This window comes from Gossypium raimondii, chromosome 10, assembly GCF_025698545.1.
Source record: "Gossypium raimondii isolate GPD5lz chromosome 10, ASM2569854v1, whole genome shotgun sequence".
Lineage (NCBI taxonomy): Eukaryota > Viridiplantae > Streptophyta > Magnoliopsida > Malvales > Malvaceae > Gossypium > Gossypium raimondii.
The window spans coordinates 49346187-49467934 of NC_068574.1; the positions used below are offsets into that span (position 1 = coordinate 49346187).

General features: G+C 33.3%; 11 protein-coding genes and 1 pseudogene across 17 annotated transcripts; 7 read left to right on the top strand and 5 right to left on the bottom strand.

The window, feature by feature from the left end:
• Positions 1-1007: 1007 nt before the first annotated feature.
• On the top strand, positions 1008-4181 carry LOC105777408 (probable GTP diphosphokinase CRSH, chloroplastic). Its single transcript, XM_012600666.2, has 4 exons — positions 1008-1541; positions 2323-3255; positions 3365-3649; positions 3864-4181. Exons 1-4 carry the CDS (start codon positions 1152-1154, stop codon positions 3996-3998), a joined length of 1743 nt encoding a protein of 580 aa, XP_012456120.2. The 5' UTR covers positions 1008-1151; the 3' UTR covers positions 3999-4181.
• A 119-nt stretch (positions 4182-4300) lies between these two features.
• On the bottom strand, positions 4301-9033 carry LOC105777407 (ABC transporter B family member 4). Of its 2 annotated transcripts, none has more exons than XM_012600663.2 (7): positions 8619-9033; positions 7405-7933; positions 6982-7255; positions 6036-6838; positions 5500-5766; positions 5150-5413; positions 4301-5048 (listed from the first exon to the last, which is right to left on the bottom strand). In XM_012600663.2, the coding sequence occupies exons 1-7, from the start codon at positions 8738-8740 to the stop codon at positions 4407-4409; spliced, it is 2901 nt and encodes a 966-aa protein (XP_012456117.1). In that variant the 5' UTR covers positions 8741-9033; the 3' UTR covers positions 4301-4406. The 2 variants fall into 2 exon arrangements, with proteins under 2 accessions (XP_012456117.1, XP_012456119.1); XM_012600665.2 differs by having other exon boundaries at positions 7405-7944; positions 8619-8742.
• A 4285-nt stretch (positions 9034-13318) lies between these two features.
• LOC105777897 (flap endonuclease 1) lies at positions 13319-17575 on the bottom strand. Its single transcript, XM_012601402.2, has 17 exons — positions 17418-17575; positions 17200-17316; positions 17024-17082; positions 16810-16869; positions 16606-16659; positions 16443-16491; positions 16299-16346; positions 16065-16130; positions 15925-15975; positions 15576-15695; positions 15419-15503; positions 15232-15313; positions 15016-15130; positions 14863-14919; positions 14725-14771; positions 14589-14643; positions 13319-13531 (listed from the first exon to the last, which is right to left on the bottom strand). The coding sequence occupies exons 1-17, from the start codon at positions 17427-17429 to the stop codon at positions 13457-13459; spliced, it is 1152 nt and encodes a 383-aa protein (XP_012456856.1). The 5' UTR covers positions 17430-17575; the 3' UTR covers positions 13319-13456.
• Positions 17576-24334: 6759 nt separating this feature from the next.
• LOC105776344 (protein transport protein SEC23) lies at positions 24335-33523 on the top strand. 3 transcript variants are annotated; one of them, XM_012598939.2, is made up of 14 exons: positions 24341-24501; positions 24629-24704; positions 25185-25939; positions 26010-26183; positions 26279-26440; positions 26594-26736; positions 27235-27310; positions 27390-27565; positions 27664-27745; positions 29857-29934; positions 31030-31191; positions 31313-31576; positions 32506-32610; positions 33268-33523. In XM_012598939.2, exons 3-14 carry the CDS (start codon positions 25217-25219, stop codon positions 33406-33408), a joined length of 2286 nt encoding a protein of 761 aa, XP_012454393.1. In that variant the 5' UTR covers positions 24341-24501; positions 24629-24704; positions 25185-25216; the 3' UTR covers positions 33409-33523. The 3 variants fall into 3 exon arrangements, with proteins under 3 accessions (XP_012454392.1, XP_012454393.1, XP_052478133.1); XM_012598938.2 differs by lacking the exon at positions 24629-24704 and having other exon boundaries at positions 24335-24501; XM_052622173.1 differs by lacking the exon at positions 24629-24704 and having other exon boundaries at positions 25190-25939.
• Positions 33524-34264: 741 nt separating this feature from the next.
• LOC105776345 (uncharacterized) lies at positions 34265-39740 on the bottom strand. The gene is made up of 11 exons (XM_012598942.2): positions 39555-39740; positions 39159-39241; positions 38880-39065; positions 38619-38730; positions 38490-38523; positions 38233-38270; positions 38081-38115; positions 37824-37976; positions 35137-37655; positions 34786-34863; positions 34265-34669 (listed from the first exon to the last, which is right to left on the bottom strand). The coding sequence occupies exons 2-11, from the start codon at positions 39215-39217 to the stop codon at positions 34596-34598; spliced, it is 3288 nt and encodes a 1095-aa protein (XP_012454396.2). The 5' UTR covers positions 39218-39241; positions 39555-39740; the 3' UTR covers positions 34265-34595.
• Positions 39741-44307: 4567 nt separating this feature from the next.
• On the top strand, positions 44308-46714 carry LOC105778056 (60S ribosomal protein L10-like; annotated as a pseudogene).
• A 3255-nt stretch (positions 46715-49969) lies between these two features.
• On the top strand, positions 49970-53242 carry LOC105777574 (uncharacterized). Its single transcript, XM_012600919.2, has 3 exons — positions 49970-50773; positions 51390-51662; positions 52741-53242. Exons 1-3 carry the CDS (start codon positions 50195-50197, stop codon positions 53008-53010), a joined length of 1122 nt encoding a protein of 373 aa, XP_012456373.1. The 5' UTR covers positions 49970-50194; the 3' UTR covers positions 53011-53242.
• Positions 53243-57654: 4412 nt separating this feature from the next.
• On the top strand, positions 57655-60924 carry LOC105777481 (protein ENHANCED DISEASE RESISTANCE 4). Of its 2 annotated transcripts, XM_012600783.2 has the most exons (3): positions 57655-57997; positions 58163-60409; positions 60523-60675. In XM_012600783.2, the coding sequence occupies exons 1-3, from the start codon at positions 57877-57879 to the stop codon at positions 60534-60536; spliced, it is 2382 nt and encodes a 793-aa protein (XP_012456237.2). In that variant the 5' UTR covers positions 57655-57876; the 3' UTR covers positions 60537-60675. The 2 variants fall into 2 exon arrangements, with proteins under 2 accessions (XP_012456237.2, XP_012456236.2); XM_012600782.2 differs by having other exon boundaries at positions 58163-60924.
• Positions 60925-60985: 61 nt separating this feature from the next.
• LOC105777482 (uncharacterized) lies at positions 60986-63599 on the bottom strand. Its single transcript, XM_012600784.2, has 4 exons — positions 63325-63599; positions 62760-62835; positions 62230-62356; positions 60986-61492 (listed from the first exon to the last, which is right to left on the bottom strand). The coding sequence occupies exons 1-4, from the start codon at positions 63436-63438 to the stop codon at positions 61270-61272; spliced, it is 540 nt and encodes a 179-aa protein (XP_012456238.1). The 5' UTR covers positions 63439-63599; the 3' UTR covers positions 60986-61269.
• A 15449-nt stretch (positions 63600-79048) lies between these two features.
• LOC105776420 (uncharacterized) lies at positions 79049-97153 on the top strand. Of its 2 annotated transcripts, XM_012599058.2 has the most exons (19): positions 79049-79208; positions 79491-80313; positions 80436-80642; positions 80809-80870; positions 81367-81847; positions 82836-83036; positions 83613-83868; positions 87820-88060; positions 88147-88316; positions 88405-88989; positions 89785-89951; positions 91009-91225; positions 91318-91515; positions 92096-92455; positions 92742-92946; positions 93712-93926; positions 94712-94863; positions 95504-95759; positions 96543-97153. In XM_012599058.2, the coding sequence occupies exons 2-19, from the start codon at positions 79517-79519 to the stop codon at positions 96798-96800; spliced, it is 5028 nt and encodes a 1675-aa protein (XP_012454512.2). In that variant the 5' UTR covers positions 79049-79208; positions 79491-79516; the 3' UTR covers positions 96801-97153. The 2 variants fall into 2 exon arrangements, 1 of the variants encoding a protein (XP_012454512.2); XR_008190000.1 differs by lacking the exon at positions 96543-97153 and having other exon boundaries at positions 93712-93873; positions 95504-95653.
• A 1070-nt stretch (positions 97154-98223) lies between these two features.
• On the top strand, positions 98224-98589 carry LOC105776422 (hypothetical protein). Its single transcript, XM_012599063.2, has one exon. The coding sequence runs from the start codon at positions 98224-98226 to the stop codon at positions 98587-98589; it is 366 nt and encodes a 121-aa protein (XP_012454517.2).
• Positions 98590-98879: 290 nt separating this feature from the next.
• Positions 98880-101976, bottom strand: LOC105776421 (rhodanese-like domain-containing protein 7). 2 transcript variants are annotated; one of them, XM_012599061.2, is made up of 5 exons: positions 101607-101976; positions 100900-101151; positions 100707-100805; positions 99561-99854; positions 98880-99430 (listed from the first exon to the last, which is right to left on the bottom strand). In XM_012599061.2, the coding sequence occupies exons 1-5, from the start codon at positions 101973-101975 to the stop codon at positions 99047-99049; spliced, it is 1398 nt and encodes a 465-aa protein (XP_012454515.1). In that variant the 5' UTR covers position 101976; the 3' UTR covers positions 98880-99046. The 2 variants fall into 2 exon arrangements, with proteins under 2 accessions (XP_012454515.1, XP_052478240.1); XM_052622280.1 differs by having other exon boundaries at positions 100707-100783; positions 100857-101151.
• Between the last annotated feature and the right edge of the window lie 19772 nt (positions 101977-121748).

Below are 121748 nucleotides of genomic sequence, written 5' to 3' on the forward strand. Positions count from 1 at the left end.
AGTATAATGATAATTTTACCAAATATATAAAAATGACTTGAAATATTTAAGCATATGGCATGTTTTAATTTTAATCTTATTGATAAATTATTATATATTATTTTAAATGGTTTTGAATAAGAATTATACATAATAATTTCAACATAAAATTAACTTGATAAATTGCTATTTACTTATTTATTCAATTTAAAATTATATTTTGTTGAAATTTATATATTAATTAAAAATTAATATAATTATCAGACATTATTTTTAAAAAATTAGATGTTAAAATTTATGTAGTACAATAAGAATTTATAATACTTTATTAAATACACTCTTAATCAATAACGATTTTACTTCCTAGAAGTGGCAAACAGAGCAAGTTTTCGGTTAAGGATTACTTTTATTTAGGCAAACTACATTTGAGTAAACTAAATTATTAGTAAATTTATGTTTTAATGACTAATTTTAGAAAATTATAAAATAATTATTTATTTTCTATTTGTACTATTTGCACTAATTAAAACTGTCGTTTCTTTGGTTTTTATAGTTCAATTAATGAAAATGAAATAAATTTATACATCATGAATTGTAAACTCAAAATTTAAATAGCTTTTTATGTATCCAATACTGATTGTCAAATCAACTTAAATTTAAGTAAGCTCCCCTACTAATTGATGAGTATTAATTCACTGTACCAATCACCGAATTATCGTTTAAAGCTCACTAACCAAACTTTTTTAAAATAAACATTTAATAGTTTAGGGATTTATATAAAAAATTTTGAGTAATTTAATAATTATTTCATAAGTGTTTGAAGTTGAGCTGGTTGAGTTGAGGGTAGGCGAGCCCCATTTTGAAATATCCGTTGTTGAATCCAATCTGGTAACTGGAAACTGCTGGCCTAACCAAATTGACGGAGTTAACTAAACTGAGCTAAAACTAAAAGTAAAAACTACCCGAGTTAACTAAACTGAGCTAAAACTAAAAGTAAGAACTACCCAATTCCGACTAGCTCAGCTCAGCTCAACCACACATATGTATGAACATCAATCTCAGCCACAAACACTGTAAAATAGAAAAATTTTGTATTGGGATGGAGATGGGGGTGGGGAAAAAGTTTTGAGATTTCCTTTGATTGAACGATGCAATAATCAACCATCCAAAACATGGTGGCAATAACATCGGTGGAGGCGCTGTTCCCCAAATTAAAGGTGGGAGAATGCGTACCCAAATCCCATTTATTACCACTCTCATCATCTATTCCGCAGCAGCAGCGGCCATTCATTTGCAGAGCTGAAGCGTCGGCAAGTAATGCAAGTACGGCGACAGCGACTGCGTTGGAGCAGAGTGGAGGTGGGAAGATGGTGGTTGAGTTGGTAGGAGCCTTCAACCAGCTGACCCAGGAGATCAACGTGTTATCCAGCAGCTCCTCTCGCTTGCTTTTCAAGTCTCTCAAGCTCTCCATCCCCATCTTGCAGGCCTTGCCTCACGCTGTGGATGGTCGCCCTCTTCTCTCTAAGGCCTTGTCTCTCGCTCTCCTTCTCGCCCATCTCCAGGTACATTTTCTTTCTGGAATTTCTATTACTATTTTTCTATTTTGTTGATTACATGACTATAGGACTGTAAATGAACAGAGTAATTGAATAGTTCATCAACATTTTGATTTCTCTTCATTTTTGTATGTTTATTAAGCTAACTGTACAAAATGATCAGAGGCTCGAACCGGCATACGTTTTGTTTATTTGTGTTCACAATTGTTTGAAGTTGGTTTAATTGTTTAAAGCTATTATTTGATTTTATATAATTATTATTATTTCTGTTTTGTTTTGTTTTTTATATAATTATTAATATTTATGTTACTTATCCAAAAAAAACATATATATATATTTACGTTTACTTGTAGTTTGTTTGTTTGTTGTTCATTAATTGCTTATGAAGAATATGTTCGATTATATGTTGATGAACATATTCGTTTAATGTTTGTGACCGTATTCATTTAATTTAAATGAGTAAACATAAACTGAGAAATGAATGTACACGAACATAATTTTGAAGTTCTTGACATACACGGATCGAACATGAACAAGCAAAACATAAACGAATGAACATAAACACTCAAGCTCGATTCATTTACGGCCCTACAGAGGAATGATATGAGGTCTTCAGTTTTCTTTCTCTTACGCTCTAACCGAATACAACATCATTTGTATGCCTTTGTTTCATGCAAACACTTAAGCTTAGTTTGAAAAATTAACCGTGTTGCATTCACATGATAGGTATGTATTGTATGTGTTTTACTTCTGAAAATGGGTATCAAATATCCTACCATGATTGCAGATGGATGCCGAAGTTATTTCAGCTGGTTTACTCATCCAAGTTGTGGAAGCAGGTGCCATTTCCATCTACCAAGTCCGAGATCGTATTGGCATCGGTACTGCTCATCTTTTGCATGAAAGCTTGCGTTTGAAGAATATCCCTTCCAAAGTTGATGTTTTGGATGATGATAGTGCGGCTGCCCTCCGAAAGTTCTGTCTTACTTACTATGACATCAGGGCTCTCATTTTGGACCTTGCTGTCAAGCTCGATACGATGAGGCATCTTGATTACCTCCCAAGGTATCAGCAGCAAATGCTTTCTCTCGAGGTTTTGAAGATATATTCCCCCTTGGCTCATGCTGTAGGAACCAACTACTTGTCGCTGGAGCTCGAGGATCTCTCTTTCCGTTATCTCTTTCCTTATTCATACCTATACGTTGATACATGGCTACGAAGCTACAAGACTGGAAATAAGTCTCTGATTGACATATACAAGGAAGAGCTGCTCCAAGCTTTGAAAGCTGATCCTATCTTAGTTGACATGGTCAATGGTATATCTGTTAAGGGCCGCTACAAAAGCCGGTACAGCACAATGAAGAAGCTCTTGAGAGATGGGCGTAAGCCGGAAGAAGTAAACGATGTTCTCGGATTACGAGTCATATTGAACCCTAGGTCTGGCATAGACATGTCACAAGTAGGTGAAAGAGCATGCTATAGGACACATGAAATAGTTCAATCGTTATGGAAAGAAATGCCTCATAGAACAAAAGACTATATTGCAAGGCCCAAAGCTAATGGGTATAAGAGCTTGCATATGGCAGTTGATGTAAGCGACAATGGAACACCTAGACCACTTATGGAAATACAAATACGCACTACGGAAATGGACATGTTAGCCACAGGTGGAACTGCAGCCCATTCATTGTACAAAGGTGGCCTAACTGATCCAGAAGAGGTCTGCAGTCTTTAATCTACATTAGTGACTTGGCTAGGGAATAGCAGAATCTATGCTTATATCTCTTTTTAACTTAGTTTAAAGTAATTTTCTATTTGTTTATTCTCAGGCAAAGAGACTTAAGACCATAATGATTGCAGCAGCAGAACTTGCAGCACTGCGGCTTAAAGATTTCCCATCCACAATTCATAAAGGCATCGAGTTTGGTCAAGGAGATGAAGTATTCCGCCTTCTCGACAAGAATGGTGACGGGAAGATTAGCATCGAAGAACTAATGGAAGTTATGGAAGAGCTTGGTGCATCAGGGGAAGATGCCCGAGAAATGATGCAGCTCCTTGACTCAAACAGTGATGGTTCTCTAAGTACTGATGAATTTGACTTGTTCCAAAAACAGGTAAAATGGTTATTCTAGTTTTAATGGAATCATAGGAATTCGGGTTTAATAAGCACTGAACATTTATAATTTCCTACACCCGTAATGCTAACTTTAACCGGCTCCAGAACTTGGTTTACTGGTGTTGAACTAATCGGATGCTTGGATAACTCGGTATATGGCTATTTTTACTTGCTTGTTTTATTAGTAAATGTGGTTCTTTTAACATGTGCAGGTTGAATTTATGCGTAATTTAGAGGACAAAGATGTGAAATACAAGGCGATGTTGAACGACAAGCTCCAACTAGCAGACAACAGTGGGTTGATTCAGGTATATAGTAAAGAATTTGGTGACAGGCTTGCGAATTAGATGACCAATTGTTGAAAGGTAATCTGATTGATCATTGTAGGCCGATTCTATGCCCATGTAAATCATACATACGGTTGTATATGTATATAAGCATACTGGAAAGTTATGATTTTCTTTAGAATTGTAATATTTGAAGAATAGAATATATTCATAAATGAATGTAAATGATACCTGTTATGAATTTCCTGGTTTCTTAATATTATTTATGACTAAAAACCTTCGAATTTTAGGACCTCATAGAAGAAATGTGTGACAAACTCTTCAATCATTTGTTATGAATGTACTTATATATATACTCTTATATTTTATCATTGTTGTGTTATAACACATTAGATATTTATGTGCAAATATTAATCTCTATATAAGGAAAGCATGCAAGGATATATTATTTATGTATTCTCCTAAAGTTTACATTTTGTTTCTAGGGGCCATCAAGGAGGTATAAAAACCATCCTTGATTTTGATTAACGTTTCGTGCCTTCCTTTCTCAACTATAACTCCATTCCTAATCACTGCAATCAAATCCGCACCCTTGATTGTCGATAACCGGTGGCTAACCACTACCGTTGTCCGCCCGACCATAACTCGCTCTAGTGCTTCTTGAACTGCTCGTTCACACTCGGCATCGAGAGCACTGGTGGCTTCATCTAGTAGTAGTATCTTCGGAGCTCTGATTACGGCACGTGCAATCGCCACCCGTTGCTTCTGCCCTCCAGACAAATTAATACCTCGTTCGCCTACCACCGCATTGTACCCCTGTTGCAAGCTGCTGATGAAGTTGTGGGCATTTGCTAATTTCGCTGCAGCCACAATTTCAGCCTCTGTCACATTTCCCGCCTTCCCATATGCAATGTTTGCTCGGATGGTGTCGTTGAATAGGACAGGCTCCTGGCTCACCAAACCCATCTGCTGCCTTAGCCATTTTAGCTGCAACTTTGAGATCTCAATTCCATCTAATGTGATACGACCTGCATCTGGTTCATAAAATCTTTGCAACAATGATATGAATGTTGACTTCCCACTTCCACTTTCTCCAACTAGAGCAACTGTCTGATATAAATGCCACAGCAATTAGATAAGGATTTGCTTGTCAGGTTCAAAATGTTCTAAAGATCATTATACCAAGTAATTCTAAGCTCATTTCGACTCACCATGCCGGCGCGAATCGTCAAACAAAGGTCTCGGAATATTTTAATATCAGGCCTTGAAGGATACTTGAACCTGACATGCCTAAACTGAATATCTCCCTTAACATGTTTCGATCTTTTTCCGCAATTCTGACTAGGGTCTATTTTGGATCTCTGGTCCAGGATTTCAAAAATGGAAGCTACGGAAACCTTGGCTTTACTGGTGTCCGGGGCAAGGGAGTTTGACTGAGAAATACCAATGGCAGTTACACTGAGAGCAAAAAACACCTGCAGGAAATTCACATATGTACGTATAGTTAGGCACTGCAATGAAGGTATATACAGCTCACCTGAAATGGTATCGGAAAACTTACTCGAAAAACCTGATGGAAAGTTGCCTTGCCATGATGAACTACAAGGGCTCCAACATAAAAACTGATAGCATAGGCAAAAAACAGGAAGAAGGATGACATTCCTAAGCCTATGCCACTGATCAATCCATGTCGTATCCCAGCCTTTAAAGGGGCTTCACATTTCTTTTCGTACTGTTTCACCACTTTCTTTTCAGCACAGAACGAAGCAACGGTCCTCATACTCCCGACTGCTTCATTCGCCACTTGGTTGGCCTCCTCATACATTTTCTACATGCAGTCATATAAGGAGTATCACTACTTTCAGTAATTAGTGATACTTATACATATACACACATACATATGCATGTCACAGATACGTCCAATACCATTTGTTCCGCACGTGCAAGTAAAACATAGATAAATACATACATACAGACATGCATACATAAATACATGCATGCATGCATACAAAGAACTGATAATTTATATATATATCCTCAAAAAAGTCACGCATACATATAGGCACATACAGACACAATTTTATTCTCCCTGGATACCTTGGCATTGGCAGTGAATCCTTTCATGGATTTGAGTTGACCGTATCCACTTATCCCTATAAGAGGTAGCAAAGCAAGGATGGCCAGAGCCAGTTGCCAATTTGCTTGAAAAGCAATGACCAGACCGGCGACTGCAGTAGCCGTACTCTGAGCAAGAATAGCCAATGAGTCCCCAACCACCCTTCTTACCAAAACTGCATCCGTGGACAGCCTTGTTCCAATTGCACCACTCGAGTGTTGAGGCTCATCAAACCAACCTATATCCATGTTTACTACTTTCTCAAAGCACATTGATCGCACCCGCTGTATTAACTTACAGCCAGCAATGGCGAAAAAGTAGGTGCTCAACGAGTGAGACAAGAAAGATGCAAAGCCAAGAACAACAAACATTAGTGCCCAAAACTTGGAATCCTTGCTGAGTTCCTGAGGTGGCTCAGAGAACGTTTTGATTATACCAGAAAGCACAGTGCCAAAGATTGGCAATATCACACCATTAGCCACAGCTAGCAGAGCTCCTAAGAGCAATACAGGTATCTCCGGGCTGTTAAGGCGAGCTAGGCGAGAAAGTGGGACTTGTGGAGGTCCTTTATCTGAGGCTTCTGATTTTGAAGGCAATTCAGGCATTGCCTCTTGTGATTTAGTAGTGTGTAGAAAATGACGATGAGGAGCTGATAAGGATTGGGGACCAATTTCTAAAGAATCATGAACTGATATATCCCGTTTCATCTCTTTGCCAATATCTTGCAACCTTAGGAGCTGGTTGTACAATCCTTTACGATCCTTGAGTAGCTCTGCATGTGAACCTGATGTAGAAAGGAAAGGAACTATAATTATATATCAAGTTTCAGGTCTTGTTCAAATTATTTCAAGTTGGGATTCTTTTTTTCAAGTCATTTTCGAGTTCCCCATGATACAATAACTCACATATATGAAAAACTGAAATCACCTTTTTGAACAATCCTTCCCCGATGAATAACTGCGATGAAATGTGCATTCATTACGGTGCTCAAGCGATGGGATACAACGATGACAGTTCGGTTGAGCATGGCTCTTTCCAGTGCGCCTTGAACGATCCTCTCGGATTCTCCATCGAGAGCGCTTGTAGCTTCGTCTAATAGTAGAATTCTGGGGTTTTTCAGAATAGCTCTAGCAATGGCGATCCTCTGTTTTTGTCCCCCAGATAGCTGAATGCCTTGCTCACCCACCATTGTGTCTAGTCCCTGCACCCATCAAAAGCCATTGCAGTTTAGGGGTTTATTTTAAATATGGACTATAGTATGGGGATTCCCGGCGTAAATAACCCCTTCATAATGCAGCAAAAAAATCATTTGGCGGGCCAGCTTCAACAAATTAAAGATAATTTACAAACCTGAGGCAATTTAGAGATGAAGTCAGCGGCATTGGCAAGCACAGCAGCAGCTATTACATCTTCACTGCTCGCACCCTCCCTTCCATACGCTATATTCTCTCTAATGCTCCTCGAACCAAACAACACTGGTTCCTGCGAAACCAGCCCTATTTTCCGCCTTATCCATTTAAGCTGCAACTTTCTCAGATCAACACCGTCAATCAGTACCTCCCCAGTCATTGGATCGTAAAACCTTTCTATCAAGCTAATCACCGTCGATTTCCCACTTCCACTGCGTCCCACCAGAGCGGCTGTTTTACCGCTGGGTATAAAAAGAGAGAAGCCTTTAAGTATTAGCTCTTTGGGTCTTGCTGGGTAGCTGAAATAAACTTCCCTTAGTTCGATTTGGCCTGAAATATCACCCATTTTTCTTCCCTTTGGGCTATATACGTCGATCTTTGGTTTCCTTTGAATTACCTCGAACATCTTGAAGGCTGCAGCTTGCCCTGCAGCAAAGGCAGTCAAGCATGTAGATGCCAGTCCTAGATTCCTTCAATCGTACTCCAAACAAAGATTTTTAATGTCAGAATATCATGCATTCTGTATATTTAATTATATGTGTTTGAGTATTAAATTGATAAAATTTATAAATATGGAGGGTTAAATTTATTGAATTATTTAGAATTAGGATCAAATTGATGGAATGTATAAGTATTGAGGATTAAATATGCTATTATACCAATTAGAAAAACACCAAAGTTCTGCTGGGCAATCAAAATAGAAACTACCTAAAGTAGCCGAAATGATGATTAAAACAGAAATATACTAATAATTGGATCATTAATTTTATAATTTATCCTAGTAATTATTTCATGAAACCCATTAAAAAAACCTGCTCAAATTGGCCCAACTTTTTAGTGATTACTCTAAACATTTCAAAATGATGATATAAGGGTCTAGCACTTACAAACAAAAATCTCAACTGAAGGCCAATTTTTTTTTTTTTTTTGAAATGTTAAAACAAGGACCGTAATGTGTTTTACTCTAAATATATTAGTATTCACATAATTTTTATTATAAACTGGATTAAAGTGAGAAACCTTCATTCGAGAACTTTTGTAAAAGTTAGACTCTTGTGTAACCATTTTAAAAAGGTTTGACACTTATTTGAACAACTGATATAAGGTTGGGCATTAATTTGAACATTTAGCCAAAAACCTTGATAGAAAACTTACAAGGAGCTAATGACAACAGCAAAAATGACGTTGATGACAGTCCCTGCAGTGTAGCCTTTGTCCAGCATCATTTTCCCTCCATACCAAAAAGCAAACCCATAGCTGCTGAATAAAATACACATCAACGTCCCAAATCCCACTCCTGATACCACACTCTCTCGCACCCCCCATTTATAAGCTTTCGACAATGACTGGTTGTAGCTAGCGATGGCCTGTTTCTCGCCTGCAAATGATGCAACCTGTTATTAGGGCAGCATTACGCTTGTTTTCATTTTGTAGTTCCCATAACATAAAACCCAAATTGCTACCATATGTTGCCTACAGTTCTTATTGAGCCGATTGTTTGTTCAGCGATGGTGGCCGCACTTGAATACGAAGCTTGTCCACGGGATGCAAAGCTGCCTGCCACCTTATGCAAGATAGCACCAGAAATGAATAATGGTGGGATTGAAGACAACAGTACAAAAGTGAGTAGCCACCCTCTAACCAAAGCTACGACAAAGCCTCCAGTGAATGCAGCCACTTGCTGTATGAAGCTTCCGACCTGCCGTACATAAATCATGCAACACAATAATTTTTTTAAATTTCTCACTAAACATACCCAAACTATGAACTTCATTTTAAATTGGTCCCTAAATTTCAAATCATTATAATTACATCCTAAACTATTGAGATTATATCAATTAGGTTATTTCGTTATTAAAATCATTAGTTTAACTGTTAAATGACATGTTAGATTTTATGTGACATAATCTAAAATGAAAATTTTAAAGAAAAATAAATATCGTAAAAATGGTGTTTAATTTAAAATTCTTAGTTTTAAGTTTTCTAAGTTTTTTACAGAACTTTATCATTAACTCTTTTTTAGTCTTTATATTTGACTTTACTTTTAAAAGTTATACGATAACGTTTTATTTTTAAAATTTATTTTAAATTTAGATACATAAGATTTGACATGTCATTTAACGTTTTAGTTAACAATTTTAATAATGAAAGGATCTAATCGATAGAACATTGGTAGTTTGAGGATATAATTAAAACATTTTGAAGATTGAAGGTCAATTTACAATGATGGTCATAGTTTGGAGATATCTGGTGCAATTAGCCTATTAGGCTTTTTAAATATTTTGAAAATTTCAATTAAGCACTAGTTTTTTTGGAAGTTCTCATTAAGTATTCAAAATTTTGAAAATTTAAATTAAACCCCTCAGTTGTTTTTGAATTTTTCATGGAACCCGTAAATTTTTAAATTTTTAATTAAACCCCTTGAATAAACGACATAGAAAGCTAAAAAAATGCTTCTTTTCTTTTCTTTTCTTTTTTGGCTAACTCTAAATAGAAAACGGATTGTATAAAAATGTAATACCATGTTATCTATATCTTTTTCTAACGGGAAAATGACAAATCAGATTCTAATGACATGTTTTGGTGTAGTGCATTATATATACCTTCTCTCCAATGGCATCTCGGATAAGAATGGTGTCGCCTGACATCCTCCCGATCACTTCTCCGCCGGTGATCACATCGTCAAAATAGCTGATATCCTGCCTCAATATAGTCTTGAGGTATAAACTTCTTATTCTTGCTGCCTGCCGCTCTCCGGTGACCATCCAAGATGCCACCTCTGCAACAAACATTTAATTAATCCATCATTCTCATATTTGTTTCCTCTCAACTTAAGCTTAATTATCAAATTTATTATAAAGTAATTAAATACTATATATATATATATGCTTACGCAAAAATGATACCACGGCTGATGCCACAGCTAAGTACAAAAACTTGAGTGACACCTGAACATCATAGAATATTTGTGAATTAAAATAAGTTTCCCATCATGCCAAAAAAACCACTAGCTAATTTTAAACAACAAATAAATACGAGGAATTTATTGTTATATATCAATCAATTGAATCTTACTTCGATTAGTATAAGAATTATTGTCAATATAGAAGGACGTGAATTTAAATGTGTTAAAGCGTATTATTCTGAATAATACATAATTCAAAAATTTTAAACCTCTACCCGACGGTGGGTGGTGGTTTAGTGAGTACCGGAAGATGTTGGGGGTACATACCTGTGTAACATCGTGTACGGCAGTAGCGGTGGTCACACTTTTCCCGATGGAATCAACTAATTGGCCGAAGAATATGGTCATAACCGGCATACATACCCCATTTCCCACGGCACTTATTGAACCCACTCCCATCAATCCATAATCCAATGAATCCGCATACGAAAACAGTTTCCAATATGCTACTGCCCTCCTTCCATCTTCCTCCTTCTCCTCCTCCCTCATTTTTAAACACTTCAACTTGCAGCTGCAACAGAAAGAAAGGAAAAAGAAAGAAGAACCTTGTTGATTGTTAATTTGTTGTTTTAAGCACTAATCAAAACATGCATGCATGGCAGGACCATAACATGCGTGAAATGAAGGTGGGAAGAAGATTAATGGTGGAGGCTGAAGGCAAAGGCAACAAACGAGGGAATCAAGGAAGAAGAACAATGAAGAAACAATTTATTTGGAATATTACTGCCGATCGATGGAGCAAGAAGACGATACTCGGAATATTGGGCGACGGAGGTGGGAACAAAACAAATTTACTTTGATCCATAATGTACTATGCATCGTTTATCACAACGCTGTTTAATTTTGTTTATCTATATCTATTTTACTGTGATACTCTATACGACCATAGGTTGGCAATTGGCTTGCCCATCATCATTCTACCCAGCTATGCTATTATTATTTTATGATTTTGTTTTCAAGAGAAGGGATTGTATATCATACTTATTTCTTTCTAATAGGAGAATGACAAATCGATATCGAATTAGGAAAATATCGATACCCTTGTTCTAGTGATTGTTTTGGAAATTTTGTTAAGCATGTTTAATCATTATTATAATTAGTTCATTTAAAGTATTTTTGGCATGTTTTAATGATCTCAAAAAGTCCAATATACATACATTATTGGACCTTTTGAATAACAGTCGAGAAGACCTTATGAAACTTGAATACTTTCGCATAGAAGATGTAAAATAAATATTGGGCATTCTAGAAAAGAAGTAGAAAAAGCATTTCGAAATTGATTTATTAAAATTTTTAAATTGATATTTACTTGATTAAAAATTTATAAGATCACTGAGAAGAGGATGATTTCTTAACAATGTGACAATTTACCATGAGTATGACATGAGACAATAGTGTGGCATCCTGATATTCAAGCTTGATGACCAGGCCAAGTATAGGGTGTTACATTTCCAATAGGAAAATAACAAGTCAAATTTAGATAAAAATGACGTGGAATCATAATTTTATACAATATTTTTTCTTGTATTTAATTATCCAAATATATGGATATAGCAAAAATTATAGTATTGCGTTAAGAATTTTGGTATCTAAATCCGGAATTTGACGACCTGTCACCATTGACTGCCGCTCTCCAACGAACAACCAATACTAAAAATCAACCTTAACATTATTTTTTCTATTTTCCTAATCTGACATCAATTTTATCAAAATAAGTATTAATTTTCCTAGATTTACAACTAAACTTTCGACCTCTTTTTCTTCGATCACTATTTTCAGTCGTCGGATCGGTCTAAAATTTAAGTATGTTGCCTCCTCTTAAACTATTATTTCATTGTTTGGATTTGTCAAAGTGACCTAAAATTTGCATGAGAAATCAACAACTCCCCCTCTCTTATTCTTCAAGAAAACTAATTATTTCTTTTGCTTTTGTTATTCAACATTGATTTTTCAACTTGAAAAAAAATTCTTCTCTGTTTTTGCCTCAAGATTCAAAATGATTGAGAAAATTTTGTTTGTATGAAAGGATTTTCATCTCCATTTTTGTTTGCATGGAGAAATTTGGGTGTTAAAAAAATTCTTTTGGTGTTGGTTTTTATTTGAAAAAGAGAATAACTTTGAAAATTATTTTTTGGGTTTAAGCTCTCAATGTAACACCCTACACTCAATCCGAAAGACAATCGAATGCACAAGGTTACATTGATTATCGAAATAACCTCAAATAAATCGAAATAGGTAAATTCACGATTATTGAACTTGTTAAAATGATATTTATAAGCATTCAAACATATTTGATAATAGCTAAACAGAATTACAACTAAAATGACCTTAAAAACAACATTTGAACTCAAAATGCCAGAAACAAGAGTTCAGTACCGACACCTAACCCCTATGCATCAATACCTTAACCAATAATTCAGATAGACTATTACAATGATCTAGATTCCGATACATATATCTATGTTCCAATATCTCATAGTTCAATAGGATAATTCAAGATTAAATCTCAAAAGATGATTGATCATAGTGATTGAAGTAAAATTCAAATAATTTATTAAATTTGAGAAAATCCAAAATTGTAACTTTAGTTTGATAAAGTATTTGTCTCCAAATTTTACTTAATCATGGTTCGACACAATTTTGTGCGATGGGTGAAAACAATGTTCAAGAAACTTCATTTCATTCTTGAAAAAATAGAATGGTAGAGAAAAGGAAATAAGAGTCTACTATATATTTTCATAGAAAATTAAGATAATAACATTATTATTAATGGTTGGTGAATTTTTTTCAATCAAATTTAATTTGTAATTTTAAAGTTCTATACTGTACTCAGAAATCAAACAAATTAAGTGAAGCTACCTCTACTTCCAAATGTATTGGAGCCAGCACATACACTAATCAAAGATCAAAGTTTCCAATTTACTAAGAAACTATAAAACCCATAAGTTAAAAAAGTGAAAATTCATTACAAAAAACAAAACAGTCCAAATCCCATACAATGCAGTTGCTCTGCTCACCCCTAATTCAACTATTTCTTTTTCCTACCACCACCAGCCTTGAGCTTTTTACTATTAGTTTCTTTACCTGTCTTCTCAGGTATTTCCTGTCACAGTGGTAAAAAAAAAATTCATGTAGAGCACAATATTCTATTAAAATAAACAGTTTAACAAGTGACCAGAAGACAAATACAGTTTCAGCGTCGTGAGCAAAATGGAGACACTGCGATAAAATAGCTAACAAGATATACAATAATCCAAACTTGGGTTTCTTACCCTAACAATCATTGAATAAAAGGAGTTCTACGCCTTCTAATCATCACAAGTATCAAAGGTTCTTATACTACGTTCACTTTCCTATTATTAACGGTATTAATGATAATGATAACATTAATATAGTGTTCAATAACTAAGATGAGCACAGATTTGTTCTAAGGTTCATGGTCTTCAATAGCCTTGGTAATTTTGGATATAACATGATTGCATCACATAGGAAAGAAAGATTAAAACACGAGATAGCATGAGAAAATTATACACGAATAAGAACGATTTGTTAACATGTCAAAATTTCTCCAACACAAATTCTTAATGTGCCAAGATTTATATAACACGGTTTAACACATCAATATACAAGAAAACAAGACATAAATATACGAATTGCCAAGTCCCGTTTCAGCTTCATGAGCAAAGCAGAGACAACCCTTGAAAATACTAGTGGAGAGAATATCTTGAGTTTAGAGTTCGTTAAGGAAATTAAAGCGTGCATTGGGTTCCTTGTCAACCGTGCACTGAACTTATAAAAGCCAAATACCTTTCATACTTTTCCCTTTATAAAGATTATCTAACACCAAATATATTTCTCAACTTCTTTTTCCAAAAAAAAACACCAACCTTTGTACTTTTTATATGACCCCTTTCTATTATTAAAATAAAATTATTATAAAACAACAAAACCCCACGTAAGACAAACTAAGTTATACAAGGCCAAGCAATAAAAAACATAACAATATGTACCCAAAAATGCAGAATTAAAAGAAAAATGAAGTTGCATGATACATGAAATGCAACCAGTCAAAATAAATAAAAATGCACTGGATCGGCCACCAGGTAAGAAGAAAAGTACAATATAGTGATAGTTAATCAAAATGCTTAGTGGAGCTATACCTTTCGTTTAATTGGTGCAGATGTGTTAGCAACTGGCTTGAAAAAGGACTCTAGTCTGGAAAGAGAAGGGTAATGACATAGTAAGCATTAGAACAGAAACTTATAACGTCATTTTATGTAACTATGCACTACTTACCGGCCCTGTGAAGACTTGTTCTTGGCTGCTTTAATTTTCTCTACTCCCTAGTGAACAAAAGAAATAAAGATGAAAAGATTTTTTTATCAATTTAACCAAAAAGATCATAACAATTTGATTTAATAAGAGAGGAAATACCTTCGTCACTCTGTCAATATTGAATCCATTTTCATTCACCAGAAAGGTAATCAACCCCTAGAAAAAATTGACAAAATAATGCAGCTGTGTTAAACAAAGATAGGTTACACATCCCCTAGAACGATATATGTAATTAGGATAGGAATTACACACTTCAAGATCTGGAGGACTCCACTTCATCTCAAGTTGCTCATCGTCCATGCAGACTAATGGTTCTTTAAAAAGCCGTCGAGCCTCTTCATATGGCCAATCATCAGGTATTGAGTACCTGAAGATGAAAAATGTTTTTATTCATATAAACTAAAATTAGTTAGCGTACAAAAAGAAATCTGTGTAAATCATTCTACACCACACATAAACAATCCAGACCTCTCTTTGTTTATGTTCTGAAGTATTTCCTCTATAGATCCATGTTGACGAATTAGCTTTAAAGCTGTCTGTCCCCCAATACCTGGTAATAGCTTGAGAACAACGTCATATACCAGCTACATAACCCAAATTTTGAGTGAATCATGTAACATTAAGGTCAGACACTCTAAAGGAAACCCCAGCATACCTCGAATACTGTCACAATAATCACATCCGGAAAGAATGCACAAGTCAATGAATTGATCCATTGTAAGATTCAGCTCTTCCAAAACCTAACACACATCTCCGTTAGAAAATCAAACTCAAAATCAACAAAGTACATGAGTGTATAATGCTTAAAGCACCTTTGCAACATCAAACTCCATGACTGGAACTTTTCTTGAGCTAGGGTCCATTAAGTGTCTAAGAAATTTAGGAGTTCCAAAGGTTAAAGAGTCCATGTCCTCAGAAGCCACAGCATAAACCTGATAAATATGAAGGCATGATTTCAACTCCTAAGGCCATATATAGTACTAGGTTATCAAGAATAAATGGTGTATATACTGAAAATTAAATAGGCTGCATCTTAAAATGGCATTAGAAAAAATTTGAACTTTTTCAATCTCATAAAGGTAAATAGAATTATTACATGTCAGTTTTCAGGACTGGTAAGCCCCTAGATAAACAACTTATCATGACCTACTGGATACTTGCCTTTCCAGATTTGCAGAGTGCAGCGCATTGAGCCTCTGCTTCAGAAGGAGCCTGTGAAAAAATAAAACAGAATTCCGTAGAATGAATCTAGCTTCTAAACCCAAAACTGAAAACCCCACATTCAAACAAAGAACACTCACATCAATCACAGGCACCCCCATAAGTCTTAAAAGCCGTTTACAGTCTTCATTATGCTGCCTTGTCACCTGGAAACAGTAGAGAGCAATAAAGCCAACATCGCACTTTGGCACAGTTCTATTTTAACCAGATCTTTTGTATTTATGTCATGACTAAACATCCAGAAATAAATACCAAATAAAACAGTGAGCTATCACATCTACTATTGGGAGAAAATGGATGAGAAAAGAACTCACTTTTACTGTCCGCTTGCTGAATTTTTCAATGTCCTCCTTATTTCCAGTCTAATAATAAAAACAACAGCACCTTAATTTTCCGTAGTGGTGAAACAACAAAAGAAAACTTTACTTATCACTCCATGTGTGACCAAAGAAAAATACCTCCATGGCTTCTTGCAAATCCTCAGTAGCATCTGCCCTCTTTGAGTAACTACATGACAAATTTAGTATAAAAATTATGAAAATGCAACATTCTACTCATCAAGCTCCGGTCATATTGAAGGAAACCAGCAAAAAACAATTTGAATAATTTGCAATAAAGTACCGCTTAGCAAGCTCTTGTTTTTTCAAATCTGGAGGCTGCCCATCAAAAACATAGCTGAAAGAAAATACCACAAGCATTAGCAAATAAAAGGCCTTTGGGATGTGGTACCGTATAGGCAGCATAAGGCAGAAAATATCTGTGTTAAAATAACTGACTAATTAACTTCTAAGGAAAATGAAAAGAAAAGGGAAAGAAACACATTACACAGGTTTAAGCCCAGCTTCAAGAAGCCGAATTGTCCGAGTAAACATGCCTTGCAAATGACTAAGGATTACGCCAGCAGAACCCATGTAAACATTTTAAGAACCAAATAATGAAAATGTAATTGAAAAGGTAAAAAATAAAATAAGAATCAGCTAACGATAGTTTTGAAAGATAAAAAAGAATTAATGAATGAAGAGAAAAATATATTAAAAACCTGGTAACTTCACCGGCTTCATTGGTGAGCATTTCAGTCCCCATACGACCCACCACAATCTACAGTCAACCCAAAATTTAAAAAAAAAAAAACATTATTAGTTAGTCTTAGCTCTCAAATGGATATAAAAGAGAAAACTTTCATTTTTTTTCTTTTCGAGGGAACAATATACGAACGAGAAATTGGTAAATGCTCATGCTGGCGTCGATGGCAATCTTGCGGCCGAAATAGCTCTCTAATTTCTGTTCCTTCATGGCCTTTGGCGCATTGTCTGCTAGAAGCTTCGTTAAACCCTAATCATGAAATTCAAATGCCAAAACATCGATCAATATTCAGATAAAGAAAACCCCAATTTAATTATTCAAAAAAAGTTAGAAACACTTAAAAAAATCACCTTAATACCCATTGCTGGTTGAGAGAGAACGTGGAAGAGCAGAGGAGTAGTGACTACAACCGCTAAGGATTTGGCTTGGGGTTTTGTGGAGAAGCTAAAGTGAATTTCCTTCGCTGTGTTAGAGAGTTTTTCCCTCCTTTCCAATAACTATTATTATACAATGACACAAGCTTCTGAAATTAATTTGGGTAAATTGCATCACAGGTCATCAAAGAATGATTAAATTTATATTTAGTCATTTAACTATAAAAAGTTACAAAATAATCCAGAATCCAGCAGCCAACATTTACGCCAACCTCCCCTCACCGACCACCATTCGCCAACAGTTTAAGCCTAAAAAATACATCCCTAAACTCATTTTTTCTTCCTATTTTCAAACTTAACTCCTGTTTCATCCAAATCAGCTTTGATTTTCCTAACTACACCCTGTGCTTCATTTTCACCACTAGGATCTTCCAAAAAAAGGCATCAAAGAACTCAAAACTTGTATAGGCAAGAGAGAGTACGAAGTAAGGTTTTGAAGGGGTCACTTCAGTCAGGTTTTTTTAGATTCTTTGAACCCTCCATCATAGTTTGATTAGGCTCTGTTCAATTCTAGATTTTTTCATATTATTTTGTTTTGATTTTTAAAATTTATTTTGATAAAATGAAATTTATTTTATGGCTTTTGAATATTATTTGACAAATTTTGAATGCATATTTCATAAATATATTTAAAAACCAATAATTTTTTAAGAATTTTTAAATTATTTTCACTATTTTAAATTTAAAATATTTATTTTTATATCGTAATTAATTATATATTAAATAAAAATAGAATTTAGTTCGATTTCAAATAACTGCGATTTTTAAACTTACATTCTATAAATCGTCCAAATATATCGATTCATGTTAGTTTTTGTCTTAGTCGATTTTCTTGCTTAACTCTAAGGTTTTGGAATAAAAGGGGTCATGTACCATAGTGTTACTTTTAGTGTGCATGAGCTTTTATAAGCTTCGTTCTTCCTGCCCAAGGACAAGTGCCTTGTATCTAATGGTTTTGCGTAAAAGCTTCCATCCGAAAATTTAAGGCAACCAAATCCCTTGTTCATTTCATACTAACTACTTGAGTTGAATAAGAAGCTCATAGTAACTTCAATAATAAAGGAAAAGGTGCTTCATAGAAGAGTGTGTGCCATGCAAGTGAAATTCCCTTGTGAGGCCTTTGAGGTCTGTTCCATTATGTGTATGGGCAACTAGCTAGCCCTTGGTGGGGCTTTTTTTATTTTGGATAGCCTACACATTAATCTTATTTGTTTGTATTTATTTGAGTTCAAGGTCATGCTTATTTATTTAATGGGTGTTGACAATATGAATTGAAAAACCGTTTGCAGTACAAAGATCGGTGTGAATTAGGGTTTAACAGAAACAAAAGAGGTGAACTTAACTTTTCTTGTCAAATTGGGTTGGAGATTGACAATCGAAGATGAAACCTAATGGGCGCAAATCCTAAGAAATAAATATTTATTCGACTCAACCAAGCAACACTCCAATACAATCAGAAATAACTCTTAGTCATTGTGAAACATCCTCTATGCTAAATTAATCATTTAAGATAGTGGTGTAAATGAGACATGTGGACTTCTAAGCTACTTGAGTTTGACTCAAAAATTTGAAATTGATTAGGTAATTGTTGTGTTGAGTCAAGCTCAATCTCAAGTAGCTCAAGCTATCAAGTGAACTAGACTTGAGCACCTTAATGTCCATTTTGAATAGCTCACAAGCTTAATTGAACTTTTAATTTTTAATATATGTTTTTAATTTTTTTATATTATTAAATTATAGTTTACCCTTATTATATCTATCTATAGATATATTAAGTCATTAACCGTGTTAATGTCACGAGTCAATCAAATACCAACTAGGTTGGGAAAAGACTAAAATACTCTTTATGTAGAAAGTAAGATATATCATTGTGAGTGTGATGTATGCACGGATGGGTTGAAACTCATAAATTAATTTCACCAAAGTTGTAAAGTTTCAACTTTAGAAGATCAGTCGACTTGCAATGCATTTTTGGATGGGATCCAAGCATTTCTTGGTTGAGATATGTTCTAAATGGTAAAAATATATATCTCTTAGCTTTGAAATGTACTTTGAATCGCCTTATTTCAACTTCGAAAGCTCAAAATATGGCTGTTGCAGTGAAGATTACACAAGCAGAAAATTTTGGACATGTTCATTATAGAAATTATTAGTTTTAGACTTTTTTTAGCTTTTAAATCATATTAGGGTGAAAAATAAAACTTAATTTTGATTATATATAATTCCAATAATGTATTTATTAAGTCTTATATTGTAACATCCCTCGCCCGACCCGATCGTCGGGTTTGAGCTATAGGATGTCACATCCGTTGCCGAAACAACAACTATCAAAGACATTATAAATAAATCATTTAAACATTCAAACATTCCATAAAACACAGTTACCGCATGCTATACAAACTTTTCCGAGTCTCAATCGAGCTTATGAAAGCTCTTTTGTTGACCCAAGCATAAAACAGGACCAAATTGCAAAGTGTTAAAATTTTAGGGTCAAAACGGGACAAAGAATATGACTGTGATTTCTGAAGCTCGCGCGCCAACTGGAGCATATGCCATATGAGCCAAAGAGAAGGCCATTGCTCTTGATGTGATTGATGGTTTATTACATGATTAATTATATATTAAAGCTCCCTTTGTTATTGTGATTTGATATATTAGGCAAACTTTGTCAAGTTAAATAGTTTAATATGTTTAATTGTAAATCGAGATAAATTTCTCGTTTAAACACATGTGAACTTACTAAGCATTTGAAATGCTTATTTCATTGTTTTTCCCTTTCCCTGTAGATTTCATCTTACAGAACTCGTCAAATCAGATCCATTAAGAGCTCACACTATCCTATCTCCGAATTTGTAGATGTTGATCAACTTGAACTTGAGTTGTGGCATGTATATAGGTGTCTTAATGCATATAAATGGTTTGGTTACTTATGTTAATGTTTTAAAGTTCTTTTGAGATGATCATGATATTAAATTTGCCTTGTTGAAATGGTAAATGTTTGAATTAGCAATGCTTGTGTTAAGTTGGCATGGAATGTTTGATTAGCATACTTGATGTACATACCTATATAGCAAATGAAATGGTAAGGTTGAATGGGAATTGACTTGGTAATGGATGGGTAAATGCATGGATGGTTAGGTTGAATTGTACAAGCTAAATTGGTATGTTTTGAATATCAATTGTAGTTGTCTTAAATTGGTTGAATTGAGACGAAGTTATGAAATGTTTGGTATGTATTTTGGTATGATTTTATGCAGGTAAGGTTGTGCAATTATGCACCAAACTTAGAGTTTGAAAGCTTAACATGAAATAAGTACCAAAAGGCTTAATTTTTGTCAAAAATAGAGAGCTCGTCTCGATGACCATATTTTCTCGTCGCAATGCCGACAAATAGTATATGGCATTGCGACATTGAGTGGCCTGACGTCATGATGTGGCAAACTGTTGGTGGACTACTTTGACAACGGTTGTGACATATATGTTGGAAAAATATGGATATCATTTATACGATAAGAATAATTACATGACATAATTTACTATCACAAAATTTTAGCTCAAATTAAAATTGATGCTTTAGTTATTAAATAAAATATTGGTCAAATATGTGTAGATACTCTAATAACTAATTTCTAAATGATGATGGTCTAATTAGAAATTAAGGTTAACATACAAAAGTTATATATCAAGGTTATGGTCCCAATACACATATGTAACTTTTTAACATCCCATTTTAAGAAAGAGAGAGTCACCTTCTCTAAAATACTTGTAAGTTAATTTGGAATATCAAAACCACAAATATTTCTATATATCGATGGATTCATGTACTCTTCCTCATCTAGTTTTATGATTTATTTGTTTTTGATGATCCGCATAACAAATCTGATTTATAGTTTATATTTTTGATTTATTTATTACAATTTTTTTCACATTTTAGATTAATAAAAGTTTAATTACGTCTGAAGAAGTTTATGTTACTTACTTTACAAGATAGTTAACTAAGCCTTAAAAGGTTTAGTAATTACTTAGAGTTCAAGTAGGACTTATACATGCTTACTAAGCATGGCCAACCACCATAATATGTAGTATGCTTGATTTTTTATTAATAAAATACTCCAAATGAGAATTTCTTACAAGATTAGTTTCTTGTTTCTTTCTTCATAGCTTTTGCTTCAAATCTTCAAGTTTGTAAAGGAAGTTTAACATAGCTTAAACATGCTTAATTCAAGCCAATTGGAAGGGTTGATTAAAGGCTAGTATAGTTCTTTGTTGGTGCGCAAATTCGCCAAAAGAGGTTAAGCTATTTATCTAACTATTTGTCATCAACATCATCTATATTCTTTTTATCAATCCATCTATCATCTTTTGTTGTTTTTTTAGTTCTTTATTCTTTATTTTTACCTTGATTTATCATCTAATCATTGTTGAAAATTTTCAAGTCTGAATTCAAGAACTTTGGTCTAAAAGTTACTCTTGCGAGAAGTTACTTAGGTTGCAAGAAAGAGTCATAAACTTTAAGTTGATTGTTCAAGCTCTTAAAATTCAATCTTGGACTTTCGCATTATTTGGTATTAAAGCCTAGGATTCAATGTTCAACTTCATCATTAACTTGACACCTCTTGTCCAAGAATAAGCCCTTGAAGCTTTCTTGCATGCCTTAAACTGAAAACAGTCAAGATTTGCTTCTTACCTTATTTCTTTAATTTTTTTTTTCAAATTTTGTTTTATTTTTTCAACTATTTTAAATTTTATCATACTTAGTTAGTACTTGCATCGGCTAAAATGAAAAAGAAAGTAAAAGCTAAAAAAAAAATAAAAGAATTTATTCATCCAAGTGAACTTTGGGCTAAAATTTCTTAGATCTTACATTCAATATATCCATTGACTTTGTCTTATTTTTTCATAATTTTTTCCACCTAGAACACCGAAAACTAATCACTCGAAGTTGGGTAGTTGTTTCTAGGATTTTGACCATTATAGCCTATTTTCTTAATTCTTAGAGTCAAGATTTTTTGTTTCCTTGCTTTTATGGATTCTTATGCGTTCACTAACACCTTATCCTTCTTGTGTTAGTAGGTTTAAAGAAAAGTTGTACATTCCTTCTTCCACGTATCCAAGCCTCTCATTAGCACCCTAGAGCATAGAAAAACTTTGCTAGCAGAAGTCTTCTCTTATTTCTCAATAATTGAAGTTTGATTAAGTATTATAAGAACTTAGTAAGTTACAAAGTCTTGCTCCCTTGTTAAGCGCTTAGGATTAGACAAACTTTTCTTTTTGAGAGCTAATGGTGAGGATTTGTTTTACATTTGTTTTTTCTTTTTACGTTGTTTGTAAGTGTTTTTTTTTATTTCAAATAATAAACAAGTGTCAACAAGATTTAAATGAGAGGTTTAGACTTCACGAAGAGAGACCAGCCCAAAATGATAGACTTCATGCCAATATGAATTAACAAATGGCTTAAATAATCGAATTAATGCACCAAATATCAAGATCTTTGAACAAAAGTCAGTAAGGAAAAACTCAAATTTCCCATCCCAATTGGGATGATCGTGAGGTTACTCAAAGGGGAAGGAGAGTCGATTGTGGAATAAATTATGGTGATGATAACTATCCTGTTGTAATCACCAGGAGAGATAATGATTTAGTTCCATCAAATTGAAGATTCCTCCATTCCAAGGCAAGATTGACCTCAATGCCTACAATGAATGGGAGAGTAAAGTTGATTTACTATCATGTTTTATTGGGGGTTATTTGGGCACCATAAAATTAGGAGTATATCTTAAATCCATATTAGAGTTTGTCCTCAGTCCTCACTATGCTTTAAAAGGATAAATTAAAGTTTTGTTAATAATAGTAAATATAATGATTCAACTATTAACTAAATGGCTAGAGCGAAGAAGGAAAAATCAAGAAATTTAAAATAACCGAAATCAAGGTGTTTTAACGACTTATGGAATATAAGTTAAAAATTATGATTACACCAATCAAATTGAATTTTAAAATTAAGCTGCATTTTATTTATTATTTAATTTAAATTTTTATGATGTAAAAATAAATATTTTATATTTAAAATACTAAAAATTAATTTTTATATAAAATATTTTAAAAAACATCATTTAAGAATTACTAATTATTTTATTTACTTGAAAATTTTCTAAAAGTATTCATGAAAAAATTCGAAACTTACTAAATAATTTAAATTTTTATATAAAATTACTTTTCATTTACTTTTAAAATTCACACATGCATAAAAATTACTATAAAAAATATAAACATGAATATGTGATTAAAAGTCATATAAATTCAACCATCACATGAATACTAAATATTTTTAAAATAAACTGATTGAGTCTTAATTGATTGGCATGAACATTGTTATCAATATAGTAGAATGATGAATTTTAATTTAATACAATTATAAAGATAAAAATTTTATTTTATTTCAATTGGACTTAAAATATAAATATATGTATTTCTTTAATAAAGAAATATAATTATACGTTAAAATAATATTAATAATTTATAAATATGAAATAAAACCATATTTTTCTTTACAAATCTAAAACAAAATCAAAATTTATATATCATATAATTTTATTTAAACTAAATTCATGATAGCTTTACTATTTATCATCACAAAATTAATATTTTATCATATTTACTATTTTTATAATATTTTTATCATATTTAATGCACTCGAATTTTTGTTTTACTGCACTAAACACGAATATCAATCAAGTTAATTCTGTATTGGCAAATTATTTGTTGGGAGTAAAGCTGTATTTTTTTTACTATGCTTTTGTAGGTACATCATAGAATGGTGGCATTTTGCTAGTGTCATGTTCCTCTGGTTAATTTAATTTAAGTTAAATTTAATTAAAATTCACATTTTAAATGATAGTGTTGTTCTGTTCTATGATCTCTCGACATCTTGTAAGCTTCTCCGTCGGATACGATTCTCTCCGATTCCTCCATCAGATCAGAGGCTTTAAAGCCGTTTCCGGTCAGCTGATTATTGCTTTTTCCTTTAATTTTTTCAATCCTAATAATCTCTCTTTCTTTTGCTTCTTTTATAATTACTGCTTCTCCACTTTCTTTCAAAATCCTCACCAAATTTAATCGACGTTTAGGCTGGAAACTCCGATGGAATGGCATGATTTTAGTCGCTTTGATTGGGCTAGATCGAGTTAGGACTTAGGCAGACAGGTTTATGAATTTATGCGGCTTAATTTCGTTGTTATTTGTCATTTCATGTGGTCTGTGTTGCTCTTTCCATAACTGCAACTCTTTGATGAACAAGAAATTTCCCTAACTTGCCTCATCAATATTCTGATTTTCGATTTTGCCTTTGCCGTCCTTCGAAATCTCAAGTGAACTGGACTGTAACACACTATTTTGTTGTGTAACGCGCCTGCCCCTCTTCCTTTTACCCTCAGTAACTGCTTGATTTAGTTCACATTTCTTTCCGCAAGTTTATTCTACAAATTTGAAGGACATTGGTTGCAATTAGCTTTTATGCTGGCAAGTTATTCATTCTCTCAGAAAAAAAGAAAAGTAAAATTCATTTAAACAATTGTTTATATTCATTTATATATATGTTGTTTGGTGAACCACTAAATTCCTTTCTCCTAATATTTCTCAAATTTGTTTTCCTCTTCATGAAATGGTAATTCCTTTTCCTTGCAGCATAGGTAGGGCGAATTAGTTGCATAAAGATTATGGCTGAATTCATGGAGCTGGAAGGGCAGGATGGGGTTCGAATGGCATGGAACGTGATACCAGGGACAAAGCAAGAGGCAAGTAACTGTGTGGTGCCAGTGTCAGCCGTCTACACTCCGATCAAACCATTCCCCAACATGCCGGTCCTACCCTATGCTCCTCTCCGTTGCCGCAATTGCCGCTCTGTCCTCAACCCCTTCTCCATCGTGGATTTTGCTGCCAAGATTTGGATCTGCCCCTTCTGCTTCCAGCGCAATCACTTCCCTCCCCACTATGCCTCCATCTCAGACGAAAATCTCCCTGCTGAGCTCTTCCCTCAGTACACCACCATTGAGTACCAATCCCCAGGGGAGGCCTCCTCCATTCCTCCTGTCTTCATGTTCGTTGTTGACACCTCCATTATCGAAGAGGAAATGGCATTTCTGAAGTCTGCATTGTCCCAGGCCATAGGCCTTTTGCCCGACAACTCTCTTGTTGGTTTGATCACATTTGGCACCCTCGTTCATGTGCATGAGCTTGGCTTTGGTACCATTCCTAAGACCTATGTCTTCAAGGGCTCCAAGGATGTCTCTAAAGAACAGCTGCTTGAGCAGATGAACTTCTTCCTTATCAAGCCCAAGCCCCCCACTGGTGTCATTGCTGGTGCCAGAGATGGCCTGTCTTCTGAGAGCATTGCCCGATTCCTGCTACCTGCCTCTGACTGCGAGTTTGCCCTCAATTCGGTAGGTTTTGAGCAAAATTTTCTTTTTACCATGTCTAATTCAACGCTAAACCACTGGATTCCCTTTCTAGATCTTGGAGGAGCTCCAGAAAGATCCTTGGCCCACTCCTGTTGATCAACGAGCTAGCAGGTGTTCAGGCACTGCCTTGAGTATTGCTGCCAGTTTGTTGGGTGCCTGCGTTCCTGGTTCTGGAGCTCGAATCTTGGCATTTATTGGTGGCCCCTCAACTGAGGGCCCTGGTGCTGTAAGGACTGCTTTGTTTCCTTATTCTTCATTCATCATGATAACAATCTATTTCTATTAGTTTTATTTACCTGTTTACCAATCTTCTCCTTGTAGATTGTCTCAAAGAATCTATCTGACCCAATACGTTCCCATAAGGACCTAGACAAAGATTCTGCTCCCCATTATCATAAAGCAGTTAAGTTCTATGAAGCTCTTGCAAAGCAGCTTGTGCACCAAGGACATGTGCTTGATCTCTTTGCTTGTGCCCTTGACCAAGTTAGTATTTGCTTGCACTTTTTAATAATAACAGCTTTTAACTTTTTTCTTATCTAGTATAAAAGCATTCTAGTGGTGGCTTCTTACCTGCACCCGTCTAATTTCCTTGGATAAAATCACATTCTTCTGTTGTGCTATGTTATTTTGTCCTAGGTTGGTGTTGCTGAACTTAAAGTTGCTGTTGAGAAAACCGGGGGACTCGTTGTGCTTGCAGAAAGTTTTGGTCACTCAGTATTTAAGGACTCTCTTAGGCGTGTTTTCCGTTCAGAGGACAAGGATCTTGGACTATCTTCAAAGTAAGGCTTTGTTGAACTTAGTCTTGTGCCTTATGTTATGCTGACTTCATTTTTTCTAAAATACTTTTGTCCACACGAATTCAGACATAGGTATGGAGGGTATAATCCTCTGATTATGTGGAAAAATTTAGAAAATTGAGCATACCTGTCCCAGACACATGCTTATATCTGACACTCACCTTCAAGTCTAGTAATGTAACTTGAGCCACCATTGCCTTCCTATAGTTGCATGGTACTTAACAGGAACCAGCTCTGAAATATCCGTTCTTCTTGATTTGATTAGTCCATTCTGTGCAGCATTAATTTGCCTTGATACTAGCTGGTTTATGTTAGCCTATCGAGGACAATGGTTGGTTCTTTTCAAATTTCATGTACTCCTAGATGCTTTGTGTTGTGTAATTGAATTGCCTGTTTAAAAGTTCTATAACTTTTCTATTTTATAACTCTCGATAGCTGGATCCATTGAACAATCTTGATAACTTATTGCTTGGCTTGTAGTGGTATATTTGAGATCAACTGTTCAAAGGACATCAAAGTTCAGGGTATTCTTGGGCCCTGTGCATCTCTTGAAAAGGTATAGATGAAAGACTTACATGGTTTCCTCTTTCTACTGGCCATGCTTAAAGTGTCTAATTGTTAGTAACTATGTGCAGAAAGGTCCTTTGTGCTCTGACACCATAGTGGGGCAAGGAAGCACCAGTGCATGGAAAATGTGTGGCCTCGATCAAGCTACGTCTTTATGTTTAATATTTGAGATTGTTAAGAAGGAGATCCCTGATGCTACTCTTCAGTCCTCAAACAATCAATTTTATTTCCAATTTCTAACATAGTATGAACTCTTACCTTATATACATTATATAGATTCTTGTTTTAATTTTATGGTGGTAGTAGTTCAAACATCTTTGGCTCACAGTTATATTTCTACAGTTACCAGCATAGCACCGCCGAAATGAGGCTTCGTGTTACAAGTCTTTCAAGAAGATGGGTTGCTGGACCCGGAAGCATACAGGTAGCCTTTGATTTTCTATTGTAATTGATTTCTTTTTCTCAGGTACTATCCTTTCATTGAATTATTGATCGTCTCTTCACTGGTTTATTGTTTGATGACTTTTGCTCCACTAAAATATTTTCCCTGCAATTTCATGTTTATTGTCAATTAGCAATAATAATAAAAGGGAAAAGGAAACAACCAAGCCAATATTGTCTAATTTGCCTTTGATGCTATGCAACTTTCTAAGAAAAAATGAAAATCACAGCTGATATGGATGGGGAAGATTTCCTGTGATTTTGATTTGACACTCGTTTAATATGCTTGAAAACGAGTATATAAGCAATTAGTTGAGACTTGAGGCAGTTTACAATTTTGCTTGGTGTGTGTTTTTTACTTTTTTGCTTGGATGTTCGAAGGAGAGTATCTGTGAAATTTGTTGCGAAGCTTGTAGCGAGTGTTTAACATTGGACTACTAGGTAGGTACAAATATATAGGTTGGTTGGTGGAACAGAGATGGATACTATATTACATTATTGAAGGTAATTATTTAAATTTATTTGGTGTCCGTGTATTGACTAGAGGCTGAAATTACTACTTGCAAAAATGGGAAAAAAACTGAAATCTAGGAAGTAGGAACCATTTATGTGGGCTTTGATATTTGGGATTGATTCTGTTGCATACATTATGATAGATCATCACTATTAAGCATATTAGCTTGGATAGTTTGGACTTTAAGGTGATGATATGGCATTGTAGCTAGTAACATCTCTTTTTTGAAATATACATTTGAGAACCTGTGTAGTTCTTTGGCCAAATCACTTTAGTTTTTTCATTTCTACTTGCTCTTTATTTGTCTCCTGTTTCACCCCCCACAAAATAATAATAAAAAAAAAAGGAAAAAGGAGCACTCCTCACTTTCTCAGCCCTTGTAAGTTTTCTTTGTCTTTTACCTTCAAAATCCCATATCAGCTATCAAACAATGAACACGAAAAAATGAGAGGAATTCCTATGGTTTGCTTTTTGTAACAACAGTAAGAAAAACCATCTCAATGAATCTCAAAAGTAACTGGATCAATTAACGAAATAAATTCTGGAGCATAGAGAAACTTTGGCCAAATCATCCAAATAAATCAAAATTTGCCAGTCTACCAACCATCTTCATCTGTTGTCATCTTCTTCTGCAATGGACTTGAACTCGCAAACCCAAAGACGTGATGTATCTGTGAATTGGGATCTGTTTACCTCAAATCTATTGGCACATATTCAACACAAAATTAATTACTAAACAGGTCAAGAGTCCAAATAATGATACAAAATACCTATGTGTATGTGTAAGAAAAATTGAAAGAAGAGACTAGAATTTTAAAGGCAGAACCTATTTTGTGAAAGAGAGTGGAAATTAAATATCCATTCACCCTATGTTGCTAGTACCTAGCTGCTAGCCATGGTATGAAACATTACACAAAGGAAGCTAGTTTTAGATGATCCTTTATCATTTGATGGTGATATTTGTCTTGGTGAATATTACCAGTGATAAATAATTAATTAATTTAATGAATTGTTAAGGTATATTTGTCTTTCACTATTTGCACTCTTAGAGTTGGTACTTTATTGTATGGCATGTCATTCATTATTTTCACTCTTAGAGTTGGTACTTTTATGTATGGCATGTCATTCATTATTTTCACTCTTAGATTTTGTACTTTTATGTATGGCATGTCATTCATTATTTTTATTGATAAAGTAACACCATCTAATACATTAACAGTTGCGAACTAACAAAATGATTGAAGTGAATATTTGATCTTTGTCCTTGGCTAAATCTGGAGTTTAGCCATATATGAAAAAACATAAAAAAAGAAGAAGCTAGTTTTAGATGATCCTTTATCACTTAATCGTGATACTTTTCTTGGTGAATATCACAAGTTTGCTAGTTCTCCTATCCCCTTCATCAGGTAAACTTGAATAATTTTGCATATTTTCCTTCTTATCTATTGCTTTTTAATTCTTTATCCCCATCGAAGATGGGGAATTGTTTACTAGGAATATTTACCAGGTGTCAGGGTTTCAACTTTACTTTTCAGTATTTCACACGATTTCACCTAATCAAGCGACATTTAATGCTGTAGGACTTGATTGCTGGATTTGACCAAGAAGCAGCAGCTGTGGTGATGGCACGCTTAGTGTCTTTCAAAATGGAAATTGAGGTACTCTTTATATCAAACATAATGTATTTCAAGTGTTTTTTAATCCAGATGATTCTTGGAAGAACCAGTATTTCATGCAAGCCAATATTTTACTCAACACACACATATGTAATTATTTTTGAATGTATTGCTTCACTGATACTAGCGGACTTTTTGCACCTTGCTCCTTGGGTGATGTCAGGGTACATGCTTTTAACCACAATGCCTAGTGTGCTTGAGGTCACTGATAAACTGCCTTTTACATTTGAGGGAATATTTTTATAATTGTGGGACTGCTTCCTCCATGCCCCCCTTTTTTTGTTATGAAAGGTAATACTAGAGGAAAATGAAGGAAATCCATAAAGGGCACACTACCTAATTACATTGGAAGTATTCCAAGCCTCGCATTAAGAAAGGAAAGGAGTGTGGTTATAAAGTAATCCAATTCATTTAAGAAAGGGATCTGAAACCGTTAGTTTAGGACTTCAAGATTCTTCCTCCCTCTGCACCAGGAAGTGCAAACAAGACACTGAGACATAGTCCCCAACATTTCTTAAAGAGTAAGGTACATACATTTTGGAAGGAAACTCAACATAAAATCTCAGCAGCACAATACTGTTCTAGTCATCCTGCAATATACAGGAAACCACTAACAAATAGACCATAGTTCTCTAGCAACAATGCAAGGAGCTGAGAACTGACATCATCCTGTTGAGATTTTATTAAAATCTTACCCTGTATGCAGAAAGATACTTGGCTTTTATATGATCTGGTGTTTGCATCTCCTAAATGTACTCCCTGTTTCTCCATATTCTTCTTTTTATTTTGTACAAATTAAGGTTGTATAGTTCATTTTTTACTTTTTTCTATCCTTACCGAGTTACAGACTTCTTCATCTCCTTATTGTATCATGTGTGATGTTTTTTTCCTGGCCCAAGCAACAGCTTTTCGTTAGATGTTTAAAATTGGTATATGGGTACTTGAGAAATAGGAGAGATGAATGGGCTTTTCCCACAGCCTATTCAAATACTCCTATAAGAGTTGTTTTCATTCCTTTATGCAATTTTTTGACCTGTGTGATTGTGGTGTTTACTATTTTTAAATATTGGCATGCAGGCTGAATTTGACCCTATAAGATGGTTGGATAAAGCATTGATACATATGTGTTCCCGTTTTGGGGATTACCAAAAGGATAGCCCATCTTCTTTCAGCCTGTCTCCGAGGTTCTCAATATTTCCTCAGTTCATGTTTCATTTGCGACGTTCACAATTTGTCCAGGTAGCCCATCTTGGTTTTTATAAATCACATACTTTTTCATCACAGTAACTGAAAACTATGACCTAATATAGGTTATGGGATATTGGAATTTTCTTCAAATAAGCTGGTTCATGCCTTACAGGTTTTCAATAACAGCCCTGATGAGACAGCATACTTCAGAATGATCCTGAACCGGGAAAATGTTGCCAATTCGGTTGTGATGATTCAACCTTCACTGATTTCTTACTCATTTCAGTCTGCTCCCGAACCAGCACTGCTTGATGTGGCTGCAATTGCAGCTGACAGGATCCTGCTTTTAGATTCTTATTTCACCATTGTAATTTTTCATGGCTCAACTATTGCTCAGTGGCGGAAAGCTGGATACCACAATCAACCCGAGCATCAGGTAATATTTCTTGAATTTGGAATTTATATGTTCAGCTGAACTAGAAAAGCAAGTCTATATTTATCCAAAAAACTGACAAGGAAAGCTGATATCTGGAGGTCTGATGTTGGGCAAAACACATATTGTCCATGTGGGGAAATTGTAATTGCAAAAAGGCACCAAAAGTTAAGAAGTATATACTATCTGAAAATTTAATCCTTTCACTGGTACCCATAAGTTTAGCGAAGGCTGTTTGTTGTCTTTTTTTTCTTGACCATTATGGTCTCATTATCATGGACAGAGAATTACATGGACCTCCATTATTAAACAAGAAATATTGCTGCTGGTCATGAAATATTTTGGCCCGTAGTTTTAGAGACGTTGGCCTCAAATTCCGGGGTTCTTTTTTTCCCCACTACTTTTTTGCATTGGTAACATTAGCCTGTGTTTTGCTTTTATACTTAGACTGGATTATTATAATTTTATTTGGCCCTCTAATTATCTGTATTAGGTTATAGGAACTATCCACGTTTAAGCAAACGGAAGACAACAAATATAACCTAATGCACCAGTCCTTGAAAAAAAAAGCATTAATATAAAATAGCCTAATCAGTTTAAAATATCCTAAATCTATGTACTAGAGTTCCAATTAATCCCTTGAAGTTAAAATAAAACAAAGCAACAGAATCAGTATTAATATTGCATCATTTTGCCTGCATATTTGCTTAGGGAAAAAGTCATTTAAATATTTACTAATCTCATACAAGTTGTGATAGAAAGTCTTAGATTATGCGTGAACCAAAAAAGAATAGAAAAAATACATCCTAAGAAATGCTCTTTTTTTTTCGTTTTATTTGTACTTAAATCGAAAGATTTTAAAAAATAAATAAGAAAAACAGAGCCTTGGATAGTGCATATTTGTTATGAACATTTTCATTTGTTCCGTGTAGGCATTTGCCCAGTTGCTGCAAGCTCCTAGGGATGATGCAGATGCAATAATCAACGAAAGGTTTCCGGTTCCTCGTCTAGTCATTTGTGACCAGCATGGCTCACAGGTCAGAATCTGTTGTTCTTGTTGCTTGTATATTAAGTTTTTAATTGTGGATATAATATAATTAAGACTTAAGAGTACACAGTTGCAACTAGAGATGTCAAAAACCTCCGAAATGTTTAGGCTCCAACCTGCCTTGAGCCTATAGGGGTGGGATTTTCTTTGAACATCGGGTTTCAGGGTGGAGCTGGTCAGTTTTTTCCATTAGAATTGTCAGAGTCTGGTTTAGGTAAAAGCTGCCTGCCTCAATATATTTACTGAAATGCCTTCAATTTGATAACTATATTTTTTTATTAGAATTTATAAGCTATATTTTAATTTTATAAATATATATTTTTATATTTTGATTACAATTTCTTAATTTTATAAGATCGTATAGCATGGAGATGGTTTAATTTTGTAAAAATTAATATAATCTAAAATTTCCGTGCGAGTCGAGGTAGAATCTGGGAAATTATTTCAAGGTTGAGGTTGGAGTTGGAGGTGGGTGCTAAAGTTTTAAATAAAGTTCCAGGCGGGGGCGAGGGTGGGCAGGTTCAGGTTTAAGTAAAAATCAAGTGCGAGCAAAAATCACCCGTTGCCCTCTTTAATATATGCAACATTCATTCATCTTCTTGTTGGAAATCTGGTGTTATTAAGAGAGTGTGATTGTGGATGTCAGGCCCGTTTTCTTCTAGCAAAGTTGAATCCTTCCGCAACATACAACTCAGACGGCCATCATCCGGGCGGAGATATAATCTTTACTGATGATGTCAGCTTTGAGGTGTTCTTGGATCATCTCCAGAGATTAGCAGTTCAATAATCTTTTAATGAATATGATAGAGCTGTAGGGAAAGGGAATTTTGTAAAATTTATTATCATTTAAACTTTTGTATAGTAATTTTAATGCAAAACTCGTGCTCCTCTTTTTTAATTAACTAATTTCAGTCACGAGGAATGGAGGGAATACAGTCTCTTTTTTCTTTTTTTTTTTTAATCATATGGAGGGATACATTCGAACTTCGAAGATGCTATATGGTTATTAATTTGTAAGACACTTCTCTTTTTGGTGAGAAAATGAGGGAGTGGCGAGTTCATTTTAGGACATACCTTTTCTTTTAATATATATATATATATATATATATATATATATTAGGACTAAAATCTCAAAAATTTGATCTATCAGAAAAGGAGAAATAATCTCATTCATTGTTTTAGATTCTGCAAAAGGAAAAAGTTGGAAAGTTGACACATTTTAGGTAGAATAATAGAAGGAAAGGGCATATGTTGGAAAATTTTATTAGAGATAAACCCATCTTATGACTTATAACAAAAATAAAATGTAATCACTGCAGATAGTAGGTTCTTAATTCAATGGTAAGATCAAAGTCCTGAGAATGTATGAATTTTCTCTTCTTATATTTCAAGTTCCAGTGAATCTTTATTGTGAAAATTTTGTATTTAATTGTTCAGTTGACGTTTCATTTAGCTTTGTTGACACGTCGAGTCTTGTAATTGGTTGCATGAATTTTATGTCTGAATGCTATATTCTTAGCCATGTTAGATCACAAAAAAGTTGTGCAACGCTTCATTCTAGCAGTCACTACGGGATTCCACCGTACAAGGCTAGAATTTTATGAATGCTAGCTCTAATAATTTGTGCTGATACAAAAAATAAATAAATTAAATCATTATGGTTTATTATGTCCTTAACATAATGGTTAACATGGAACAATTTGGTTTAGCAGCATGGAAATCCTAATCCTGCAAAGTACTGTATCTACATCAACATTTCACCAACACAATACAGAGCACCAGATAGAGATGATCTCCCACAGCTGACATGCAAACCAACACCAATACACCAAAATAATAATAATAATAATAATAATAATAATAATAATAATGGTAAGAGAAAAGCAGAAGTTTTGGCCATTCAGCCAAGCTAGTTCATTTTAGCTTAAGGACTGGGAGAGAGAAAATGTCGATAGCCTCGATTTTATGAATGTCCTAGCTTTGGCGAATCTTCATGTCACTTGGTTTACTACCCCTAAATGCTGAAAGGGAGAAGAAAGACCTTGTCCCTGAAAGAAAATAAAAGGCAAATAGTATTGGAATTGCAAAGGAAAAAGAAAATAAACATTTTATTCCAGAAGATTAAAAGGAGAGGAACTGGATTAATAATGAGATGGATGTTGACCTTTGGTAGTGGAAGCAGCTGCAGAGACACCTCCCTTTTGCAATTTGTGTGCATCAAATGTGCTAATGCCTGATTGAGCTGCATAACCAAAATATGCAGTACTTTCATAAGATATAGGTGAAGACTCAAGGAATGTAATATTTACAACTATTTTTGTATTTTCCAGAAACTTGAGCAAAGAAGCCAAAACAGCCGACCAATAGAATAATGAACCACAGGACACAGGCATGAAAGCAGTTACTCCTATGATTTTGACCTAGAGCCACCTCGATTCTATCTATATGAGACTGAAACAGTTTGACAGAAATAAGAATGTAATGGTTATAGAAAAGGAGAAAAATCAAAATATACCAGATGGAAGCTCATGAGCATCCAAGTGATTTTCATATCCATCCGATAACAAAGTCTTTTGTTGCCCATAGTTCTTTGCATGAAGAGCAGCCTTTCGTAGTAGGTTATCAGCATTTTTCTTAATATAAACTTTTGATTCTTCTGTGTCATCCTCTCCTTCAGAAAAGACAGACGGGCTAGACCAACCCGACATATTTGCATCCCCCTTACTCTTCCGAGCAAACTTCAACAGCCTCTTCAATCCCTTGGGTGCATCCTTTTGGTAGACCATTGCAGGAGGATTTTCAGCATTTCCCCATTCAGTAGTATCAGCTTCACTACTTTCTTCTTGCAGCATCTGTGACAGAGAGTGACGGACACGAGGACTAGCCGATCCAACAGGTGCAGTGCAAGTTGAAGAGGTAATTTCACCCGTTTGGTCTTCACATTGGTCAGGCAGTTTCTGATGCTCTTCTATTTCTACCCAGGCAGTTGGTGAGATGGTTGATTCTTCCGCACCTTGGGAAGAACCACCTACATTTTTTAGGTCCTCTTCAAAGTCAGGAGCAAGTTCATCAACACTCTCAGTCACATCACATTTCTGGTGGCCGTTTGCCTGTGTTTCTGGTAGAATAGTATCATCACTGCAACCCAGTGATGAAAAATGCTTATCTTCGAGCTCATTCACCAAGACAGAAGAATTAACATTGACATCACTCTGTTGAGCATCAATTGAATTTTCAATGTTTTTCAAAGGGTCCTCCAACTGAGAAGGAATTTTTATCTTGTTAACGGGACCAACAGCAGAGGTCAATCCAGAACCTTTGCGGAGAAATGGCTTTGATTCCAGTGGAACTACAGTACTTTTCTTTGTTACCTTATTATACAAACTAGGCTTTGCTGGAACCACACTGGATGAGTCTCCACGTGCTACTGCAACTTTTGTCCTGGTTGTTTTGTTGCTTTTCATTGAATTTTGCTGCTGCTTCTCATTCACACCAATTGAACCTTGTTTAGAAGTCTGCGTTGCATTCACTTTTCTTCGTTGCGGCTGGGAGTTTTCCACTTTAGGACTCAGTCGAGGTACTGCTTGTGCCGACTGAGGTTTCCGACTTGTTGGCACAGTGCCAGAAGAAGAGATTCCAGCAGAAGTTTTAGCTGGTGATGTTCCTCTTGTTCTTGGTGATGGCGTTGAAGGCCATGACTTACGAGTAGCAGGCAAGGAGGATGTTCTAGATGAGATCCTCTTTGCACTTGAAGTTTTTGTGGTTTCTTTTACTGTTTCCTTCGTTGTAGCTGGCTGAGGACTCTTTTGTACCTTTTGGGAATTTTTAACAGATTTTAGGGCCTTTGTTGGAGGATCCTTTTTACATAAATTATTAACTTTTGTGGAAGCCATTTCTGCTTTCCTCTCATCAAGAATTTTCTGCATTGCTTTAAACGTTGCTTCTTTTTCAGCACGCTTTCCAGCATTTTCTCCTCTAAGTTTTTTATCCCTCTTCTCCTTGTAATGGTCATAAAATCCACCTCTCTGCTCTGGAGGCAGATTTTGTCTGACTTTAGTTTGAGGCTTCCTACGGCTAGCGGGCTGATTTTCCATCATTCTTTTGAACATTTGATTCAACTCCACTTCGTTTTTCCGATTCCATTCAGCTGAGCTTTTTGACCTTTCATTAGCTTCCTCTTCTTGGATTATATCTGCGACCTCATGAACATCTACTGGACTAGCCAAGCTCTCTTCCAGCCTTTCTACATTCTTATCAACAGTCTCATCGACATTGTGTGCATCGGTTCTAGTATCAGGTTCCAAATTAACTTCTGACCTCCTCATGATATCATTATCAGGAGGCTCCAGAACAGGATCTTCAGAAGCATTCTGTGATAGGCATTGGGAGGAGGATTCACTCATACCTGCACTCCATCTTCTCAATACAGACTTACCTGCACCAAGAGAGATGTTTGCTAATGAGTTCCTTTTAGGAACATCAGTAATCTGATCCCTTTGTTTTCTCTCAAAAAGATTAATTGCGTCTTGAACACTCATACGCTGAACATTATTCTCAGGTCTATTAGCGTGTCCTGATCCTTCCTCTTCACTACCATCCGAAGCTACATCTCTTTGAGGAAATATCTTTTCTCTAGGAGGAATGTAACTAAGGCTCTTAATGGTCAAAGCAGGGGCCCTACGTGAGCCACTCCTCCCTATTTGAACCCTTCGCATGGGAGACGCTGAACGTCTAGGTGATGCAGATCTTATAAGAGCTCGACTTCTTTCTGCAGATGTATGAATCTCGTCACTTGAGTCAGAAGATTCCTCACTTTCTGTTGAGCTCTGACGTTCAACTTGGGCAGCTTTTGCTGGTGAAACACCATATTTAACTGGCGTTTCTGAACTTGGTGGCTTTGATATTTGATCATTTCCACCAGTCTTGTTTATTCTGTCATTCATTGAAGCAAAAGTGGATGAAGACTTTTCATCATCAGACACAGTAGCAACTTGATTCTTTTGGCTCAGCTCTTGAAACTTGCAAAAAAGATTCCTGCAACAGACTTACTAAGATTATTTTTTGCTTATAATTCATTTCAATAAACGATCTATATATATATATAAGAAATTCAAATGTTTTGGTAAAAGTATTGCATTACAAATTGTTCGAGCAAATAAGAATTTAAAAGATCCATGCACTTTCTTTTGGAAGGCAACTTACTTTACATCATTTACTCCAAAATTTTCAGCAAATTTGGCTAGGTGAGTGATTTCTTTGTAGGAGCATGTTTCTCCAACAGACTCGTTAAAAGCTGCAACTAACTCACTTCTTAATGCTGTAAGTCTTGAGTCCATAGCACGTAAGAGCTCATTCCTAGCAATAAACTTTCCATAGGTTAGTTACAATTTTCAGGAGAAATTACAAACAAACCATAATACATATATTATATATACATAAATTTATATTAGTGAACTTACTTTGAGGAATCTGACAATGAATTGTGACCGTCAATCTGCAGAGATCAAGTGCATATATTAGTGGCAATAACATAAATTAGAATAATAAGAACAACTCCTAGAGGACCTAAAGGAAATTTTGATTACAAAAAGTTGTGAAGAACAGCGGTTACTTTGGATGCTAGTAGCACGTCTCCTGAGTTGCAAGTATCTGTTGAACAAGGAAAGAGAACAATTAATCTCTCAAGGCATTTAGGTTCAATTGGCAAAACACAAGACCAGGGAGATAAGCAAGACAGACAAGGGACAACACTTCTGTTCCCAATTAGTTTAAAAAGAAGCCTCAATCATATGTTAAAGTCTTGTACTCCTTTTATACCAAGTATCTAAGAAGATTGTAACATTAAATTTGCTCGAACATAACATTTACCTTTTTCGCTGCTTTGAATATGATCTTGGTGACCCTGAGAAGAAGAAGAAACTTTTGTTAGTGATGACTCCTACATATAATTAAAAATCTAGAGGCAGTCAAAGACACAGACAATATATTATCATTTACCTGAGCATATAGAGAAAGATGAAATTTTCTGGCTTCCTCCAAAAGAGACATCTCACCTTCAATACCTTTAGCAGTGTCCACTAAATCAGTTGAACCAACAAGATGTACGAATCTGAGAAAGTACAAAGGGGGTAAGCGCATGCAGAACTAAAATGCCCCCCGATTCAGAGGTCCGACCCAGCTTGACCCCTGATTAATCATGACCCTATCGGATGTAGGAGGACCTCTGACAAAAAAATGGAAAATGAGAAAAAGGAGAACCTGGTGAAAGTAGATTTAGTAAACCAGTGAGCATAGTTGAGATTGTTAGGAGGTTGGAGTTTGTAGTCAGCATTGGAGCCTTGGGTGTACAAGTTTTGTAGGCCTGGTAAATGGGGCAAGAGCTTCTCCAGAACCCCAACACCCACTTTTTCTACTTTGTTGTCACTACAACTATATGCCTCATACCTAATATATATAATTCAACATAGCAGAGAATGAGTATTCCATTGTAGATAAAAAGAGTAAGTGAGTTAGTGACATTGGAGATGCAGGTTGAACCTGTTTTCAGCAGGCAGGATCTGAATTGTGGCGTAATCTAAAGGCGAATCTCCATCCATCTCTTGAAATTCCTTTTTGGGTACCTAACAAAAACCAAAAATAGAAACAAAATCGTTAACGGAAAGCTGCTGCATTATTGGATTCGGATCTGAAAGAGTTAAGAATGCACACCACCACTATATCTACAGCTACAAAGCTTTAGCTTTTTTGAAAGGGACACAAACAATAAAATCAATCGCCTTCCAACTGCAACTTCACCTTGTACTAGTGGTAGTAGTAGCAGCAATTGAAAGCGCAATTTTAGTTCTGACACCCCCCGATAAAATGCAAAATTGGTGGTTTGATTTTGATTTGGTTTCCATGAAATAGAAATTAGAAAAATAAAAATAAATTTACCTTGTGAAAGTTGAAACAGAAACAAAATGACGCAGTGGCAGCGACAGAGCCTCCTCTCCTCTCCTCTCCTGAGAGTGTATGGAGATAGAATGTGAACTGAAATCTGAAAAAGTATCAGAGACTGGAAAACCAGATGTATGGTTTCGTCATTGGTGTTGGATTTACTGTGTTTTTTTTAAAAAGAAAAATTGGATGAATTATTATTATATGAAATATATTAAATTAGTTGAATATGTCGAAGTTAATTAGTTAAATAGGGCTTTCCTGTTAACATATCAGTGAAAGTACTTTATTTGGATATATTTTTCGATAATTACACATTTTCATATTATTCTGAGAAAATATATTCAATTGGATATGCTTTTATATTTTTCACCAAAAACTATTTATTTTTAATTTTTTAAAAATCTTCTTTTTTTTGCACATATGGTTGATTTAACCAATAAAATATTATTATTAACAGTAATAATAATAGTTGGAACGTAAATGGTTGAATGTAACTTTAGTTTTGTCCCTATCTGACTAAAGATCCACTATCAAGAAAATTAAAGCGGTAGACACACCAATTACTATTTATTAACTAATTTTTCATTTATTTTTAATTTTAATTTTAATAAACAATTTAATTTCCTACTGAATTTTGGCCAACGGACCCAATTAATCGGCCAAAATATTGACTTTGACAAAATAAAATCCAGCTATGGGCTTATTATTTTTATCTCCTTTTTCTTTGAAAGGGTTTTTCTTCTTCTTCTTCTTCTCCTTATTTTTATTTTTATTATCATATATTTATATTATAAATGAAATATATATTAAGAAAATTCAAATTTTAAAATAATTAAAAATAATATTGTAAAGGTGTTTCTTTATTTTAATATCTTTATTTAATATCATTTAGAAAATAAACATTTTCTTTAAAAATAAGTATTTATTTTGAGAAATTATACATTAAAAACTCATATATATAAACTATATTGTGATGAAGCCAAAAATAGATAATTTACTTTCTTTGTTTAGTTTTTAAATCTATATTTGTTTCTCAAGTCGAATAATTTGAATTCGAATTTTATTCCGCCTCATTTCTCTCCTCATATTCTTTATTATTTGGTATCAAAATAGAGGAAGAAGACAGAAGGAGGATCGAATTCAAGTTGTTCGACTAGAGAAACAAAGATTTGAATGTGACCTAAAAGGAGTCCAATTAAATCATTTGGGATATAAATTCCAACAAACTGAATCAATGACTCTAATCAAGAAAATAGTACCAATATAAAAGAAGAGTTTTACAATATTTTATCCAGACAATAACAAGAAAACAGTAGTAATATAATAACGAAATGACAACAAAACAACAGCAGAAAAGAAAGTTTAGGCTGATTCGGACCGGACCCGAGCAAAAAATCCTACCTGGGGCCTGATCCGTTTAAAAAAATAGCCTTATTTTTTAGTGCAAGTCCATTTCGAGTCTATATTTTTACCCAAACCCTTTCAGTTTTCGAGCTTAAACAGGTGACTTTGTCTATAATCAAGTCTAAAGGCAAGTAAGGGGCATGCCCTCTCCCTCCCAAAATAGAAAATGACAATTTTATCCTCTTATTAACAGTAGATTATAAGTAAATATATGATAAAATTATATTTTGAATTCCTAAGAACAAAAAAATGTTGAATCCCATTTAAATATGATGAAACCATAAATTAATACATAATAAAAATTATATTTTGAAAATAAATATTTATAATTCAATTTTAATTTCTTAAATTTTTTTTCTAGATTTACCCCTAGTTATAATCTAGTATATATATTAGTTTTTTTTTTTTTAATTGATGAAGGGAATTTTTAAGAAGATTTTTGTATTATGATTTGAAATAACAAGTGTGTGGATGGATGAAAGAAGGACCACATTGGGAAGGTAAAGTGAACATGAAAAATGAAAAAAAAAGAATTTCAAAAATTCATGATTTGTAGTCATGTGCTGATTCCTTATCCTCCTATCCTTACCTTTGCTCCACTGCTATTCCACCATTTCCTTTTCTTTTTGCTTTACTTTGCGTTGCTTGTCATTCAAGTTTCTTAAGGGTTTCAAAACAACCACCATCCCCCTCCCCTCTAATGCTTCACTTCAAAACAACCCAACCCAAATCAATACATACATACATGCACGCATTCATATACTAACATTTCTTTAATTTTCCGTTGCAAAAGTTAGAAAGTTTGGATAAAAATATAGATTCAAAAATTGTATTCGGACAACAAATAAAGCCTGTTTAAGAAATGAGTCAAGTCTCGAGTAACACTTTTTTTTGCTTGAGCCCAGCTCGACCCGAATTAGCAAAAGACAAAAAATCTACTATTTTCTTGTGTGTTTTTTTACTATTTTGCTGCTATTTTATTGTTGTTTTCTCACTTGTTTTACTACTATTTCACTATTATGCTACTACTACTTTGTTATTATTATTTGGATATTGTTTAACTCTTGTTTTATTGTTGATTTTGTTACTATTTTAGAGACATTTGCTTGTTAAGTTACACTTATCTTAGTGTTATTTAAATATAAATATATTTTTTAATTTTTTTGGGAAATTTTCATTTTAATGTCTTTAGTATTTTTTATGTACTATATTTTTAAAATTTTTTATATAAAAAAATTAATTCAGATGGGTCGGACCGAACCCGAGTTTTAACATTTTAATCCAGGTCAAGCTTGAGCAGAATTTTAAGCTCATTTTTCGAACCAGATTTGGGCCTAACAAAGGGCCTAAAATTTTGACAAGACTTAACCCAACCCATGAATAAGTTTAATTGCGAATTTATTATAACACTTCTTTTTGGTTATCGAAAATATAAAATTAAAGATAAACTCGAGAATTGAAATGGTTGTTTAATTAAGTACGCATAATGAACCTTTTTTCCCTATAATAATCGGAGCCATCATATTAGGTTTGACGTTGAGATATAGTTTGAACTAATTAGGTGTTAGTTACATACCTAAATATAAATTTTTTTTCTGAGGAAAAACATATTCTACCACATTTGAATCTAACTTCTTTTCAGTAGCACTAGCAACAGAGTTAATTACACTAATATTGAATTGAAGTATATCAATTATATTAACATTCAAAAGCGAGCATAAAAGAAAAATGTAAAATTTTGTTCTCTTGTTGTGTGGAGAGGAGACATGCCTCTTAAATTTGTTGGAGAGCAAGACCATGGGGTCTATTTAGATAAAGCGCTCGTGGCATGGTTCAAATCCATGACATTTAAAATATTGAGATTTACGAGTATTTATGGTAGTTATTTCACGTAATATTTTGGTCGCTCATGAATATTCTATGTGTTAGATTACTTTATGTGCGTTGTTCTTTAATTTTTTATAAATTTTTTATTGGCAATTTAATGCGTGTCTTTAAGTTCTATTTAAAGTTGGAAGACAAAACTTCGAGTGTGTCAATTTTTCAATGGCACTTAAAGAGGATAATACTTTTACGTTATCAACACGATATGTTCTAAAACCTTACAAAAGATCAACTCTTTTTCTAATAGTCAATCGTATTACTAAAATATATCATTCTAAGGAAGAATTCAATCATACAAGCAAATCTCCATGTTAGATTTTTGAAAAATGATTCACGTTGGTATTTTAACTAAAATAATTAGCTATTTGAGCTAATTAATGACACTAAAAATTAAAGGGACCATATTATACGAAGTTAAAGTGTAGAGATTAAACTCAAATTTTGAGCGTAGTAAAGCAACAAAAATCATATTTTGACCAATAAAAATAAGGAAAACCAAAGGTAAAAGTGAAATAACACATAATATAAAAGAAACTTTTTTGTTAAAAATCCAAAATAATAAGAAAAATTCAATTTTATTGTTATTTTAATATTTTGTCAAATTTGTTTGGTTTTCTAATTTTGAATTCCATTTATGTTATTGAATGATCAAACCAATCTATTTTAAGTTCACTCAACAATATGATACTGATGTTTTAGCCTTAGGGAGAGGTTGCGACAAAAATCAAGTGAATTGTATAACAAGAGCTAGTGGTGAGTTATGTTTGGTTCGGTCAAATTTTTAAAATTTTTAAATTTTTTGAACATATTTGATTCGATTTTGATATTCTATCTTAATTTTGGATTTTTAATTTTATTTAATAGTATTTAGACATTATTCGGTAAAGTTCTAATTGTTGTTCATAATTTAAAAAATTTAATTTGTCAAATAAATAAAAATAATCAATAAATTTTATAGAATATTTTGGAATTTATTTTTATATACTAATTTTAAACATTTTAAATATATAAATTTTACATTATAAAACTAAAATTAATTACAAATTAAATAAACAACTAGATTTCGATTCAATTTAATTCGATTAACCACAATTTTATATTTATATTCCAAAAATCATTTGGTTTTTATTTTTTCCTCCACCTAGCACAATCAACATCAAAAGTAAAAATTTTCAAACATAAATTTATTTAATTTAATTTTCGTTTTTTATATTGATTTTTAAAATTTGATTTTAAAATTCATTTTGATAGAATGATTGTTATTTTATGCTTTTTTTTCAAATATTATTTTAAATTTTCGAAATTTTATGAATACTTCTAAAATATTTTTTTCCAAGTAAATAAAATATTCAATATTTTTATGGTTTTTAAAAATAATTTTTATATAAAACTTTTAAGTCATCATAAAAAATTAAAATTAATTAGAAATTAAATAAAAATAGTGTTCGGTGCATGAGAAATTCGAAGTAGATGTGGGCTTTGGACTGCTCTGCTTGTGCTGTGACTGATGTTGTATGAGGCAACGGATGATATAAAATGAAGAAGGGCACAAAACTAGGGTTTGGGATTTTGTGCTCTCAAATCTCATCTGAGCACGACACGAAGACATGGGAAGGAGTGAGTAACTTCGTTATCTTGCTTGCTTACTTGCATTCTATTAGAATTCTTCTTTGAATTCTTTACTGCCATAATTATTCTTATCTTAATTGTTGTTCTCTAATATCCTTAGAATTCTGTTTTGCTTTCATTTTGCTAGTATTTTATCTTTTTTTTCCCTCAATTAATGTGTACATTTTACATTTACATTTAAAACACACTGTAATTCTATTCTATATAGAGAAAGCTCATTTGTTTGGGGATCTGGAAATATTTTGTACCCATTAGATCTGTTTAATGTTTTCTCGTTTAGAATTTCTTGTGAGGTTAGTGGCAATGGATTTACATATGTTTTTTTTCAGTTTTATTTTTAATTTATAGTTTAAGGATATCTTGATAGTTTATTTATTTAATTCAGCTTGTGGAGTTAAATGGCATAATGATCTAATAATTTTTTCACCTTTTCTTCTTTGTTTGGTATTATTCACCACATTCATCCTAACTTTACTAAACTGTGGTGGTTTTCTAAAATTCTTTCCTTTAGGACCGGCAAGGTGTTATCGGCAAATCAAGAACAAGCCATACCCCAAATCTCGATATTGTCATGGTGTCCCAGATCCTAAGATCAGAATTTATGATGTTGGGATGAAGAAAAAAGGTGTTGATGAGTTCCCTTTCTGCGTCCATCTGGTCAGTTGGGAGAAGGAGAATGTCTCGAGTGAGGCATTGGAGGCTGCCTGAATTGCCTGCTACAAGTACATGGCCAAGTATGCTGGGAAAGATGCTTTCCATTTGAGAGTGAGAGTTCATCCCTTCCATGTTCTTCGGATCAACAAGATGCTTTCATGTTCTGGAGCTGACAGGCTTCAGACTGGAATGAGGGGTGCTTTTGGGAAACCTCAAGGAACATGTGCTAGGGTTAACATTGGTCAGGTCCTGCTTTCGGTTCGTTGCAAGGACAGCAACAGCCACCATGCGCAGGAGGCGCTCCGCCGTGCAAAATTCAAGTTTCCAGGTCGTCAAAAGATTATCGTTAGCAGGAAGTGGTATGTGACTTCGTTTCTTAGAAATTGAATGAATTCTGAAACTCCTCGATCTATACTAGAGGATCATAGATATCATTAATCTCTGCTGTAATTTACATTCTAGACCATTTAATTTAGCATCAAATTTCATTTAGGTCAAAACCTTTAATTTCATCGAATTACACTACGAAACTTCTATTATTAACAAATTAGGTAACTTATGCTAACTTTGTTAAGTAATTATAATGGAAAAGTTAGCTCATTGTATGTACGTTAATCAGCATGGAGTCCCAAAATTAATTCTGTTTTGAAAATAAAACAAGTATGCATGCTAAGACAGGTTTTACAATAAAATTATTTAATAGAGGTAGTATAAGTGACCTAATCTTTTGATAATAAAGTTCAAGTTGTATAATTTAATGAAATCAAAGGTTTGTGACTTACATGAAATGTAAATTGCCTTTAATTACGGAACAAAAGGTCTGGTTTTTGCTCTAAATTTTCCTTGTTGCAATTGACTTACATGACACATGCACAATAAGTCACCTATGTTCTCAAAATAAGGTTTATTATATTATTATTATTTCATTGTTATTGTTGTCGTCATTGTCAGGGGATTTACCAAGTATAGCCGTGCTGATTATCTGAAGTGGAAGTCTGAGAACAGGATCGTGCCAGATGGTGTCAATGCAAAGGTAATACTAAGAAAACTAAAGATATAGTCGAACATATTATCTCTTTGAAACAAATGCTTTGTTCTCTTGTATCTATTCAATACATTATGGCTATTTGTAGCTCTTAGAGAATGTGCATTGCAAAGTTTTGAACTTATTTTGGTGGTAGCTTCTTTCCCTTCATGTTTCTGTGTGTGTATATATATTTTCTTAGACACTCTTTTGAAATGATATTTGCTTGTGATCGAACTTAGTCATTGATTTGGGACTCCATGTGTTGTTTTTGGCTTTCTAAAGTGGAACTTTGTGATTTATAATGTGCAGCTTCTTGGATGTCATGGACCTTTGGCTAATCGTCAACCTGGAAGAGCTTTCCTACATGCAACAGCTTAGATCGACTCTTTTGAGTCTCTATCTAGAAAATTTTGAAGCTTAAGATGGACCTGTTTTTTTAGTTTATTATCATAGTTGGGTTATTTTTGAGTTGAGCAAATTTGTGTAGGTTCAAAATATTTGGCATTTTGAATTGGTGGCATTGAGAGTTTAATGGAATTGCAGTTTGTTGTTTCCATGAGAAGCCTAGTGTTTATTGTCTTTCATTTCGGGCCAGTTCTTCTTTGCTTTTGAAAAGTGCTGTGGAAAAGTGCTGTGGAAAAGTGTTTTTGAAAAGTTTGGTTTAAAATTTGAGTGTTTAGCACTGCTGTCAAAAAGTGCTTTTGAGAAATAAAATATCCATTCTAGACATGTTATTATCAAGTAACAAATATGCATTTAAATAATATTTAAATTAGTTAATATTATTATATTTTAGTAATAATATAAAAAAATTATTATAACTTGTTAATATTTTAATATATGAAATATAAATTGTAAATATTTTTAAGTAATAAATATTAATTATTTATAAAATTTAATTAGAATATATAAACTATATTTTAAATATTTAAATATAACCATTAAATATTTGTAATTAGTATTTTAAAAAATATTTTTTTTATTTTTAATTAATGATTTTAACACAATTGTAATTAAGCACCAAGAAAAAAAAGAAAAATACTATGTTATTGGAGGGGTGAAAAAGTAATTAAGCATCAAAAATGTTTTTGGGAGAGGAAAAGCTAAAATTTTTAGCCAAAAGCAGCTTGTTATTCACAGCTTTTCTTTCAAAAGTGTTTTTGGAGTCAGAAGTGCTTTTTTTAAACAATAAAAAACTAGCCATTCATCTCATTCATTTACTGTGGTTCTAATGCATTTTGCCCATCCATCTTTTCGCTTCCTTCCATTATTTTTGTGCCTATTACTATCTGATACACTTTTTATATATAAATTAGTCAATATGAATAAATAAATTTTAAGAGTATAAAGACGTTTGAGTTTGTTGATGTGATGAATCAGCAAGGATAGAGGGTGGTGAAGGTGGCAGTTCACCTTGGCAGGGCAAAGAGTTGTAGTGTTGGGTGGTAGGAGAAAGGTGGAGAGAATGGTTGAGAAAGAGTGGATTGGGAGGAAAGAGTGTATCCGGTGTTAGGTTTTGTGATTCTAGTGGCAGTAAAGTTACATCTTGTCTTCTTAAAGGGGCATCGATTGTTGATGTGACGTTTTAGGTCAGTCAAGCAATTAATGAGTGTAATGTTCCACATGCTCTTGATGAAGGTAGCTCGGCATGAAGGTCTTCTAGGTTCACTGTAGAGTTACTTGATGTTGGAGGCCCGCCCAGTGCAAGGTTCGCTTGGAGAGGGTACGTGTAAGGCTCACGGAGGTAGTGTAACAATTACCCGCAAACAAGGGAAAATTATAAAGCGACCTCCGCGAGCTTGTTGATTTAGGAGGTCTACGAGTCTATTTAGTGAGAAGGTTTGTCGACAGTATTTGGGACTTATTGAAGATGATGGGTGAAATTTGTAACATAAGTGTACGTGCGAATCAAGTAATAAAGTTATAAGAAGTGTTTATTCTCACGATGACTAAATTCTAAGTTACTAAGTATCAATTATTTAATTTTATCTAATCTAGATCAATAAAATAAATTCTAATTACCATTAAAATTAAAGTAAGCAAATTATGGAGATTTTCTCAATCAATTTTAAAGATTTGAAACTCTAATTTCACTTAATTTAATTAATTCAATCCATGTAATTATTATCCCAAAATTTAATGGCATTAATTAGGTTTTTCAATATCTAACAAAGTCAATCCACCTTCCTCGGTAGTTATATTTCTATTTTAGTTGCAAATTATTTTATTTGTCAATATTACTAAAGTTAACCTTAATTTATTCAGTCTAGATCTCATCCTAATTAAAGTTAATCTTAATTTATTTAGTTTAGATCTTAACTTAAATTTTTCTTCCAAAATAATTTAAGGTCATCAAATAGATTAAATAAGCATGAGGTTGGATAAATAATTAACGAGAATCAAAACAATTGAAGAAAAAATAAATAAATTAACTAATAAATAAGATTCCTCATCGTTTGAAGAAAATAAAGTTTAGTTAAACAACACAAAAGATATTCAAAATAAATTTACATAAAAAAAAAGGAAAAATAAATAATCTAGATTAAAAATGGTCAAATACTTAATTTCGAGCTCTTCGTATTTTTTTATTCTTATCTTTACAAGTTTGAAGATTCCTTTGGTGTGTTAGTTTTATTTAATTTCCAAGTGATATTTCCTTCTTTTCTTTTCTTTTTTTCTTCTTAAATTTTGTTACCCTTATTTTTAAGGTTTTTTCCGCACTACTTCACCGCACACAACATTTGCATTGAAGTGAACTATTTGTTACTAAGGGTGGGTTTGGATGGGTGATTAGGTATGGTACGGTGTGGTGCGTTTAGTTTACTTTTTGTCTCACGCTACGGTATTACTACAGTATCTAATCTCACCGCCACCGCTATTTTTACACTAATCGCAGGTAAACATACCGCCCATCCAAACTCACCCTAAGAGTTCTGAATTAAAGAGCATATTTCACCGCACTAAATTAGATTTAGCTAAGTGGAAGGCTTTTCTCCACCCCTTTTTATTTTATATTCCAAGTCTTTAGTTCTTTATCCCATAGCTACAATGGTAAAAGGGAAATAACAAATAAGTCCAAATTAAGTATAGAACATGATAAATTTTACATGAAATTGAAATAAAATATAATTAATCCAAAAAGTTATAAAATATAATAAAAACTATCTAAATGCTAAAATATTATGAAAATAACTTACAACATCTAAGTAGAGGTGCTCATGGGTCGAGCGAGATCTAAGCATGATATTGATATACTTTATGTTTGCTCAAGCTTGGTCCTGTCCAAAATATGAGCTTAAAATTGTTTAAACTTACCCATATTTGTAAAAGACTAACCTAAGCTCATTTTAGGCTCAACTATATTATTTTTTAAATTTTTTTAAAAAATATTTATATTATATTATATTAATATTTAATAATTTTATACATTTTTTATTTCTTGAAATTTTGTATATAGTTATCTTAATATTATTTTAATATTTACATTAGAGTAGTATTATATATTTAATATAAATTCATTTTTAATGTGTTCTAAATTATATAATATATAAAAATAACATAATATAAAGTAATATAAATTTAAAAATAAGTCGGGCCGGGTTAAGTTTAAGCCTTGAATGTTCAAGTCAAAATTTGATTCATATTTTATACGAGTCTAATTTTTTGTCTAAGTCTATTTTTAGTACCTAATATTATTACTTAAACCCTTCCAATTTTAGAATGGACATTTTAACCTGAACTGATAACCCAACTCATAAAGTATAAACGTAAGTTGCTTGCCACCAAAACCTCGTTAGCTTTTTAGTCCATATTTTGGTCCAATCTCTCATTTTTCAAACCTAACATATACAGTTGAACCGTTCAGATTTTGGTTCACCCGATTGAACCGTCAGGTCCAGGTTTTTTCAACCATGCTGTTCTGCTGTTCTCCGTTTCCCAGTTTTTGATAATCGAATCGGTGAAGGAAGCTTCTTTTGTTTTTGATCGTCGACTGAGTTTGTGCGTCCTTAGAATCTAAAACATTCTGACCCCAAAAATGTTGAAGCTCTCTTCTTCTTCTTCGTCGTCATCATCATCATCATCTTCTTCAAGAATTGTCGCTGCTTTCCTCAAGCTTCACTTCAACCGTCTTCAAGTCAACCCCTTCTCCTCCTCCCACCACCACCACCAACTCCCTTCAAATCCCACTTCCTCAAATTCCGCTCTTTCCCACTTCCTTTCTCGCTCTCCCCACCCCCACGCTCGCACTACCCCTTTCTCTAACCTTTACATTGCTAAGCCCAATCATCCCTTTTCCCCTTCTGGGTTTAGGTTCTTTTCCTTTAAATCCTCCAATTCTGCTCCCAAATTCGATGCCCATTTCGCCAAAAACCTTCTTCAGAAGCCGGCCAATGTCTTCGCCTCCTCTTTGTCCAGGTACCGGGAGGCTGTTGCTTTGCATTTCGATGCTTTTTTCAAGAGGAATTACTTGTTTCTGTTTGGGGTTGGAGGAGTTCTACTCTGTGCTTTGCTTTGGAGGATTATGTTCGGCATTGCCAACACTTTTGTTGGCCTCTCTGAAGGAATGGCCAAGTATGGCTTCCTTGCCCTTTCCACTGCAATTGTTTCTTTCGCTGTAAGTTGCTATATTTTGTGACCAGTTAGCATTGTCCGTTGGGTTTTGGATTGATTGAGGTTGAACCATTGACACCATAAATGGGATGTTTCTGCATTCTGCATACGCTTAATGGATGTTGCTAATTGCGAGTTGTTCATGCATTTGTCAGTGACTGCCTATTAACTCTTTTTATATACCAATTTTGATTCAAAAAGTTTGGGTAAATTATTTACTTTGATTTACTAAAAGTAGAGTTTTACAACTTCAGATGAGATTCTTTGGTTTTGGAGTTAGTATTCTATTATACTGTAAATTAGCAATAATAGCATGAATCTGCACTTAAAGGGTGAATGTTCTTGGATAACAAAATATAATAAAGCTTTAGCCGTTGAGCTGACTTTAATTCGTTGTCCGTCATCTTATTGAATACTTGGTTTTTACTTTTCTTTGTTGACTAATGTGTTTCTATACTCCAATAAAAGTGAACATTGCTTCTCTTAAACACCCATGTTTGGTTCTCGAATTAATAAGTACGACTATTTTGCTTCTTGTCTGGATGGATGATTCTGCCGTTTTTATTGGAAAATGACAGTATCTTAACTGTTTACACTTTGTGCTTATTCATTATCTTCAGGGCTTGTATGTTCGCTCAAGATTAACAATAAATCCTGACAGAGTCTATAGAATTGCCATGAGGAGGCTTAACACAGCTCCTGGGATTCTTGAGGTTATGGGTGCACCACTTGCAGGAACTGATTTAAGAGCTTATGTAATGTCTGGTGGTGGACTTACACTGAAGAATTTCAAACCAAAATTTAGGAGAAAGCGATGTTTTCTTATCTTCCCCGTCCAAGGTTCTGAGAGAAAGGGTCTTGTGAGTGTTGAAGTCAAGAAGAAAAAGGGAGAGGTTTGCTTCTAACTTCCTACCCATTTCTACTTTCTTGAGTAAACAACACATGAACCCTTGCACTGTGGGCAAAAACCACTCTCCTTTTCCCTTTGGTTCAAGAGATGATGTGCAAAACTATGTAGTTTGCAATGTTTTTACTTTTTTTCTTTTTGAAATGACAACAGCTTTGAACTATGGTCATATTAATCAATTCATAGCTAAGGTTTTTATGTAGCTCATATACTTATAGATGTTATTTGGTCATTTCATTAAAATCAACTGTTGAGCCCTTCTCTATATAACCACAGAATGTTAAGTATAGATTTCTAAAGCTGTTTGGATGATCAAAGTGTAATTTACCAATTTTTATTAAACCCTCATATGATAGAGAAAGCACCTTGTATGGTTATCCAACAATGAGATAGATAGCAAAACTTCCATTTTTAGCTAGTACCGCATTTTAAGCATGTGACTTTACTTGTGAATTTTCCTTGAAGGTCACACTGACTTAGACCCTAAAATAATTTTTCATGTCTTCTTCTTCTTTGAATAGAGAGCATCTGTCTGCATGTCTTCCAAAGATTTAGTCCAGATGTGTTTGTAAATAATTAGGGGGATCCTTTTCTCTTTCTACTGATTAATGATAGAGAGGGAGCTGGTGAAGTGGTTTCTCTCTGTCATTCTTCAGTAAATGAAATATTTAACGTCTTAACATTTCCTGGAAACATATAAAATCTTTCTCGTATAGTACCCTGGCTCCCTTTTGTTTCCTTGTGGCATGTACCTTAGCATTCCCCGCCAGCCCAAATACACACACGCACACTCAAAAAAAAAAAAAACAGGAATAAAATGGAAGAGTACAAAATGCATAAATGCTATTATAGTGGTAGTTATGATATATCCCTGTGACTTAACATAATAAAGAAGCCCTGAATTGAATAGGATAAAGGACCTATTTGGGTTCAAATCAAAGGATAAAGGCTTAATTGAATGGGATAAAAGCATAGGGTTGTTTAAGAAAGTGAAATAGCATGAAGTTTTCTTAGTATTTTAGCCCATTCCTATATATCAGAGCATTTGTTATTCTTGTTTGCAGTATGATATGAAGCTATTAGCAGTAGACATTCCAATGGCATCAGGACCTGATCAGCGGCTATTCCTGATTGGTGATGAAGAAGAGTACAAGGTTGGTGGTGGATTGATCTCCATGCTGAGAGATCCAGTAGTGAAAGCAATGGCTGCAACCAAGGAATTTGATGATCTTGACCAAATTGAGGAAGAGGAGGATGCTGAGCGAGAACTTCAAGAGGCCGAAAGAAAGCGCCTTGAAGAAATTGAAAAGCTTGAAAAAGATGGCAATCAATGATAGCTAGCCATATTTTGTTCTTCTTTCTTGCTTTTGTTCACTGAAGTTTCCGAAAGTTTGCTTGAGGCTTTAACAATGCCGGATATTACTTAATTTTATGAGGAATGCCCTTCATTATACTGATTGTGGCCATTGCTTTTTCCAAATCAACTTCCTTGTACTCAAATGCTCCGGTGAAACAAATAAATCGTACAATTGACATACTGTGCATAACATGACATGGTTTTCAGCATTTGTAGCGTTCGTCTTACCATGTTTAGAACATTATTTCTATCTTTGATTATATTTATCATGTTATTATGCCTTCTCATCCAATGGCTCCTTGAGCAGGCATTTCTGAATAGATATTTGTATCGACTCTCTTGGATAGCACATGCAAGGAACAATTAGTTTTTATTTTGAGGGTTACCTTGCTTCGTACTGTTGCTTTCTCTCCAGGTGAGTTTGAGCATGCGGACTGTGAAAGATTCACCCGAGTGTGCATTTCGCCGAATAGAGTTCAAAGTCCCCATCTCCACAGGTTACTTCTGGCAGAGACAATCAGACAAAACCTGAATTTTACAATCTATTCAATGCTGAACCTTATTTAAGATAGCCATCCTTTCATAGTATGCTTTTAGGATATGTTACTGGAACCGGAGTAAGCTTTGCTGGTCCAACTAATACAGTTGTAGTAAGTGTGAGTTATCCTGCATTTAGTTTGAACTTACTGATTGAGCACTGTAATAACATCTCTTTCCACTAAAAAGAGGATAGATAATACACACAGGTGTCTAATGTTCCTGTGAGGTAGTAAACTTTATATGTGGCCAATTCCATTCACCATGTCTATATATTCCTTCGTTAACTTGTATATTCTATTTGTACAGTGGGAGTTGTGAATGTGGATTAATTCAATTTGTAGGTTGCAGACTATTTTGCTCAGAAATTCAAAGCGGTTCAAGCATATTTTTGTAAGAAACGTTACTCTTGTCTGTACCCTATGTATGAATGCCATGCTGGAAATGCTGACATCTTAAATTCCAACTCTTTGTTGAGTAGTTGTTAGATGGTCCTGTGATGATTTCTGTTTCTATTAATGGAAAAAAAGGTTATAGTTGACAGAATTCATGGGAAATGGGAAAGTAGACACATGGTGTATTTGAATTAACGTGACTGCAATTACCACAACACAATTTGGATGTTCAAACCTGTCATATTTTATTATATTCTGGAATTTCAATGGTTGCTTGTGCCTTTCTCTGTCTCTGTCTCTGTCTGTCTCAGTTTGGACATGGTCATGGTATATTTTTTAGCTTTGCAGGAGGGATGTTGAATGATTCTTTTCACCTCCACTCCATAGTGTATAAATTATTCTATTTTAAGTGACATAATATAGTAATTCTCATGGTCAACTAGGCATATTTCTCACTTAAGGTAAAAGGTGAGGTAGGCAGGTATTTTTTGACACCGGAACAAGCATAAGCATACAAATTTTATATTAAAAAGAGTGTAAAAAAGTAAACAATATTTGAACCCTGAAGGTGATACCAACAAACTCGGAACCCAAACAAATGTATGGCTTGAAATGAGGTTAAAGTGATGTGCATGAAAAGTCGTTGCAGGGTATTAGTGGTGGAGATTGCAAAGCAATCATATCTTAACTTGCTGTTGCTATTGCTATTGCCGGTCATCAAAGGCAAAAGCAAAGACTTGTTCTTTATTACAGCTGTGTATGCACCGTCGGTCTCTTAATCAATCAAACATTTGACTTTTCCATCCCACGGTTGACTTCTTCTTCTTCTTCTTCTTCCTATTCTTGAATCACAATGAAACTGAAAGAAACTTCTTTCAAAATTAAAAATGATTTGAAAACCCAAATTGGATCCTATTCCTAGTTCATTCCGGGTCATGGAAGATGGAATCTACCTGGATGTTGGAACCAATAACCAGGTAGGGCTGCCTGTGCTACATTTCTTTATTTTCTACTTGAAATATTGATAAAATTAATCAACCTTTCTATGTAACCGTGCATGTATTATTATTATTATTATTATTATTATTAATTGTAGGATACATTAGACCTGTCCATGGGCCGGGCCAGGTCGGAAAATTTTTTGACCCGCCTCCTAGGCCTGGGCCCGGCCCGAAATATGGGCCTAAAATTTTGTCCAGGCCCGGCCCGGGAAAATACCATAAGCCCGAGCCCTGCCCGGCCCGGCCCATTTTTTATAAACATTAAAAAAATATTTTAAAAATAATAAAAATAAAAATATTTTAAAAGTATTTTAAAATTAAAAAATAAAAATAAAAATATATATTTATTATATTCGGGCCGGGTCGGGCACGGGCCAAAAAAGTGGTGCCCGAGGCCCGGCCCATTTTTTTAAACTGGCCTCGTTTTTTTGCCCAAGCCCATATTTCGAGCCTATATTTTTACCCGAACCCTTCCATATTTTGGGCGGGCCGTCGGGCCGGGCCGGGCCGCCCGGCCCATGGACAGGTCTAGGATACATTATCCATCTTAATTCTTTAATTTGGATTTCAGATTTGTTATTATATTATTATATATGATTTTGATCAAATCAAACCCTTCAATCTATATTGGTTTTTTTTTTTTTGGAATATATATAATTTGGATAAAAGATACATGGAAAAATTAGGTTGAATTCTACTAATAGTCCCTATATTATGCAGAATTATGGATTTAGTTCATATACTCTAATTTGGTTATCGTTAGTCTTTGTATTTTTGAATTTTAAAATTTTAGTCTTGACGCGAATGGTAGCCGTTAAATTTATTAAGTTAAACTCTGTTGTTTTCAAAATTTTATGCATCAAACTTATTATTACATGCTTAATGCCATTTTAGCTTTCTATTTTCATATAATATAAAAAAATCATATTATTTTAATAAACATATATAATGGCTTATCATTGAGTTGGAATTGAAATTTTAAAATTTTAAAAAGATTAAAGGTGATCAAATTGGAGAATAAATACTAAATTCACAACTTACACGTAGTAAGCATTGGTGGATCCAAAATATGATTTAGAAAGGGCAGTTGAAGTTAGAAAATTTTTTGGGGTCGGAATTAAATCATATACTCTTATAATAGTAAAAATATAATTTTGTTATATTAATAGCTTATATCTTTATAATTTTTAAAGTATTAAATCAAACTTTTATCATTTGGGGAATGCAGTTTTTCTTTTATTAATTTAAAATCTTATAAATTATAAAGGCCCTAAATGAAAAAAAATCATTTTAGGAAGGGTTGGGGCCTTGCCAGCCCCTCTTAGATCCGCTCACAATAGTGAGGGACAAAGAAAAGCGTTTGGCCTAATGGATTTAATATCTAACGTTTTAATCAGAATTGAAATTTCAAAACTCAGACAGTACAAATATTAAAATTGGCCAAATTAAAGCACATGGATTAAATCCATAACTTAAACATAGTAAAGGGACTAATAGAAAAAATTGACAAAAAGTTACTTGGGAAATAAGCAAAAAAAAAGGGAAAAGCAAGACTTTTTCTTTTGGCAATTTCATATTCATTTTCAAGAATCGGCTTGGCAGACAAGTCAAGTAGCAAATCTTACAAAGACTTATTTGTTTTATTTAAAAACGAAGCTGTAAATATAGGAGTTGACTTGATCATATTCCTATTACTTTAAGTTAACAATTCAGACACACCTCTTCCCTTGTCTTTATTTTTTAAAAAAATTATCACGTGTAATATTTTTATTGGATAATATTATTTTTTAAGGGTAAATTGTAAAAATAGCCACTTTTGTTTACCTCAGATTACATTTTAGTCACTTATGTTTGAAATGTTATGTTTTGGTCACTTATGTTATAGTTTTGTTACAAAATAGTCACTCTGCCGTTAAGCTCCGTTATCTCCCTAACAAAAATCCTACGTGACAGTCCAAATAGGTTTTAAATGTCGATTTGAATGTCCAACTAGGACGATAATAGATTTTTAATTAAATAAATTTAATTAATTAAAAATTTTAAATTAATTACACTTTGAATTGAAATAGAAAAATCGTTTGTCTCTTTTTCTTTTAATTTTCTTTTTCATTTTGACTGAAAAACTATTCTTATCCCAATTGGACATCCAAGTTGGCATTTAAAACCTATTTGGACTACCATGTAGGATTACCGTTAGGGAGGTAATAGAGCTTAATGGCAGAGTGACTACTTCGTAATAAAACAATAACATAAGTGACTAAAACGTAACATTTCAAATATAAGTAACTAAAATGTAATCTAGGGTAAACAAAAGTGACTATTTTTGTAGTTCACCCTTTGTTATAATTAAGACAAAATTAATAGTGTAAACACCAGTTTTGAAAAAAAAGTTAAGAACCGATTTAAGAATTGAGTATAGTTTTGGGGTTAATTTACTAATAAAGCCAAAAAAAATAAAATGGAAATAGTTATAGCGTGTCTGTCTGGCAGTAACTTTAACTGTACCCTTCAAAAATTACCAAAGTAAAGACATGTGGCATACCAGGTCATCACACAATATTCAGTTTCCGACGCACAACGTGGGGCAATAAAAAAAAAGAAGAAAAAAAGATATGACCTCTTCGGTTTTTGGAAGTCAACCCTTGACTTATTATTATTATTATTATTAATCCATCAAAAAAAAAAAAAACCTTCATTAAAGATCACAAACAAGACAAACTCCATATTTCTACCTGTTCTTCTCTTCTCTTGTTATCTCTTTCCTATATTCCAACCTGTTTCAATTATGCTCCACATGCTGTGTGTTGTTTCTGTTTATTTTGAGTAATTAAATCACCAAATTCATATTGGTTGAGTTGAGAGATCTGAGAAGAATAATAATCAATAATAATATTGGGTTTGGAATTGTGTATGGCCACTGAAACAGCTCCTAAAGTTCGACTTGTTAGGTGTCCTAAATGCCTTTTGGTTCTTCAAGAAGTGGCTGATGTTCCAATTTACAAGTGTGGAGGCTGTGATGCAATTCTTGTAGGTAAGCATCACCAAAATTACTAATTTGGTCTTTGAAGATTTTGATCCTTTTTCCATGGTTGATGAATGTTGTTGGTAGATTTTATTGTGACCTGCAAAGTAAAAATGGGGGAAAAAAAATGGCTTCCTTTTTAGTTCCTTATTTCCATTTCTTGTTGTTTTGCAGCTAAAAATAAAAAGGCCATTGCCAAAACCACCTCTGTCTTGCAAGAAGCTAAAGCTGTCGGGAATCAATTGGTTCGGTTGTCGGAACGTGGAGAATCTAGCGGCTCAGGTCTGCAAGATGTTGTTCCTTCCCCTTTGGAGAGTCGTTTGAGTCAAGAAAGTGGAGAGAATCGGGATGTTTCTACCGGCTCTCATAGTGAGGAGCACGGTGAGGACGTATCGTTAGAAGCTCGCTATGAGAAGGATCAAAATACATCCAGAGATAGTGATGGTAATGGTGAAATGCTTGATGAAAATAGATCTACTGGCTCTCATAGTGAGGAGCAAGATCAGCACTTATTGGTTGAAGGGCGACGTAATGGTTGCTATGAGAAGGAACAAAATGCATCCAGAGATAGTGATGGTGATATGCTCGATGAAAATAGATCTACTGATTCTTTTAGCAAGAAGCACGGTGAGAACTTATCGATAGAAGGCCAACGTAATGGACGCTACGAGAAAGATCAAGATACTTCCAGAGATGGTGATGGTGATGGTGATATGGTTGATGAAAGTAGGTCTATTGATTCTCATAGCGAGGAGCACGGTGAGAACTTATCGGTAGAAGGCCATAATGGTAGCTACGAGGCAGATCAAATTGCATCCAGAGATGGTGATGGTGATATGGTTGATGAAAATGGACCAAATGAAGGGCAGCAAAATGGAACAGGACTGTTGCAGACAGAATCTTTAGAACATTGCGATGTTCGACTGCCAGGGGTTTCAATTGAAGGTTCTATATCCGCTGAGCTTCATCATGAGAATGACGAGTTAGTGTTGGAAGCTGAAACAAATTTAGAAGCAGAGGCAAATGTCATGAGCTTGCAGTTAGAAGGTGGAAATTCACAATTAGAGACTAATGACAAGGTTGATTCCAACACCGGAGGCTCTCCAAAAGGTGAACATCATCGGTTTAATAGTGTGAGGTCTATGGATACTTATGGAACTATCGATTTTGTCAGTATTGGTTCCGAGTTTAGTGGTCCTATTGAATATTTGTCGAAATCCATGACAATCAGAAGCTCCCATGCTTATGATGGTAGTATCTCTTCTTATGATGGAATGGATGATCACTTCCCTGACCAGCAATTACATTCCTTTGAGAACAATTATAAGCCTGCTAACCTTTCTTCAGATTTTTCCAATAAGAAGCATTATGCGATGAGGAGATACGGCAAGTGGCACCGGGATGAACCACTAGAACCTGTAACGCATCACCGTCCACTTAGGAACTGGCCAAGACTGGAGAGAGATCAATATCCATCCCAAATTCCTTTGTCTCAAAGGGTTCCCTTGCATGGCTATGAAAGTGCTGGCCCTTCACATGAATCGCGAGATGAGTTCCCTTTCGATTCAGCCTTCCATCCATTCAAGAAGGCTGAGTATGGTAAAGAAGAAAAGATGAAACTGTTAAAAATGGTGTATGAACTGCAGGATCAAATTAGCAAGACATGCCAACTGAATGAAAAGACCAATGGAAATGCTTCCTCTGATGTACCTTGGAAGCAAGAGCATTTTTCTACATATAACCATCAGAAGGAGCCACCTGAGGATGAGATTCTTTATCCTACTTACTATGGAAGACGTGGACCGAGGAGCAGTTGGAGCCAGCAAAGTAGATTCTCGCATGTACCTTTTTCAGGTGGTGCAATAAACACTAGACATGGCATTGATAACACTTGTTTATGCTGCCATCCTCAAGCCTGGCAGCGTTCAGAGCAGTTGCCTCCTCCCGTTTTCCCACATAACCGAGGATTTTGTAGAGCTTGTCGAGGTCATAATTGTTATAATTCCTTCAGCTCTTGCCCCTCTAGCCCCCAAAGATATTTGGGATCTGATTTTTCTAACTGGATCCATGAAAGTCAACCTGATGATCAGAGGTATAGAGATCATGAAATGAAGAGGTATTTGAGGGAGAAACATCATTCAGCTAGGCGACATATCCGGCCCACAGCAGGTGGAGCACCTTTCCTAACGTGTTATTATTGCATCACACCGTTGCAGTTACCTGCAGACTTTCTACTTTTCAAAAGGAGATTCCATCAGCTAAGATGTGGTGCTTGTTCAAAGGTGCTTAAGCTTTCGCTTCAGGAGGGAACTCATATAGTGCCTTATGATCTGGTTGCTGAAGCACCTCCACCGAGTGAGGTTGAAGACCACAGTGAGGTGATTAATGTAGGAATTTCGGGATTGGCATCTTCTAGTCATGGTAATTTGCAAGCGGATCCTATGTCTTACTCTGATGATTATGGACACTCTTTCTGCATAAGCTGCTCCACAGATGGAGATCCTGTTTCTCATACAAAATTTCATCATCTTCAGGGCAGCAATGCTGATTTCAAAAATATGTCCAGTAGATCTTCTAAAGCAGGGCCTTCCAGGTCGAAGAGAGGATCGTCAGAAATTGAAGGGTTGCCACCGAAACCTGGAGGGTCGCCACTTCATCGACTGATGGGATATTCTTCTCTAAGCCAAGTGCTAAGGGGCATTGGACCATCCTTCTCTAGCAAAAGAACTCAGGATTGAATAGCTGAGTAAACAGTAATGTAACTAATTTTGCATATTGGCAAGGGTGGGAAATATTAGCATTCATCCGTTTAATTTTTTTTATGATTACATATAGGAGTTTATAGTGGAGATATTTACTTGATTTGTTTATTCCTGTATAGTGTATAAATGATTAGAAACTGTTTACAAAATGTATTTGATGTTTCCTTGTTATTACACCAATCTTCATCATACATTGCCATTCTTTTTTCTTTTAGTCAAAGCAAGCAAGAAAAGATGATAGGAAAGAGTGGCATTAATCATAGAAATTGAGCAAATCCTGTTTTAACAAAATCAACTTTGAACAAAAATGAAGGAAACTTTTTCCTTTTCTTTTAACACAAGATTTTTACCTACACAGGAAACAATAAAAAAAAAGTTCAGATTGAAGAAGCTAGCACAAATCTGTAAAGACATAAGATGTGGCTACTACTTGTGCCTACTTAATGCATTTTTTGACTCAAGAGATAGATGGAGAAAATTGGGCGATTGGTTTATGAGATAGTATGCTACAATCATTAATCAATCCGTATCAGATCCTGAGTCGGACTCTCTATCCGATTGCAACTCAAACGGCCTGATTCTGTTCAAATTAGCTTCCAATGGCGGAAGCCCATCCTCATCACTTGACTCAATCTCATCATTTACTTCTATTGGCGTGGTATCTCTCTGCAAACTTTCTGAGGTGGCACCTCCATCGTTTTCATTTGAATCATCTAGATTTGAGGATTTGAAAATTTCAGGCCTGTAGGAAATATAAGCAAGAATAGGATCAAGTACAACAGAAAAAGTAAATTTCAAGATTAGAGAATTTGGGACCAAACGAAGACAGTTAAGTGGCAAATGCAAGCATGTTTGTATCATAAAAGTCATTTCTAGCAACTTCAAAATTTATAGGTAGTCCTTCTTGCATGCCTTTAGTTCTTACATGGACAATTCATAACCGGAAGCTATATAAAATTTTACTAGGATGACAAGCCCAAAAGTTGTAACTAACATATACAAACCCTTTCTAGGAAGTACAGTGGTGAGTTGCCAAAAGATGTAGAAAAACAGATGGGAATGAATATGCTAGATGTAAAGAAGAATTCAGTTGGAATTGCCTTAGATAAGTATGCTGTCGTCTTTATTTATTTATTTTATCCCATAATCACTACAATCAGAATGTAGGAAATTAAACATCGTCTGCTGAAACCAGTGCACATGATGGGACAATGAAGATGAACTGGCATATTACAAAATGCAATCTAACAAGAAAAGGACAAAGGGACTCCAGGCAATTGCAAACACAGCCAATAGACACCCTAAATTACTAGCTAAGGGAAGTTCAATGAAGTTGGTATTTACCAACTCAAGCAAAAGAAGCACCCATCAATCAAACCTTAAGGTGTTGTATCAAGTTCAAGTTTCTGAAACCCAAGTATTAAGATTAAAACAAGAAAGACGCAAAATGATGGCAGGCTAATGGAAACGCAAACGCACCATTCAGGAGATTTCTGTAGTGCCCGAACTTGGTCAAAAAACAGAACTTGAGAAACAATGCATGCCACCTTGGAACCAGACTCAAGTGCCTTTTCCTTTCCACTTTCATCAACTACAACAAAACTCCCTATAAATTGAAGAAGCAACCAAGACATATTAATAACAATCAAATACACATAAAGAACGATTCATTAACATAAAATTAATCATTCTACACTGCAAAACTAACCAAGATTTACTCCAAGGCTTGAACAACTATCTAAAGAGAGAAAAGAAGAAAAAAATTGGGGAAATAAAAACTACACAATCAAACTGCTGGATTTGGATATTAGAGCCAGGCAGGCAACCAATTAACTGAATGGTTCAGACAAGGAATTTATGGAACACAGAGAAATATGACATCAATAAAGAAAAAAACAACTTATAGCAGATTCCAAAATGACAGTAGATGTTTTTGCATATTCAAATGAAGCAAAACTCAAAAAATTTTGATTAAAGCAATGGTCAAGTGACATTTATTTAAAACGAACCTCGTTTTATCCACATGCTCTTCTGAAACTTAGCTGGAAATAATGCTAGTGATTTTTGTCCTCGAGCATCTATTACCTTCATAAGGTAAACGACCAAAAAAAAAGTGTTGCAACAATCAGAACAAGGCAAATGAAAACCTGAATGCAATGGCAATCTGATGCAGAGTACATTGCATGAATGCATCATAGAATATAGAAATTTGATATACCACTCGGCACCGTAAATGCCCTATATGTCATAGGTCATGATCGAATTCAACCCTAAGCAAACTCTTCAGTGTGACTATTCAGGTATTCACAGGCCCTCCCAGCACGTGAGAGAGTGCCAGAGCTCTCTCGGCACAGTAGGGTACAGAACTCATAATCAAATTAAAATAGAAAGGGAAATAATTTCTCTTAATGACTGAACATGACCTTTTACCTTGAATAGCAATCAAAGTCACATAGTTTCATCAAAGAGAAATAAGAGTGGATTTGATTGAAAACCCAGACTTTAACTGGGAATTTGATACATTAGTCTACTAACAGTACGAGGAAATTTGTGAAGTGAAATAACAAAGTGCACCTCAATGAGATTGGATCCCCTTAGAGACAGCACTTGCATGACGCTTTGGCCATGTTGAAGGTTCAATATTTGGTCTTTTGCTGCCCTCTTTAGATTCTTCCTCCCTCCTTTCATTGCTTCTGCCTTTCTGTTCCTAAAACCAGCTTCTGTTTTAGGGTTTTTCTCCAACGTTAATGAAAAAGGCGAAAGAAGAGCCGAAAGGAGAGTTAGGAGAGAACAAACGACTGGTCCATTCTGTAATGCTGTCACCGAAACAAGTGATAGACCAATAAGAAACGAGCTTACCGTGGTTGTGACCTATAGGTGTTCATGTTGGACAGCCCGGCTCCTTGGGCTTATGTTTAGGTTTTATATCTTTAGTCTCGGGTTTTAATATTTTGTCCTCCATACCAATCGAGATAATATTTAATCAGAATTTATTTTTTAAAAATAAAAAAAAAAAGAGAATTTACTTACTATAAATATTTTAATAACCTAACCACTTAAATTTATGAAGATATTTTTATTTTTCATACATATAAATTTTAAATTAATTTGATATCTCTATCAATTCGATCTTATCACATCGATCTAACATATATTTTAATTATTATGTTTAATGGTTGAAAGTTTTTTATATAAAAAAGTTAAAATTTTAATTTATTTCAAACTTGAGGAGTATTATCTAAATGAATGAGGTATAAAATTTAACAAATGGATTTTAAAATATTACTAGTATAAAAGGTTATTTTATATTAATATTTATAAATTTTATAATTAAATTTGATTAAAATATATTTTTATTGCTTTTTAAACAATAATATATATTTTTACAAGTCGAATCAGGCTCAAGCCCAAATTTTTTGAAACTAAACCTAAACCTGACTCAATTTTGCCCATAAACACCTTTAGATATGACCCATAATGTTCATTATCTCTATATGTATTCATTAAATAAACAAATGTTATTTATTATCTTTATGCTAGATTATCCTCAATAATTTTTGCACATAAAGCAAAGCGAATAAAAATATTGACTTATTAATTACTTGAGTTTTAACTAATCTTGAGTTGCATTATATTGATAGATTATAATGAGAGAAAACAAATTATATTAATAGGAAATTGAAATTGTCCTTAAACGTAAAATCAAATTGAACAAATGATTCAAATAATAAGGGCTATTATGTTGTTTATAAGTCCAATCGGGGTGATAGTTTATCTTAGCTATCAAAGTTGGATTAACTCCCAATAAATATATATATATATATATATATATATATATATATATATATATGATTGTTTAAACCGACAATACATTGGATAATGCCCAAGCTAAATTTGTCTTAGATACATTTATAGATTTATTCATTTGTGATGTTCATCGTGCAACTCACCTAAATCTTAAGTAAGTGATAGATCATGTATATATAACTCATACTTTGATATATTGAAAATCTAAGCTCTCATGGTAGTGGTTGAAATTTGATATGTTGGGTACGTGACTTGTACAAAACATGACATTACTTATAATAGTAAAATTTATAACTCAAATAAAGAGTAAATGATATACTTTCATTGTGTAACACCTCAAACCCAGCCTAAACATTATGGCCAAATCTAAAGTTGTTACTTAATATGATTGAAATTTTGGTTTTTGAGTAACCGAAAAATTGTCATAAACTTTCAAAATCTCGGTTTTACTCAAAATCATTTCTTGTTGTTCTATTTACTAAAAACGTTGTTTTGTTTTTATTTTCTAAAACTTATATTTTTTTTAGCGGAAGACTCCATAAAAAGGGATATTTGAGAAACATAATTCGTTGTTTGAAAGCTTTTAATTTTGTAGAGAAGCTAATTTTGTCAACTAAAACATTTGAGTAGTAAAGCAAAATACGGAATTAAAGTTTAAAAATCTAAACAGTCCAAAGAGTCCAAAAATTTACAGAACCAAAATACCAAAATTTAAATAAATCAATTTAAATAGATTATGACATTAACTGCGCTCCCGTTTGCACCGACCCGCCTAAGTTTGAGAATTAACTGAAAATATCAGTCAAACAGAGAGTGAGTTTTTAGTGTATAACGATTAACTTAAAACATTTAAATGCATATCAACCAGATTTATAACGGAGCAGATACAGACATACAATCCTACCCCTATCCGCTACACACCAACTCCGTCCACCCCAACACACCATATGGTTGTAAAATACCCATCCAACCCTACACACCACTTAGTGTCGTTAGGACACTTTACAAAATAGTTACAGTAGAGCTGCCGAATCATTAAACGAACTGTCGCTATTACAAACACTTCCTCCACATATTAATATACCCCATCCCAAATGCAAATACAGAATATAGCATATATCATACATGCTCTTAGTATAACCACATAGCATAACAGATACAAATGTTTAATAAACATGTGACAATTCAGTTATACGAACAAATATTAGAATTCATGCAAATAGTTGGCCAAATTTCATATTTTACAGCACATTTAATCTCATACCGACCATACGAAAAGTCCACAGTCGATCAAAACAACATATACGGCCCTAGAAAAGATTTCAAATTTTTGGGCCTACATGCCTGTGTGACCCACACGACCTAAATAGCCTATACCGTGTATCACACACGATTCAGCACATGGTCTGTCACATGGTCGTGTGTCACACACGGCCTACCACACTACTGTGTGGCGTCAACAGTGAACTTGCCAACTACTATTTTTTCGTGTTTTTGATACACACCTGAATAATTTCTAATGTAATTCCACAACCGAATAATTCCACACCTAAACCAATAGTTAACACAACTTAACTCAATAAAGGTTTACGAATTTAAACGAACATTGTTCACAAATGACTAACTAAAACCTTTCAAAAAATAATCGAAACCTTTACCACTTAACAGACAACAATAACACCCTTTCAGTAACGGTTTATGGATTTGCCGACTTGAATTGTATTGTTGAAGGTTTACAAAACCCGAGCCAGCAAATTCAGTCAAAAGGTAAAACTGGGCTAAGATTTACGAGTCTGATATATATTGGGAGGTATTGTGTTAAAACTAATTAGGTGAGTTTCTTATTTTTCTGGTATATATATGTGTGTATTTGTTAATTATTTTATCAAGGTGAAGTCTCCTTTAGCAAAAACATTACCAACACAGTCAGGATTATAAGATAAGTTAAAGCCTTACCATTAAACCAACAAGTTCATTCTAATATAAATTGACCGAAAATAATATTTAAGCTCAATGAACAAAGATAAGCCTAAGAACAAAAATTAATTAAATTTCCCAAAAAAGTGTGACTTAAACCCAAAACTTCAAACACAGAATTAAAGCACTTAACCACCAAAACAAACATTTACTAATGACAAAATTTAACAAATTATGCATACGAAATTTGGGGCGTTACACATTGTTAGAGACTCACATGTATTGTCAAGCTGTAAGTTAAGATATAGTAATTGATATAACTTAGTTATACAGTTAATTACTTACTATACTCAAGTTACTCGACCTATAAATATAGAGTTGATATATTTGTAAATGTTTGTAAATTCAACTCAATAATCCATACCTTTCTTCGTTAACCGTTTTTTTAAAACCTTTCCTTGATTCGTTTGAGATTAATTGACGAGTAGTGATCATTTTATTACTAATACGAGTAATGATTATTTTCATTACTAGTACGAGTAATGATCATTTTCATTACAAAAGATACAATGGTAATTATGAGATAAAATGTATTCAATTAAGTGAACAAATTTAACCTAAAGGGATTATGAATATGCTATGACAGTGACATACATATGACAAAGTCATTAGACTAAAGCTTGAAATTGTAGCTTTCTTAATGTTATATAATGAGAAGATCAATCATGGTACTTTAGTAGAATAACTTCATGACTAAATAATTTGTGATTAATAGATGAAGAGTCAAAACTTTATTACAAGTGATTTAAGCACTAATTATATATGTGCAATTGGTCTCTCCATTAGCTCAACACAATTCTTTAACAGATTGTGTTTAATATGAACACTTATATAGAATTGTAAATGGTGAACAAATAAAAATAGGTCACTAGATTTACTCATTGCAAGAACATATATTTTTTCAGTTTAATGATTAAATTGATCTGGGTTAATTTAGTCACTTTGGATATTTATTTAATTAGATTAAATGATGAATCTAAAGTGGAGTTAAATTAAGAGATTATATTATTTAATTATTTGGAATGGAATAAAATTAATTGTGTAACAGTCCGTTTTTCAGTGGTGTCGAAAATAATGGTTTCGGGGCCACCAAATCCAACGAGTAAGTTCATAAATATTATTATTTAATATTTACGAGTTAATTGTGACTAAAAACAAATTTTTGATATAGTGATTTTGTTTTATAAGCGATTTATTAAGTTTAAGTGGTATGACGTTAAGGTCAAGTAGTTTTAAAAAATGAGGTATCGGGACCTCATTTCTATAATTTGAACCGTAAATATTTTTATAAATATTTAAAGAGTGTGGTATTAAATTTTCGTTGAAAAATTTTAACGTTTCGATAGTTAATTAATTAAAATTACTAAATTATAAAATATGTAAAATTTAATCACTATTTGATTTGAGTGATTAAATGGTTAATTGAATAAAGAAAAATAGAATTAAATGGTAATTAAATCATGGTCAAAGTTTCCAAGAGGTGGTGTTATGATTGAATCCACTAGCTTTTGGATTAATTTTCTTTAGTCCTAATTAATTGAGGATTAAATTGTAAATAAGTTTATTTAGTTAGAATTTAATTAAATTGAAGGACAAATTGTGAAATTAAACCTTCCTTTGATGGTAATTATGCCATATATTTATGTGATGGACAAATATGGACATGAATTTGGAGTTTTATTTATTTATTTAACTAAGGGCAAAATGATAAATTGATTAATTAAATTAAATAAAATAAGAAGAAAAGCTATCATTATCTTTTAATTTTGGTCTTCTTCACCGAATGGTTAAGGGAAGGAAGCCATTTTTATACCTTCAATTTTCGGTAACTTCACAAGCTAAATTGGTATGTGATTTTAGCCCTGCTTTTAATAATTTTTATGTTTTAGAGATCGTTGCAACTAGGTTCAGCTAGCCCATATCTTCGAATTTGAAACTGTTAAAGATTTTGAATGTTTTCATTGATGAACCTTGTGATTTTAGATGTTAAATGATGCATTTGAGATATTAGTTTTCATTTAAAAGTATTTTATTAAGTGATTTTTTGATGAATTTTTCGATTAGGGACTAAATTGTTGAAATAGTAAAAATACAAGGGTTTGTTGTGAAATTATTGCAAAAGTGAGCTGTATTGAATGCCATGAATATTCGGCTAGCATGGGTTTGCATTAAAAATGGGTAATTTGCATGTTTTAGGCTCAAGATCCAAATTGAATAAAAGTAAAATGTTAGGGTAATTTTGTAAAAATTTCAAAAATACTAAATTTCATAAAATAAATTATTTTACTGTCTGAATTAATAAATTGAATGAAATTATTAATTTAGATCAAGGTCGAGTGAAAAATCGAGGAGAATGAAAAATTACCAAAATGCCTCTGTACTTTGACATTTCTGCAATTTAGCCAGGTAAGTTCGTACGGTTAAATTTAACATTTGTATTAATTGGTGATTGATATTATATATATTCTATTGTTGGAAATGAATTATTGTTTGAATTATAATATTGAATTGGATATTTAGTTTGAATTGAACACAGGATTTGAGTACATTCGTGTTTTGGTGTATGACGGGGGTTTGGAGTGGAGATGGTATTGGAGGGAGATATTGTCATATTACCCAAGTAAATTGGGGTTCAACCTTTGTTGCGAACTCTCGTGTTTTACTTTATGTTTGGAGTGATTTTGGTGGATCAGCTCTTATGAGCTTCTGTTCAGCTCTCACAAGCTTCTGTTCATCTCGTATGAGCTTCTGTTAGCGTGTTCTGGTGGACCAGCTCTATAAGCTTCTGTTGATGATGTACTCTTATTCGTAAGTCATTCTTCGAATGGAAAATCTCGGTAAGGTAATCTGTAACAGCCTAATTTTTAGTGGTGTCGGAAATAGTGATTCGAGATCACTAAATGCAAGTTCAAAAATTCTATTAATTATAATTTATGAGTTAAGTATAATTTTATAAATATTCTTGAATTAGTGAATTTTGTGTTTTAAAAGAATTATTAGGTTAATTAGTTTAAAAAACGAGATATCGAGACCTCGATTTCATAAATTGAGCCGTACGGAGTGTCATTAAGTTAGTATTAAAGTTTTGTTAGAAAATTTTAACGTTTGGATAGTTAATTAAGTAAAAAGAACTAAATTGAAAAAAGTGCAAAACTTTCTAATTAAAGAAACAGTGATTAAATGACTTGATAAATAAATAAGGGAGGACTTAAGGAGCAATTAAACCTAAAAAAAAAGAGATGAGGCCGCAAAAGTAAGGAAAATAATAAAATATAGCCAATTTAATGGCAAAATAGTAAATAAAGCAAAATTTTAAATTTTAAATTGAAATCTAAAAGTCTCTAGGCCATTCTTCTTCATAATTTCGGCCAAACAGCCATGGGAAAGAGCTCTCAAGCTGGTTTTGCATTTTTTTATGCATGTGAGTTTATTTCTTGCCCTTTTCTTATAATTTTTGTATTTTTAAGACTTTTGCAATTAGGTCCAACTATCTAATTTATTAGTTTTTGATTTTATGAGTGATTTTGAAAGTTACCATTGATGAGTGCTGCATGTTTATGACGAATTAACATGAATTTGAAGCTTTAATTTTGTTAATTGATGATTTTATTAAGTAATTTTGATAGATATTGATTTTAGGACCAATTTGTAAAAAGTTAAGAATTAGGGTTTGGTATTCAAATTCTGAATATCAGTGGCTGTATGGTAGCCTAAAGTAATTAGATAAAGTGTTAATTGAGAAAAATTAGTTCAATTTATGGGTTAATTAATTAGGGACTAAATTGTAAAAATTGTAAAAATTTGGGGTAAATGTGTAATTTTGAAAATTGAAGGGTATAAATTGTAAAGTGAATTATAATTAAATTAGATGCTAATGAATGAGTAATTTTATATTATAGATCAAGAAAGCGAAGATAAGCGGAAAAAGAAATTAACAGACTAGTCCCTGAATTTCTACAAATTCTACAAATATGCCCAGGTAAGTTCGTATGGTTGAAATTTGATAATTATATTGAATTGATGGCTGTCATTATTTATTTATCTATACTATTTGTTAAAAACATGAAATATTATTATATAATGAAATTAAAGTAAATGTTCAGATTTAATGGAACGCGGGATTTGAGTACCATCGTTTGTAGCAAAGGATGAATTGACGGATAAGACCATGGTTAGACCATGGCAATGTTTAAATGTAAGACCATAGCTGGGCTATGACATTTTACCATAACTGGGTTATGGCACAAAGAGACGATGTACTCATATCCGTAAGTCGTTCTCCAAGTCGAAAAAACTTGGTTAGTGATATGGAAAATTCATGTGTATGAAACTTGTCTGATATTTATGTACATTCATGATTATGAATTGTTATCAAAATGAATATACACGAAATTCATGAAAATAATGGTATAAGGAATATTGATTGTTATTGAATTGAATGTATGTGGAATTGTGATATTTGAATATTGGAAAGTTGTGGAAATTGAAAAGTGAATTGAAACCCTATTAACTATATCAGGTTGAGTCGGATATAGTTGGCATGCCATATGATTGAAAGTGTTTAGGGATACTTCAACCTCGAGTCAATGAGACACTGGGTGTCAAATTGTTACTTCGGATAAATTCGATGAGGTACTGGGTATCAAATTACTTCGGCATGGCCGATGAGACACTGGGTGTCAATCTATTACTTCGAATTATCCGATGAGGCACTGGGTGCCACATTAGTGTGTTTTGGTTGGATCCGTGTATTCGTCCGAGTCCGAGTCGGGTTAATAGGGCTAAACAAATGAATTGATAATATAATCGATATTGAATCTGAATTGGAATGAGATATTGAATTGAATTATATAAATGAGATGTATGAATCATGAGTTCATGAAATGGACATTGATATTGTTAAATAATTGTGTATTAAACTATGATAATCTATTTGAGATAGTAAATTGATGAGAATTGTATGTGCTAAGAATGATATATATAATTAATATTGAAAGACTTATGGTTATTACCGTATATATACGAAATACTTGGTAATAATATTTACTTGATATATTGAAAGTGACATGTAAATATGTGATTAACTTTGATATGTTGATACAAGGAAATTATGTATATGGTGATGAGTAATAAACCCAAGTGTAATATGTCGTGAAAATAAGCTTATCAATATTGAATTTATATGTAAGATGTGCAAGTATGCTAACTATTGTTGTTGCTTGATGATTAGGCAAGTGTCAAGCTATTGATTGAATAGTAGTATGTTTATTTGTTTGAAGCACTGGAATGGTAAGTATTTAAGTGAAAATAAGTTAGTGCTCATAAAAGAATGGTAAGGCTTAAATTATGGAATTTCTTATGGAATGACTTATTATGTGTTCAATACGAAAAAAAGGCTTGGCACTAACTTACGATTATGGCTATATGATATGCATATGGAATAAATGTACAAGAGTTAAAGTTATATAAAAATTACAAAGCTTGGGTAATAAGTTTATGTGTGTGATACTATGGATTTATTCACCATGTGAATTAATGGATATAGTTTTATGAGTACTAGGGAAAAACAATATGGAAATATTTGGATATATATAATTTTATATTTGAAAAGAATTAGTATGATTAAAGATTATGCGAACTTACTAGGCATTCATTGCTTACGTGTTTGTTTTATTTATTTACCTTATAGATTATCGGAAGCTTGAATGGGTTGGAAACTTATCAGAGCTATATCACACTATCCATTGGTTCTATTGGTAATTATGGATGACTTAATTCTGGTTATAATGGCATGTATAGGTTATTTTGACTAAATGTTAGTCTATAGGTGTTTTGTTGAAATTAGTCATATATTTTGCTTGTATTGGTATTGTGGTATTTGCTTGATTGCCTTATAATATTGATGTGATTGAATGGTGAGAGATAAAATAGTAGTTGAATATGCATAAGAGGTGTCTAAAAACATAGTGGTTGTGTGTGAACATATAGGTAAAATGATAATTGGTTTCAAGAAGATTATTTAGTAAAAAATTGCACATACTTGTTTGAATAAATTAGATAAAGTGCATATGAAGGTACATTGATTACGTGCTTAGAATGTCTACTTTGACATGTTTAGATAGTGTTTAACTGAGTTTTAAATTGGTTGAATAAATGGTTTTTGAGTTGTTTGATGTGTAAAATTGCTGGGAATGGTAACCTTGATGTTTACGGCTCATATTAAATCCACATGGCTAGACACACGAGCGTGTGACTGGACCGTGTGAGATACACGACTAATACATAGGCGTGTGACTTGGCCGTGTGTTCCCCACTACTTAAAATTTTCAAAATAGAATATTTAGGAATTTACACACAGGTAGAGACACGGGCGTGTGTCACAGCCGTGTGAGGCACACGGCCTAACACATGGGCTTGTGGCCGGCCGTGTGACCCAAGTTAGAGAGTTACATGGGATAGGACACGGTTTGAGACACGAGTGTGTCCCATGACCACATAGGCATGTCTCAGATTCACACGGACGTGTGTGCCCTGTTTTTAGGAAAAAATTTGAAAATTTCACGAAAATTTTCCTTGAGTGTTCGAATTAGTCCTAATTTGTTCTAACACGTATTTGGGCCTTAAGGGCTCATGAAAGGGACAATGTGATTAATTTGTGATGTGCATGTTAGTTGATTGTGTAATGTACGTAATTGATCGAAAAAGTCCGGTAATGCTCCGTAATAAGAGTTAGAGTTTTACATAATCCGTTTAATGAATTTTGAAAGATTTGTTATTTATAGAATATTGATCTGAACATAAATGAATTCAATAGTTGAGATTGTGGATGGTGCTTAGGTTTATGCTAAGCTTATGGTTACATTATATCATGTTTAATATTAATGATATGCAATGAAATGGTAAATGACAAAAATGGGAATATACTTATGTTCATGAAAAGCTGGTATGATTCAAAAGGTGAATTTTCTTATAAAATGGTTTATGATGTGATTGACTCCAAATAAGTTGTATACTTGAATGCACTAACTTGTGTATTGATGATGGTGATTAGGCTTATGTCAAGCTTGAGATTATGATTGATGTTTATGCTTATATATGGTATTATACAAACGAAACGGGTAAGAAAAGGTAATGAAACAGTAAGTTCATTATTGAAATGTGATATGACGAAAAAGGGATTGATGAATTGAATGATGTACTTATATATGAGAAATTACGTATGTTATGGATGAACTTACCTATGATGTGAATAAATATACTAATTAGTGAGTTGATGTTGTTATTTAAGTTTATGCTCACCGAGTGGAATGGAAAGTAAGTAAATGAAGTAATTCATAGTTCTATGAAAATGTTAATGATGGTGTATAATGTTTATAAAATCCTATTAAGTTAGGAATGAAAAATATATATATGATGTTGATAGACTTACTCATTTAGAAGTTGATGGTTATGTAGTTGAAAAATCTTGGGGCATTGGTATAGGTTTATATTTAATCTATAAAGTTCATTGATGAAATGAAATGTTATGTTTAAAGTTTATACGAGCTTACTAAGCATTTATTGCTTACGTAGTTGTTTTTCCCTTACTTTACAGATTATCAGAAGCTCGATCGGGTTGGAAGCTTGTCGGAGATCTATCACACTATCCAACGATTATATCGTTAGATTTTGATATCTTGGTTAAGATTATAGTGGCATGTATAGGTGGACTTGTGGTTTATAATAGTTGATGAGTTTGGCATGTATATGTCATTTTGATTGATGAAAACTTGATACTTTTGATGCCTTGTTGATGTGTGTTATGTTGACAATGTGTCAAAACATGTTAAATGGCTAAAATGGTAGGTAATGAATTGACCATAACTTGGTCAAGTTGTGGTATGCTTGGAAAGGTTTTGAATAGATGTGCATGATTGATATATGGTACGTTTATATGTTAGTTGTTGGTACTATTTGGTAATGGATAGATTGGTGTCATTTAAATGGTTTTGATGCATGTGAGAAGTGGCCCAAATGGTAAAGTTATTTTGATATGGTACAAATCTAATATGGTAAGGTTGGTATGTGTCAATTGTGATATGTTTTGGTATGGAAACAAGTTAGTTGATAAATGGATAAAAATGCACATGTTTAGGTATGTTTGTTACATTGAGTTGGAGGTGCCTTTTTGGCATATTGGTTATATGGATAAATGACCTTTTGAATTGGTCTTATTATGCATGTTTTATGTATGTTTTAAGGTTTGATTGAATGTGCAAATAGCTTGTAGGTTTGTGCTTGAATTGGGTGAAAGAAATGACATAAATTTGACCTATTTCTTATCCACACGGCCTAAGACAGGGGCGTGTGTCTCAGCCGTGTGTGACACATAGCCGTGCGACATGACTGTGTGTTCCCTGTAAGTTTTAAAGGTTGTTTTTTTGAATGTTACACGGCCTGAGACACGAGCGAGTGTATCAGCCGTGTGAATTTTTTCTATCTTTTTCCATGAAGTTCTAAATGTTTTCAATTCAGTCCCGAATCGTTTTTAAAGTGTTTCTAAGGCTTCGAGGGCTCGAACTAGGGACGTCATGCATGCTTTGATTGGATATTGCAATAATTATGAAATGTTGGAAATGAATTATTTAAGTTATATATTTATGGTAGTTCTCCGTAACCCTATTACGGTGACAAATATGGGTTAGGGGTGTTACAAATTGAATAAAGTTATACATGCATTTCAATACGATGAAGTTAGCATGAATCTATCAAGATTTATGCCTTTTGTAAATTAATTAATTGGGAAACTAACCAAAGTTAATTAAGAATCCAAAATACATGTGAGCCTTAAAGTGACTCAATTGGGGTCAATCAGGTGGGCCAGCACAAGCAAGAAAGGTGGCTCAACAAAGAGTCCTTGTAGGACTATGTTTACCGTCTACAAGGTATATTCAACCTAATACTCTTTATTTTATTGGTAACTCCAAATAACTAGAACTCAAATAAGTTCTCCGTAAATATTTTATAACCGCCGAAGAGAAAAAGATTGATGACTGATGAGAATCCTTAAATTGATGAAAACTTAAAATTCTTAGTTGTCAATTCACTCGTTCGGCTAAAAGAGAGTTTGTTTAAAATCGCTTTTCTTTACATAGTTATAATTTAATACTTGTTTTTGTGTTTGGAATAATGCCTAAATCATGTGATTTGTGAGTTAGAGAATAGTGGAGAATATCCAAACGGTCAAAAGCAAAGGTTAATTCAAAACCAATCTCATAGGATTCTATAGGGTCAACTTCAATTGGACTTTTCAAGATGCTTTGATGATTATTGTGACTAAACTGAAGAGCTTTGAGTTCTCTCCAAAATGATTTTTGAATCAACTAATTTCAATGCTTGTAGCTTGATATATGATTGTTTTCGTAAAGGGCTTCAATTCATTGTGGACAATTCGAGTTCAATTGCAAATCAACTTCTCTAACTTGTGAAAGCGAATCAAAGCACATTCAAGTACTAGATTATTGATGCTCAATTATTCTTAACTATATGAGTTGATCTTGCATGCATGATAAATTTTAAAATTCCGTCATGCAACTTACTACGTTTTTACATCATCCTAAACTTCAAAACATTTTAATTTCATTCCTAAGCTATCGATTTTTTTTCAATTAGATCCTTTAATTGCTAAAATTGTTAAATTAATCATTAAATTACATGTGATATACTATGTACATAATTTAAAATAAAATGTTGTTAAACTAAGCTTTATTTGATAAATATTTTGTTATAACAAATATAACATTTTTGAATAATACTTGTTTTTGAATAAAACTTGATAAATTTCAAGTGACAATTTGTTTCAAAAAATTTCTAAGAGATAAACTTTTAAATCTATCTTTCAAACACTTAGAAAATGTAAAATCTATCAACTTGTTCAAAATGATAAACAATTTTTTCAAAAATTTTTATCAAGTGTAAAACTGCTCACAAGGATCAAAGTATTGATACCTTCTATATGGTATCGACATCTTGGCCCAAGTATCGATACCCTTTTCTGATATCGATACAAATTTGAGCTTCGAAGTTCAGAAAAATTGAGCAAAAACCAAAAGTATCGATACCCTTAACAAAGTATCGATACCTTATCCTTGTATCGATATCATTTTACAGTTCGATGTTTTGAAAATTAAAAAAAAAATTTCCCAAGTATCGATACCCTCCCTAAGGTACCGGTACTTCATAGCAAGTATCGATATATTCCCTATTGTATTGATACTATAGGCTTAACAGCCACTTAATTTAGGCATTAAATGCCCAAAGTATAGATATCCCTTCAAATGTATTGATACCTTTTGTTATAGAAGTCATTAATACTCTGATTTTTACACCTCCATCGACTCAATTCATTTTTAAACAACCCCAACGGTTGGAAATCAATGAGAGGCTATAAATATCAGCTTCCAAAGCTTCTAAAACAACAAGAGAGATTACAAAAGATTAAAAGCTATCAAGAAACATCAAGAAATCTATTACCAACCTTTTGTGCTTAAATTTTTTATCTTTCTCTTGTAAACACCTATGAACTTTCATTGTATTTTCCTAGCTCAAGTGTTTTTATTGGGTGTGCGCTTCATTTGCAAACATTCTAATATTGTGAGGATTGTTTCTTTATTTGTTTTAAACTTTGTCCTCAAAAGTTCATCAAATTAGTGATTTTGGGAAAATCTTTGGTGGTAGAAAGCTAAAGTAGTGGAGTAGGCAATTGGGGTAAAATCATTGTGCGCATTGTCTCATTTTCTTATCCTTACTTCCACAAAAATTTTAAAGGTCCAATTCACCCCCTCTTGGTTATTTCGGTTGATCGATTGAGCTAACAAATGTCAAATAAAAACAAATTGCTAAAATGAAAAATTAAAGGATAACCTACAAAAATAGTCACTTATGTACGGTTTAAATTACATTTTGGTCACTAAACTTTATGTTTTGGTCACTAACATTATTAATTTGTAATATTCTAATCATTGTGCCACTACCTGACATTAAAGGTGTTATGAAAGTCTCACATGGCACAAATTGTGCCGTTAAATGCTAACATGTCATACACATTAGTGCCATGTAATTAAACATGTTTTTTAAAATCATTTTTCCTTTTTTTTTCATATTTACTTTATTTTCTCTCCCAACTCACTCTCTCAGGAACACTTTTCCTCCCTTTCAAGCTTTGTTCATGATCATCATCTTCTCCAAACCTTCATCAGTATAGCTCACCATCTTCACACTGCCCAAAATTGAGCATCTCACCAACTTAGTCCCTACGTCCAACCACCACCACCATTCACCATTGAAACTTACCCTCAAAACCCATTATCACCTTTATCAACATCTTCAATAACAGATCCGATTGTCCATTCACCACCAAAGCATGAACTCACCCTCATTGCCCCTTTTCAATAGACACCACTTAATTAAGAAACCAACAATAACCAAAAAAAATTAAAAAAACCATTCCACTCAGTAAACCACAACAATCAACCCCCAAAAAATAAACAACAAATCATTAAAAAATACCAAATAGTCAACAACAAAAGGAGGAGAAGAAATCCCTTTTTTGGTATCTCCAGACTAGGTTTGCAAAATAGGAAAGGAAAAAAAGAAAATAATGAATAGGAAAGGACTTATTATCTTTTAGTGTTTGGGTTTTGAGCTTTGAGGCTCTTTCCGATGATCTGAATGGAGGAGAAAAAGAGCCTAATCAGGTGAGAAACATAGCTCAAAATCATATTGATTAGATGGTTAATGGTGGTGGTTCAAAAGACCTCGGATATGGGTATTTTTGAGATTTATCTATAGAAATAGAAGCCCAATCTAAAGCCAGGAGGCTTTGGGTTTTATCTTGGTGACCTTTGATTGTTAGGCTAACGCCAAAAAGTGTTAGATGTAAGAAGTGACAAAAAAAGAGAGGACTTTTAGTTTTGGGATGAAAAGAAGTGTGAAAAAAAGACGAGGAAAAAGAGAGAAAGAAAAGCCATTTGATGGTGGAGTTTTGGCCGGTGATGGTGACATTATCGAAGCATACGGTAATTGCTCTTTGCGACAATTAGGGTTTGTTAAGAGAGAATAAAGTGAAAGAAAAAAAAAGATGAAAGAAAGAAAGGAAATAAAAAAAACGAAAGTGAAATAAATTAAAAGAAAAAGAAAATTTTTAAAAAATAAAATAAAAAATTAAAATTATATGACCCGAATATGGAAGTTACATAAGTATTTAAAGGTTGAATTCTTGTCACACGATATTTTTGTAACATCTTTAATGTTCCGTAATGATACATTGACTAAAATGTTATAAATTAATAAAGTTAATAATTAAAATTTGAAAAATTAAATTTTAGTAATCAAAATATAAATAAAATTAATAATTAAAATATAGCAAAATAAAATTGAGTAATCAAAATATAATTTAGTAATATTGTGGTAGTATATCCAAAATTAAATGACTTTTCCACGCCTTTCTTAGGACCCAATAAAACATAACAAAATCTATCTCCGAGTTACCGACCTTGGCAACTCGCAATTGGCGCGTGTTTTGCAGTTTCACAGCGGTCCCGTTCTTCCTTCAAAACCTTACGATTCAAATCCCAAGCTTTTTCCTTGTAACACCTTATTCAATGCAACCAAATTCTACCTTAATTTGTTTCCTGGTATTGCTTTTGTGTCTCTATCTCAGCTTTCATGTTCTTTTTCGTTATCTTGTATGTGCATTTCTTTCATCGATTTCTTCTTTCTTCCCTTTTTTTCTTTATATGTTTGCTCACTCAATTGAGTTCCTTTGCTTTCAGCTATTGTTTATTGCTTTTTTCGTCTCGTAATGATCTGTGCATGTTTCTTTGAATCAAAAGAACACAAGCTGCTTGTTGAATTGGCTATTTGAAAACACTCTTAAAGTTTCTTGGTTTGTTTCTAATTTTCTGTTGTTTATCTAGCTTCTATTTGTTTTGCTGTGAGAACAATGGGTAGGAAAAAGCAAGCCAACCCACGTCGATCAGGCGCCTTAATTATAGACAGCACTGGTAATGTCGAACCCAAACAAGATGCAAAATTGAAGGGGGAACTAGTGGATATAGATAAACCATTCTTTGTAGAAGTTGATAGGGGTTCTTGGCTTTCTGATGAGCATCTTGACTTATCTGAGGTTGTTCTGATTGATTTGAATTTGAGAGAAGGGTATGCTGGTTATAGAATCAGTGAGGAGTTTTATGGGGACTCCAAGTACTCCTTAAGGTTTCGAGTTTGTAATGTCAGTGAGTTCATCAGTCGTATTAAGCTAGGACATTGGCCTGTATTATCTTCTAGTGATGTATCTTTGGAATTTATAGAAAAAAGCATGTCTGATGGTGTGGAGACCGAATCGTTGATGTTATCCGGGAGTTTTGACGGTCCCGATGAAGGTGTTTCTGCTCTTGTGCACTTGGCAAGTTTGAAATTTCTCACTTTACGTCCCGTGCTGGAGGTAACACTTTCGGAGAGCTTGTCGTCTTTTAGAGTGAGGGTGGAGATACTAAAGAGTGTTTTTGATGATTGTGAGTCACTCCTGGGGAAAACGAGGCAACTTTGGAAAAAGAGTATGGTTAATGTTATGGCTTGGCTACGTCCTGAAGTAATGACTTCTGAGGCTAAATATGGAGTTTGTGAATCAGTGAACATGGAAGTTGATTTGTATCCAGTGACAGAAGATGAAACTTCGAGACCTGGAAAACGAGCAAGGTTTGATGTTGCTGAGTTTTATGAAGCCATAAAGCCATCAAAGTGAGTTGTCTAATCATTTTATTATAGATTTCTTTAGTGATGCATAACTGTCATACTCATGTTCCGACTTCCTAGTTGTGATTCCATTCTAGAAGCAAATCACTTGTATATGTCCTATGCAGAGAGAACTCAATGCTGAAGGATGACATTCCTGACTTGCTCCCTGTTTTGAGACCATATCAGCGGCGTGCAGCTTACTGGATGATACAACGTGAGAAGGGTGATTCAAGAAGTATGGAAGAATGGGAAAGGAGCATGTTGTCCTCTCCATTGTGTATACCTGTGCATTTTCTTGATACTTCTTCAAAAATGTTCTTTAATCCATTTGGGTACGTTTCTTTCTTCAGTTGGCATTTTACTTAATAAGATTGTCATCCATTGTTCTTGTCATTGTGGTTTGTTGTTTTTTGCATCTCCCACTCCGACACCCTAGAAAAAAAGAAAGAACAATTTTCTTCTCTTCACTTGCTTACTACGAGGTGATTATGTCTTCAGTGGAAATGTTTCTCTGCATCTGGAGCCCATGTCTCCTTATGTCTACGGTGGTATTCTAGCAGGTACACAATGTGTCTGTTTTTCAGAAACTTTTGCAATCCTTTGAACATGTTTGTGTTTAAAAGAGCTGCGTTTAATTTAGCAGTGAACCAGATGAAAAGTTTTGCATTCAGTGTGATTAATAGTTTAGAGACGTTGCAATTTTGCTACGGTAGTTACCAACTTATCTATTATATGCTTCATTTCTGCATATTTTACCCCTTCACGATCTCTGTTGAGTTTATTTGAGTTTGGCCTTTGAATGCCCAGATCTGTGAGATTGTGCTGTTCCAAATTATTATGGGAGTCTAATCTTGCTTGGTTACTAGCCTATGTGAACATTGATACTTTCTAATTCTTGTATGCTATTGTATGCATGCTCCTACAATTTTGGGGTTCCTTTTAATTGATGATTTCTGAGAAAAAATTACTTAATTTTCAATTGTTTGAAGTTGATATTTACCCAGAAATCTGATGTCACTCTGCTTGCTTTGGCGGTGGTAATAATGAACATCACAGATGAAATGGGTTTGGGCAAGACTGTTGAACTGCTTGCTTGCATCTTTGCACACCAGAAGCCAGATTCTGAAGGTGCTGTATTTAAGGATACTGCGATAAAGGTTACAACTGATGGGAAAGTTAGTCTCAAAAGATTGAAAAGGGAGCGTGTTGAGTGCACATGTGGAGCTGTGAGTGAAAACCGCAAATATAAAGGATTATGGGTGCAATGTGACATGTGTGATGCTTGGCAACATTCAGAATGTGTTGGTTATTCACCTAGAGGAAAAGCTCGGAAAGTCAGTGAAAATGCTGATGAACAAGGACTACAAAAGCTGAAAAGAAGGAAAGAGACAACCAACATTGTTGTCAGAGAGGGAGAGCATATCTGCACACCATGTTTGGAGCTCCTACAAGCTACCGACTCGCCCATTGCTACAGGTGCAACTCTTATAGTCTGTCCAGCTCCTATATTATCCCAATGGCACACTGAGATCATTCGGTATAAACTTTTTCCTTGACTTCTTTTTATATGCTTGCAAATTCCAGTATCCTTAGTACAATAGTAATATTAAATTTTGCATCTTTGTTGGTTAGTGAAACTTCTTAGTTTGGTGAATCAAGGAATCTACATATCATCTTGTGAATATCACTTGATCCATCAGATTGTAAATGAAAGAAAAATATCAAAACAAATTAATGATCTGCTGGTTGAATCAAACCTGTTTTTCATGGCCAAATAGGACGTTGGAAGTTGAATCAAAATATATGATATCTTGCAATGGTAAGCTGGAATTTAATATCCGCTAAGACTGTTGTGATCCTGATGCGGCTTTCTGTTTAAAAGGCCCTTATTAGAGGCAGTAGGCACATCTCATCTGATCCCTTATTAGAGACTGTTGTGGTACTATTTGTTTTTTTTTGGGGGTTAACTTTGTCTCAGTTTCTGGGCTGGTCGGCTCTGACGCTCCGTAAACTTAATGGTCTCCAACAGGCAGGTGGTGTGGTATGATTAAAGTACTGAACGGTTATGGCAAAAATATTATGATGCATGCCTAGGCAATTAATGAAACATAGATAAGTCAAAGTAATCTGGCTGGATGGAAGTTGTAACGGCATCTATGGTTAATGCAACCAGAAACTGAGTCATTAAAGTTGAAATTGAAACCTTTATATTGAAAATGAATCTACAATCTATCACAACCACTTTTATGCATGACATCCTAAGTACTTCTAATTACTTATTACAGTTTTTTTTTATCATTTTTTGTCAGTTGATTGCTAGTTAATTGTCAGTTGATTTTTAAGCTCAGGTAGTTAGTTATTTCCGTTGAAAAAAATTGAAACACTTTAGATATATCTTATCTGTAAGGTTTACCTTAGATAACTCTATATTTGTTGAACTGCTTTACTTTATGGCTTTTGATTGTCATTCATTACTGAAAGGTACTTATATATTTATCCTTTTAACTTTTATTTGTCATTCTTAGTCACACACGTCCAGGTTCATTAAAAATTTGCATCTATGAAGGAGTAAGGACTCCTTGTCTTTCAAATGCTTCTAGAGTGGATATCAATGAACTTGTCAGTGCTGACATTGTATTAACAACATACGACGTACTCAAAGAGGACCTCTCTCACGACTCTGACAGGCATGAAGGTGATCGACGCTTCTTGAGATTTCAGAAGAGGTTCTTCCTAACTTCTTATTTATTTATTTATTCTTTAATTGAGCAGTTACTAAAACTGGATGATTGGCTTTTTATTTGAAGGCATTCTGAAGTTCTTATATGTTATAATTTCTGTAGTACTAGGATACATTGCTTCTGAGATTCACTGGGTTCACTGACTTCTTGGATCTGGCTCCTTGGATGTAACCAGGCCTTCCTGAAATTTTATTTTGCCCTTTACAATCTTTTCTTCTTGAGTTCTCTTTGTAAATTCTTTACTTAAAGATTAATGTTTCCAAACTCTGTTCTAGTTGCAGGATAATACTTTGAATTCTTTAACTGATTTTTCCCCATCCACGCAACTTCATTTTGTCTGATCATTTTGATTTCTTCATTTGTTTAATGGCTTACCTTTAAACTTTTTTGCCTCTCATCCTTTTGGTTTCTTGGAATTTAAATTATTGTTATTATTAGATAAAACTAAATGATTTTTTTTTAACTAACTAGAACAATCCCTATTAACATAATAAATCTAGCTTTTCTCCTGCTTGCCTTTTTTGATGTCTCAAGATGATGACATGGCTGTCTTTCTGGTAGGTACCCTGTCATTCCAACTTTTCTCACTAGAATATTCTGGTGGAGGATTTGTCTGGATGAAGCTCAAATGGTGGAGAGCAATACTGCTGCTGCAACAGAAATGGCCATGAGATTATATGCTAAGCATCGCTGGTGTATTACAGGCACTCCTGTACAACGCAAACTTGATGACTTATATGGACTCCTAAGATTCCTGAAACTAAGTCCTTTCAATGTTTCAAGGTGGTGGGTGGAAGTTATACGAGATCCATATGAGGTATGAGGTTTCTTAACATTGTTTGCATTCCAAAGATTACATATGTGCATGGTGGCTTCCAATACACACTTGAATATAATCTTTTGATTATAAATAATTTTTCATATCTCATATAATATAATAGTTTGTCAAAAACTTTAAAACTGCACGTGTGCCCTTTAAGTATGAATGTAACACCCCTTGCCCGACCCGATTGCTGGGTCCGAGCTACAGGTTGTCACATTCGTTGCCGGAGCAATTACATTCAAATACAACATAATTTCTATCAATTCAACACTTCATTCTCTAACATGATCGTTACATCCTTATATCGTAACATATAGTTTGAATCGGGATTTATACGAGCTTATGAAAGCTTTTTTGATAATCCGAGACCATTTGAGGATTGAAATGCAAAGTTTCAACATAATTCGGGTTGGAGTCGTGACTTCAAGGGTGCAATGTCACGACCTCCAAAACAATAGGTTGGCATCACAACTTAGGAACTAAAATGTAAACTTTCCAAACTTCACCGAGTTGGCATCACGACATTAGGGGTACAATGTCGCGACATTAAAAGCTAGTGTCACGATCCATGGGATGGTGTTGTGACCTTGAGAACAGTCTACTATAAGTTCATCTCCTTTTTCAACTAGTGTGCGACATCTATAAGGTGGTGTCGCAACTTGGTTGGTAAACTACTGCAACTTGCATCCCATTTTGATTTCAACCTAACATTCAACATAGCCTGACAATTCTTGTGACCTATATTGGCAATTCTCACAAATAAAGGCTCATCTCAATTCATCAAATCATCATATCATGCCACTTATGCAATTTAAGCATATGAAATCATTGAAACCAAATATTTAAATGGCACACAACTCATGAAATAAACTAGGCTTAACTAGGCCGTATACCAAATTTAACTTACAACATAACCATAGTCACACATACAACCTTGACATTCACAACTAGGAATGACCATTTACATAACCAAGAACCTTATATACATGCCACAACTTTAGATATCAAAATAAATATGTTTCTACCGTCTTGATGATAGTGTGTTATCTACACTGGTTCGGCTTGGTGCATTCCGCAAATTGAGAATCTACAAGTAGGAGAAACAACGATAGTATGCATGTAAATGCTTAATAAATTCAAATGAAAATTACAAAGCTTACCTTGCTCGTAGGTGAGCATGCTAACTACCAAGGTTTTGGCATACAATTGGCTAAAGCTTGACATATAATGTCACAACAAAATGCATAACAACATAAGTATCCAAATGTGTTAGGCATATTATAACATGTCCAAAACATCTTCAAATCATACCAATTCGTACAAGATCATCAACATTTCATATACTATTATCAATTCACAAGTTCGTGCCATTTCAATTTAAATCATACATCATAATAGCTTACCAAAGTTCAGTACATATCATTTTCCGATTTCAAGATTTAATTTCAATGTTTCACCTAATGGAACCTCAATAAAACAAACTCGGATATGCGGGTGAACTACACCACACCAAGGTATCGAAGTGCAAAGCTCGTTGGCATCAAATGTTTAAACATTTTCAATTACATCCCTCTATCACACCAAGGTCTTCGTATAGACAAAACATACTCGATAATCCACAGTAGATGCTAGATTCCAAAATAATTGTCATAATCTCCATATCATCAACAATTCGTGCACAAACACACACCCTATTGGCATGCCAATTGTATCTTAACATTTTATTAAGTTCATGTGGGAATTAGTCATTCATATTTGCATATCCATACCTTGTAATAATTCGTATTTGCAAATTCATACCCTGTAAACATTCATATTTACATATTCATATCTTGTAAAGTCACATATCAATCACTTATCACATTTCATTTCAATTCAATCCCATTTACTAGCCTTATATGCCAATTTCCACCAAAACTTTAACTTACGTTCAAACATAAATATAATGAAATAAACACAATAATACATATAGCAGAAGGAAAGGTAGTAAGCTCCATATGAACTTACCTTTTTAAAATACAAAATGGGTAGATTCTTCAGGGACTATTTCACAATTTTTGCTTTTCCTCTACTAGTTCCACTTTGGTCTAATTCTTGGTATATACAAATATTTTTATATACCAAATCAATACTATATACATTATCACACAATGTCATGAGATGTATGATCCTAAATACTCTCTTTTTGATTTCACACATATTTTGCATTTTATTCAATTTAGTTCTGAACTCGGGATAAGTATATACTTCAATTCCTAACTTTGGATCAAAATTTGATTTCACATTTTTCATTAGGGACCTTCTGTCACTAACATAATTTCATGACAGGTTTTACATTTATTCAATTTGGTTTCTAATGTTACTAAGTTAACAAACAAGCATAACTGATTTCACAATTTAGTCCATTTCATAATCTATACTCAATATCTATCAATTCCAAGCTTAATTCATTAATTTATCAACAATGACAACTTGATAAAACTTCAACAATTAATCAAATTGATACATGGACTAGCTAAATCAAGCTCTCATGATCATAAATCTATAAAAGTTACATGAAAAAGGGTTTGATTACCTTGAATTTTAGCTTGGCCGAATGATAAGTGAGTTTGAAGCTTTCTCTTAGCTTCTAATTATGGTGGACGGCTAAGGATGGAGAAGAAGATGATAATCTTCTCTTTCTTTCCACCAATTTTGTTATTCATAGTTTAATTAAGACTTAATTAACTTAACTAATCATGTTTAATTTAATCACACCTAATTGAGATGTCATCATCATCCACTATCTTTTAATTAGAAATGGTTTAATAACCAGTTTGGCCCTTTGGTTAATTTTTATCTAGGTCCTCAAGTATTTTCTTAATTAAAATTCTATAGCGATTGAACTTTTACAATTTAGTCACTAGGTTTTAATTAATTATTTTATCAACAAAATTTCTTATCATTCTTTAGCATTTTTTCATAGTAACTTCGTAAATATTCCTATTTTATATTTACGGACTCGGTTTACAAAAATAAGGTTCCAAAACCATATTTTCCTGTACCACTGAAAGCCGGATCTTTACAATGAAAATGATTGAATTTCAATCTTGCAATAAACTGGGTCATCTGAGTTTTCTCGAAAAGCACAGGAATGTCAAATCATGAATAAACTGTAATGATGTAGGTTGTGGCACGTGAAAGCATATTCTGCCCCTAGTCCAAAATTAAAGCTGATTGAATATGAAATAATACTCTGAAGATATTGTCGCTTGAATGTTGTACTAGTTTTCCTATAAAAGAGATAATCTTATGTAACAAGTAAGAGAAGAAACTACCTCTACAAAACTATGTCTTCTCTAAGTATACCCGCTCAAGGTACTATATAAGGACATATAGTCTGGCAAGTTAGATAGCAATAGCTGGTTTAACTTTTCATTATAGGTGATCCTTTTTGGATGATGTAGATTGCAATAGCTGTCTTAAACTTCCTGTGTAATGTTCCCTTTTTGGATGATAGTGCTGAATTGTGGTATGCCAGAGAATTCACTTGAAAACTTGTCAGACAAAGGACATTGCAAGGCTTGAAAATCTTTCTTTCTTTATATTGGGGATAAGGTTCCAATTTACCGTTCAAGGTGATGGATCAAATTTACCACTCATCTTTGGATGGGTGCAATTTTATCACTGTACTTTTTAATTTGGCAAATTTGGCTGTAATATGTCTTTGCATGCTCAGATTCTAGCCATTTGCTGCATGCTGGGTCTTTATGTGATGATATACTATGGTAAACAAATGTGAAATATTGCCTTAATGTTTCAATCAATCACAATGCGGTGTGAACACGTTTGGTTAGCTTCTTTCATTGAATGTTTCTCTGGATCTTCATCAAATACCGAAGAGGTTCTAAATAGTCTCTTCCAGTTTCCACTTTTTTATTTTATTTTTATTTGCTCCTTTTGCAGAAAAAAGATGGAGGGGCTATGGAATTCACACATAAATTTTTTAGACAAATCATGTGGCGTTCTTCAAAACTACATGTTGCAGATGAGTTGCATCTTCCCCCGCAAGAGGAATCTGTTTCTTGGCTCACTTTCTCACCAATTGAAGAACATTTTTATCAAAGGCAACATGAAACATGTGTGAGTTATGCCAGTGAAGTTCTTGAAAGTTTGAAAGAAGATTTCCTGAAAAGAGAAATCCCAGGTTGTTGGTGGTTTTACAATACCTTTGTTTGAGTGAGTTTACAATACCTTAGTAGTTCAGGTCTTACATCTTCATATATTTTCTAGGTGCTTTTTCATCTGGTGCAACGTTCGATCCGTTTATCACTCATACAGAAGCAGCAAAGCTGCTGAACGCACTCTTGAAGCTTCGCCAAGCCTGTTGTCACCCTCAAGTAGGAAGTTTTGGGCTGCGTTCTCTGCAGCAGGCTCCAATGACTATGGAGGAAATATTAAATGTGAGTTAAAATTGAAACATTTGATGAAACGTGCTGCAAAAGCTCTTATTATCAGTAATTTACTTTAAGAGGAATATTGTTTTTGTAGGTTCTTATTAGCAAGACCAAGACAGAAGGAGAGGAAGCGCTCAGGATGTTAGTTAGTGCTTTAAATGGGCTTGCAGGAATAGCTATAATAGAAGAGAAACTTTCTCAAGCAGTATCATTATATAAGGAAGCACTGGATATAACTAAAGAGCATTCTGAAGACTTTCGCCTGGACCCTCTGTTGAGTATTCACATTCATCACAATCTTGCTCAGATACTACCTGTGGTTACAACCTTCCCAGTGCAACTTCCAGTAGAGACACATCAATTCTCTGGAAACTCTGAGAAAGCTTCCCATGTCCAAAACATTGAAATATCTGATCAAAGTTCTGTGAAGAGGCAGAAACTTGAGGACCTTGACGATTCTAAAATTAATGCTGGGAATCTACAAGATATAGCATCTGAACAATCAGAAAAAAGCACAAATAATGACCGAGATTGTAATGGTCAGTGCCATATGTCATCTGGAGCTTTAAACGAACAATCTTTGAGAATAGAATGCCAAAATTTAAAACAGAAGTACTTATCTGTGTTTACTACAAAGTTGTCTGCAGCTCAGCAAGAGTTCAGAAAATCATACATGCAGGTATAATACATGTTGTCCATAGCACGTTGGAATATGATACATGACAAATATCACAAAATGTGTATCAGATGCACAGTCTTACTAGATATAATGTAGGCATTGTAATTCAATGCTACACGTCGAATTTACCTTACATGCTGTGCTATATTCTACATGTGTTTTCTTTGTTGTTTGGTGTTGGGAATATGAAAAAGTTTTAAGAGCATACAAAATATCTTTCTATTTACAACTGTCTCATATGAAATCATCTGCATGCTAATTTAGTAGCTTATCTATGGCAAATCAGCTAATAGGTAAATCATTATGTAGTTTCCTGTCACACATAATCTTGAAGAGTCAACACTACTTCTGCAACTCTCTTTCCATAAACAGGACTAGTATTATTCATTTTTTTCTGCATCATCCCGTAAACACATTGTTTCTCTTTATTTCCTGGAAAAGGAAAATTTTCTCTCATGCTGGTGTGTTGCCTTCTGTGTTTAGAACCAACACTTAAGAAATGGTGTTTTCTCTTTAATCATATTACAAGATTTTAGTCAAGCTCAAATTATAGATTCCAGGTAGCACAAAAGTTTGTTTCCAGAAGAGTAAGCCTTACCTTTCTTTTTTCAAAATTTGATTTCACATCCTTTACAATCTCAAATAAAGCTACCTCCTGAATCAAGTTAAAATGTGGAATATTCTATTGAACATTTCAAGCCAAAGGTGTTAATTGTCAGTTATAATGACAGCCTTCTTGTCTGTAGTATCCATTTGTTTACTTTACAATTTGTTTGTCTATCTATTACTTTGCAGGTTTCTAATGCATTGAGTGACCTTAATAATGAATATAGAGTTTGGTGGTTGGAAGCCCTTGATCATGCTGAGAAAGACAAGGATCTCTCTAATGAGTTAATCAGAAAGATTGAAGAGGCTATCTCAGGATCTCTTAAGAGTCGACGCACATCACAAATGTCTTCCTGGTCAGAGATGATTTAGTTTTTAGACTTTCCTCTACTGAGTAGTGCTGACAATCCTTATGCATCATTACTTATGCTTTCTACTCTTTTTTTTTCTATTTCTGATGAATAAATAATTTTTCAACTTATCCAAATAACAGCAGGCTAGCCTGCTGTAAAGAATACAACAATCTGCAGTAAAAGCAGTTCCAAGATTACAACACCAAAACAAAATTTTAAAGCAATAAAAATCTTTAGTATGTGTGTTCTCTTTTAAACCCCTGATATGACGCCATAATTGATTGATTCTGTCCCTGCAATATTCTTTGTACAAATTCAGTTGTTATTTGAACCTGCCTTCATAATTTTCACTTTAAGAATGCACCGATTTATATTTCTGCTAGCAACACATTTCTTACATATTTGTTTGAGAATTGCTGTCACCTTTTTTTATGTTGTGTCAGTGGCAAAGTATGTGGTTCTCAGTGTTTAAGGGGGAATAAACCAGATACATCAAATGCAGTTCTAGTTAAACCAAATGTGGATATTTTCATAGTTTTAGAAATCCTGATGAAAATTTCTGACTGATTATTTTTGTATCTTGAAAGCTATAAACAATAAAGTTGAGCTTGAAGAGAGTTGCATCCATAACTTACAGTAGGTTTGCATAATCTTCTTTTTGAATAGAATCAGATTTTACTTGCAAACTGGGCTGGAGGAATAAACCGGATACATCAAATGTAATTATAGTAAAACCGAATGCAGATATTGCTTTAGAAATCCTGATGAGAAATTTCTGACCAATTATTTTTTGTATTTTGAAAGCTATAAAAGATAAAGTTGAGCTTAAGGAGAGTTGCATCCATAACTTATGGTTGATTTGTATAATCTTCTTTTTGAATGGAAACAGATTTGCTATTGCAAGTTGAGATTTTTATTCATGAGCAGGCTATTTAAACCATTGTTTCCTTTTTGCATGGAAATTAGTATATTATTCCTCATTGAATATACTGTAGTAGTTATATTTTTAATTATGCTATCTTCCAGATGGTGGCTAACTTTTTTATTGGTTTTATTACAGGTTTCAGAGTATTACTGCTCTAAAGTATCACATCCAGACCGGTTTAGATCTATTGGAATCCTTTAGGGGAAAATTGCTTGATAGACTTTTAGAAATTGATCAAACAATGGAAAAGCCAAAAGAGGAGGATATTGAGCGTGTGAGATACTGCCGTAATTGCCAGGTTATTGGTGATGGCCCAATTTGTGTTCATTGCGAACTAGAGGATTTATTCCAGGTTTGCCTCCAAACTTGTCTGTTCTTGTTGAGGTTTGACCACACAACTTAAACTGTTTTACATTCTTTACATTTTTTAACATTGTCAACCAGGATTATGAGGCAAGGCTTTTTCGGGTTAACAAAAATGATGGAGAGATGGTTACATCTGCTGAAGAGGCAATAGTTTTGCAGAAGAAGAAGTCTGCACTTAATCGCTTTTATTGGAATTTATCACAGCCAACCAAAAATTCAACTTCATCTGATGTTGATAATAAAGAATTGAAGAGAGGTGTTCAAGAAACAATAGTGGTTGGTTACTTTATCTCATATGAATTTTGTTTTTGAAGTGTTCCAGGGTTTTACTGGTTCTGGTTCACCGGTTGATGAACTTGAGTCTCCATGTAGTTGATACTGCTATATATTATGGTGTTGGGCCCTAGCTCTGGTGGATCTTTATACCTTAATGCTTACTTTGGGCTTAAGATTGTGACAACTGTTTCATTATGATTTAATATGACTTCTTTTTTCCCCCTATTTTCATGGTCTCCTTTTGAATTTCTTTCTTATTTGTCTCAATTTGGCCTACTTGTTGGTATTCAATCTTGATATGTTGTTAATCTCATGGCCTAAATTGATTTTTCTGGGATTTATGAAAATACTCTTTTTTTCTCCTGGAGTTAGATAATCTGAATAGCACCTGGCTGTATACTTGTCAATCCTCGGGCATCCATCTCTAAAATCATTATTATATTCTGATCTAGGTGTATCTACAAGTTTTAATATTGTAATCTAACATCTTCACATCTGGATGAAACTCGTTTATATGCTGTTGTGAATTCCAAAGTTACTTCCATCATATAATTTGTACTCTGTGGCCCATAATTGATAGGTTTCAAAATCTCCGTCTCAATTGGAAGTAGCTCTTGGAGTTATAAAGAGCTATTGCAAGGCTTATTTAAGAAAAGAGGGTATGTTGGCAGCTACAAAGCAGCTACAAATTCTGGAGAGCATGAGGAAGGAGTATCGACATGCAAGGCTCTTAGCAATTGCTCAAGCACAAGTTTTGAATGCACATGACGAAATCAAGATGGCAACGACTCGATTGCACATAAGAGAGTTTGAAAATGACAAATCTATTGATGCTTTAAGTCCGAATGAATTGGCTTCAGCTAGTGTGCAAAACACTAGTGACAAGTTCATGTCCTTGGCTTCATTATCAAGCATCAAAGGGAAACTTCGTTATCTAAAGGTACTGCAAGCTGGAAATTCTTTTGCAATCAAGTTTAATTTTCCTCACTCCCCCTATACGCCAGAGTGAGTTTTTTTGCAATATTATGGTTGACATGTTTTAGCTCTGGTCGGATGATCCATTGCTTCATTAGTTTCTTTTTGTTATGGTTCTTCATTTGCTTTTGGCCTGAAGGAAATTGCATTCCTCATATTTGTTTTCAGCCAAAATTTTCCTTAGCTTGCCTTAACATATAAATAATAGAGCTCCTTTTGCTGCTATAATAATTCATATGAATTGTTTTCAGGGATTAGTACTATCAAAAAATACGGTGCAAATGGAGAGTTCTAATAATTCCACTTTAACTCAAGATACGACTGCCATGTCAACCTCTATAGAGCAGAAAAGTACATGTCTATTTAAAGCTGAGGGGGAAGCTTGCCCTATTTGTCAAGAAAAGCTAAGCACTCAGAAGATGGTATTTCAATGTGGACATGTTACTTGCTGTAAATGTAAGTTCTACATCAGCCAATTCCCCCTGCTGATTTCTTAACTACTATAAAAACCATTTATACTCAAGATTTTAAGAATATGTTAGTGTTAAAGATATTACCCTTGCAATGAAAATTTAACAATGTTTTCTTCATCACTAGCATTTAACTGAAACATGTTGGTCAAAGAAATTCTGTGGTGTTCAGTCACTGCGAGTAACTTCCCCCTTCAGCATATGTGAACTGTTGGACTAGAAACCTATCTCTCAGCATATGTGGCGGCTTGCAATTTTAGGTGACTGAATAACTTAGTGTCACCCTCCCAAAAACATCACACCCTTTAATATCATGTTTCTTTTATGATATAGTATTTAGTGTTTGTAGATGTTATCGAAAACAGAGAAAAGATAATATACGAAAATAGAATGGAGAAAAAATTCCTTGTATTTCATCTCTTGAGTTAGTGTGTTTATATACAAGTCTATATAGTCTAAATAAGGAAAGAAGAACAAATTAGAACTCTAAAATCAATCCTAAGAATCTGTAACAGTAGACTTGGCACACTTGTCAATATCCATTCCTTCCTGTGAAATCAGTTAACGTGACAAACGGCGACCCATAATTGTCAACACCATTCCTTTTTTGCTTTATTTTGCTGTTTGTCACCATTTAGAGTGACCTGTCATGTTTCCATTATTTTACCTGTTGATTTATCATATGGATTATTTTGTTTGCTTTGAACTTTTCATTTGACTCATCCTTACTTCATGCCTCACTTTTTTGTAGGCTTATTTTCTATGACTGAACAAGGATTACGCCATGGGAATAAATCTCAAAATAAATGGGTAATGTGCCCAACATGTAGGCAGCACACAGATGTTGGAAATATTGCTTTAGCTGATGATAGGCAAACTTCACCAAACTCTGCTATGCTTCACGCATTTCAAGGTGGTGATAGTTGTGAAGAATTTTTTACTGTTCAAGGTTCCTATGGAACAAAGGTGCTCTTTTGCATGTTCTTGTCCTTTTTTTAATTCTAAATTGCAGTACTTTTTTCATGGTTGAATAAATTGTTAGGAATAATTATATTTGATTTGCCCTGCTAGTGTTCCTTGCTCAAGCAAGTGCTTTTTAGTGCATAGCACTTCAATTGATGCAAATGTCTCCATAGCTGACTAAATATAATTCCATAGAACACATTTTATGCTGTATGTAAGCTATTTATCTATTTATCTTTTTTATCTGTTAAGCATTCACATGCAAGTGTGTAGTTTCCAATTCTTTGAATATGTTACATTTTCAGTTATCTGACCATCTTGGTTGTTGTATCTTCTGTAATATCATAATTGTGTACATTCAATGCCATCTTTCTCACTTGTTTTTCTTCATTTCAATTTTATCTGTGCAACTTGTATGGGATCACTGTCGTGGGACACATCAGACAGCTCTTCCAGAATCCTCATTCATTAGTCATACCGGTCAATTAACCTTGGCCAGTGGATAGTCTGCTTGTCCTTTTTGGCTGCCATCTTGTTTCTATGTCTTTATGTGTGTCTTTGTTAGACAGCTGTTTGAATGAATCCTGCTTATGCAAAACTTGGACTTTTAGTTCTCTTATATGATTCATCTAGGAAGTCATTACCTAATTGTTCCACTTTTACCATCCGATCACCTCTTTAAATTGATAATGCTGAAAATTATCAGCGTAAAAGAGAAATCTACAAGCTATTTACATCAAGACATCTAGATGACTATTATGCTAAACATCTTGTTGACGATTGTGCAGATCGAAGCTGTTACAAGAAGGATCTTGGGGATTAAGTCTGCTGACCCAAAAGCTAAAGTTCTGGTTTTCTCAAGCTGGAATGATGTTCTTGATGTTTTAGAACATGCATTCGCTGCTAATGACATTACCTACATCCGAATGAAAGGAGGAAGGTAAAGAATCTGTTTATCAGCTCAATATATTTTGTTTATTGTATACCTGGAGAGTTCTGCAATTGCCACGAAAGAAGTGGCACCCTGTTATAAGAGGTTACTATTGCTATGCATTTCATACATAACTCTTTAAGTTTCATAAAACATAAGATAAACAAGACTGATGGATCTGGACACCTCATACTCGAGATAAAAGAATAGGGGAGGAGATCAAGCAACCAGAGAAGAAGTTTTAGTATCTTCCTATCTAATTCATATTTTAGTAACACCTGGCTTGTTTTGATGGAAGTAAAAAGCTTGGCTGATTGGACATGCCTGTTTATATCCGTTAATTTCTACTTCCTCTGTGCTTCAATTTTCTTTTTACCATAATAGAATTTTTTAAAACCCTAAAGGGTAGAACTAACCAAAAGGTCAGTAGAAACACTGCAAACAAACATGCCTAACAAACCATAGAACACCTCTTTACTGCAACAAGCACACCAGAAAAACAATAAAACACCTCAGTCCAGAGAGCATACTCCTAAACAAGAAAAAATATGCTTTAATTTCTTGATTAGTTGTGTATGTTAATGCCTTTGTCATTATCTGAAATTATATATTATCAGATTGATTGAGTTATTAAGATTTGCAATCACAGGAAATCACATGTTGCCATCAGTGAATTTAGGGGCCAACAAGTTGGTGGAAGAGGACACAAGATGCAGAAGTCAGAACCCAAATTTATTCAGGTGTTATTGCTCTTGGTCCAACATGGAGCAAATGGTCTAAACCTGTTAGAGGCACAGCATGTTATTCTTGTCGAACCACTACTAAATCCTGCAGTAGAAGCACAAGCAATCAGCAGGGTACATCGAATTGGGCAGGATAAGAGGACACTTTTTCATCGTTTTATAGTATGTGCATTTTCCTATCTACTCGATATTATATGATTGGAATCTGTGCATGTTGCTATGTTTGTGGGTATTATGTGGTTTTTAAGTATATGATCATGACTCCATGATGCAACTACCTTTGAAGGCCACATATAGAAACACTCAACTTCCCATTTAGATTTCTGGCTGCGTCTCTCCACCCAACAATTGACTTGTGAAATTTATATGGTAATATCATGCGGCATCACGTGAATTTCCTTCTCATAGTTACCAAATTAGTGTCAAATAGGTTTATTCAGAAGAAATATGAGGTGTACATGAAAGGTTGTTATTTAGTGTTCAAGCCGGCATACCGCATACTTCAAATTTATATCTTGCGATCCTATCATTTTTACTGTTAATGTCTCGAATGTTGTTGTCATTTGTTGCACGGTGTCAACTTTTAGAAACTACAATGTAAGAACAAGGGTTTTATTCTTTTTTGAATTCCTTTACTTCTCAGTTATTATAAATGTTGAGTGTGACTATAATCTAGAGCATGAATCTGAGGATGCTTTTGTTCAGGAAGCCCATCGGACATTATTTTCAGTTTATCTGCATTCATTCTCTAAAATTTAAGGAGACTGTGTCAACAATCTCTGCGTTTTGTCATTTACATCAAACATTGGCATTCAATGAACTAAAGTTCCAAGTTCTACGTATCTGAACTGAATTTTCAACCATAGCACACATTTGCTTCATTTCATCTTCGTTTTGGTTTCTGATATTAACTTCAGGGAATATGCTTTTCTGGCCTGATATTAGGTTAAAAACACCGTCGAAGAGAGCATATATAAACTCAACAGAAGCAGGAACTCAAGTGGCTTTGTTGGGAACACCAAGAATCAAGACCAGCCTGTTTTGACACTTAAAGATGTTGAATCCCTCTTCGCCACAGCACCATCCAGAGCACCAAAAACCGATGAAGATAAGACCGAAAGTGAAAGTCTGAGATACCTGCCTCCTTCCATGGCTGCTGCTATAGCTGCTGAGAGGAGACTCAAGGAAAATCTAACTGCATGACATTCATGCTGGTTGACGATACGAATAAAAAAATCCATAGCGAAATTTGTAGTTAGAACCAGTTTCAGCGTAGGAAAAAATTCATTTGTAGCCTGTCTAACCAAAGGGTTAGTTTTTTCAGATTGTTATGTCATGCTTGAACATATTAACATTTGTTTTTAGGGTTCCAATGGTAGAGAATGAACTTAAAGTCTTAAACAGCATAATTATGTATATAAACTTAAAAATAATAAGCTTTGCAAATGCATGCATTTCAACATGTATAGAGTTAACGTGTTGATTCAGTGCGCTGAACTTGAACATGTATATGTAATCTTTACTTTTTGTTTGTATTATTAGTCAATTTCGGGTAAGCTCAAATGTTTTCATCTTTTTGCACAAGTCAAAAACTTAGGAAAGGAAACTAAACCAAACCAAGGTTAGAGAGAAGAATTGAATTGGTACAATCAACACAATCCTTCGCCACAAAAGAATTGATTTAGTTGGACTTTAAAGATTTTGGTTTACACATGTGATTTTATGTGGAAATGTCTATTATAGAAGCAAATTAGTTTAACTATAAATATAATCTTTGATTAGTTAGTTAAAATTGTCAATAAGCTTTGAGATTAAGTATCTCATTGTTATTGGTAGACTCTTAACGCCTTAAAATGTTTTATTTTTATTCAAGGATTATAAAAGAAATATTAATAATTTTAAATATTGTATTAAAAATAATTAATATTGTTTTTATAATAAAATTAATTTTTATGAGAAATTTTCTTTAGGGATGAATTGATCAGATTCTTGAACCAACTATTATGATATTGCATGAAAGACAAATGAATCCTATCTTTCAAGTTCTAACCAACTATTTTATATTACGTGAATGACAGAAATGAATCTGATTCATTCACAATCATCCTACCACCTTCTTTTTCTTTTTAACAAAAAATAAAATAATAGGACCTAACCCCATTGTGTTTGAGGTTTGTGGGAGAGAGAAAAACCTTGGGACAAATTGCACGCAAATACGCAATCCATGACCATGAGAGTGACAAAGACGTGGAGTTTGAGGTTTGGACTTTGGACTTTGAACAGCCTGCCTTGCTTCCACGATTTTGTTTTTCATTTCTAGGACCAACACTTTCCATCTCTTGACACGTGGTTCCTATGCACTGAACCAATGCCTGACACGTGGAGCGGTGGGATCGGCCATATTTTCATCCCCAACTCTATATAAACCCACCGCTTCGATGCTCCAACCCTGAAACCAAACCACACAAAACAAGTTCACACTACTCTTCTCAACAACATGGAAACAGCATCTTTTTGCAACGCAACAACACACAATTTTATTACTTCATCTCTACCCATTAAGAGGATAGTCAAACAGCTTCCAAAACCATGTCAAACTCAAACTCATCATTGCTGTCACTCGGGGATGCCATTAGGTTTTAGAGGTTTGCAGGGTCATGGTTTAAATATTAAGCCAAAGCAGCGTTATGGTGATGCAGTAGCAGCAAGGTGTGCGGCTTGGGATTCAGGGCTTTTGGCTGAGTTAGAAAGAGAACTGGAGGCTAAAGAAGAAGAAGAATGGGTGAAAGTGGGAAGGCTGAGAGAGAAATGCAAGGAAAGGAAAGGAATGGTGGAGTTGTTGGAGTGTTTGGAAAGGGAAGCAATACAAGGGGAAGACCATGGAAGAGAAGCTAGTGATTACAATAGAAGAGCCCAGATCTTTGATAAGAGTTCCAAGGTTTTCCAGGCTCTCAAAGCACGCACCCAACCTGCTCACTCTCAAAACTCTTGATTCCCTTGTTCTTTTTTAATGTAATTGTAGTGACTCTAATCTACAAAGTGAAAATAATGTCACCCCACATGTCTTTTTCCCTTGTGTTCAATGTATTAACTTGTAGCAACTTGAAAAGCATATAAAGTAGCTTATGGAACTTTTATAGAATATGATTCTCTTGTATATATAAGTAACTTCTGTTCAATATTCCCCTTCTGCATTGCATGACACAACTTAGATTAAGACTAGATTATGTTGTAAACCGACTAATATTAATATGATGCTGAGGCATAAGGCAGGGACAAAGGTAAAAACTAAACTGAAGATGAATTCAACCTTACAACCCCTCCAAAACCTATGTGCATTCATTTCATACAAAAATGGCGGACATAATCTTCCAATCAACCACAAACTAACGAATAAATCAAGGAAGTAGTTCATCCTCTTATAGTTAATTCTTTCCGACCAGCTAAGTCTAAGCTGAAGCTGAATCATTGGTTTGGATTTGGTCACTCTTTATACTATCTGCCTTGGCTGCTGGTCTCCGACCCTTATCAGGACCGCCGATAATTCCCCAGGCCTCGAACTGTCTCTGTCGTGCCCTTGCCCTTTCTTTCTCTTCTTCAGACTTCGTTGAGTAACAGTAGGGACATGAAACCCCATACTCCCACTCTGGTGCTTCCATGTCTGCATCACTAACAGGCTGCTTACACCCATAGCAAAGCTTGAAATTTCCTTGTATAAGACCATGCTCGACAGCAACTCGCTTGTCGAACACGAAGCACTCGCCCTCCCACAGGCTCTCCGTTTTTGGGATTTCCTCTAGGTACTTCAAAATCCCACCTTTCAGATGATAGACCTGATCAAAGAATGGCACGTTATCTTTGGTTGAATGTAGGTTTAAGAAGAGGTTTTTACTTCTACAGATGGTCATTCAAAAACAATTCCCCAAAATAATCAATATTATGAAGGATCGGAAGGAAAAGCACCTCCTCGAAACCTTTGCTGAGCATAAAACTTGTCGCTTTCTCACATCGAATACCTCCTGTGCAGTACATTGCAACCCTCTTTGGCATTTTTGGTTTTGAAATCTCTGCATCTTCATTGATGCTTTCATTTGATCCTTCCTTCTCCATTTCTGCATGCTCTACGTTTGCAGCATCAGGTTGGAACTGTTCCTCCACCCAAGATGGGAAATCACGGAATGCTGTCGTGCATGGATCAACTGCTCCTTTGAACATCCCAATTCTAGTTTCATAGTTATTGCGAACGTCAATTACCACCTAAAATACAAGTAAATAAGAAACAAGATAATCAAATTAGGTTAAATTCCTCCACAGCTCCACTAACCTCTAAAAGGTCATAAAAATGGGGGTAATGAGACTATTCAAAAAAAAAAAAAAGAATTCTGTCTCAAACTAAGATGTCTCAACTTATCTAAACCAATCAAAGCTGAGCTGAAAGTTTTGATAGCACAGCAAGTCATTATTATTATTTTGCAAATTTTCAAATAGAAGAATGCCAGTTATTGAAGCCTTTACCGGCTAATTGGCTTAATATTGAATTCAAATGAGTTTGCAGTAAACCAAAAGGAAATGTAACAGCAGAAAACTCATGACAGGCACACTCGTACTGAACAAAAAATCAAAATTTGAGTTTATCATTCTTAAGAATTTGGAACAATAAACATCCAAAATCAAAGTACTAGAGGAATACAAAGTGCATTTCTTAGTTTCACATGCTTGCTTTTTAATAAAGGTGAATATCAATATAAAATTATGATCTTTCCTGGAAGGACTAATAAACAAATTCCATTGTAAGAAAAAAAAAAAACTCTTAAATGCTACGAATATTACTCCACTATGCCACAACAGAATAAACACATCATCATGCTAAGCATGAACTTGCTGACTCGAAAGTAAATAAAATAAGAAAGCTAGTGAGGTCTCTAAACAATTGGATAAACCTTCCAATTAGAATGTTAATGTGAAAGAGCAATGCTTGAAGACAAAAAGAAGCATCATGAAAGCTGGATTGAACTTTGAACGCTAAGTAATGATATGTGAAATCCTGAAAAATGAATCAGGAAATCACAATGTAGTGACCAAAAGCAGCAACGTAGTTCGCTTACTCACAGTATCTGGATCACTGATTAAAGCATTCCAATCCCCTGGGCTAACGTACTTTCCAACCTTTTCAATCGGTGATACATCTGGCATTCCAAGAGTAACAATCTGTTTAAACATGGACAGAAGAAAAAAAAGTGTTATAAAATATTCACTTACCACAAATCGTAACAAAAAGGTGTGACGCTTCAAAACAAAGTACCTCTTTCTTCAACTTTACTCGCACATGGTCCCATCGAAAGGGTGCGTCCTCACCTGCTGCAAGAGGAGAGCTACTAGAATGTCCATGATGGATAGCTTCCTGCTCGGGACTAACCGGGGACTCTATCTGCCTCAACCCCTTTAGACGGTCATCGGTTTGGATGAACATAAGGACTCTTTCCACTGATTCTCGTGTACCACAAATGCTGCCATTAATCCCTTCAGGGGCTAGAATGATACCACCTGAAACATACTGATGGGATCAACTTGGTAAGGCAGGAATGGGATGAAGGCATTAAGTCGCATGAACTACATGGAATACGAACAAATAAAATGTCAAGATGGCAAAATATGCGAAAACACCATGCCAAGATTATACAAGGTGCATAAGATTAACAGCTAAATACGTTTCATACACCTCAATCCAAGAACAAGTATTAGCATTTACGTTTCATAACAAAAAGCGCGAAAATATTTTTTAAAGAAATTGTATGCTCCAAGTGGCAGTGAGCTTCGATATATTAAAAAAAACAATTTTTATTTAAAAGAAGAAAATTCCCATGCTTTAAAAGCAGAATTCAAGGTAAAAACATGAAATAGAACTCTAAATATCAACCAACATTCCTCAAGCTATCTAAAACAACTTATACTTACAAAAGATAAACCGTAAAGCACAAGAACAAGAATAGAGAGTGAAGAAATGAGTACCAGGTCCTGGCAGAGTTGCTTCAAGGGCTTGCGCAAATCAGCATGGTCTGGGAAATCAGCAAACTTGTAGAAGGAAACGACCACGAGTGATTGAGAGTCGGGTGAATGGGGTGGGTGCGGATCTGAAGTGGGAATGGGATCAGCAGCCGTGGTGGCAGAGAAGCACATGGACAGTGTCATCCTCTGAGGGTGAGAGGAAGCGCAAAAACCAGAGAGAGGAGAGTTGAAGGGTAGAACAAACAAGGGTTGAGGAGAGGAAGGAAGGTGGTAAAGTTTAGGGTTTGAGAAAAATAGAGAAGATGATGATGGTGAGGATGAAGATAGCATCCTCAGGGCCAGCAATAGAGGTGATCCACACCTTAGCATCATGTGATATGATATACTGAGCATGGGCATTGGCCTATATATTATTGGGGTGAAATAACATCAAAATGGGTTCACTCTAAGCCCATTATATTTACAATTATTTATTTTTTCTTGCCAATTTCAATAATATATTTAGATTAAGCTATTCTAATTATTATTTTCAATTTCAAATTTAAATAATGAATATTTGAATTTACTTTATTATTATAGATAATAAATTCGGATTTCAACGCATTTCAATTTCAATTTAAACATGCGTTTGATTATCAGATAAATATTTACCATCCAAAAAACGAAAAAAACAGAATCTTTGTCTAAAGAAATATGTTGAGAAAGGGAGGATGTATAGAACCTTCCAACGAGATAGTGTTTTTCAACTCTCTCAAAACAGAATCTGTTCCAAACATATATGTCCTGGTTCCTTACTTCGACAAGGTACAAACATCTAAATTTGATAATTTTAGATACTTTTCAAACCTGTTGTCGATACTAAGTAGCAGTCAAAAATTTGTATCCATTTTTCATGGTATTATGCATGGATCAGACATATCATGGCGAATTCTTTAGAAAAAATTGTGTCTTCCACAATGGAATCTGATAAGTGAAATTTCAAGTAAGTGTTACATAATTTTCTTTTGCCCAAAGAAATGATTCATCGAAATAATGAGTCATCATTGATATCAACACATCTAAGATTGCCAAATGTTCAGGAGTTCCTCTATTCAATCATTTTCCTTATTCTTGTTGTTGGAGATCTCCTTTGTATACATTTTCTCTTTGTTTCCCAAGCCTATAGTGAGTTACAGATAGAGTTCAAAAGTCAAATATTTGATAATTCCATCATACATGATTGAGTTACTAAAACTTCTAGATAGGTATCCTACATCTGAACTGAATTCTTTCTAGTTAAAGAGTCTATTTCTAGTTGCTCTGGAACAATTAGGAGATTCTATAAAAAAAAATACAGGGTTATACTTTTGGCGGCAACATACTTTTCAAAAAAATTATTTAAAAATATTTTTATATGCATGGATTTGAATATCTAACGAATAATTTAATTATTTTGAATTCAAATAGTACTACTCGTAGGGGTAATATCACTTTGGTTCGGTCGGGTTTTAAAATTTTTGAATCATCCATAATAATTTGGTTTGGTTTAGTTTGGTTCTCGATTTTTATATTAATTATTTATTTTGATTTTTAGACTTATTTTAATAAAATGAGCTTTGTTTTATGGTTTTTAATATTATTTGACAAAAATTCAAGGTATTTTTCATAAATATTTTTAAAAATATTTTTAAGAACTTAAATTATTTTCACTTTTTAAATATAAATATTTTATTATATTATGAAAATTTAAAATTAATTATATATTAAATAAAAACAGAATTCGATTAAATTTATGTTGAAATTATAGATAAAATTATGAAGTTTGAGGATTAAAATAAAAAATTTGTGTTAAGAACATCTAAATTAAATTATTATTAATTTTCTAATATCAAAATTTAATTTCAGCATATGAATAAAATTTAATTTCAGCATATGAAATTACCGATTGAGTCTTAACTCGATTGGCATCGGCATTATTATCAGTATGGAAGGATGTGGATTCGAATGCGTTGAAACGTATTATTTTCCAATTTAAGGGTTAGGAGGGGCCATGCCTAATTCTAAACATTATATCAAAAAAAAAGCAGATATGATAAGAATCTATAATAAGATTAATGTTAAAAATAATTTTAAATTAAAAACATTAACTTTAAAAATAACTCATTAAAATTAAGACTAATCATAGTTGAATTTGCATTCGAAAAAGAAAAGATAAATTTAACTTTTAACATTATTTCTTTTGTCATTTTAGTTTTATTCTCTTTTTTATTTTGTTATTTTAGCTCTCAACTTTTAAAATTTAGTCTGTTTACTTTTTAATGAAAAATTTGGCTAAACTATTAAAATTTTAACAACATTTATGTGGCTATTAACATGATAATCTACATATAATTCATAAAAATTAAAAAATTAAAAATTGTCAATTTTTTTAAAAATTATTCATATTAGCAATAAAATATATATAAAATGCCATGTGATTTGTCACGTCAATACCATTAAAACTTTAATAGTTCAGTCAATTTTTTTATAAAAAAGCAACCACTTTAACTAAATTTTAAAATTCAGAATCAAAACAACCCAAAAATCAAAATCAAAATGACAAAATAAAAATATATTAGAAGCTAAATTTATCTTTATTAAAAAAGTTAATCATTAATTTGTCTGTCTACTCGTATCTTTTATGTGTTCAATTTTTTTGATAAACATTATCTCAGTAATTCCTTTTACGTTTAGTAATTTTTAATTTGGTATCTAAATGCCCCAAGTGTTATAAAATGTTGATGTGTCAATATTTGGGCAATCAACAGTTGACATACGACACACTATTTTTTAAAAAAATTAACAACCTTTTAATATTTTTTTTATAAAATCATTAATATTTGAAAAAAAATGAAATAATTTTAAAATATTTAAAAAAAATAAAACAAAAATCTCCGATGTTGTCTCAGCGAGCCCCTTTTTCAACACCATCATCTTTGACATCCCTGCAAATCTCTTAGCTGGTTTCACAAGCCTTTTGCTTAAAATTTTAAACCAAAGAAAAAGAAAAACCCAAATATTAGTATTAAAAGATTTTTCTAAAATCTTGGGAAAAAAAGAAGAAGCAAAATCAAGGTTAGAAAGAAAAAAGCAAAAAGTCTTCGCTTCCATGTTCTTCTCTTCTTCAGTCGCTGGCAGGTATTAACTTATTGCTTGTGAATTCAAGCCATATTCTGCTAGAATGGTTGATTTGAAAGTGAAATGTAGTTGGGGTTGGTAGACCAATAGCAATGGCGTTGAATAAGGCGATAAACTTTTTTTATTTTATAGTTATAGTAATTAATTTTAATTTTATTGTTATTGTTGTTTATAACTTTATTAGAGATGAACATATCTTTGATCTAAATGCATAGTAAAATATGTTGTTTGGGTTATGAGTTTTGAATCAGAAGGTGAAAGAGATCAAAATAAAGGTTTAAAACTGAAAATAACTGGAAAATTATAGATTTTCCACCCAAAACATGAGTTTTCTAATCGTCCGAGTTCATCTCTTGAAGAACAATGAAAGGAGAAGAAAAATTAATTTTTTCAAAGTTCCATTTTCCATATTAAATGAAAGAAAAACTAAAAAAAAAAAAGCGGTCCAATATTATTTTTTCTAAACATGGAAAAAGTAAAAACTTAACTGTAAAATGTTGATTGAATGCCATCAATATTGTTACTAGTGTAAGAGAACATCAAACGCATTATCCTCTTATATAAATGTTAGAGGAAGACTATATGTATTTTTAATTATTATATCAAAATACCTTACCTTTAAAATGGAAACAAAAGAAAATTTAAAGAAAAATATATTTTTTAAATAAAATTACAAGTCCCATAAATATGACTTTGTAGAATGAAGTATAATCCAAATATTAATTATTTTTCCCATTACTTCTTTTTAGCAAAAAGAATATTTTCTAAAGTTGGAGGGTGAAGAAATGGGAAAGACGATGATATCTCATCTTTCACCCTTAGTTGATTATATATATTATAAGTAAGATTAAATCAATTGTTATAATTTAATTAAATCTATTTTTATTCTTTAACTTTAATTCGCCAACATCATCATTCTCCACTAACATTAAACGAATAATAGTTTAATAATCATTTTGGTCTTTTAGATAATTGTATTTAGATTCTCAAACCTTTTCTTAATTAAAATTCTATAGCGATTTTACCCCTAAGCTTTAATTAACTATTTTTTCGGCTAATTTACTTAATCAAACTTCAATATATTTTCATAATAACTCTGCAAATATTTTTATTTAATGTTTACGGACTTGGTTTACGGAAATGGGGTTTTGAAACCGTATTTCCTGGTACCATTACATTTTGGGTCGTTACAACTTGTTTTTCTGTGTTATGATCCTACCACGTAATACTGCTAGTATTAGTTTAGATAACTAGTGAATTAATATTTGCTTTCATTTTACTTTACGTGCAAAAACTTTTGAGGACAATATATAAAGGGTGTTAGTGTAATTAATGAATGTTATTATTAAACCGATTTATTCGAAAAATAGAAATATACTACATTTCGAGCACCAGATCCAACATATATTACCATTATTAAGTTGTGAAAATAAATCTAGACCATTGAATAAATAAGTGGGATTTTATGAGAAACCATAATGGAAGAGATTAGAACATTCCACAAAGCTTCATCACTACAGCAAAACAGGTTTTTAGTGGCGTTTGGACAAAAAACGCCGCAAAAAATCGAGCATTAGCGACGCTTTATGGAAAACGCCGCTAAAGATCGAGCATTTGCGGCGCTTTATGGAAAACGCCACTAAAGATCGAACATTTGCAGCGTTTTCGAATAGCGCCGCTAAAGGCAAAAAAAAAAGCCGCTAAAAGCCTGTTTTGATGTAGTGCATCTTCTTCCCACACAAATTCCTTATGATTTCACAAAAGACCTTAGTAGAATCCCATCATCTAGCTTATAAGTGTCCATTGCCCACCAATAGAAGAGTTGAGTTGAAGTAAATAGTAAATGAGAGGGTAGGTTACCAAAGATCGAAGTAATAAGGGAGGAAGGTGAGAATATAATGGGTAACTTTGCATTTCATGTTTATTTTAAGTAGAATTACGTGTTATGTATGTTGTATAGTGACGTTTGATTGTGTTTAAGAAAGAGGAAATGGTTAAGAAAAGTGACTAATAACAAGGGTAAAGAGAATGTCCTTGATTGAATAGAAGAGGAAAGTTTAGCCTCGTTTTGAAAGCTTTGGAGGACCCTTTTACCTTGTATACATGTTTAGATTAAACTATGCATGATAGATACTTGGTTGAAGTATGTTGTAACGACCCAAAATCCATGGGCACCAGAAAAGTGTGTATTATCGGGCCTCCGTCTTAGTAAACTGAGTCATAAATAATTATTAGAAATACTTACGAGAGGTGTTTAATTAGGTTTTAGATAGGTGAATTTGGCTCAATTAAGAGTAATTAGCAAAAGGGATTAAATTACAATAGAAGTGAAAATCTAATCATAGATTAAAAGAAAGTAAAAAGGGCTAAAATGGCAATTAAGCCATTTAAAATGATTGAGGCGGCATAAAGGAATAAAATTTAAGAATTTATTTGTTTATTATATAATTAATGATATTTATTATTTATTATTAGTTATTAGTTATTATTAAATTAAAAGATATTTAGTAATTAAATAATTAGTATAAGATTTTTGGGTAATAATAAATTATGATTTTGCCAAGTGTGTGGTAAAAATAAAATACAAGTGTATTATATTTATTTATTTACTTGAAAATTTAGTAAAAGATAATTGTTAATTAAATAATAATATTATGAGATTTTTATTTGATAAGTTAGTTAGATTGAAACAAGTGTATGGTAATGATTTAATGCAAGTGTACTAATAAAATACATACATTTGTAATATTTATAATTAATTAATATAATATAAAGTAAATGAAATAAAATGAAATAAAAACAAAGCAAAAGAAAGGAAAGAAACAGAATAGAAGAGACGAAACAGGGGAGAAACAGGGGAGAAAGAAGAAAAAGAAGAAAAAAGGGAAAATAGGGTTTTTGAAGCTTGAAATTTAATTTGGTAAGTCAAATTAGCCATTTTCTCTTAATTCTAATGTTTTAAAAGCTTTAAAACAAAGTTTTGATGGGATTAAGTTGATGTTTTGTAAGTTCATAGGTTTTCAAGTATAGTTTATGTTGAACAAAAGAGATGAATTAGGGATTAAATAGCATGAATTTTAAGTTAGAATTGAAAAAGGGATTAAATTGTAAAAGAAACTATAAGTTTTATATTTTAGGGATTAAATTGAAATAAATTCGAAATTATGAAAATATGATAAAATTAGATAGTTACATATAAGTTTGGCAAGAAATTGAGTAGCAAGAAGGTATGAATTGAGAAAGAAAAATATATAGATTTAGTTAGGATTAAATTGAAATTAAAGTAAAAGTTAGATAAAAATTTCAGCAAGTAAATTGTGTTGTGCTAATGATTATGAAAATTATCTTAATTTCTTTTCGTAGCTAATATCGCACCCGAGGCATCCACGAGGAAAGGAAAAGAAAAAGTGGACGAGGAATAGACACGGGAATTACGGTTTGTATCACTATAATTCAAACTTTATTATTATTAAGTGTTTAATTTGCTAATTATGTGTGGTAAGTATTTTAAGGTAAATGTTTAATAAATAATAAATTTATAATGTAGTAATGAAATTGAAACTGATACTGAACCGAATTATGGAATACTGAATATTGTCTTGATTACTGAGTGAATTGTGAAAATACTGAATATTGTTATGCATAATGCATTGAATTGTGAAATTACTGAAGTAAAGAATTACTGTAATACTGTGAAACCGATTGAATTAAGGAATTATAATTGATACTGAATTAAGATGGAAATTTATACTGAAAAGTGAATTAAATACCCTATTAACTAGTCGGGCTAGTCGGATATAGTTGGCATGCCATAGGATATGGAAGTGTATGGGGTATTTGCCGGCTTACTGATCAGGCACTTATGTGCCGACTACTGTTACTGTTACTGATTCGGCACTTTGTGTGTCGAATCTTATTCTTATTCATTATCGACTCGGCACTTTGTGTGTCGAATCTTTATTCTTATTCTTATTCTGAGTTCAAAGACTTTGTGTGTTGAATCTTTATTGTTTATTCTTGATTCATTGTATCTTGGTGTGTTGGTTGGAATCCGTGTATCCGCCGAGGCCGAGTCGAGTTAATAGGGGCAAATGAAATAAATTGGTGATAAAATTAAATTTAGTAACATAGTATATGTGAAGAGTGAAATTTGAAATAAAGAAATAAGAATGATAATTATATATTTGATTAATTGATAATATAAAAGGTTGAATTGTTTATTAGTAGTGATAATTGAATTATAGTGATACCACTGAGTATATGCATACTCGGTATACAGTTGTTTCGTCTTGCAGTTGTAGAAGTCAAATCTAGAACCAAACATCCAAAGCCGGACCGACTTGACAAACTTTTGGTGATGTATAATTTTCCTTGGTAATGTGGCTTGTACATAGGACATGTATAAAGGTTACTATGTTTTTAATATAAATGGTTGAAAATGTTAGTATTATAAGTTTATGAATTATAATGAAAGAAGTTTATCTATATTTATTTAATTTAGTATATTGTTAAATTTAAATTGATATTATGTTGATTAAGTTGATTAGAAAGTATTTGGAATAGAAATTGAGAATGTGAAATGAATTGGTTGTGATTTGAAAATGAAATGGTTTTAATTGCAGGGGGTTTTATGTAAAAACAAGCAGAAATGCTGCCGAAATTTTTTAAAAAAAAGAATGAAGTCAATTACTAAAATATTATATGATTTTATCTTAATGTGTTTAATATTTAATTAAGAATTATCGTAAATTACCTGATATGTCCGGTAATGCCTCGTAACTCTATTCCGGCGATGGTTTGGGGTTAGGGAGTGTTACAATTATTGGTATCAGAGCTAAGGTTTAGTCGATTCTCGGCCTAAATTGGGCTCGAAATAGAGTCTAGATGTACATGCCACATTTAAGTTGAAGTTGAGTCGGGTTTTTGGATGCTAATATATTTATTTGATTTTGTTTTATAGATAAAATGTCAGATGAAAGAATGCATGATGATGAGCAGAAATGTATCTTGGAAGTCGAGAATTGAAGAAACCGAATCTGCTACACCTAGTGTGAATCCATTAAATAATCACCTCCTAATGTAGGAGAGAAAGAGATGATTCACAATTGTTAAGAACTATAGCCGATGCATTACAGTGTGTAGCGTGAGGCTGTACCTATTACTACATCGGTACCCACCGTCGACGGCCCCGATTAAAGAGCTACGGAAATATGGTGCCACGGAGTTTTGGGACTAAAGGAATTGATCCATCCGCTCATGAAGATTGGATGCGATCAATAAAAGAGTTTTGCAACAATTAGATTGCACCCCAGAGAGAGTCGATATGTGTTGTATCATCATTGCAAGGAGAAGCATATCTCTGGTGGGAATCTGTGGTTAGGCATTTGCCAGATGATCGGGTAACTTGGGACTTGTTTCAAAAAGAATTTCAGAAGAAGTATATTGGAGAAATATACATTGAAGAGAAAAAGCAAGAATTTTTAATGTTGAAACAGAGTAATATGATTGTACTGGACTATGAGCGAGAGTTCTCTAGACTGAGCAGGTATGCTTCAGAATATGTTCCAACCGAGACCGATAGTAATGTAAGCGATTTTTACGAGGATGCGAGAAGAAATCAAGATTCATTTAGTAAGTCTCAGAATTATTGAACTTGTTGATCTAGTTGAGCGAGCGAAAATGATAGAACAAGTACTGGGCTTGGATAAGAAGTCAGAGATGGGTAAATCGGCTGGGAAACGTACGGGAACTACTAGTTCTAATCCATTACCGAAGAGATTCAGAGAATCAAGAGGTGGATGGAGATCAAGCTTCCGGTCTGGTAGGGATGATAGAAATAGAGGAAAACAGATTACTAGCTCCACCGGTAGTGTAAAAGCTCTGTCCCGGGAAAGTGAAAACCCTGAATGTGATTATTGTGGGAAAAGACATTTTGGTGAATCTTTGGAAGAAAATCGGAGGATGTTTCATTGTGGCTCTCTTGAACACTTTGTTAAAGATTGTCCGAAAATTGAGTAGTACACTGCTACATCTCGGAGATCAATATCATTGCTAGAGGTAGAGGAATGTTAGAGGAGGTTCTTTTGAGGAGAGGAGGAGTTGGTAGAGGCGTGATATAGCTACACGACAATGAAGCCGAGCTCCAGCTAGAGCCTACATAGTCGAACCCGAGAAGAAGGCAATGCTCATGATGTGGTGACAGTATATTTTTCTTGTATTCGAGCCTGTTTATGCTTTAATTGATCTCGGATCCTCACACTCTTATATAAACTCAAAATTAGTTGAATTGGGAAAACTTAAATCGAGATGTCTAGAGTGTCTATAGAGGTGTCTAGTCCGTTGGGGCAAGCAGTGTTAGTGAATCAAGTATGTCCGAGGTGCCCGTTAATTATACAAAATAAAACTTTTCCTGTTGACCTGTTAATCATGCCTTTCGGTGATTTTGATGTAATCTTGGGTATGGATTGGTTATCTGAACATGAAGTGATTTTGGATTGCTATAAAAAGAAATTCAGTATTCAGACAGAAGGTGGAGATCGGATTGAAGTAAATGGTATTTGTACTAATGGGCCAGCACGTATTATTTCGGCAATAAAGGCTAATAAATTGCTTCAGCGGGGTTGTACAGCGTATTTAGCATATGTTATTAATTCTGATTCGGTTGGTAGTCAGTGCAGTAAGATCAGAACCGTATGTGAGTTTCTAGATGTATTCCCTGAAGAATTACCGGGTTTACCACCTGACAGAGAGGTTGAATTTGCTATAGAAGTGTATCCGCACAAACACCAATTTCTATACCTCCGCAGAATGTCGCCTGCTTGAATTAAAAGAGTTGAAGGTACAGTTACAAGACTTGCTAGATCGTGGATTTATTAGACCGAGCATTTCACCTTGGGGAGCTCGGTATTGTTTGTTAAAAAGAAAGATGGGTCAATGCGGCTATGTATTGATTATCGACAGTTGAACAAGGTAACAATTAAAATAAATATCCATTACCTCGGATTGATAATTTATTTGATCGGTTAAAAGAGCTACTGATATTTTGAAGATTGACTTAAGATCCGGTATTACCGGTGAAAGTAAAAGAAAGTGATGTTCAAGACGCATTTCGTACTCGATATGGTCATTATGAATTTTGGTGATGCCTTTTGGGTTGACTAATGCTCCAATTGCTTTCATGGATTTGATGAACCGTATTTTTCACCAGTATTTAGATCGGTTTGTGGTGGTTTTATTGATGATATCTTGGTTTATTCGAAGTCAGAGTCGAGCATGATCAGCATCTCAGGACCGTGTTACAGATTCTGCGAGAAAAACAGTTGTACGGAAAACTGAGTAAATGTGAATTCTGGTTATCAGAGGTAGTATTCTTGGGACATGTTGTATCTGCTGATGGAATTCGAGTTGATCCAAAGAAGATTGAAGCAATTATTCAATGGAAGGCACCAAAGAATGTATTTGAGGTACGCAGTTTTCTTGGTTTGGCTGGATATTACAGAAGATTTGTAAATGGGTTTTCGAAGATAGCTTTGCCGATGACCAAGTTACTACAGAAGAATGTTCCTTTTATTTGGAATGACCAGTGCCAGAGGAGTTTTGAGACATTGAAACAGATGTTGACAGAGGCACCAGTTCTAACATTACCGGAATCGAGAAAAGATTTTGTTGTGTACAGTGATGCTTCTCTGAATGGTCTGGGTTGTGTATTGATGCAAGATGGAAAAGTAATAGCTTATGCATCTCGACAGTTGAAGCCACATGAACGCAATTACCCGACACACGATTTGGAGTTAGCTGCGGTAATCTTTGCATTGAAAATTTGGAGACATTACTTGTATGGTGAGAAATGTTATATTTACACTGATCATAAAAGTCTCAAATATCTTCTATCACAAAAGGAGTTAAACCTGAGACAGAGACGATGGATAGAGCTTTTGAAAGATTATGATTGTGTCATAGATTATCATCCAGGGAAAGCAAATGTGGTAGCAGATGCATTGAGCAGAAAAGCAGCGGTTGAATTACGGGCAATGTTCGCTCGACTTAGTATTAATGATGATGGAAGTTTGTTAGCTGAGTTAAGAATTAAGCCGGTAATGTTTGATCAGATTAGAGCAGCACAGATGGAAGATGAAAGGTTAATGAAGAAAAGAGAAATGGTACGGCATGGTACAATGAGAAAATTTTAGTATTAACGAGCATGATTGTTTGAGATTTGAATCGAATTTGTATTCCACTACTTACGAGATTAAAGAGTTGATTCTCCGAGAAGCACATGATAGTACTTTTGCTTTGCACCCAGGTGGAACGAAAATGTATCGTGATTTACGAGAACTGTATTGGTGGCCAGGAATGAAGAAAAATATAATTGAATATGTCAGTAAATGCTTGACTTGTCAACGGGTAAAAGCAGAACATCAGGTACCAACAGGTTTGTTACAGCCTATTAATATTCCTGAGTGGAAATGGGATTACATTACCATGGATTTTGTTACGGGATAGCCATTATCAGTGAGTAAAAAGAATGCTATTTGGGTGGTAGTTGATAGGTTTACTAAGTCTGCTCATTTTATAGCAGTCAGAACTGACTGGTCACTACAGAAGCTAGCTGAGGTTTATATTCGGGAAATTGTTAGATTACATGGAATTCCAGTATCAATAATTTCAGATCGAGATCCTCGGTTTACATCAAGATTTTGGAAGCAGCTGCATGAGTCATTGGGTACTCGACTATAATTCAAACTTTATTATTATTAAGTGTTTAATTTGCTAATTATGTGTGGTAAGTATTTTAAGGTAAATGTTTAATAAATAATAAATTTATAATGTAGTAATGAAATTGAAACTGATACTGAACCGAATTATGGAATACTGAATATTGTCTTGATTACTGAGTGAATTGTGAAAATCTGAATATTGTTATGCATAATGCATTGAATTGTGAAATTCTTGAAGTAAAGAATTCTTGTAATCTTGTGAAACCGATTGAATTAAGGAATTATAATTGATACTGAATTAAGATGGAAATTTATACTGAAAAGTGAATTAAATACCCTATTAACTAGTCGGGCTAGTCGGATATAGTTGGCATGCCATAGGATATGGAAGTGTATGGGGTATTTGCTTGAATCGATCGAGCACTTATGTGCCGACTCATCTTATTATCGATTCGGCACTTTGTGTGTCGAATCTTTATCTTATTCTTATATTATCGACTTCGGCACTTTGTGTGTCGAATCATATCTTATTCTTTATTACAGGTTCAAACACTTTGTGTGTTGAATATTATTCATTATCGATTCTTATATCTTGGTGTGTTGGTTGGAATCCGTGTATCCGCCGAGGCCGAGTCGAGTTAATAGGGCAAATGAAATAAATTGGTGATAAAATTAAATTTAGTAACATAGTATATGTGAAGAGTGAAATTTGAAATAAAGAAATAAGAATGATAATTATATATTTAATTAATTGATAATATAAAAGGTTGAATTGTTTATTAGTAGTGATAATTGAATTATAGTGATACCCGAGTATATGCATACTCAATGTCAGTTGTTTCCAATGCTGTGAGTTGTAGAAGTCAATACCGAACCAAACATCCAAAGCCGGACCGACTTGACAAACTTTTGGTGATGTATAATTTTCCTTGGTAATGTGGCATGTACATAGGACATGTATAAAGGTTACTATGTTTTTAATATAAATGGTTGAAAATGTTAGTATTATAAGTTTATGAATTATAATGAAAGAAGTTTATCTATATTTATTTAATTTAGTATATTGTTAAATTTAAATTGATATTATGTTGATTAAGTTGATTAGAAAGTATTTGGAATAGAAATTGAGAATGTGAAATGAATTGGTTGTGATTTGAAAATGAAATGGTTTTAATTGCAGGGGGTTTTATGTAAAAACAAGTAGAAATGCTGCCGAAATTTTTTAAAAAAAAGAATGAAGTCAATTACTAAAATATTATATGATTTTATGATTTTATCTTAATGTGTTTAATATTTAATTAAGAATTATCGTAAATTACCTGATATGTTTGGTAATGCCTCGTAACTCTATTCCGGCGACGGTTTGGGGTTAGGGGGTGTTACATATGTAAAGTCATATGACTTTAGTATGTGTCTTGAATGTGTTAAATGTCACTAATTGTACAATATCATGTTTATGAGATTAAGTGTCAAAAAGAGGCAAGTTAAAAGGTAAAGCTATAGTGACTTGAAATGAGTTAGTGTGATGATGATATGAATTGAGAAATATGTACTTATTATAATGAATGAATAAATGAACGAGTCACAAATTCGAATAACTCGACCAATATACTTAAAATTTGAAAAAGAAAATCGAGTCAAATCGAATTTTGCTCATCCTTAATTTTACCGTAATTAAATCGAAAACTAATGGTTTAACCGATTTGACCACCAATTCGATTCTCATAATATTGATGACCATATAAATAATTGTGTGTTCATTTAATTAAGCTTGTAATTAGATTATTCTATATAAATATCAATATTCATGAGTTGTTAGCAACAAGTTTAAGGGATATTTGGGTCAAAGAATGTAAGATTACCTTTCATAATAAGATAATGAGAATGTAAGAGCACCCTGTGAAATGTTAGGCATGTTCAATTACTCGTAGTTTCAATTCTCATAAAATAGTGATAAATTATGATAATTCCTATTTTTATTTCAATTTATATATTAATAAGTAAATATACGATGTTAAAATAAATTTATAGATCATAATTATAATAATTTATGAAAAGTGATTGGAAGAGCAACCATAATTTATAGATCATAATTACAATCATAACTAATATGCTAATAAATAAATCTTTAGAGTAAATACAATAATTATAATTTTAAAGTATTACGTCAACTATTTTTCTGTTAAGAAAAAGAAAATTTTGTTTTCAATTAAAACTAAATTTCGTTTGGAAAAAACGATTAAAATAATAAAACAGGATAAATTGGTCTAAATTTAAGATTATACTCATAATCTAAAATAACCTAAAAAATAGGTGGTGTTGAGGTTATACCTATATTCCAACATCTTGACATTATTTGAGAATGTGAGATTAGAGGTGACAAAATGTTAAGAATCTAAACAACATAATCTTATTCCAAAAGGTAAGGTTATAGTGTATAATGTTACATTCAACAAATCAAATGTACTTTTAAATCATTAATTTCATTACTTTTATGCTTACTCTGATTTAGTTCAATCATCATATGATTAGTTGTATAATTAATTTATTTAAATTTATAATTTCATTAACTGACATTGATTTAATACTCTTATTATTATAAGATGAATAGTATGATTTAACTTTATTTTATGTAAAAATTTCATCTAGAAATTTCATTTGGGTTAGTTCGGTTAGCTCTGGGTGAATTAATTTGAATAAGGTTAATTCGAACTTTAAAAATTATGGTATATAGGTGAAAATAATCGTGTAATATATTTATTTAAATTTGTTATAAAAATTAAATGTCATTTTTGGTTGAAATGGTAAAGTCAGGAGAGTATATATTTAGTGCCTTGTGTTCAAATCTTATCATAATCCTGCATTTTTTATCTGACTTTTATATAAAAGACAAAAAAAACCCTTAAATGAATATTTATTGCCTTATTGACCTTTTATTAATTTAAAAACTAAGTTGGGAATTGGGATCTAGTCATGGATGGCATCGACGTCAAAATCCTTATATGTAATATAGATTCTAGTGTTAATAATATTTTTAATATATAATTTTGATTTTTAAAAGGAAATTTGATATTTTATTATTAATAATTTATTTAATTTAAAATTTTGATCTTTTAATGTTAATAGTATGTAATCTAAATTTTGTTAAAAAATTCAATTAGATTTTAAGATTTAAAATATATGTAAAAACTAAATGAAAAATTAGTCAAAATTTTTTTAGGATTTTCAAATAAATCATAATCAAATGAAAATAAAATTTCAAAATCTTTTTAGTGATTTTGAAATCAAACAAAATCAAAATAAAAAGATTTTGAGATTTTGAAATATATCAAAATTTTTTGTTTAAGGGTAAAAAAATCACTTAGCAGAAAAAAATGAAAATAAAAATGCAACTAAGCACTTGAGAAAAAAGTTTATCTTATTTGAGTCATTAGTGATCCCCAAAGAAATCAATTAGGTACTTTTGTTAACGAAAATAGTCAGTTGATCAATTTGACCGTTAACTTTGCTAATGTGGTAAACAACGCTAATGTGATAAACTGACATATAAAATAGTGCTGATCTAGCATGCTACATCAGCAAAAAATTAAAAAATTTATGTGTGCAGACGCAACATGTCACGTCAGTAAAAAAATTATAAAATATTTTAAAATTAATAAAAATATATCTACATTTAGAATGAACTTGGACAATCATTTGTTCAGATTCATTCAAGATGAGTACAAAACTATAATTTTAAAAAAATTATAAAATTTGTTAAAAGTTACTAAAAATTATAAAAATTTAAATATGTAAAAAATATAAAAAAAATATTAAAATTCTAATAAAAATGCGAAAGAGGATGCCATGAAAGCATTCAAAATTACGAAAGTCATGATTCAAAATGAATAGGGTGCCGTGCAATCTTCCTTGTAGAGAGAGGTGAGATAAAGATGTGAGAAAACAAAAACAAAAACAAAAATATAAAATGCACATATAAAATATATATAAGGAAAATAACTATTAATGTTTTATAAATTATGATTTTTTGTAATTTTTATATTTTTTTACATATTTAAATTTTTATAATACTTTTTATACTTTTTAGTAATATTTAATAAATTTTATAATTTTGCACTCATCTTGAATGAATCTGGACATTGGTTGTCTAGATTCAAATGAATTGTGACAAATAGTTGTCTAAGTTCATTCTGTCGAAACCACTTTTTTGTAAATGGGGGATTGATTTTGAAAATAAATGGGAGTCGTCACCGATATTTTATTGTGGTGTGATCGGATCACCTTGAAAATAATTTTAGGTCTGCGAATTTTGAGAAAAACAGGTTCGGGAGTCGGTTACGCACGAGGAAGGGTTAGCACCCTCGTGATGCCCAAAATTGGTATCGAATTGATTGTTTAATGTCTTAATGTCGAAATTTTAAAAAGATTTTAAAATACGATCCTTTGAAAAGAAAATTTGAGTAAAATGAACTGGACGATGGGATTCACTTATTTCAAAGAAATAAATCGTCACACTCAGTAAGTTAGAATGCAACATTTTAAATCCTCAAAATTAAATTTATCTCTTGACTTTTAAAACCTATGCATTTTGAGAAGGATATCCGATTATTTGGGTCAAACGGCAAATTAAAACCCAATAAGTTAGGGTTTAATTTCCCGAAATTCTTAAACATCAAATATTACTTTTATTTTAAAATCGAGATAACAAAATGTCATATCCAGTAAGTTAGGATCCGACATCTTGAAATCTCAAAAATTTTATTTTGAAATCGTATGGTTTTAACAAAATAAGTACTTGGCCATCTAAATTCATGGAAAAGAATTGAAACCCAGTAAGTTAGGGCACAATCCAATCGAAAACGATGAACACCAAACCTTTCTTTTGAAGATTATGAAATAACATGATTGTAGTGCTTTAATAAAATACAATGTTTACAAATGAAACCCGATTGAATAGCAATACAGAATGTAAAAGATACAATTCATAATCTAGATACATATTGAGGAAAAATAAACAAAGAATAATTTCAAACAAAAATGGCTACAACAATTTTTATCATATTATGCAAATATCGTCAAATATCAAATGAATTAAATACAACAACATTTATTAATAACAACATTTTAAGTTGAAACATTTACACATGAACTCAAAATGGACTTGAAACAAAAGAATAACATTATGGAATAATGATATGTAAAATAAATTGAAACAAGCGATACATTTATTAATTTACCTCAAATAACACATATAAAATAACCATGTAAAAGTTTTAATACATATATGATTTAAAAAATAGTCACCTAGATAGGTTTTGAAAGAAGTAAATTATATATAACTAAAATTGACTTAAAGTACATATCTAGTTATAAAAATACTTGAAATTTATAATCATAATAATATGAAACATCAAAATAATAATATATATTTTTTAAAATAATTTAATAGCACATATAGTAGCATTCAAAACATTATATCAAAAGAAAATTAAGTTATAACACAAAATGAGTTACTAAAATATGTTCAAGTATGTCAAATTATTATAAAAAATTTTACATATAGATAATGAAACATATAATGATATAAAATAAAAGGATAAATTTTAAAACGATGTTAATAAACTCTAAAGATTTTAATAATAATTTTAAATAACGATGTGTTGTACCTTAAAATTATAATAAAAATATTTGAAAACAATGTTAATCCTAATATTTAAAATTTATTAAAATAAACATATTAAAAAAATACTAAGTTAATTTTACATTATGTTATATATAAAAACTAAATTTGAATGAAATTTTCTTTAATATATTCACTATAAGAGCCAATAATATTTATGAAATTTAACAAAACATTATGACTAATGAGAAATAAAAATAAAATAAAAAATGATTAAATTGAAATTACAGCACTTACAAGACTAAATTTGCAATCAATCGAAAGCATAAGGACTAATACAACAATTAAACGCAAAAATTCAAGAATTCAAATTCAAATAATGAAAACGTCGCCGTTTAACAATGAACCAAATTGAAACCAGAGTAAACTTTATAGTATGAATAAAAAACTGCAGAAAATCAAATTAGAACAATACAAAACAAAGGAGGATTGATTGCGCAAATAGACCATCGAGTAAAATGCGCGGATCCTTACCTCGGGTCGGGTCACCACGCGGGTCTAGCTCTCAAAACAGCGTCGTTTCAAAGCCACTATATTGGCTCCAAACGACGACGTTTTAACTCACTCAGAAACAAACAAAAACCTAAAACCTAAATCAATTCTCAAAACCTAAAGAAACTCTAAAGTTTCTGCGCCGCTTTAGTGAATCGTCACTCTCAAGGCCCTCCGATTCTCACTTCCACTTCGATGATGGCGGAGAGAGCAAGAATCCGACCTCCAGGTACATTCACTCTCTCTAATCCCTCTCTCTTTTATTTCTACACTAGTAATGAACGAAAGAACCCAAGAAAAATAAAAAAGCGAAGGAATATTTAAAGATCACCTTACGAAACTCCGTTTTTCTTTGCTTGAATATTTTTGTTTTTTTATTCAATCTCTATGTAAAAAAGGGGATTAGAACCCTTTACAGATTTTAGAACAGCTTTCTATATAGCCGAGAGAAGAAAAAAACTAAAAAGAATACAAAATTACTATCCCCCCTTTTACAAGGCATATTTGGCTTTTATATAGCCAGAAAAATGAATTACCAAAGAAATCCATATCTTTTTTTGTTATTATCCTCTGCCCTTTTTTTTGGCTTTTCTTTGTTGTTGTTTGTGTGTCTGTTGTAGGTACGGTCGTACGGAGGAGCGTGGCGTGGAGCTATGTGCGTGGGGAGTGGCTCGTGTGTGGTGGCGCACGCACGAGAGGGGGGCCGGTGTTCGATTGTGGCGCGATAACTGCTGCAAGCTGCTAGGGTTTCTGACTTCTGGTTTAGGCCAGTTGGGCTAGGGTATTGGGCTTAGGTTTGGGCTAGGTTAATTGGGTTAGATTTTGGGCTAGGTTAATTGGGTTTGTAAAAGCTGGACATTAATAGTGGACTTTTGTTAATTATTTATTTATTTGGTTTTTATATTTGTATCGGGCCGGGCAAAAATGGGCTCTTACAGCGAGGATTCTGTTCCTATGTCCTTCCACGATCATCATCAGCATTTCGATCTTATCTCTTACGAACAATGAGACCCTCTCCCTTAGAGTTGGGTTTAACCACAATATGCTTTTATCTTATCATACGAGGTCAAAAAATTATAAACCTCATCAGTTGTGAGAGACTCGTGGCTATATAAAATCGTGTCTCTAAGTGTTGAATAAGATAGGGGCAACAAACAAAGTATAATCAAACCTAGATCTTCCTTATGATACTGAACCTCCATGGCCTCCAAGTTTGAGAGAATTTCTTTAAACACTGTTAAATTTTCGTGCACGGACGCACATTCTTCCAAACGATGAGCATAAAGACGCTGCTTCTTATGCAACTTGCTGGTTAGAGTTTTCGACATACATATTTGTTCCAGCCTCTTTTATAATGCAACAACTGTCTTCTTCTTCATCACATCCTGTAAAATTTCATTAGGCAAATGCAGATGTAATTGTGTTAACGCCTTTCGATCCTTACACTTCTTCTCTTCATCCGTTAATGTCGAAGGCATCTTATCTATCCCTAACAGGGCATCCCCTAAATCCATCTACACAAGAATTGCTTGCATCTTAATCTACCACAAAGCAAATTTGGTGTTGTGATCCAATAGTGGAATTTCATACTTCAAAAAAGCCATTACCGTGATCGAGATGAACAACCTGGAAGCTCAGATACCAATTTGTAAAAATAGAACATCGGTAATGAAAATATATCGCAAAAAAATAAAAATAAAAATAAAGAACACATGAATTTTTATGTGGAAACCCTTTTGGGAAAAAAATCACGAGCAGAGGAGAAGAAAATTTACTATGTCGAATTTGAATGATTACAAGAGGAATTTCGACTACATCTGTTTATAGGTTGAAAAAACCTAATTCTAATCAAAGTCAAATATATTATACTCATGAATACTAAATCTTCTAGAAAGAAGATATATTTTGTTTAACTTGACTTACAAATAATCTCTTAGAATTTGGGTCACATAACTCTAACATGATCTGAATTAGACAATGTACTTGTCATCTAAGGATCTGTTACTGAATAATCTGTCCATATGATCTGAATTAGACTGCAATTATTTTGAAAAGTGACACATAGTCACTATATGGTGTGTAGGGATGGATGGGTACAGA

Bases quoted from the DNA above. Each gene is read 5' to 3' on its own strand.
- LOC105776421 (XM_052622280.1), bottom strand. From the start codon at position 101,975: ATGATGCTAAGGTGTGGATCACCTCTATTGCTGGCCCTGAGGATGCTA. The intron at 99,855-100,706 runs GTGAGTAAGCGA...CTTGTATTTTAG, and splicing joins TAATCAGTGATCCAGATACT to GTGGTAATTGACGTTCGCAA. The intron at 99,431-99,560 runs GTGCTTTTCCTT...TTCTTTGATCAG, and splicing joins TCAGCAAAGGTTTCGAGGAG to GTCTATCATCTGAAAGGTGG.
- LOC105776420 (XM_012599058.2), top strand. From the start codon at position 79,517: ATGGGTAGGAAAAAGCAAGCCAACCCACGTCGATCAGGCGCCTTAATT. The intron at 91,226-91,317 runs GTTTGCCTCCAA...ATTGTCAACCAG, and splicing joins AACTAGAGGATTTATTCCAG to GATTATGAGGCAAGGCTTTT. The intron at 91,516-92,095 runs GTTGGTTACTTT...CATAATTGATAG, and splicing joins GTGTTCAAGAAACAATAGTG to GTTTCAAAATCTCCGTCTCA.
- LOC105777897 (XM_012601402.2), bottom strand. The intron at 16,660-16,809 runs GTAATGTGTTTC...ATTTTCTTTCAG, and splicing joins GAAGCTGGGCTTAAACCTGT to CTATGTTTTTGATGGGCAGC. The intron at 15,696-15,924 runs GCAAGTATCCAG...CATATTTATCAG, and splicing joins CACTCTGCAAATCTGGAAAG to GTTTATGCTGTGGCTTCTGA.
- LOC105777481 (XM_012600782.2), top strand. From the start codon at position 57,877: ATGGCCACTGAAACAGCTCCTAAAGTTCGACTTGTTAGGTGTCCTAAA. The intron at 57,998-58,162 runs GTAAGCATCACC...GTTGTTTTGCAG, and splicing joins CTGTGATGCAATTCTTGTAG to CTAAAAATAAAAAGGCCATT.
- LOC105777574 (XM_012600919.2), top strand. From the start codon at position 50,195: ATGTTGAAGCTCTCTTCTTCTTCTTCGTCGTCATCATCATCATCATCT. The intron at 50,774-51,389 runs GTAAGTTGCTAT...CATTATCTTCAG, and splicing joins CTGCAATTGTTTCTTTCGCT to GGCTTGTATGTTCGCTCAAG. The intron at 51,663-52,740 runs GTTTGCTTCTAA...TCTTGTTTGCAG, and splicing joins TCAAGAAGAAAAAGGGAGAG to TATGATATGAAGCTATTAGC.
- LOC105776345 (XM_012598942.2), bottom strand. From the start codon at position 39,217: ATGGATGGAGATTCGCCTTTAGATTACGCCACAATTCAGATCCTGCCT. The intron at 37,977-38,080 runs GTAAGTTCACTA...GTTTATTGCTAG, and splicing joins TCATTGTCAGATTCCTCAAA to GAATGAGCTCTTACGTGCTA. The intron at 37,656-37,823 runs GTAAGTTGCCTT...AGTCTGTTGCAG, and splicing joins TTTGGAGTAAATGATGTAAA to GAATCTTTTTTGCAAGTTTC.
- LOC105777482 (XM_012600784.2), bottom strand. From the start codon at position 63,438: ATGAAAGGAGGGAGGAAGAATCTAAAGAGGGCAGCAAAAGACCAAATA. The intron at 62,357-62,759 runs GTTCGTTTTAAA...TTCAATTTATAG, and splicing joins GAGCATGTGGATAAAACGAG to GGAGTTTTGTTGTAGTTGAT. The intron at 61,493-62,229 runs GTGCGTTTGCGT...TATTTCCTACAG, and splicing joins CTACAGAAATCTCCTGAATG to GCCTGAAATTTTCAAATCCT.
- LOC105777408 (XM_012600666.2), top strand. From the start codon at position 1,152: ATGGTGGCAATAACATCGGTGGAGGCGCTGTTCCCCAAATTAAAGGTG. The intron at 3,256-3,364 runs GTCTGCAGTCTT...GTTTATTCTCAG, and splicing joins GCCTAACTGATCCAGAAGAG to GCAAAGAGACTTAAGACCAT. The intron at 3,650-3,863 runs GTAAAATGGTTA...TAACATGTGCAG, and splicing joins TTGACTTGTTCCAAAAACAG to GTTGAATTTATGCGTAATTT.
- LOC105776422 (XM_012599063.2), top strand. From the start codon at position 98,224: ATGCCATTAGGTTTTAGAGGTTTGCAGGGTCATGGTTTAAATATTAAG.
- LOC105776344 (XM_012598938.2), top strand. From the start codon at position 25,217: ATGGCTGAATTCATGGAGCTGGAAGGGCAGGATGGGGTTCGAATGGCA. The intron at 27,311-27,389 runs GTATAGATGAAA...AACTATGTGCAG, and splicing joins CCTGTGCATCTCTTGAAAAG to AAAGGTCCTTTGTGCTCTGA. The intron at 27,566-27,663 runs GTATGAACTCTT...ATATTTCTACAG, and splicing joins TATTTCCAATTTCTAACATA to TTACCAGCATAGCACCGCCG.
- LOC105777407 (XM_012600663.2), bottom strand. From the start codon at position 8,740: ATGTGTATTTTATTCAGCAGCTATGGGTTTGCTTTTTGGTATGGAGGG. The intron at 7,256-7,404 runs GTTTGTAAATTA...TGATGGGTGCAG, and splicing joins TCATCTCTAAATTGCCTCAG to GGACTAGACACAATGGTGGG. The intron at 5,049-5,149 runs GTGAGTCGAAAT...CATTTATATCAG, and splicing joins TGACGATTCGCGCCGGCATG to ACAGTTGCTCTAGTTGGAGA.